This window comes from Platichthys flesus, chromosome 23 (assembly GCF_949316205.1).
Source record: "Platichthys flesus chromosome 23, fPlaFle2.1, whole genome shotgun sequence".
Classification (NCBI taxonomy): Eukaryota; Metazoa; Chordata; class Actinopteri; order Pleuronectiformes; family Pleuronectidae; genus Platichthys; species Platichthys flesus.
In genome coordinates, this window is record NC_084967.1 from 5,316,974 (window position 1) to 5,438,869 (window position 121,896).

Here is a 121,896-nt window from a genome sequence, read left to right on the forward strand (position 1 = left end):
CTATTAGTCATCTATCTCCTACCCATTAACTTGACGAGGCTTTAACGTGTCGGGACAGCGATATAAGAGACAGTAAGCCGCTGTTTTCTAATAATGTCAAGAGCACTTTGAGGCCCTGGAGCCACCTGTGGCTACTCTTCCTCTTCTGAGACGGACCTCGGTCCAGCCACTAATCCAGAGCTATTTCAGCCCAAAGGGAGTTATGTTAACGTCTTTCTCTGTAAATATGACCCAACTCCAGGTCTGAAGTACTCAGGTGGAAATGATTGCAGTCTTCCACGGTAAAAGTCTGTCACACACTGTGAAGGAGTTGCATCATGATTTCTTCCTTCCACATCTGGATGATGAACACTAACATCATCAACCTCTTGACATGAAGTTTATGCAGATGATCGAGTATCATCAAGCACCACAAAAAGTCATCACTGACTATCTACCAATTATTCTTTTATTAAATTAACAACATTTTATGTTGACCACAACATCCCTGTTTTACATTCAGCCGGGGACATTCTAATCCAAGTGTGCCTCAACAAACTATCTCCAATAAAGGTCACTGAGGCCAGTGGTTCGATCCTTGGGTAAGACACTGAATAGTGTCCTTGGGTAAGACACTGAATAAAACCTCTGAGTCTCCATTAGAGTGAGAATGTGTGAAAGTGCTGCTGATAGAAAAGTTGCATGTACGTGTGAATGGGAGAATGTGGCTTTTAGTTTTCACCAAGGTTGTACAGGTTCTTTATGAATGCCGTCCGTTTACACTAAAGGGGAACGATTAAAATTGAAAGCAATCTGTGAGCAGAGTCTGTTTACAAAAAGGGATGTGATGATTGTGATGACAGCAATTTTCATTCTGAGTGAAAACTCAAGCTACCCTCTCACAACAGTACCGACCACTCAAAGCGAAACTCTCCGCTAAAAGAGATGCAGAGTGTTAAATCCATAATCTATTGATAGAAGTGGCACAAAAGACGAGATTAGTCCGACTCAATGTTGTAAGAGAATTTTTTTTTTGCAGTGATGACACCGTGCACAGGAACACGTAAAAGGGCTTTTATTTGAGCGCCAGTGTAATCAGGGGTAACGCCCGGCCTCTTTAATCTGCTCTGCTTCATTCAATGCCGGCTGAAACTTATCCCGTCCATTCAGGCCAAAAGCTCCCCATCAATGGCCTGCGCACAAAGAGAAAGGGATGAGTTTTCACTCCACCTCACGTATAATACATTCCTCACAGAACAGCAGCAAAGACCACAAGGTCAACTTGAGCATGTGCGTAAGCTCGTCGTTGTACACTACTTTGGTGAAGCTCAGCAGAAAACTTTGACTTGCTCAAAGGCATTAATGGTGGAAAAGAAAAGAACCTCTCGCAAAGTGAAGCCAAAACATCCCTGTCGCCCCCTTGTGGCCGTGTGCAATGCATGTCGTTTACCCCGCCTCATCCATGATCCATGTTGGCGGTACTTTCTCTGTATTTTGTATTTTAATAGTATATTTGAAATTTATTTTATATTATATTCCCCTTGAAATGTAGCATCTTGTTTTTCGAGCGGGTCCCTCAATTTAAAAAACTAAGTCAACCCATTTATTTTCTTTCAGCTTATTTTCTTTGAAGTTGTTTATTGTCACATGTAAGGAGTAATGAAAATTACGATCCGACTCTTTTTGACCCCTGCACTTTGTTAAAAACCTGAAAACCTAAAATCTAAATCACTTAAAAATCTAATTATAATTGTCAATTTCTTCTAATAATCTAAGATAAGCACCAACACCCCCCCCCCCACCCTAGTGTGGAATGACCCAAATGGGAACCGAGCTGCTGTGTGTGTAATTTTGTGTCATATGGGTCAATGAGTTTGTTTACAGGTGTATACTGTATGTGTGTATGTGCTTTGTATGCGATGGGCATATGTAAACAAGATTATACCCCAGTTTAAATGAGACTGAGACACATGACCAGCTAATCAGGTCGACAAGCTGCTGAGTCATGCTAGAGGAGCGACAAGGATAGAGGCACGATGCCTGGTCAGCTGCTGCTGATGAGTCAGTGTGGGAACCAAGGTGGTTTGTCAAATCTTTTGTTCATAATTACAAATACACAAGTTTTAATTGTAAACTGACCTCAATCGACGAACTGAGTCCTATCCTCTTTGTATACAGCCCACCGTTAACCTGCTGATTGGGAGCACACGCGCACACACACACACACACACACACACAGTCCTGCATCAGCGTAGACTTAAGCAGCTATTCCTGGAGCTGCTGATGCTCGTTAACACCAAGCCCATGTACCATTCATATGCCTGACACGGCAACTCGGCTCTCCCACAGGGATTACACACACACACACACTCACACACACACACTGGCTGCAGCATCAACAAAACCGCCAGTACCAGCACCAGGTCACATGCAAGGCAATGGTTTCAAACACACCACAGAGTCAGAATCTGACCTCCCCGAACCCCTAATTTCAAACCTGGAGTGTGGACACAAATTCTGCATAAAGAGCTGGGGAGTTATCCGACCACACAAACCAGAGAAGGAGGAATGGGACGGAAAATGTCCTGTCCTGCTCATAATGGCATTTTGGTCGATGGCCACACAGTCATGCGCCTCATAACAGATTCAAAATTGAAGTTTAAAAACCATCATCTTTTTTTTTAGAAAGACAGAGCTGAGCTTGAGCCTTAATCTTGTGCCTCTCCATTTATGTTGCGGATGGTCTTCAAAGCGGTTCCGTAATTATATAAATATATATATATATATATATATATATATATATATATATATATATAATAAACAGGGGCTGGTAACTTTCCCAGTGGGACATCCATAGCTAAAACAACAATATACCAAGGTCTCTAGGTTCCAGGTACCTGGTGAGTGCTGAGGAGAAGGTAAACCTGTCTGGAGTCACATACGCAGAAGTATAAATGTGTGAGTACGTGCGGGTGTGTGAGTGAGCATCGGTAGGTGGTGAGCCTGACTGCAGTCACATAGTCACAGACCGAGCCAGGGCACTCTCAGTCTGCCCAGCATGATTCAGACAGGAAGGAAGGAATACCACAGTCTGTGGGCAAATGTAGAGTGTGAGAGTGTGAATGAGTGGATGAGAGAGAAAAATGATGCGCCACTTCAATCTTACAACTGATGGCCAATTTGTGTTAATTATCAACTGGTTTTAAGATTAAAATCTGCCCTATGCCCCATGATGTCAGTGTAGCAGCCTTAAACCCACAGCAAAACCATTGGTAACCACTCCACACATGCATGAAAATATCCCTTATATGGTAAAAAAGAAACAATGAGACAAAACTATTTGTTATTTGCAATGATTCTGAAAACGAGTTTGCAGATGCAGCAAGTTTCCAGGAGAAAAAGGAAAGATGCAGTCAACTCTTCATGTCAACAGTTTTAGATCTCCTTTTTTGATTTAAAAAAAAATGTGACTCATACACAAAGGACTCACATTTGTGTATGAGTCATTGGACATATAGTCATTACTACTCTGGGCCAAACTACTGTTTGTCCCTCAATTGTTTTCCTCTTTAGTGATGGATTTTGATGCCCTATAGCTTTTTAAGTTTGAGAATCACCATAGTTATGATTCATCCTAAGGGAGACATGAATAAACCGAATAGCACAGTAGTTCAATCTAAGTCCCCAAACATGTGTTGCTTTATTAAGAGTCGAAATTTGAGACGTGTTACTAAAACCTGTGTGCTTCGGTTACATGTCGCCAGACAAACGTTCCTGTTCTTCTGTATTATTTAAGAAACACAACATAGATAATTATTATTAACTGCTGAGCAAGTGAGTACTCTAGGCCTATAGATCTTATTTATTTATATGAACCTCTGTATCTGTAAGTTATATCATGAAGAGTATGGTCTTGACCTGGACTATATGAAGAGCGCCCCTAGAGAACTTCTGTAATGAGATACTAAACTGACTTGAATTTACCACCACTGATCTGAAGGAAAGGGTTGGGTATTTTTCTTTATCGCCCATGCTGATTCAAGTTCACAGCAACCTCCTGAACGCACCCAGTGTCAATTATCCTGAGTGTGTGACTCATGAATCTTGTGAATAGGTGGGATAGTGAGGGCAGGAAGCTGCTGTGTGCACTGCAGATTAGCCCCATTGAACACAAACGAGTAGACAGGCCATAAGAATTGGGTTCGGGCCAAGATCGACAATAAGTAAACAACAAACACCTGTGTGTATTTTCCCGGCATGAATTTATTGGTCTAGCAAGGCCAGCAAAATCAACTGTACAACATACTGTCCTCTCATGTGTAGTAGTCCTTCGGTCAGTCAGTCATTCAAAACTACGTAAAAATAAATTAATAGTATAATAAAACAGTTTTTACAAAAAACAAATTTCAAGTATCTCAAGCAAAAACAGGTTTATAGTTTTACTGAGAGACGTGAGCCGCAGCTTCTTTCTCCACACGCCTCCTGCTTTCCATTCAGTCCCATACAAAAACACGATTACATGCACACATCCCCCACACGTCTCTCCTTACACTGTATGTACACTAAAATTTACAAGTATATTATTAACAGCGCGCATTGTTATAACAAAAATAGAAGTGCTTACATTTGTGCGTTGCAGACAATGACGGCAAATAAAAGGTTCCCCCCCAATCGGCGGCGGGAACTTTATCAAATGATCGACAGGTACTGTTTAGACTACATCGTAATGAAAAATAAATATTCAAACTGTGAAAAATAAGATATTGAAATGATATGTGGAGTTATTAGGTGAGATGTGGCGCCTCTCCTCAAGTGCTCAAGTCCACGGAAATAGCGAGAGAAGCGGCGTCAGGCTTGCGGAACAAGCACGACAGGCACTCGACGGTGAAACAATCAGATACCCATGGTCCTTTTGGATCGATGAAAGGTGTTCGTCCTTTACAGACAAAATGACACATTCATCCAGTTGATCCTTGGTGTTTGACAATTTGAGAAATGTTGCTTTTTTTTCAAAAATCCAATTTCACTTTTCCTTATTTTTTCCACTGCTATCCTCTTCTTCGCCACTGATCCGCTTTGCGACCTCTTGAGCCCCGCGACACGTGGGTGCTTTTTCATTGGCAGGGCTGCAGGATGTCACGGCGGCCGGATGAGCTCCTCCTCAGGTTCTGCAAACACAACGAATCAAAAAAAACAACGTTTAGACACGTTGACAGGTCCTCCACAGTGAGGCCTATGATGCAATACAACACAAATGGCTACCAGGACGTCAGCAACAACACATAAGGCAGCACTCCTGCAAAAATATGCAGCTGGCCGATGATACTGTCTCATGCAGCGTAATCCCTAAACCACAGGTTACATCACATGTGTTTCCTCCGGCCCTGTTTTTCCTCTATGATATTTCTAGGGCGTGAAAACTGGCGCTGAGTTCATGAGTGTGTGAGCAACGTTTGCAGAGCGTTAATCCTCTGGTGATTATGAATGAAGCTGAGGAGATCCTCGCACACCTTTCCACTGTGACAAACAGAGAAATAGCTCAGGCGTGCCATTTCTACTCAAGTTCAGTGGCTGTGGCTGTTCACTGAACAACCTGCTGGACTAGTGTTAAGGAATTTTTGGTGGATGCTGATGTCATGAACAGGGAATAGCCCAGTGAATTTAACAAAACAATGATGTGATACCAACTACAGAGAGAAACAAAATGAGGAGGAAACGAGGAAACAAGTCATGTTAGAGGAGGCTTCTACGGAAGGCTTTGTTGGCCCATTGGGGGGGGGGGGGGGGGGCTATTCATTAGCAAAACTTTTTCTGATTTAATGAAACGAGTGCCGTAAAGTTTACTGTGAAGCGTGACATCACAAATACTTTCAGAAACAATCACTACGATTTAAAATGGTGCACATTGAATCTATTGGAACTACCAGTGCCAGAAATGTTTTTCCATTTTGGCTAACAGCTCCATCGGCCATCTTGCCATTTCTCCCTAGTGTAAGTTCTCTCTATATTAGAAACTCTCTGGTAGTGAATTCTAAAGAGGTAGCTGTGTGACAGTTGTGTGTCAAACGAGCTTCTGGCAGGAACTATGAAGCAACTGTGAAGCCACTACAGTGTGTTTACCTTTGGAAGACTAAGGGTGAAACCACTTTGAGACAGTGGACGGTGGTTCGTCTTAAAGCGGCACGTGACGGGCCAGAAATAAACCAAACACAAGGACAAGAGCAGGATAAGTCAGCATGAATCAGCAGAGTGGAAAGCAGAGTGCGGTGACGTCAGCACACAGGAATCACAGAAATGTAAACTGGGGAGGGAGTTCCCTGAGAGCAAAGTGGATGCTTCTTTCTCTTTTCCCTCACAGCCAGGAAACCGTGCCGCACATTTCAATGCACCATTTCCCATGAGTCAAGTCTGGAGAAGTTCAGACTTAATGTAAAACTATATGTTAATGGTATCTTACTTTATGTGTTACTGCATTAATTCTGATTAATTCGATTAACAGATGGGGACCAGGAGCAGTCTCCACTTCAATATTATAGTAGTGGGTGGAAAGGAAACACAGAACACAGTGTAAACAAAACATACAGCAACAGGAAGTGAGACACGCAGAGCGAGACAGCCAGAGACACGGAACTGAGCAGGATACTCACAGGCAGACTTTACCCAGCCAGTGCTGTAAGATGAGGAGGAGGCAGCAGGGGGAAAGAGGACGGGACACAAGTGAGTGAGCGTACATGCAAAGGCCGTCAGAAAGGAAAGCTGCTGTTCAGAGGGCCATGATTTAAAAAAAAAAATAGAGAGAATATTTGATGAATTGATCATAAAAACCAGACACGGAACATCAGCTTCTCGTGACTTGGGTCTAAATAATTGGTTCCTGGCCTTAGGAAACCTATTGATTTGGTAAACCCACCTGTCCGGCCAAGGTGAGAGGGAGGTGGGAGGGGCTGCAGAGAGCCAGCGAGGCAGCCGATGGAGGCAGCTCCTGGATCGGAGCCTCGTCCAGGTCATCGATTCGAGGTTTCTTAATGTTTGACTCTGGGCTGGTCAGGGGGGTCACGCTGTTCCTCCTGATCAAGGTGCCGGGGCCCCTCTTCACCTCCTGCAGGGGAACCAGATGTTACACATATGAGAGTCAGATACCAAGCAGCATGTGGAGGTATTTTATCAATTTTCAACCTCAAACATTGGACAGTGACTTAATCATTACCTCAGGTCTGTCTCTGTGGGTGTTCACTGCCTCCACATTCAAAGAGATGGACTCGACTTTGCACCCGTAGGCGACCGGGGTGAGCTTCAGCACCGTGTGCAGGGGGCATCTCAGGTAGGGCATCTCATCTGGAATGTCAGGGAAACGCATGTTTGAATAAAGAGGCAGCAGAAGAAAAGTATTATAGCTAATCATGTAGATTTTTCATTCTTTTAAGAGGCCTTCTGGGATTTGTAGTGCCCACCTGCACTCTTATCCAGGAAGTAGGCCATCAGGCAGCGCATGACGGCCTGGTGGCAAATAACCAGGACGTTCTCCTGCCTCTCCAGCTCCATGATGACCGGCTCCACCCGCTGGACCAGGTCCTGGTAGGACTGCATACAGGAAGGAGGAGGAGTTGTTGTTGAAATTGGGTCGAATTCATATCGTCTTTTTATTATTTGATTAATGAACTTAATTTTATGTATGCGTGTCGACTGTATGTGTACCTCTCCGGCAGGATAGCGGTAGTAGTATTTATCTTCATCTCTCAAAGCAAACTCCTCTGGGTATTTCTCCTTCACCTCATCGTACGTCAACTCCTCACACAATCCCTAAAAGAACATATATTCAAACAGTATTATTACACATAGTATTTCAGTTACAGGCAGGCAGAGCTGTGTGGTGTTGGTTTCAATGGTGTGTGTGAGAGTGATACTCACGCTATCGATCTCATTAAGAGCCTTCCACTGTTCGTACTGGACTCCCAGGTGCTCGGCCGTCTGGATGCTGCAACACAGCTGGCTGGTCCACACCTTCAAATTCTCCAGTTTCTGCTCCTCAACAAACCGGCTCAGGGCGGCTGAAAACTGTGGCAGGAAGGATGGTATTCAACCCCGGGGGACAATCGACTATGATGTCTCAAATCTTGCCATCCTGTGAGGCTTTCATTGTCTACTTCAGGCTCCTGTCTGCGGGCTGCTCGTACCTGTCTGCCCCGCGGCGAGAGGCCAGAGTCCCCACCGAGCCGTCCCTCCAGGTTGTCGGTGCTCTCTCCGTGCCGGCACAGGTAGATGGTGCGGGGCTGGATGTGGATGTTCATCAGGTAGTAGACGATCTTGCTCTGGATGTGATCTTGGATCCGGTTGACGAGGAACCGCCGGCCGACATCGATCACCTTGATGAAGGAGAGATCCCTGAAGGAACACGAGCAAACAGGATGGGATGATTAAAACGTTTGAACAGGACGATGCAGATTTATCCTGACAGAGCCAACGCCGATCCTTTACCTGTCGTGCTGATCCGGGTCCAGGGGTTGGTAGCTGGTTTTGTAGCACTCGATTCTCCTCTGGAAATCCAGCATGGCGTCGGTCTTGTTGCAGTCCCGGTAGTCTGGACATGACACCTTCACTTCCTGCACAGGGAGGAAGACTGTCAGACGGGAAACAACACGCCTGAGGCCAGAGAGAGGGGAGCACTTCAAGTTGTTAAAGGCATCCCAACGATGTGTCGTCATGTGACTCACCATGATGTTGGACGCGATGACGCTGGGATCGTCACACACAGACTCGATGAAAAAGATCTGGGAATAAAAAAAGACAGCTTGGTTCAATGTGACTGTAAAGACGAGGATGCCATCCCTTGACTCCTAACGTCGCCACAGCAACGCTCACCTTGAAGCCATTCTCATCGCCGAACTTGAGGATCATGTCTCGTCTGTCCCTTGTTGTGTTTGTGGCATCGAAGACCTGAAGGAAACAAAGCTGATGAGGACTTTTCAGAATAATGGTCCAGTGGTCTCTTATCATGTTCGGAGAATAGGCAGTAAGAAAAAAACGATGAAGGACAGTAATCTCACCGCTACATGGCCTCCCTCGTCCTTCAGATAGGACTTGACATCCCTCAGGGCTGCTAAGGCACACTGCCTGAAGAACAGAGAGGGTGGGAAACGTTTATTTTTCTGTTAAAAAGTTAAAAGATGTTGCTACAGTTATCGTGTGGGGGGGGGGGGGGGGGGGGGGGACTTACTGCCTGATTTTCACGGCACACTCATTATCAGACTTGAAGAAGTCATAGGAGTTGTAGTTCTTGACGGCCTCCCTGCGGTACTCTCCCACGTTAAAGACTACAACGCGAGAAACAAGCGAGTGTGAACACATTGTCCTGAACGTGGAAACAGAAGTTGACACTTCCAGTAAAAGCACTTTACACACAGCTACAGTGCCATTGTGTTCATTGTTGGGCTACTGAACAAACTGTGCTGGAATTGAAAACAGGTTTGTTTGTGTGTGTGTGTGTGTGTGTGTGTGTGTGTGTGTGTGTGTGTGTGTGTGTGTGTGTGTGTGTGTGTGTGTGTGTGTGTGTGTGTGTGTGTGTGTGTGTGTGTGTGTGTGTGTGTGTGTGTGTGTGTGTGTGCTGTTTACCTTTGGTAGGCATGCCGATCCAGTTGAGGTAGCGGGTGAGTTTCTTTGACATGTACGTTTTGCCTCGAGCAGGCAGGCCCACCATCACGATGACGGTGGGGGTGTTGGCCAAGTGGAGAGCGCCAGTTGCTGTAGGGGGGAGGGGGATGTGACATAATGAGAACTGTGTCTGTTTAGAACTACAAAAAAAGTAAATACGTCAATTTGTGTGGCATTTATGTGAAAAAACACATGGAAGGAGCAAATGACCAAATGACTCCACCAGCTGACAGAGATCTGATGCAAATACCAAACGGCCTCCCACAGCGTCCACAAACTGCCTGAAGTTATTTAGTAACCACTGACCTCCCAGTGTCTGTACACGCTGACACACCCCCAGCGATGAGTGTGTGTCTGCAAACACCAGACTTTACTGCCACCTCACTGCACATCTGACCCACTTCTGCCAACACGAGCCAGGACGAGTTGCTTTCACAAGACCAAATATACTGTAAATCCCCCCCCCTCCCCCCCCCCCCCCCATGAGGCCCACAGGAGTTTCTATATCATGTGTTACAGGGGGCAGAGGAATTCAGGGTGTTGATTCTGCATGAATGATATGATGTGTAGGTCACTGAGTTTGTGAGTTGAACAGAGGACACCAATTGTTGAAAGAAAGCTGAAGGTGCAGCATATAGGGCTGGAGGATGTGGTCAAAAATCATATCAAGATAAAGATAAAGTTCATATCAGTCAAGACCGATATTACACGATAAGCACGATAAATGTCACATTACTTATTTAAAGATTAAAAACTGATTGTTTATCACACAGCCCTAGCACAGTAAAAGCAAAGAATCTCTCATGGACTTCTGCTTAAATTTCTATAGATTTTTAAACTTTGTTGAACCAGATAGTTATAGTTATAAGCAGGGTTCATACACATTTTGACCAATGGATTTCCATGACTTTTCCAGGTTTTCAATGACCGTACGAACCCTGTATAAGGGGCAACAGTGATCACTCATCATCTTATACCTAACTAGGCGCTTAGATTCTTCCCTGTGCTTCTAATCTTGTTCACACACAAGAGCCACGTTGCTCAAATGGCATAATGGCTCAAACTCTTAGTCAATACTCGACCATGTGGCTCATCCATCTCCATCATCTCACTTCCATCACATCCCACCTCTGCTCTCTCAACAGCCACACCTCATAGCTCCTTTGTTTTTAATCCTCTCCTCATTATGAAAAAGATCCTAATGTACATTTACTGCAAAGTTTCTTTTTTCTCATCAAACTTCCTCCATTGGTCAGTAAATCATGAAAGCCAATCAATAATCAATGAGCAGCAGCAGAAGATGCAGTGACAAGAAAAATTATTTAATTGTATAGCTCTTTCACTTGCTTATTAATTTGCTTTATATTTTCACTTCATTCATTTGATTGCTATGCACCAAACGCAAATCCCTTCTATGTTGAAAATCAACTTGGCGATTAACGTCATTCAGTTTCAGATGCTGATTAAAAACTAGAACAAAGAACAGCAGAGTATTAATAAAATCCTAATTATGATTTTATTATATTGTGAGTTTTTTTATTGGGTTAAATGATCGAACAAAGAGCAATCTCAGTGAACGTGAAGTTAAAGTATTACAAGTGGATGATATTATATGTGATGTGTATTATTTGTCTTTGGACAAGAGACAGCGGCGGCCGGGTCGCACCATGCACGCGCGCTTCCGACGGACCAATTAGAAGCGGCCGCCGATCGGTAGCATCACACAGGGCGCTGCGGTTGCCGTGGTGACGGGATATATGTCACTCTGCAGTTGCTAGGAGGCCGGGACGTGGCGCGCGTGCCGATGAAGAGTGAATACTACACATCACCATGGAAACGACTTAAGAGCAATGGAGGGAAGCGTTCGATTTAAAAGATGCTTAAAGGTCAAGTGTTTGTGTGTTGGCTGCTGGTGACGCGAGATGGAATCCCCACTGAGCTGTCACACGGGGCCGGGTTCAAATAGAGATGAGCTGGTACTGTAGGTATGTGTCTGTGATCGATGTATGTGTCTGTGATCGATGTATGTGTCTGTGATCGATGTATGTGTCTGTGATCGATGAACCCGGGTAAAGAAGCGGTGTGAACACGGCTCGTACCTCTCCGCGGGGCCGGCTTGTCATCTTTGGTGGGAACCCAGATCTTTTGGATCCTGTTCTGGGTCAGCTCTCTGGGCATTCCTCTGGCACCGAAGAGCCGCGCTGTACACGGGAACCGAGCCGCTTAATCCGGGGCGAGAGGACTGACGGGAGTCGGTGGATCCTCGTCCGTTCCGCTGAGGAGCAGCAATGAACCGGGGCTGTTCAGCAGAGTAATGAGAGCACGTTGAGCCGAGCTCATCTGCCGGGCTGCGGCACACATCCGCTATTTAACCCCGCCCGGCATGGGCCGCCCGGGAAGACACGTGACCGCCGTGACGAAATTCGCACACACGCACCCACACCACACTGTACATTCATTGTGGATACACACACGCCCCCACACACACACACGCAGTGCACTGTATACTCACTGTGGATACAAACATGCACGTACACTCATTGTGGATACAAATGCACACGTGCACACACATACACGCAGTGCACTCGCTGTGGATGGATACACACACACACACACACATACAGTGCACTGTACACTGTACACTCAATGTGGATTGATGGATACATGCACATGCACACGCCACACACACACACACAGAGGCAGCCACAGCGCCGCTCTGTGGCGAACTCTATCTGTTATTTACATAACTGTACAGGTAGTCTCTTTTTATGATCATGTATATTTAGTACAGGACATAAGCTGTAGCTCGTATTTACGTGGTGTGTTTATTACATTTTAATTACACCTGTCACATGTACTTGATCTTTTCTTTGTCTATAGATTTTAACAGACTATTATCAAAGATTTATTTCGCCATTAGTTGTTTATTGTCATTAATCTACTAACTTCTTATTGTGTTGTATTTGTTGCTTTACGTTATAGCTTGTAGACAATATGGCCAAGAATTATAACAAGATAAAAGTGTTTATCAGTGGATAGGCGGAGGAATATTGATTCTACATGAGTGATACGATCGGCAGGTCACTGAATTTGTGAGTGACGCATTAAATACAGACGGTCGAAAATAAAACTGAAGGTCCAGCATAGGGCTGAGTAATATGACCAAATGTTATGTGAAAATAACAAAAAATAAAATCCTCTCAGTCGATATCAACAATTATCACAATAAATTTTTCATTATTAGTTAGTTCAGGTTTAAAGACTCCCATGTGAGGGTTGTGGTTTTAAACTCTTCCTTTTGAGCAGAGAATGACAAACATTTTACAGCAAACAGCACTTCAGTCAGACGTCATATATTCGCCTTATGTGAAATCAGGACACTCTATTACCTTTCTTCATACTCACACATGTTGAAATTTTACAGCTTGAGTGAACGTGCAGAGCCTCACATCACCTCACTCCACTTCCTCATACTCATCACTAATTATATATAGTGATTTCTCATTCACCTTTTAGATTACTATAAGGAAATGTTGATCAGTCATCAGGTTAAAATAAGGTCCCCATCTGTTTTTCACCAGCCGACATTTAGGAGATGAAAACACACAAACAGCTTTCTGACAGTCGATCAATTCCAATCAAATCAATCAGTTATTTGCTTAAGTGACCTTTCTTTTTCAAATAGATTGTTCTGGGAGGCATTTTGTGACTTGAAAAATGTACTGTTTACAGATTTACAAATAAACTACTGGTGACCTGAATATCCATGTGTCTACAGGAGTAATGATGTAATTAGTACAATTTAAGAACTTGCAATGATTAGTGTTTTTTTTTTTTTTTTACATTGGAGTTCCTTGGTTGCCTCAGTCTGGACTTGCACTCTGAAATCACTCTGAACTCTCACCAACCTCATCTCCAAAAACCCAATTTCCTGTTAACTGAACAGGGTTTATTCATCAGAGTGACAAACCTGTTCCTGTTAACAAACCTGAGCAAAGCTGTGACGTTTATGTTGCATTTTCCTGAGTACAACAAAAGTTTGAACTTGGACGAGGTCGGGTTGCGACCTCTCCTTACCCTGTTGCAGTCAGAGGACACTATATATCCAGGTCGACTTCCCCTTACACACGCTGACCCTCAGCCACTTTAAGCCTCATCTCATGTCACACCTGCTGGTATGTAGGTCAGTGTTTAATGGACACTGACAGCCAATCCCACCATTGCACTGCTGTGCACGTCCAGGACACGCTCCCACCACTAGCCTCACGCCTGGTTCTCTCACACACACAGGGATGCTATAGGACAAACTGTAGCCCCCACAAACCAGCTGCTGAGGCTGAACTCCAGCATGGACACGGGACATTGACCCATTTTCTTTTAATCAGCTCTTTAGGGTTCGTATTGGATTCAAAAGCACATAAAGAATTTTATCTCTGCATCTGTGACCTCTATTTAGAATTTTTTTAGCTTTTGAAACTCAAGCTTTGAACTATTAATTGTGCTGTAAAACTTAACAAACAGTAAAGGAAAGATGAGATGCGTTCCTCTGAGAAAATGTTACTTATGGCTGTAACTTGGTCAGGTTCTTTTTGCAGAAGTGTTCCCATTAGTACGAAGAAACACAGAGAACATTAATAACGGGAGGATTCTTTCGTCTTTCCACAGCTGGTCAAACGTCTTATTTTTATGCCTGTTAGCTCATATTTCCTCGACCTTTGACCCCCTGTCGCCCTGCAAAGTAAATTACAGAATAAAATCTTTCAAATGGGTCTCTTTCTCTCTGCAACCCGTTTCCCTGATCTGAATTAAAACCTGCTCCGCCGGGAGACCTGGTGACGTTTTCCACAGGAGCCTCCAGGGGTCTCTTTCAGTTCACTTACATAATTTCTGAATGAGGCTGGGGCGGCGTTCACCGTCCTAGTCCCCTTCCCAGAATCCATCAGGGCTAAGTTAGGACTACAGGGCCCAAGGGATGTGTTAACACTACTGTGGCGCCTGTGTTATGTCAGGCAAAATGTCATAAAGGGAAACTAGGTTCTTGGGTATTATGTGCTCATCCACAACAGGATGTGATGTGTCAGGTTTGACACATCACAGTAGTATGAACTATTTAACATTTTGAAGCTGAAAAACAAAGTAGTCGGCATCAGGAGGCTCAATTGCAATACTGAATTTCAGCGAATAATTCGGTATACAGACTGATGAGGCAGGATCAATAGGATATACATGTGAAAAGATGTACATCTAAATGGTATACTGATAAATGAACAAAGAAAACAGTCAACTTGACATTATTTAGACCTTTTATTTTTGTCCACATAAACGTTATTTTTCATGACAGGAAAAAAGAAAAGTAAATCCCCACAAGTTGATGTCGTCATCGCTACATTCAGACAATCCACTGCTGATCGGAAAATATAAAAATAATGTTTCTGTACAAGCGAGGAAGAGGAGGCGTGTTCCTAGAGTCTATTGGTGTGTGTGTAGCCTCACATGGAGACTTCACATCTGCTCCCCGAGATCCAAAACCCGAAACTTGTCTAGATTGTAGAAGCAGGCCTTGACGATTCGCCCGCCGAAGTAACGTCCATTAAGATCAACCACAGCTGCTCAGGGGAGAGGGAGGGAGAGAGAGAGAGAGACATGTGGGTCAGTTTGTACCAAAATACATGGACATAGACGAACAGGATTAGTGCTGTCATGTTACAGAAACCGAATACTATGTAGATACTCTGCAGTGTCCCAGGATGACACGATTCTAACAAGGGGCTTTGATATGCATGTGTTCAAATGAGAGTGAAGGCAAACCAAGAAGAGTGTCTGCGTGTGTTTATCGCTAACACACAATTCTCTGAATTCATATGTATCCGTATGAACTATCGTAAAAAATGCCCCCTTTAGCCTCAAAGAACAGGCTCATATCTGTTCTCATGAGAAGAAATGTTTTGACATGTGTGTGGAATAATCTCTTGTGAAAAGCTCCGGGTTGATGCAGCTACAGCTCCTCCATGTGAGTGATGATGGGCCAAGACGGAGCTATTCTGATAAAATAAGTTGGAATATAACATCAACGTGGTTTCTCTGAAGTGTTTATGGCTAAATAGGCCACGTACAGTGAACACTGTTCCATAGAACTAGTTTTCTTACACACACACACACACACACACATACTAAAGCCTGAAACATGCTTCTGCGTTTTCACGGGCCCGTAAGCGCAAGAGCCCTTCCGGGTCCCTTACGTCCTTATGTATCCCTCCTTACGTGCTGACGGGTGTCGACCCCCTTTTCTAAAATTTACGGCAAAGCTCCGCAAGCTCACTCAGTCCGCAAGGCTGTGATTGGTCTGCTCTACATCCCTTCTGGAGCTGCATTTCCGGTTTCATGTCCCATAATACCGGCAGAAATCACGGAAGATTTAGAAGAACGAATATGGACCAAATAGAAGAGCACTTGGCAGAAGATATCCGATAATATGATCACTTGTATAACCTGTCACTGACTGGCGGATTTGTCCGCCAGAAAAAGGCTACGAGGAGCCGCAGTGGCTATGTAAATAAACAATCGACGAAGAAGAAAGAAGGCGTCTCTAAGGTCGTCTTCGACAAAAAGCATTACTCCGCCTAGTGTTCTGGCGCGGAATTGCTTTGTTAGACGCGCAACGGTTGGGGAAGCATGAATGAAAACGAGTCCTGCGCCACAGCGGCGTGAAAAGACGCAGACGCAGTAGCATGTTTCAGGCTTAAGGTAACCTTCCAATAAAGGACACTGAGACACACAGCGTTCATCCTGTCCCGTGTGACAGTGTTCACCTTATAAATGAAATGGACAATCTCATATTGTTTCTGTGCCTCAATCCAGTAATGGGTCCGCTCCACTGTCCTTGAAGGACAGGACAGGTTTCCAACAGTCAGCACATTGTCCCGCAGCACCTTCATTTCATGTGTGCCAACACTGGATGTACCAAACAACGTGTGGGATGCAGAGATTAAACCGAGCGAGGCTCTGACTACACTTCTTTTATTTTTAGAATGTTAATGCCGGAGCAGAAAATAAAATAATTAATTTGGGTGGGTAATGGGTTGATGAGTCAAGCAAACGTGCGGTTGAGGATGATCTGTGCATCTCCAATACTCCCACTGTGCATGTCTGAAAGTGGCTTCAGTCACAGAAAGAAACCAGGATCAATTGGACTTGTATTGTCAGGATGTCTTGCTGATCTTTGAGCAACAACATCACCTTTGACCTCTATATGTTATAATGGGAAGCAATGGCAATAGTCCAAGGTGAAAGCTTGTTCGTGGCGATCAAATCATCATCATCAATAGAAACCGACCGTGCAGTGTGACACCTCCGCATATTTCATTATGGCCCTAGCCCACGTAATCGTTCTTTGAGTGCGTGTCCCGCTTTCTCGGGGCTGTGATGTAAGCGCGGTTCTGCTGGTGCCGCGGGGAGACGGATGGGTTGCTGGGCCACATGTGTTATAACACCACAGGGACCAGAGTCTCACCTTGTTCCTGATCTGGGACAACTCATTTAGAATGGGACACACTTCCACCCACATTAGTGGAGCAGTTATACCATGATAGGACCAAAAAATGATGCAATTACATAAAGTTGATCTCCAAAACTAGATGTTTGCAAGATGACTCTCCCCAGTGTCATCTTGCAAACATGGACAATCATGGACATGGGGACTATGTGTAACAAATTCCCATGTCCATTATTTCTTCTTCTGATGTCTTCAAGCTTTACAAAAGGTAAAATGAGCAGGAAAAGTCCCGTTCGAAGTTGTGCACGTAAACCACGAAAAAGCACTTACCTTTGATGGCAGACTCCACCCTCTCAAACTCCAGAAATATCCGGACAGCCGCATCATCATGAACCTCCGCAATCTGAGAAGGAAATTGTGTTTTTTATAATTTCTATGTCTGATCACTAAATGTCAAATCAAGCCCTGTGATTCCCTGCCCTCACCTCGAATATGACACATTTGACCACTTTGCCGTATTTCTCGCACTCTTCTTTCGTCTCTCCCTCCAGGTCTTCATCCACTTCTCCTCTGCCCACCATGTTCTGTGAGACGAACAACAAGGCTTATTGATATGGGACAACGGTAGATGATGAAATGGGATTTTTGAAATCTGAAAAACCGAACTAGGGGCGCTTTCTTCCACAAGGTTTTCTACTGTCTCCTTTTGACGGTCCTCTGCTTGGTTCACTTGTAAATTTTCACCGTTATTTCATGATTTTGTAATACACACAGAGACACACGTACCCTCAGCAGAACCACTTTGGTTGGGTTTTTGAGGATCTCTGTGAGCGGGTTTGCATCGGACTTCTTGGAAGGATCGGCTAGTTGGATGGAAACAGACACAAAGTTAACGATTCTTGTTTGTATCATGTTGTATCGTTTAAGACAAGGAGCTTGATTGAATACGTGTGATAAATTAAACAATCATCCGTTTTTGTCATATTTTAAAGAGCAATTTTTCATTGTGTTATACATGCTGCTGAGAAACTGGTCTAAGTGGGTCAACTGGGCAATCGTTCAATTCAATTGTTAATATTGCTGGATAAGCGACCATGTAGCAGGATGGAATACTGCCATGCTCAACGGAACACTGGCATATACAGATAAACAGAATTGATACTGTATATGCAGCAGCTTACTTAACATTTTCTGCAAGTTGCCAATACCGATAAAAGCTGGTGGAACAGTTTAGCTGAACTAAAGCAACAGTACGTCTGACATCTAGTGGACAAAAGCAGTCACTGTTTTCAGAGAGAAGCAATAGGAAACATTTACTCAGATGGAGCGTTAAGAATGATATTTATCCCTTTTTCAAGTATTTACACATCATGTTAACCCACTCTCTCTCCAGGTTGTTAGTTCCAGGTATCAAAATCTCTAAAAACTCACTAATGTTATTGCATCCTTTTTCTTAATGCCATGGTGACATAAGACTTTAATTCAAGAGTCAGATATAAAGGGGGGGGGGTCAATTTTCTCTTCCAACACTAGGTCAGAAAGTGAATTTCCCAAAATGTATTATAAGTTTCCCAAAGCTATAACTTTAACCAAATTAAGCCCAATTTCATCATGTTGGGAGAAGTTGGGAGAATGGGTTAAAAAAAACTACAGATACAGGCAGGTCTGAATCAGAAGCGGAGGTGTTCGAGAGGAAAGGAGAAGGACTTGCAGTTTGCAACTTTTGTAATAAATAAAGGTCACATTCAAAGTAGATAATAAAGAAGCCAAAGCTACAACATGAGCGCAGACAACGGCATTAAAAAAGAAGAAGAGAGGATATCACTAACACCCACATCCAACAAAAAAACCCATGCAAAACTCTTAATACACCATGCCTGTTGGAATGCAATGTTTGCGAACACTTCTGCTTTATGTTTGGTGACAGGGAGTCTTAATAGATAAACACATGCAAACACAAACACTTCTAGAATACAGTATGGGGGACATAGAAAAATGTAGAGGAGGCCCACCTGAAAAGAAGGTAGAAGTCTCAGCAACACCTAACAGACTGGACCCTGCTGCTCAGTCACACACACACACACACACAAAAACAAACAAAGGCAACATAAACAATCGCACACACATGATACACAGAATGATGCCAATCTGACTTTACGATGTTCCATTGATGAGTGTAGCAAAAATACACATAAAAAGATCACTAGTGAAATAGAATGCATATGTTGTAACTTAAAGTCAGTACAGATTAAACAGAATGAGACACAGGAGTCACAAGCCTAGGTCAGCTTTCATGATGTTGGCACAGAAACAAGACTTGAAAGCAAGCAAATTGAAGTGGACCTAGAAAAATGAGTGTGGAATATAAAGCATTTATCATGTGGATGCTATTAACATAAAATAGAAAAATAGAGTGGCTTTACGTTTTTCTGCAGCGTCGCCTATGATGATCTTTCCACCTCTCTTGCTGGTCTTCTCCACAGACAGCGCCGTGCTGAGGCCCTGCTCATGCTTCCCCAGGCCCTGGCCTTCTTTGAAGCCGTACTTCTGCATGATCTTATGGGCCACCGTACCTCTGTGGGAACAAGCACGTGGAAAAACTTCCATCAACATAAAAAGGTGACTGTCCATGCTTTGTAATTTTTTGTTACAATACAAAGTTCTGGTCTGTGTGTGTGTGTGTCCCACCCACCCCATGTTGGCCAAGAAGGAGCTTGTTGGTCCGGGCGGTGAACGTGGTCGATCTGATTCCTCATACATAGGTGGAGGAATTGCGGCCTTCGACCCTCTGGCAGGACGAACTTCATCCTCGTAGGAGTATGAAGAGGAGCCTGAACACATAAAAGAAACACAATCACCTGTAGTGCTGCACTAAGATGTGGGTCTAGTTCGTCATACATTTTTGTTGCCAGCTTGCCTAAAATACTTTAGGTGGATAAATATGAATAGACATAGGAAAAAAGTAACCCAAACCCTTATGCTAATACAGGGCTTCATTGAGCATCTGTCACTTGTGCATTAATCATGTTCCAGTTCATGTCCTTGTTGATTCCTGATGTTTGTTTATTTTTCTTTAAATGAGTCTGGGTTTTCGATTACTTAGCCGTTCTTTTACTGTGTATTCATTCAGCTACAGTTTCATCTGATGGATAATCAGACCTACCGTCTCTGTCCATAAGTGATGAAGGAGGAGCGATGGCTGCTCCACCCAAAGCTGAGAGAAACAAGTAGACAGAGAGAGAAAGAGGAGACACGATAAGTTTAGTTTTCGTTTTGGCTGAAACACAATGACTGTGATAAAGACCTAAAAACGAAACTGTATTGTCAGTGATGGCCCAGTTTCAACATAGTTTCATTTCCCCCTTTTAATCCCATATAACACTCATGTGGTGCACTCTGTGACGCAACATAAGCAGTAATTCCTCCCATATAACAATGAACAAACAGTCTGCGATTGAGAGGAAAACACAGAAAAAGTTATTCTGTTCCTAAAAGTAACTCTTTGGTTTCAAGTCAGAAGATGAACAATTTTCAAGGTCGACATTCAGACCATGGCTTGACTTCTAATATTGATTGATTACAGATCATTTTGCAAAGATCTGTTTTGACTTTAAGCTTACAAACTTAAAGACAGCTCAATAACATCCACTCAATCACTCTGTAACATTAAGGATAATGACCTTCCGCCAAGCAGTGGGAACTACTCACTTCGTTTTTGCCGCTCTTTCTCGTACTCGTCATCCTCGTCTGAGTCTTCCTCTGTTGCCGGGAAACGAGAGAAACCGGTTGGAGCTACTCCATCGTGCCTGTCTTTCCTTTTCCTGTCAAACAGCAGGTATCAGATTTCAAAACAGGAGTCATGGGATCCTTTATTTTCTTAGTAAATGAGAAACAACCTTACTGAGTTACAGATGCATCAAGAGTACCCAAAAGATCCCAAATAGCAATAAATGTGAAACGTAGAAGAATCCACAGATTGCCAATTAATCTTTAAGTGGAACGGTAGATTAATTGCAGTATATTTTGTGCTTCTTTCTTTCTTTTGCCTTCAACATTATTACTCTCCTATTTAATCCCATCTCTTGGTTTCAATCACTGTTTTGTCAAGTTAATCAAGCATAGCAGTACTTTTCTCTCTCCTCGATTTCCTTCTGCCGCTCCTGCTCCCTCTGCCGCTGTCGCTCTTCTCTGTGTCGCTTCATCACCTTCTCATAGTCGTTGGGGAATATCGGGTCATACTCGTCCGCCAACGGGATCAGCACGTCGCCCGAGGAGAAAGCACTGGGCACAGTGTCCTGAAGCAAGCACAAACACATTCTGGACACTCCAATATGGTGATGTGGATTTTTAAACTCTTATTTTAGCAGACAGACTTAGAGATGAGCACTTGTGATCGTCTCTCTCAGTATGTTAATACCAGTTCTGAAAAGGGTCCAACATTGCACATGTGACACAGCTGCATCTTGTGCTAAGGTTGAGTGGAAACACACGACAAGAACATCAAGCCAGAGCAGCATCAGGAGCGCTGACACTCTGGTTTGAAGGCTCACTGGTAGAGACTGACCTTGAGTCCAGCGACAGCGTGTGGAGGGGTATCTAGGATCTGTCGCTCATCACTGGAGCCTCCTCTCTTTAGGTCAATGACAGGAGCCAAGACAACGGTCTGCTTCATTCGCTGCGTCTACGTACAAAGCCCAACACAACAACAACAGGGAAAACATAGACATTAGGGTTGTTTGTTCTTGTTGTTGTGTGCATAACGCCCACTATCTTCACCAGGGCCAGTGCTGTAATACCTGTGTATTGTGTGCCTACCTTAGCCTGGGTCAGAGCCGCCTTCTTCACCTTCAGCTGGGACTGAAGCAGCTTGAAGTTCTTGGACCACCCTTCGGTCTTGGTGTCACTGGCCCCCACGCCGAGATCATCATACAGCGACATAGCTGCCGGTCAGTGCTCTTGTTCACCACACAGTTTTTTGAATAACTAGCTAACCCTCAGCTAACGCCAGCTAATGCTAACACAGCTACTTAGCATTAACTAAACGCGTTAGAACGAATTATTAAACCAAAAAAACAAACCACAGGTCACGTTTGATCCCGCCGGTGTTGTAAATATCAGGACATTGAGTAAAAGATGAGTGAATATGACTAAATAAAGGTAGAGGTGCACTTTAGATGTAGCTCCTCGCCAAACGTGACAAGAGGATGCTGCATAACAACAAGAAGTGAAGCGCGACAGTCAACGACAACTGCGAACACGTCCTGCTCCTGCGCCACCTGGCGGCCTGGGGGACTTCACCCGTTTCCACTGTCGCGTAACCTTCAATTGTGAACTTAATCAATCCAAGTCCGGAAATTTTGAGCTGCCAAATAACGTGTCACGTGTAGAGATTAACGTGTTTAATAGACTTATATCGACAATAAATGAGGGTGTTGTTGAAAAACTATAAACGTGTCCTCCGGCAGACGTCACGTGACCGCCGCGGAGGAGGGTCGTGTCGAAAGTGAAAGTGACGGCGCAGTGTAAAGTGTCAGCGTCAGTGAGGATGGTCTTTACCGGTGTCAGTTTACCTGCTGGACACGATGCAGTGAGAGGCCAGTTGTTCTCCAGATGGATCCGGGTTCACTGCCTCTCTCGGTGCGCGCTGTGATCGTGTGTCTGCTCGGGGCCGCGCGCTGCTCCTCCGCCGGTAAGCACCGTTCAGAACTCCCTGTGGCAAACCGGCGATTTGACTGCGAGTGTTCACGGCGGTGATCAGCTCAAACTCTGCGTATTCAAACATAGCAGCAAGGATGACATGCTGTCTGACATGTGTTCCGCGCACATTATTTTCCTTTACTATTGGTTGTTTTTTATTTGTCTATCTTTCAAGCTTTTCTTTCTTTCTTTGTATTATAGTTTTCCAACACACATCTACTACATAACACAATAATAAAAACACGACAATCAATGTATGACCGTGTTGTATGTATTAAGTGATATCCAGAAGGCAGTCAGGTCCATTTAATCTATGGTAGATTTTATGTTTTAATAGGAAATAACTCAAGCCTTACACAGATAGTTTCAGATTCACTATTGCGCCATGGATTTTTGGACCATTAGTGCTGTTTGAATGTTTTCTGTAAGTTTATGTATTTTCTTCATGATTTTCTTTTAACTTTTTAAAGTTATCTAATACACAGACCAAAAATACAAACATAACCAAATCAAAGTATACATTTGTATTGTATACATACACACATATATAACACTTAAAAAAAGCGTTTATTATTTTTATTTTATTTTCATGAATTTTTCATTTATTCTTACCTTTAGAGTTAAATAGAGAAATGTGTAATTTGACAAGGCTCAACATTTAGATTGACACGCAGTCAAGTCTCTAAAGAGACACAGAACAAAACTAAAAATAAAATAACCAAATTTATGTGTGCATGTGTATTCTACTGTATTTATGTCGTACATTTTAATGTATAAAGACAACTTACCTGGGAAGAGGGTCAAGGGAAGATCTTTTATTTTGAAAGGAAATCACTCAAACTGTATAAAGAGACACTGAATTGTTAGGAGTTATATTTTCATTTATTTTTATATGTTTAAGTTTAGAGCAATAGTCATTTTTTTACACCACAGCATTAAAAGTGACACCCAGTCAAGACTAACTCAATACAACACATGGCACACAATGATCAAAATATCACAACTGAGCAAATGTATTCAAATGTAATATACTGAATATGATATTGTTTTATATCTTTATATCTGTTTCATTTCCATCTATCTTGGCTGTGACTTGTGCTTCTTATACAATTGAAGTTATTAAGACTAGGTACCAGAGGCCCAAGAAATTGCAGAGTCAGGGCCATTTAATCTATGATGGATCTTTTACTTAACTGCAAACTGTATAAACAAATATTTAACTTTTAGTTTCACTTTCACCCCATGGATTTACAGAAAAAACTCTGGCCTGTAAACTTTTTGAACAAACACCTTGTAGCACTTACAAACTTCACAATGCATTGTTTGCAGGTGGGAGGTGAGATCTACTCCATCCACCAGAGTTAATGTGTAACTGATTAATTCATACATGAGATCTAAAACGGATTCTGGATTCTGGATTACTGTTAAACTTTAAGTTGCATTGTGTTTGAACATCCATGTAAATGGCAACCATATAAATCTTCTAGTTTTTCCCCTTTGCTATCTAAAATTAACTCACAAGAAAAAAACACTGTAATAGATTGCCGTCTCTGCATTGACCTGTGTGACCTTGTTGTCCTTTTTCCCCCCTTCCAGACAACAGCAATTGTAAGTGTTCAGAAATCCCTGAACTGCCTCTGACGAAACCTCCACCCGAGACTTGTAATCAAACATTTCGCCACACGTGTAAAGACGGATACACGAGGAAAGTCGGAACATCGAACCTCATCAAATGCAATAGGAATAACAACAGTGCTCCGAAGTGGACTACGGCCTCGCTCATCTGCATACGTAAGATTTATAATAGTTTGTGGTTTTGTTTGAAAAGCCCAGTCTTAGAATTCAACCGGATTTTACAGAAATGGTTGCTCCTTGAGTGAAGTACTGCTGTGTATCTCCCCAAACTGTTACTGGAGCTTGACCCACAGGTCTCAGATTACAGGACAGAACTTAAGACACAACTTTAGCCCAGCGTGTACAGTCAAATAGACACACCCGCGTTTTAGGGGGGGCCCTGTTGAGCCATTTAGCCACACCCATTCCGGATTACTCTAGAATACTAACATTTGCATCAGGCCCGACGCGCCCATAAAGTTTGGTGAGTTTTCGAGTATGTTCGGGCCGTCAAACATGCGATTCATTCTCCTGAATAATCAAACGACAAGCAATACAAATACCCCTGTCAGTAGCAGTGGGAAGGAAGTCAACAGGTGCCTATGGTTGAGTAGGGACAGCTAGTGCAACTCAAGGCCTGTCTCCCTTAGAAACACAGCTGCTACAAAAGCTGTCATTCCACACAAACTTCTTTCATGCACTTGACAAATAGATGGGCATTCTGGACAAAGACCGACATATCATCAGCGTAGAGTTATATCTAGTGCCTGGTTATGTATAGTGATGGTTGACTATTGCCAAGTGTGAGGTAATCAGGCGAAGTCCACTATAGTATCATGGCAAGTATTAGATCCATCGTTTTTTACAGCTTGCCTGATACCCTCTCTTGCACATAGCTCCAGTTTTATATATTTATTTTCTAACTTAGTCACAGCTTCTTGTTGCAGTAGGACGATAACAAATGCCCAACTTCTCATTTCTATTTTTTAGCCGACCCCCGGAGAACCATAACACTTCCACCAAAGATCCCAGTAACAAGTAAGTCCTCCCTGTCTGCATGAATCAATTGGAAAAGAGTGGAAAGTCTTAACTTTTTTACAACATGACCTCCTGGCTTTAATCAATAAAGCGCAAAAGCACTGCTTATCAAAGAAGCTTCATCGGGTGTATTCAACCATGCAGTGTTTATCTGTGTGTGAAGAGCGTGCATGTAAACAAAAAAAAAGGGTTAGGGTTACATTTAGTATGTGCCACGTGAGGCAATTTATCATGGTGTGAGTTTGCAGATGGTTCTCTTAACCACAACATCAGTGAGTTCTGCATTTGCTTGAACTGTTGGAGGTGAAGAGCAGAGATAACTTCTGTTGGCCTCGGCAGCACGATGGAACGATACTTCACAGAATAAAGGTCTCCGGTTGGGCCAGGGTTTTTCTGTGTTGTGTTCTCTGTTCCGTGTTTGCGTGGGTTTTCTCCGGGTACTCAGGCTTTCTCCCAAAATCCAAAGACAGTAAAAGGTTGATTTGAGCCTGTAAATTGACTCGATGACTCTGTGTGTTGGGCCTGTGATGCACTGGGGACTAATGTCAGCTGGGATTGGCTCCAGCTCCCCCTGCATCCCTGAAAGTGGTACATGAGTAAAATTACCATAATGTGAACGGTTGCTTTTAATGACACACTTTAGAGCATTTTAGGCCATTTTAGTGGTTTTACTTCCCACATTCTTCTCTCTGGGCTCATTTTCACTGCTGTCTCTGAAAAGCCACCTGGCAAACACCACACCACACACACACAAAGTTAGGCTCGTAGTTAGGTGGCAAACATAATGGAGCAATCAGAAGCTACAGAGCTAGGTATTTTTGGCTCAGTGGTTGGTGAAGACCAGAACAGAGCTACAAAATGACAGTGGAACATGGAAAAATAAGTTTTTCATGTTATTTAGCGGTAGTTTTATTAATAGTAGTGATGGTAGAGAATGCAATAGTGAAGTGACATAGATATTAGTAGTAGTATGATGAGTGATGTTATCTGAAGGTGATGCCATCCTTCTAGTAGAAACAAATCTTGTCTGGTCATCAGCAGCGTCTTTCACCGACTTCCGGATGACTGAGAGCGGAAGCTTCTCATCTACTGGGGTTCTGGAGAAGGACAGCCTCAAGCCTACTTCACTTGATTTGCAGATTGATCAATCACAGGGTAAGGAGCTCACCCCCCCCCCCCCCCCTGAAAGTGGTACATGAGTAAAATTACCATAATGTGAACGGTTGCTTTTAATGACACACTTTAGAGCATTTTAGGCCATTTTAGTGGTTTTACTTCCCACATTCTTCTCTCTGGGCTCATTTTCACTGCTGTCTCTGAAAAGCCACCTGGCAACCACCACACCACACACACACAAAGTTAGGCTCGTAGTTAGGTGGCAAACATAATGGAGCAATCAGAAGCTACAGAGCTAGGTATTTTTGGCTCAGTGGTTGGTGAAGACCAGAACAGAGCTACAAAATGACAGTGGAACATGGAAAAATAAGTTTTTCATGTTATTTAGCGGTAGTTTTATTAATAGTAGTGATGGTAGAGAATGCAATAGTGAAGTGACATAGATATTAGTAGTAGTATGATGAGTGATGTTATCTGAAGGTGATGCCATCCTTCTAGTAGAAACAAATCTTGTCTGGTCATCAGCAGCGTCTTTCACCGACTTCCGGATGACTGAGAGCGGAAGCTTCTCATCTACTGGGGTTCTGGAGAAGGACAGCCTCAAGCCTACGTCACTTGATTTGCAGATTGATCACTCACAGGGTAAGGAGCTCACCCCCCCCCCCCCCCCCCACACACACACACACATTTTGGGGACTTCCAGCTAATTTCGATTCACTCAAGTATTTTCCATCACTCTTCTATCGAACAATATTTTGTATATTGTTCGATATAAGATGAAAACATATTTACATCTTGTGAATTATTGTAAACACCACACGTCGACCTAAAAATGACTCATTTAGTCAAATGTTTGCTGTCATATTTAAATTTCTAATTCTTTATTCTCTTATTTATTGGGTTGCTGTATTCTAGCGCAATTTCTATAAACATTTTTGCTCTTTTTTTAATCAATACCAATAAGGGTTACATGACAAGTCAGCAGTAATTTGTAAATCACGTCTTGAGACTGCCGCAAGGCTTTCCAGGAATTTCTAAAAAGTATTTCGGTAAATGCATAATCTAACCCAGAGGAGATTCTTATAAAATCCTTTCTTCCATGCCTTAAAAACGCAGCAACAGACTGGACGACACCAGCTTCGTCCAACGAGCCTCCCAATAACAGGAAGGATAATTCTCACCCGTCCAGCAACAGTAAGTTTCCCAATGTCACAGTACCCAGCTTTACCACATATCCTGGTATGATCTGACCTGTGATATTTGTTAATGACGAGTGATGCTTTTAAAGGATAAATACTCATCATTCGGTGACCACCCTCCTCCAAGTATTATCATTTTTTATGTTCCACAGATTTATCTACTCCCTGTCGTTTTGTCCAATTCCAATATTTTGTTAGTTAACTGCTAAAGAGATTCACATGAAAGGCTTTGGATCATGACATAAAGTGAATGCTGTAATGGGGCATACAGGAAGGAAATGGCTTTACATTTAGTTTCCTGTTTCTTTTGAAGGACTTGGCGCTACAGCAACAGCCCTGAGTGTCTGCGCTTCACTGGTGATCGTCTGCGCTTTAATGGGAATCAGCTATGTGTGTTATCGAAGGTAATGAAGTGAACATTAAGGGTTTAAGAATGAATTATATACATGCAATTATGTCTCATTACACTTTCTTTCGCTTCATGAAAAAACTTAAATTGAGCTGGAACAATTTGTCTGATTCACATTTCTGCATTAAAATCATGTGTGTTCACTTAGGGTTTTAATTGTATCACCGTTTTCTTCGTACATCAGGAACTCTCAAAGATATGACAGGCCGGCGACAGATGAAGAAATGATATCCATGAGTCATGTTCCAGCTGAACCGGCGTCGTAGAGTTTGTACCCTGCAACCTTTTGCTGACACAGGAAGTCCAGAGTTTAGAGCTGTAAGTCAGCCTTTGTAAACCTCTGTGGGGAATCTGAGTGAAAAGTTCAAGTTTTCAAGAAGGTTGACACTAGGTGTGAGTTTAGACTTAATGTCGTACACAGTGTTTGAACTTCGGAAGACGCACACTTTCATTCTATTCTTGGAATACATATCATATATATTATATATTGATTTCCAACTACATGGTTTGGCATTTCTTTTGAACGTCCCTTTACAAGCGGAAAGTCTCCTCGACCCCAGTGAGAGCTCATACTAAATGTACGGAAAATAACAATTGAAAAGCTCAACATCAAGATGTCGCTCTCGTATCAACTAGTGAAGGCTCTTTGGGTGCACTGAGGTCAATGACTGATCAGCTGATAAGGTCCTAACGATAGACTGCATATAAAGATGGATGACAAAAGTGAAGCCAAAGCGCCTTGAAGCCCCCCTGGTGGCTTATAGTTTATAAACCCGCCTCCTCCATGGTAGTGAATGGGACATGCTGGGCCGACATAAAACCATGATGCGATAAAAAAACAATAGGAAACGTCCAGACCAGCATCCCTACTGCACAGATTCTGGCTCCAGATGATGTTCTTGATGTCGACTGGGTTAGGGTTGGAGATGTGATTTTTATTAAGAACTTTTAAATAGCCCCTCAAAATGCATAAATATCAAGGACGTGACTTCACTGTCAGAAATGGTAGATACATCCCTGGTTGTGTGTGACACTGTTTGTTCATGCATGGTGTTGATACAGGTTATGACTTATTTTATACCTGATTTTATATATATATATGCATTGTATATACGGAAAACTGAATGTAATGCAAATTGTTTAAAAATAGTTTTCACTGTTTTGCCTTAATTTATTATTGTCACAGTTACTTTTGCCTCTGGAGTATGTACTACATAGTGGCATTAACTCATGTTCTGTTAAAATGCAAACATGGCCTTTTGACAATTTATTTTATTTATCTCACTTGTCTTTCCTCCTGTCATGTAAACAGCATTTCCTTTCTTTCTATCTTAGCTTGATTAAGGTCACACTTGGAACAAGCAATACTTAAATTAAGACATGTGGCATATTAGTCGCATTATATAGAGATGTATACGTGTTAATGGAATTATATGGCCCTATGCTCTGTAATATGTAAAAAGCAACGTCAATGGAATAATGTATTAGCAACTCATGTTAACATAATCAGTGTAATGTCTTATTCATAATAAAGTCAATAGTCCGAATATTGCCCTCCATGTAAATATGACGTGTGTCGCTGTAGAAAATTAAATCTGCTAAAAAACAATATGCGAGAGTATCTCAATGGTTTCACTTTACAAGTTCAGCTGAATGAGTTCTCCAAACATGTCCAGACATTTATCTGTTATATTCACGCGTCACGCTTGAGTGGAGGGAAAGTTCAGGAGCTCAGTCATTTTTATAAACCTGTAATAACATGTTTGAGAATTTATAATGCGTGAAAAGGGTTGTGAGGATTAATAAACCTTCCCCATCAATCAATGTTCATTGATGGTTCTCGGAAGCTGTTTTGTTTTTGATTAGTCTTCACTGGAACGGTTGTCAGTGCACCGTGAAGCAGGGGATGTTTAGATAGCAGCTGGTAGGCAGTGGAGACTTGGAACAGAGTGGGCTTCAGTCAGAGGAAACCATCGTACACACAGGAGTTGAGGATTGTTAACGCTTTAGCCTGACCAGCGAAAAGTGACATGCAGAGGAAATAAATACACGTGTAAACCCATTTGTCCACAGATTTACGTTTTGGGTCAATGTTTGCATGGAAACACGTTGCTTCTTTAATGTCAGTCCACCAGAGTATCACTGGCTGCTATTGGCTGATTATCTCAACCGTACATTATTGAGCAATCCCATTCATCTCACAGAGAGAAACAATCACAGGGGAACAGTTTTAAAAAACAAGATCACATGGCAGAGTCAGTAAGCAGTGATCGCTGCTCTCTGTTCCTATCCTGAACAGTACATTGAAAGTCACTATTAAAAAAAAAGAAAATTAGCTTAATAAGCCACGGACGATAGGCTGACCAAATTGTCATGGTATTTCAGCCGTAGATATGCTCATCAAGCATGAGGAGGGCTGTAGGTCCGATGCGTATCCACACACATCCCTCGCACAGCAGGCCACCGTCAGACACGCCATCAGTCTAGACACAGACAAATGAGGGAGGCTTTAAAAAATAAATCATAGCGAGCTGAAGGTATAACAACACAAGACTTGAGTGTAATTTTAACACTGACTCTAATGCAAACTGGTTAGTTCAGGCAACCAAAACATTCTTAGTTGTAGACAGTCTAGGATTTAGGAGGCGTTAGAATATGTATTATCTCAAAATCCCCCACTAACATCTGGCTCTTCTCTGCAACAGTGAGGCGTTTTCATGGCGGTTAAGGGGTTAACGTTGAAAAAAGCCTGCGTACAGTGCACGCGATTATTTTGGTGGGAAAGAGGTATGAGTGAGGGTTAGACATTTACTTACAAATGGCCACTGTTGTGTGGACATGATGAACGCCGAGTCTGGCACGATGGGGTGTAAACTGTTACGGAAGCAAGTGAGAGCCTCGCCCTCCTTCCTCACAGAGCTGGCCATCTGCGACTTCAAGAAGTATTCCTGTCGACGATGTGGTGGAGAAAAGATTGTGGCACACAGATTAGATTGTTGTACCAGAACATCGATATAATTATAGTTTTAAAAAATATATCATTTTTTAAGTGTACAGGCTTTTGGTGTATGCTTTTTTCCAATTCCAATAATGCCAGTTTAATCTAAACTTTGTAATTGAGAGAATTAGTTCTAGTCTTAATGAGCAGTTGTGCTGTTAGCATTACACCCATTTCTGCCTTTTTTTACTCAATGTTGTCTGCACTGTAAAACACAACAAATCCTTAGACCTATACAGATGAACGTTACCAGTAGCGACAAATATTTCTGGTACAAACTCATCGGACCTGTGGGATTGCAAACATGCAGAACACACTCCAAAACAGGGTTTTGTCATCCTCAGAGATTAACAGATAAATCTGAGTTCATGTTGCTGTGCAGGTTGTTTGGATCGACAAAGAGGGGGTCACACACTGAACTCATTGAATCATCGGTCTATACACACTCCAGAGGCCTGTACTCTTGCATATGCATCTAATCTGTGTTTTATTGACAAGAATGTTGCCCTGGATTGGGATGTCCAAATCCATCCCGCCCCCTGGATCACGGACAGGAAACAGGAAATGGAGCCAACATTTTACAGAAAAAGGAGAAGCTAGCTCAACTATTGTCTCTGAATTAAAGTATAATCTTAGCCAGTGTTGATGCGTCCTCAGACTAGATGAAAGGCAATCATTATATTGAGTTAACCAATTATGTAAATCAGCACAAAGTTGAAAGAAGAGCTCGGCGATCTCTAATTAAGCAGAGTTCGCGCTAATGCGAGCTAACGCTGCTCCATTGACTCCTGTGTTAAGGAGCTAACAAGCTAGTAAATAGGCTAGCGTCTGTATGTCGCGGTCCACAGTCCATTTGAATGCATTCACTCGCAAGGCATTGTGTGTAGATTTTAAAATGTGTTGTACATATCTTTTTAGGAAACAGTTGTTAACAAAGGGGACAGCCCTAAAACCTTAATATTAGATTTTCTTTACAGATGTCTGTGGGAAGAGACTTGCACAGACTTGCTCCAAATGGCATTACTTTTTGAGCTTTGGCTATGAAAATTAAGTGTGTGTGCTGAATGCATGTGAATAAAAACATTTGACAGAGTTTCAGTGGAGGCCTTTATCAGCGGGTAACTTAACAAAAAAAACTGTTACTTAAATAAGGCATTCATATTCAAACTTAAACATACAAATCGAAGTTTTGTTAAACAAAAGCACCAGACCTTATCAATGAGGATCAAGAGAAATACAAATTAACCATGGCATTTCGAACTGCTCTTCCTGCTGGTTCATCTGCTTGATGTGGTGGTGGTGGTGGTGGTGGCTGCAGCTGTGGTACTTCTGCCTCAAGTGGTGGTCTGTCCAGGATGTCTTCATTCAGAGGAACTCTTCTCAATTGGGCAATGTTATGAAGAACAATGCAGGCAGATATTATATTGCAGGCCTGCTTCGGCTCCACACGAAGATAGTTCAGGCAGGCAAATCTGCGTTTTAAAACACCATTGATACGCTCAATTGTTCCCCTTGTTGCGCTGTGTGCATTGTTATACCTCTGCTGTGGGTCACATGTGACAGTAGCAAAGGGGGTCATAAGCCACCGTAGAAGTGGGTAGCCACTGTCACCCAGGAGGATACCATCTGGCGCAGTTTGTTGCAGTCTTCTGTAGAGATGACTTTCTCTTAGAATCCGTGCATCATGTACAGAACCAGGCCATCTCACAACACAGTTGGTTATTTTAAGGTCAGCATTCCCTATGAGCTGCACGTTGATACTATGCCGTCCCTTTCTGTTGACAAATTCCCGTTCTCTTTCATGGGGTGCCTGAATGTGTATGTGGGTGCAGTCAATGGCACCAATAGTGTTAGGCATCCTGGCAATTGAGAAGAATTTTGTCTTGGTTTGTGTTATTTCTTCCTCAGTATCTGGAAATCTCACATACTGGTGAATTAGACCAGCCAGGGCTGCTGCCACTGAATGCATGATGTGTCCCACTGTAGACTTTGTCACAGCCAGGCCATCTGCAATGACTTCATAGAAGGATCCACAGGCAAAGAAACGTAGGGCAATAAGCACCTGCTCCTCCACAGTTAAGGCATGACTCCTTCTTGTAGGACGTTGAAGATGTGGGCGAAGAATTTCACATATATACAAAATATCTTCTCTTCGAATTCTAAACCGTGCATAAAGCTCATCATTTGAGTACTGCTCAATGAAATTACCTCGTTGGACATACTGACTTGTATCGTCTCTGACGGTGCCGCAGGACATGTACTATGGATGTCATGTTGCAGAAGCAAAGGTCATTGACCTAACAAGCCCAGTTTTTTAAGTCTGTGACCTGTTCTTTCTCACCTGCTTTCAATTTAGCTTTATGGTATTTAAGGCCTTCCTTAGTGATAGGGCTTTCTCAGACAACATGGAGAAGAATAAAGGAAGTAATTTCACAACAGCAGAGACAACGGCCCTTTTGGAGGGTGTTCGTGCCAATTACCAGGCCCTTTTTGGAGGTTTTAGTGGTCCTGGACAGAGTTCTCTGTCCTCAAAAGTAAAAAATAAAATATGGGCCGACATAACAAGGCAAATTAATGCCACTGGTAGTGGCCAAGGGCGGAGTGTTGAGCAGGTTCGGCTTAGGTGGAAAAACATAAAGCAAAAGGCTACGAAGGACCATTCTGAGGCGAAAAACCCCCAAACAGGGAACAAGTCCATAAAACGTGGGGAGTTCACTGATACGGTTTTGGACATCATAGGAGGTGAGAGTTCCCAAGCCTTGTTTGGAATACTGCCAGCTGGTACAAGGGAGTCAATCGACCCCACGGAGCCTCTGAACCTGTCTGCTGAATTGGTCACCCTCACCCCTGTGGAGCTGGCATTTGAAGAGCCCAGCACAAGCCAGAGCCCTGTCTTGGAGGAGATGTGGAATCCACCGGCACCACCATGTAAGCGCAAAAGGCAAGCTGAGAAGGGGGATGGCTACAATGAACTACTGAAGGTGGAAACAGAACGGGCTCAGCAACAAATAATTCTAACAAATGAACAAATCAAACTAACACTTCTTGAACAAGAAGAAGTGAAGTTAAGAATTCAGTTGCTGGAAAAGCAGTTAAAAGACTGTATACTGACTTCCGGTTTGACGAGCCAGGCGATGGCAGCTTAGAGAACGTGCTCCCGACAATTGAAGTCAAAGTAACCCACTTCAACCCGAATATTGAAAAAAAAATAGTTTATAATTTGAGAATGCCTAAAGGGAAAAATAAAAAGTCAATGCAGGCGGAGATACTCGACGGCGACGGAGCTAGCCAAACTTCCTCGCCTAGCAGCGTAATGGAGGACGATGATGGCACGCATACACGCCTCGAAGTGGATCGAAGACAGACCGGAGATCTTGGCCTCATACTCAAAGAGCTGAGAGAGTTTAGAAAAGACAACAATCAGCAGCTGAGAGAAATTCGGGAAGAAATTAACAAAACCAATACTAGGATCGAAGAAGCGGAGAGAAGGATTGATGCGACTGAAACACGGTTACAAGTGGCGGAGGATACCGTGCAGGAGCTGCTACACCTTCAGATACACCTGGACGCTAAGCTGACTGATTTAGAGAGCCGCTCCAGAAGAGAAAACTTCAGAATCCACGGCGTTAAAGAGGGAGCGGAGGAAAATTCCCCTTCGATGGCGGTGTATGTGGAGCGCTTGCTGCGGGAGGGACTGGAGCTGCCGGCTGAACTTGAACTACGAGTGGAAAGAGCTCACCGCTCCTTGATGCCGAAGCCGCCCGGGGAAGCCCCGCCGAGGTCCATCGTTGTAAAGATGGCGAGCTACAGGATGAAAGATGAGCTGCTGAGAACGGCCTGGCAAAAGCGAGGATTTCAACACCTCGGAAAAAGAGTCAATCTGGATCACGACTACGCGCCTGATGTATTGAAAAAGCGAAGGGAATGTGCCGAAGCGAAAGCGGTACTGAAGGAGAAGAAAATCCGATTCCAGACGCCGTTTCCCGCCAGGTTCAGGGTCTTCTACCAGGAGGGAGTTGTGATGTACGGCTTGGCGGAGGAGGCGACGGAGGATATGGCGAAGAGGGGGCTCCCGGTGTCGGCAATTAAACAACCGAACTCGCTTTTGGAGCGGATCCAGCGGTTCACGTGGAGCACCGTTAAGAGACCAGGGAATCGGGACAGAGCTGGCAAGGTTTTGGACTTTAGGGAAAAACTACAGGTTTTTAGATGCCAGGACTCGGGTGACTAAGTTAACTGAAAACTGCGAGTCTACTCAGAATATATCGGGTGAGTCTGGTGAATCGATATTCTCTTTCTTCTTTTTCTCCGAGGACTCCCAGCAGAGGGAGGAATTAGGACTGTTAACACGTCCTGCTTATTAAAGAAGCATTGTACGGGCTAAACAACTACGATTATAACGTAAACGTCGGGGGGATTTTTCTTTATGTTGCCGGAACAGAGACACCATGCATGAAGGCCCTCTCCCACCTGATAGGGGGGGAGGCTTTACCTCAGAGCCCTCATACCATCAGGGCTTCATCAGGGTCAATATTGAGACCCCACAGTTGGAAGTCTTATTTTCTGTCTTTATTGTTCTTACTGTGTTATGTGTGTTGTGGCAGTTTTTGCTGCCGTTTGTTGCTGCTGTTCTTTGCAGCCTGTGGGGTATAACCTGTGATTCTTTTTGTCACATATGGACACTTATGGTGGTGTGCTTTGGGTTTATTTCATTTATCTTTTTTACCCTTATTGTACATTGAATGCAATCAGTTAAAATAGCAACTTATAATGTGAATGGCCTTGTCAATCCCATTAAGAGGAGTAAGATTTTAACTAAACTAAAAAGAGAGAGAGTTGAGGTGGCGTTTTTACAGGAAACACATCTTTCAGATACAGAACATGCTAAATTAAAACGCTTGGGCTTCAAGCATCAGTACTCATCATCATATAAGGCTGGGCATAGAAGGGGGGTGGCGATATTGATTTCCAACAATACTAGTTTCGAACCCATTTTTGAGAAAAAGGATACAGAGGGAAGATTTATTTTCGTGAGGGGAAATTTTGGGGGCTCATTGGTCACTGTATTAAACATTTACGCTCCTCCTAACTCTGACTGGAAGTTTTTTAAACTGATATTTGATTTGATAACAGCGGAGACCCATGGGGTTCTAATCTGCGGGGGGGATCTCAACATTAGACTAAATCCCAAACTGGACTCCTCGAATACACATACAGCCCAGCCCAAATTGATAAACAAAAAACTCAATATGGCTATGAAAGAAATCGGGTTAATTGATATCTGGAGAGAATTGAATCCTTCAAAGAGAGACTACACTTTTTTTTCAAATCCACACTTGGCGTATTCAAGGATTGATTATTTTCTTACTTTTGCTAAGGATCTATACAGGGTTGGTGGCTGCGACGTGGGGAGCATGGACCTTTCAGACCATAGCCCCATTTATTTAAAATTTAATCTTGAACAGTATCGGAGGGACACCTTATGGAGATTAAACACTTGTGTACTGAATCAGATGAAGGAACAAATCAAGAAGGATATTGCTGAATACTTGGAACAGAACAATAATGGTGAAGTTTCCCCTCCAATATTATGGGATGCATGTAAAGCTGTGCTTCGGGGAAAAATAATTGGCTACAGCGCTCACATAAAGAGAGTAAGGCAGAAAGAGTTAGTTCAGTTGGAGGCGGAATTAAAACAATTAGAACAAAATCATAAAGATACAAATGATCAGAAAATTAGAGAGCTACTTAGGAAGAAAAAGAACGAAATAGATGAGATCTATACCAAAAATATACAAAAAAAGTTAATTTTTACAAAACGCGGAAAAGCCAGTAAATTATTAGCTTATAGGCTGAAAAAACAACAAGCAGAGAATTCAATTCATAAAATAAAAAATCCTATCACTAATTCTATGCATTACAAATTAAAAGAAATACAAGATTGTTTTGAAAAATATTATAAAAAACTATACTCCCAACCTCAAATTGATGGAGAGAAGATGGAAGATTTCTTTCAGAAGATTAATCTGCCTAAATTGAATGGTGAACAAAGTAGGAACCTTGCAGCTAAAATAACAGAGAAAGAAATTTGTTCAGCCATATCACACCTTAAACCAAATAAAGCTCCAGGTCCGGACGGGTTCCCTTCCGAATGGTACAGAGCCATGGAGGGTTCTTTGCTCCCTGTGTTGCAGTCCACCTTTAACTGGGTTCTTAAAGAGAACAGTATACCCCTGTTATATCCCTGATTCCGAGGGAGGGGAAAGATAAGTCTGAATGTGGTTATTATAGACCAGTAAGCGTGTTAAACCAGGATTATAAAATTTTGACCCACATACTAACCAAACGAATAGAGGGATTATTACCACAAATTATTAGCCTTGACCAGACAGGTTTTATTCGTGAAAGACAAACTCAAGATAGTATCAGAAGGACACTACATGTAATTAACCGTATAACAGAATATAATTTAGAAGCAGTATTAGTGGGGCTAGATGCAGAAAAAGCTTTTGATTGTGTAAATTGGTCTTTTTTGTATAGAGTTCTGGACAAATTTGGATTTCATAGCACCTTTATTAAAACAATACAAGCTCTCTATGATGGCCCAAGGGCGAGAATTAAAATAAATGGGGCTGTCTCTAGCCCCTTTTCATTAGAACGAGGAACAAGACAGGGCTGCCCAATTAGCCCCCTCCTGTTTGCAATCTTTATCGAGCCCCTGAGCCAGTGGATCAGTCAGGACGACAATATTAAAGGAATCGATATGAATGGGGGAGAACAAATTATTTCGTTATACGCTGATGATGTATTGGTGTATTTAACCAGCCCTGAGCAATCTTTAGCACGGTTATTTGAACTCTTGGAACAATATGGATCCTTCTTTCTTTCAGTCCCTTCCACTGGATATATCGGACCAACAGTTTCAGGAGTGGGACAAGCATATTTCGAGGTTCATTTGGCAGGGACGAAGGCCAAGAATTAGATACCAGACTTTACAATTGGCAAAAAACAAGGGCGGGATTGCTCTCCCATGCTTAAAAGATTACTATACTGCTGCTCAATTGCGGCCATTAATATGTTGGTGCAACCCGGTATACTGCGCTAGGTGGAAGGAGATTGAAAGTGCTATATCGGATGAATTTCCAATCCAGGCTGCAATTGGGGATAAGCGCTTATTGAATAATTTAAAGGAATTGGGAAACCCATGGATATGTTTGTCACTAAAGATGTGGAACAAGGTAATAGCGCAAAATAACCTGAAGGATGCGGTTAAGGTCTTGAGATGGTGCGCATTTGATCCAGATTTTTTGCCTAAAAATTGGGACGCAAGATTTAAGAGATGGGGGTCGCAAGGTCTAACAGCGTATTGCACATTTTTGCATAAGGGGACCATGAATAGTTTTCAAAATCTGAAGGGGCAGTTTGGCTTGGATAAGGACGATTTTTACAGATTCCTTCAGGTCCGGCATTATTTTGACCAGATACAGAAGGGGTGTACACAAGTAGGCTGGGATAATATTCTGTTGAAAGTAGACGCTTATTCCACTGGCTCTAACCAAAAACTTATCTCAATATTTTACAAGGGGTTACAACAAACAAAATGTAGTTCACTGTATGTAAAACAAAAATGGGAACATGAAGGAAACCTCGTTCTAAAGGATGAAGATTGGGAGAACCTATGTGAGATACAGAGGAAAACTTCCAGCTCAACTGTATGGCGAGAGTTTTGCTGGAAAAACCTTATAAGGTTCTTCATCACTCCAGCTCAAAAGAGGCACTACACAAATTCTTCGGCATGCTGGCGACAGTGTGGGTGCCTCGTAGCAAATCATTTCCACATATTTTGGTCCTGTGCATCATTGATTCCATTTTGGCGGGAGGTTTATAAAGTTATGCAAAGCATTTTTAAGACAGACGTTCAATTTAAATTTGAGTCTTTATATTTGGGTGCCTTAACATCAGAAAATGTTTCTTCAAATGTCAAATATTTATTTCGGATCCTAAGTGCTGCTAGTAGAAAAGCTATTACTAGAAGGTGGTTAAAACCAGGAAAACCTACTGTGGAGGAATGGATTGACATTATCTATGATATTTTTAAGATGGAAAGGATTACTTTTGCTTTGACACTGCAACAGGGAACTTTTTTGAAAAGATGGGAAAGATGGAAAACTTATATCACAACAATACAACCATCATTTGTCTAAAGTAGAGTGTTGTATCCTTTTTGTTTTTTATTATTTTCCCTCGGTAGAGGGCTTTTTGAGTCACTGAGGTTTACCCCAACTTGTTTGTTTATTTAGTTCTTGTTCTTATTTTACTATGTTTAAAAAAAAAATAAATAAATGCTTATGTGGATATAATACAGTATGTATGAGGTCCTATTGGGTTCCTGTTCACTTTTATGCTGTTTACTGAACCTGTGATACTTATATGTGGACTTTTTACATCTTTGGACGGTTTAGTGAGAAGTATATATGTATTGTTTCTGACTGTAATGTGTGGACCTGGAAAATCTTAATAAAAAAAAAAAAAAAAAAAAAAAAAAAAAGACTATACTGCATAGTTTAACACTGTTTGTTTAATAAATCACATTGTTTTTCCTTCATAATTCCTTGTTAATTGGAGTTTGTAATGTCACTTACACGCAGTAGTGTAATGTTTATTCTGTGTTGCACTTCTGACGCCGATTTGTTAAAGAATTGCAGTGAACAGCGTGCATGTTTTCAGGAAAAAAAAAGGAACGTGAAAAGGAAATTAACATTGATCAAACAGCCATGAAGCTTAGTTGTATTAAACAAAGAACTTTGGGAGCAGTTACACTTCAACTGTTCAAATCTTAACATGTAATCTCCCTCAAATCCACCTCTGAGGTGGGATCAGGGTGATCCTGATTTTTAGGATCAAACTGATCCAGATTTCCCACTTAAGTTTTGAAATACTCAACAGCAGCTTTTAATCCGGATCAAAGGCAGGATTGGATTGCCAAATCTGAATCTGAATCTTCAGGATCAGATTTGCTTTGAAATACCCGTTTTTAGGATCTGATCAGGATTTAATCTAATCCAGGTGGATTAATCCTGTCGGATCATTTTGAAATACCGGCCCCTGGAGGGCAGGAGTGCAAGAACCCAGTTAAAGCAACCACTACAGCTGGCATTCTATTGAATTTCAACAGACTTGTTGCACAAAACATCAATGACACAGGTGGAGAAGACAACAATGGTTTAGATATATTTGTCCAATAGAGGAGCTCCACATGACTACTAATGCAGCCACTGTGACTTGGGGAGATTATAATTCTCCTTTTTCAAGGGCAGCTCAGATTTGGTGATGACAATAAAACTGTTAACTTGATAACTTTCTGTAGCCTGGTCCCCCTGATGCATCCAATAGACGTCACCTGTCTCCAGAAAGGCCTCATTCCTTCACCCTGCAAGATTTTCATTCTCAATGAGCTGCAAGTCAACGCATCAGGAAAAACACAGGTGTTCTAGTCAAGGGTCCCAGTATGCCTGACAGTGAACCAGCTACAACTATTATTAAATGTACAATTATTTTTTTATTTACAGTAGTGCTATACCTTATGTGTTGTGTCTGCTGTGACAGAGGGGTAGTGTGTTGCTGTAAACGGGTTCTCACCACAAGAGGAACAACAGAATATTTTCTGTTTTTACGCCACAGAAAAGTTGCAGACGTGAGTTCATGTGGTTCAACAGAAATGTGAGGTGGACGAGTGTTGAAACTGTGGTAACGGCTTCTCTGGAAGAATCGTTTTGATTCCGTAGTCCTCGTTAATATCTTGAAATGTATTTAACCTTTAACATGCGGTAGTGATAAACTTCCAAGTGACGACAATAGACATCGATTCATACAAAGTGGGAAACAGAACTGGGAACAAGCAAAGAGAAGTTCAAGCAGTGAAGTGCTGAGTCAGATTCAGTTGGTTCCGGGTCTTTGTGGAAGTGTATTGTTAAGATTTTTATGGTACAACTACTTATCTCCAAACCATTGTTGTCTTCTCAACCTGTGTTATTGATGTTTTGTGCAACAAATCTGTTGAAATTCAATAAAATGCCAAGTATAGCAGTTACTTTAACTGGGTTCTTGGCACATTCATATCGTCGGGTCATTAAACATGAATGAAAACATAATTATTAATGCTATATATGTACAAGTATGAATACTTTACTACTGTAGATCCCTACCAATTGTACATACTAAATCTTTAAGTGAAAAAAGCTGTTTTTCTCTAACAGTATTTTTACTGAGCGGTATGCAGCTTCCAAATCCCTTCCACCGTCTTAACAGTTCCAATGATGCTCTGTCATATTTCAGATTGAGTTTGAGAACCCAACAGTCATTAGTCATTATACCCATTGATGCCTTTGTTACTTAAGCGGACTCCTTTCACCAAATCTGACGTTTACAAATCTGAAAATAGCAGCAGATCAACTGGGTCCACTTTGCACCAGGTCACTAACTTTGGGCTGTGGCGCTTGAAGGTAAACTTCAAGTTGTAAAAGTTGAACTCAAAGTAGATTGCTCTTGGAACACCTCCTCTTTCATGTTATTGTTTTATCAGAGGCAATATTGTTAATAGAAACTATTGAAAGTAGTTGTTGTGACGGCTACACGAGAAGTCATGTCTAAGACACTTGGAATAGAAAAGATATATATACTAGCATCTGTGTGTACGTAATGAATAAAACAGAGGAAGCATTCAGAATAAAAAGTGAGGGGCATTGTCTGACATGTCCTACCCCGTCCACTGTGAGGATATTGTAGATGCTCTTGGTGATGATCAGCGTTGTCTTGGCACGAGTCACCGCCACATACAGCAGGTTCCACTCATCGTCAGGAATGTTTGCTGAACAGGAAAGAGAAGGAAAATGTAACAACTTCCCAGAAGAGGGACCTACACTAAAAGTATTCAAACAGTTTCTACTGGTGAGTACTTAATGCTTTGTCCAAGTTTGAACCATAGCCTGTGAACTTCTTAGTCCAACACCATTAATGTGGCCAGTATGGCAATATATTGGACAATTCTTTTAAAAATAAAAACACAAACACTTTCAGAAAGAGCCTTGATGCCATTTACTGGCTACGTGACACACACACATATATATACATATATATATATATATATATATATATATATATATATATATATATACATACATATGTAAGCTATTTCTAGATGTGGTTTCCTGCTGATTTTATATATATATATATTCCCCAACTGGTGAAGCTCCTCGACAGCTGCTTCGATATATATATATAAAATCAGCAGGAAACCACATCTAGAAATACCTTTTTTCAGTGGTTCTAAAGAGCCAACCTCACTGAACAGTAATATCCAAACACAAGAGACTGTGAGAAACAGAAATATAAAATGTGTAGAAGAGAAGAGTCCAAGATAATACTCACTGAATGAGAAGGTGATCACGCCCTGCAGAAGGTACCGGGGAGAGGGAACCAGGGTAAAGTCCTCGCCGATCACAACAGTGTCGAACTCAAGACCTTTAGCCTTGTGGACCGTTCCAACTATGAAGTCTTGAACATGAGATGAGTGCAAAACAAAGCTGTCATCATTGCAAATAGGTTTTCACGGATTTTAAAGAGGGATGTTGTAATTCAAACAATCGTATTCAATTTTAATTATTAAAGAGCAAACACAGGTAAAAAAAAGTCATTCATCAAGGTGCTATGGCGGTGAAAATATCTGCACCCCCCCCCCCCCCCCACACACACACACACACACACACACACACAGTTTAAAGTTGTCGGCATGATTTGAAAAAATTCCCACAAAGACAAACACATCTGTTACTTTAGTTCACATTATTTCAGCGAGTGGTGTGCCTGCAAACCTGCTTTGCGAAAGTCTTTCTCGAAGCAGCTGTCGAGGAGCTTCACCAGTTGGGGAATCCGACTTCTATATTTTTCAACGATGATGACTTTGCTCGCCAGCTCCAAGTCCTCCGTCTGATCGATGTATTGCTTCAGGGCGTGGAAGGAACTGCGACTTTTCTTTGCAAAGGAGCGAATGAGGGGATCCTTGAAGGCTGAAGACAAGGTAACATGAAATGGCAAAGGTGAGCGTGTTTCGTAAAAAAAAAAAAAAAGGGAAATAATAATATAAAATTTGCAGGATTGTTTAATGCATGTGCATTTGCAAGCGCCTCACCATTTGGTTCTTGGTCTGGCGCTTGCATCAGTCGCCAGATGTCCAGGATCCTATTTAGGCCGATGTTTTTAACATCCTGAGGGAGAAGTTGGATCTGTGAGCACTTTATCAACGAGGGCCTTTTACAGTTCACTTGTGCATTCAAGTTTGTTAAAACCTGATGTTGTAACTCGAACTCTGATAATTTTATGCTGAGAATTACAAATTCTGAATGCTTTTCCCCACACTAAATTCTTATCAGATGACCCCACATGTGTGGTTTTGCGTTTCTGTTAAAAGGGGGTTTTGGTAGTTTCTCCTCACTCTTGCTGAGGGTAGACTATGTGGCACCTTGTTATGCCCATTGAGACAAATAGTGATTTGTGAATATGGGCTATACAAATAAAACAGCTTTCAATCAACTATGAATAGTGAGTAAGCCTTGCTATAGGTTGATGACTTTTCAATTTGCAATTTTGGTGAAAGATGGTTACCACTTTAATAGCAACAGCCAGCAGTTGGCTATCACTGTTAGTAGAGGGAAATCTTAGCTTTGACCAGAATCTATAAAGATTGACGTCGCAACTCCACTTCCTCCCACTATTCCAAAAATGAAGCTGAAATGCCCAGGATGGGAACCCTGGGCAATTTGGTCTGCACAGTAGTAGTGCTTGCAAAGCATTTTTTTTTTTATCAATTAAGTGTCTGAAATGTCCCTTTCTGTTGTTTATGAGAAACGAGAGGAAGAGACGATATCAATGTTCTGATCAAGCATTCAACAAGAAGCCAAATTCACTTGAACTGTCAGACAGAAATAGCACAAGTGCTGATGAGTGTCAAGTGTGTATATGTGTGGGTGTTTGTCTGTGTTTGTTTGTTAGGTAGCAGGATTATGCAAAACCAAATGGAAGGATGAGGTATAGAACAGGAGAGATACTATATAACTTTGGTCTGGGTCTGGATCAGGGGGCAGATCCAGTAATTAGTTCTTTCTTTAACACTGTGGAGATAGTTCTCACAATGTTAGTTGTGAGACATTTCCAAGTGTCTGTTTTCATGCACACTCACTCCTATGAAGTGGATCCGGCAGAGCGGGTTGACGTCTGTCAGGCTGACGGCTGTACTGAACACGCTGTAATTGCACCTAGACAAGATGGCAATCTTCCCCGGGTTAGGACTCACACCCGTCCTCACAAACTCTAAGGTCTCGACTGCAGCCTGGTTACATACACCACCTACAGAAGGGACAGACAGCACACACACACACGTGTCTAATCTAAAAATCAACCAATCGAAATGTCTGGCATTGAAATCGTTTCCCTACATTTTCAAGAAGAGAAAATATTACAAGGCAACCATTGGCTGTACTTACCCTTCTGCTTGCCTCCTACCAGAGTCTTCTGGACTCGCTTACACACTTTGAGGATGGTGGCTGCCACGTAGGCGATCTCCGCACCAAACCGAAAGCTCTGCATAAACACGAGTGCCACAAAGGTTCATTTTTTTAGATTAACACTTAAAATGTAGAAAGAAATATAACCTCAGCAATAATTGCAGTGAATATGGTGATGAACAAACCTTTGGAACCATCACTTCCCTAAAAATCTTCCCTAGTAATCAGTATCTTGCACATAACTTAATAAATTCTAGATAGATGAACAGATTTAACAATAATGTTTCACAAATTTAAAAAATAATTACTGGAAACACTGCAAATGGGTTTATCTAAAATTAAAAGGACAATGACCCATGCTGGAGAAGTGGTAAAGAGGCAGGGACTCATTCTTGAATAGGTTATTAGGAATAAATCTGATTAAATCTCTTGCCTTGTGGCTATTTGGATTAATACCAAGTTAATTCAATTTTTAAGAAGATGTTGGCGGACTCTAAGCAAAGACCCAGAATAAAAATGTGGGGAAAGTTTCAAACTTTCAAACGTTTCTTGTAAGTACCATTCATTTACACACCTCTATTTATTATGTCGTACATATTCTAAACTCTTATCTGCAGTGTGTATGTGTTTACCCGTGTCAGGTAGTAGATGTGTGTGTGGTCAACAACATGCAGCGCATTGACGGCTCCTCTGAAGGTGTAGATCTGCTGATGAGGATCTCCGACCAGGATCTTCCCACACTTCTGAGACAGCAACACGTCCATAATGGCTGAGAGGAAGGAAAAAGAAGATGTCGTCATTCTCACTAAACAAACAGGAAATCATGCTCTTCCACAATCCTGCAGGTCAGTAACTGCTCTTGGTCGTCACCTGGAGTGCAGTCCTGGGCCTCATCGATGAAAATGACATCGTACTGGTCAGACAGGCAGGGTTTTGGGGATTGGAGCTGCCATAATTTGAGATAACCTTTGAATGAAAAGCTCCAGTTACCATAGCTGCATTGTTTCCCTTCAGCTTATAACAGATATTTTATACATTCACTTTAATTTTTACAGTTGATTTACCATCATGAGTCATGTAGTATGCCTGTGCTCTTTTTTCATTGAGATCTTTCATCTTGTTCCATATCGTCCGTGCATCATGGACAACCAACTAGGATTTCAGAATAAAAGACAGCTAAATTTAATAATTCATTATGAAACTAAAAGCACAAAGTTGTGTCAGCTGTATGCATTCTTACCAATTTTTCATCATCTGTTATAATCGTCTTATTGCCCTTATTAGATACGTGGGTGCTGGCGACATGGCTAGTGGTGATGGTCGGGTCTGCTGAAGCCATGAATGTGTTGAGAGTCGTGGTCAGGACTTTGGCCTTGATGAAGCCACCTCGGCCTTTAGGCAGCACAGAACTGAGGGTATACGGCTTTAGGTTAAAGGTCAGCTTCTGACGATTCTGATACCTGATGCAGGGGAGACCGCAGAGCACAGGAAGTGAAAATAAACAGCTGTCCGTTAGGTAAACGTTTCTACAGAAACCAGGGAAAACAAGTCCAAGATAATTCTGCTGCCGTGCTTGTATGTCATACTGGATATAAATGGACAAACAGTTATCCACAGAGGAATGAAATTTCCTAAGCAAAACAAATGCTACAGTTAGGGTTAGGGTTTTCATGGACCCAAACAGTCTGAATGTATGACTTCTACTTGGAGCGTCTGGGTTCTCACATCCGCCCGACATCACTGAAGGCCAACGAGTGGACGGTCTTGCAGTCCACATTCTTGGGGAAGCGGCGCTCCGCCTCACAAGCCACCGACTTATTGAAAGCCACGTACAGGAAGCGTAAGTGCGGACGCTGCTCGGCATACTTCACCAATGTGGTCGTCTTTCCTGTACCTGTGACAGACAGCACGAAGATAAGGTTCTGAGGATTGTTTTTTTTTCACACTTACCACACTGGCACTGATAAAACATATTGACAACCTTTTTCACATCTACAGGCACACCATGTGTTTCAATGACACATTTAAAACTTTCAGACTACCTCCTACAATGTTAAAAGGGATTTAAAGATACTTTGTACCATAACACAGCGGAGAAATGTCTGCAAAACCCCATGATGAGAAATAATCAAAACAACACATTTTCGTATTTGTCATCCAAATCAGCTCTTCAGAAAACATTGGAGCCGACATGCATCTCAAAGAAACCTGTTGTTACATGATAAAACAAATGAAGGCTTAGAATCACGGCTGGTATGGATTAACTTTCTAAAGGAGAAAGAACGCCCCCTGGTGATCTTTCAGATGTTGTGTAATTAAATCTAGCTATGGGTCTGTTTTACACAAACAGGAAATAGTGCAACTACAGTGTTGTGTTAAAATGGTTGTTCTGTGGTTCTTGCATTTACTTGTTGTATTGTGTTGTGTTGGCTGTTTGTGTGTTCTGTGAGTCTAAGGACTGCAGAATGGGCCATGAGGAGCAGTGACTATCCCACCATCACCAACTCCACGTACCTGCAAAAGCTATGATCTTGACCACATGGTTGTTCTGGATGTCGTGACTGAGGATGTTCTGCTGTTCACAGGTCAGCTGCATCTGAGGCCGCCTAACAAAAACACACGCACAAAACAAATGTTAAAAACAAAATCGAATATCCTTCATAAACGTATTACAAGTTGTACGTCATCACTTAAAAAGCTTGAGTGACCCAAAGTTACCTTTAATAGCATTGATAACAAACCAAACAAGAAACAACATGATGAGTTCTGATTACTATGGATAAATGTTGGTACTTTTTAGAAAACCACTAAAAGCAATAAGGCTTTAATTGACATGTTCTAATCTGGATAAAAAACCATGCAGGATCTGGTCAGGGCTTTAGTCATGCTAACATCAAATAACTGAATGTGAACTTTGGCTGTAACATGATCCTTGCTGGTGTCATATGACCTGGCGTGAGTACTTCTAAATCTGCTGGGATTTCCACCCGCAACAGACAACAGAAAAGTTTGAAAAACATCCACCGAGCAGCAGACAAACCATTACATTGGTTAAAAAAAAAATGTATAGTAGGTGGAATTAAGGGTTGCTGCCATTCTCTGTGTTATCGGTGTCCAGCCACATACTGATTACATAACTTGGCCACAGGCCGAAGACTTTTTTAACAAACATAAAACCTATTTGTTTTGTTTCTGTTTATCAATGGTAGCGCTCGCAGTCATCAAATAAAGAATCTTTAATTGGTCAAATACTGGTGAGCCGACACTGCAGATATTATGAATGATAAACAAAGTAGGATTAACTTGTATCTCAGACAAAATGTCTGCCCTCACCCATTCTGAGTAGATCCGACAGAAAAGGGCCCGTTCTCCATCAGCTGAAGCACATAGTAGATGTTGTAATGCGACCTGAAGAGGCAGAGAAGAAGAAAAATCATGGGGAGGTCGACATGAAGTGATGAAGGATGTGGGAAGATAAATGGGGACACTTTGGAGTTTTACCTGTTATTTATCTGGATTTCACTTCTCTCTAAAGCCAGCAACATCATGGCCATGTGGCTGAGGTACTCTGTAATGGCAGAGTGCGACATGCACCCGGAGAGCAGAGACACCAAGTCCTGCACGTCACCAATATTCTCACTTAGTATCAATATGATCGCCATGGCTGCAAATGGGTTGGGACCCTGGAGATCGGACACGAATCATGTAAAGATTTCAAATTTTTCTCAAAGTTGTCATTTATCGCTTATACATTTGAATTGACTAGATACGGATCTTTGTTTTAAATCCACAACAAATTGCTGACACTGGTATTTTTTCATCAAGATCTATAAATTGTTCTCTGAGAAATAAATGAAAATTTAAGATTTCCATCTTGCAATGTTAAGGAATCATGGATCCAACCTTACAATACTTAGAAACTCGTGAAATTAGCTGCTTGTAAAAACATACGCCTCATTTTGACACATTTAACACTTGATTATTCAATGAATTGTGAGTTTTGTTTGTGTGTATGTGTATTGTACCTCAGAGCCATGGTTAAAGTACTTCTGAATATCAGGAATACGTAATCTCATGGAGGCCTCAGCCATAGGAAAGAGGCGATGTTTCTTAACACACACCAGGATGTCCTCAGGACTCACCCGCTCTCCAACCTTATGTTGAGCCATAAAACTGCGCACACACACACACACACACACACACACACACACACACACACACACACACACACACACACACACACACACACACACACACACACACACACACACACACACACACACACACACACACACACACACACACACACACACACACACACACACACACACACACACACACACACACACACACACACACACACACACAGTTAAAAAAGGATCAGATGAAATAATGCTTTTAACGTTTTCATCTACACAGATTTGTGTTTCTTTCTACAGTTGCTTAGCTTTGTCTTAATTTTTGCTCAGGAAATGTTTTATATCATCATTTAAATAAACAGTAGACACCCATTTGAAAATTGTGCAGACTTACACAACGAGATGTCGTATGCTGTGCCGTTCTAATGCTGGTTCTGTTATGCCGTTGTCCTTCAGGTTGGACACCATCTCCAGCTCGGCGTCCTTCTCTCTCATCATGTAGCGGTAGTATTGTTTCTTGAAGGGCAAAAACTGAAAAGAGAAACACACAACGTCCAAGTCCATTTGGTGAACTTAACTTTGCCTCGGAGATTTGGACAGAAAGTCATGCGATATATTTATGACATAGGTAAGTTGATCAGGTGAACACACATTGTCAGACAAGTGACAAAAGATCTGCCAAAACCCTTCCCTCTGTACATATAAACATGCCCTATAAGAGTTAGGTGCAGCATTTGAGGGTTTTTGCCACATAACCAACTAAATGGAAAAGACTTTGAAGAGTGCGCTTTAAAAAATAGAGGTTATATAGTTTTAGTTTTTCAGAACTAAACAATTACTTATTCATAATAACAGATATTCTTGTTGAAACAGGGTAACAGTCTTTTACAGTGTTGCATTATGGGTCGTTTATACCCCTAAACCTTGTCCTGGGAGAGAGCGGTCCTCCCTTGCGACTCCTTGAAGTTTCTGTTATGTCCCCCGTTAAAAGTAGTTTTCCCTCACTATGGTCGAGGGTTTAAGGGCAGAAGATGTTGAATCAAATTGTTTTGTGTCAATATGGGTTATACAATGTGCTAAAGGTCTTGTTTTTACCAACGTTCTTTTGACAAGTGCACAGAGTGAACAATCATAAAAATGTGACAGATTACTTCTGGACAAGCTCTCTTTAAATTTGTTTCACCATTATTCCTGCTAATTCCTCAGTGTATGTCGAGATGAATTTCAGTACAAACTGTTTTGTTTCACCTTGGTGTCCTGGACAATGCTCCTCCAATGATGGCAGACGAGGCTGATGCTGCGGTAGAGATCCTGGGCGGGGATGTAGCCTAGCACCTGCCTCAGCACCTCCAATGGAAGGTCATCTATGCAGCCCTGGGGCTGCAGAAGGTCCTTGCTGCTGCCTACCAGCCCATAGTGAGCATCAGGAAGGGCCTCTACCTCCTCATCCTTTTTGTGATTGTCTCTGTCATATATTTCAAAGTCATCTACCCCAAACATTTCCGCGGTCATTCCCTCCAGGTAATCCACCTTCTCCTCAGAAGCTAGCAGAGAGGAATCGTCAATCTCCTCCTCCTCCTCATACGTTTCCTGAGATTCTGAAGAGAGTGCAGCAGCAAGGAGGCTGTCATCATCAATCTCATCAACCTCTTCTTCCTCCTCTTCCTCGAGCTGAGGCTGTGAAACCATCCCTTGTAAGTGAAAGAGAAAGGACAAAGATCTATCAAAACATTTTATGAATAAAACAACAGAAAGGTCTGGATAAAACAGTCACTAAATATATGTCATGCACAGATGTCCTCCTTTCGGTGTTTCACTCATTTGACAATCAGTGATATTAAAAAGTGTCATCATTACCACACTTCCGTCGCTTTTTGGTCGTTCTGGGGAAAAGCCACTTGTTTGGCTCACAGCTGCCCTGCCCCTGGTTGAAGGTGAGGGGCTGGGTAAGGGCATTAGTGCCCTCTGCACTTTGTCCCAGTTCATCACACTCGTTTGCATTCAGGTGCCTCCTCTTGACCTTTGCTTGGAAACCAAAGCACACAAAATGTTGTAAAGCCAGCATGACACATGCTAATGTATTGGGATTGATCCTATATACTGTCAGCTACTTAGTAGTATATCTACAAACGTAAACACCCTGTTTAGTCAGTGTAACACAAAACTAAACAGAGCTTAAAATGTTATAGAGTGACAGCCAACACATCAACAACACAATGAGGCGACGATGGAGTCCATGGAGAAAAGTGGTGAAGAGAGGACGAGGAGGGGAGAAGGAGTGTGAAAGCGGTGCTTTCTTCCCCGTGTCTCACTATATTAAAAGACTTGGTCATTTGAATTTTGATTATCTGTTGTGTTGACAGTTTATTTTGTTGTGTTGGTTATGTTGCTCTGTTTGGTTGTTGTTGTGCCAGCTACATGGGGTCAGATCAGCAGGTCGATCAGGGAGAGTGACAACAGGTTTGCACGATCAGGTCTGTGAGAAAGGAGGAGCTGGGCAGACTCAAGGGAACATAGAATGGGTGAAGTGCGCTGCATCAGATTACACTTTAGTCAACCTATTGCATTTATCTGCTGTATTTGTGCAGGTAGGTTGAATTGTGAGGTCAGCATGAGCCAAAGTTGGTCTTGTGTATGGTTTCTCTTTGTCTTTCTATTTAGCTCACCTCATACTTGCCAGCACAGGTGGTAGCTTCCAGGCAGGTGAGGCTATAAAGGTGAATACTAGTCAGTAGTGATAGGGGGAGAGAGGAGTTGGCGGCTTGCGGTGAGGCTGCAGTTTTCTCTAGTTTTAGTTTTATTTATCTTTTTGCATTTCCCAGCGATATTTTTGTCTTCCTGTTGTAGAACCCTTTTGTGCTAAATGCATTTTTTTTATCTACTCCTCCTTCTTCAGTTTTACTTTTTCCCCAGTGCCAGATAGCCCCTTCACCCCTTATCTGGGGTTTACTGCGTTACAAGGAGGATGAAGAGAAGTGGTGAAGATAGGAGGAGGAGTGAGGTAGTTAAGATAGGAGGTGTGAACAGGAGGAAGAGGATTGAAGTGGCGAAGAGAGGAGGTAGATTAAAGTGGTGAAGAGAGGAGGAGGTAACTGGTGAAGGAAGAGGAGGACGAGGAGACTGGTGGTAAGAGAGGAGGAAGAGGTGAGAAGTGGTAAAGAGGAGGAAGAGAAGATAACTGGTGAAGGAAGAGGAGGACGAGGAGACCAGTGGTAAGAGAGGAGGAAGAGGAGAGAAGTGGTGAAGACAGGAGGAAGAGGAGGTAACTGGTGAAGGAAGAGGAGGACCAGGATCGAACTGGTAAAGAGAGGGGGAAGAGGAGGTAACTGGTGAAGGAAGAAGAGTACTAGGAGAGCGGTGGGAAAGAGAGGAACCACCAGGAACAGTTTGCTATTGTCTTAAAACCATAAGACCGTGTTTTCCCTTTCTCCTCAGTACAGGTGAACTCTCTTTAAGTGGCCTTAGATCAGAAGAACTGCGAAATTTGGAGACAAACCCTAGGAGGTGTGTTCAAGTCTTGTTATGAGGGTCCTTACCTTTCACAGCCACCTCCATCGTCGAGCCTACCAAACATTTAAGCCAAGCAGAAACTCTCCGTCCTTAGCAGGTTAGGCTCCTTGAAAGTAAACAGTGACTGGAGCTAGCTTGTTCAACGCTGTCCTCCCGGTTTCTGCAAAATGCACAACCGTGACTCGCGCGCGTTGATTTAAACGGATTCAATAAACACCATTACCGACTTGTTGATGTGTGTTTGTAAGGAAAAGAGAGAATCTATTTTTAAGACGCTAAAAGCTGCGGTTCTAAAGTTTGAGTCGTAGGTGAAGAGAGCACATGATTGGTCAGCGACTTGTTCTCCTCCCCTTCTTTGAACTGTATCGGTAAACTAGCTTAAAGGCGCAGTACCGCCACCTGCTGGACTGGAGTGCGATGGTATAGCTCGGTTCGCTTATAATAAACAGTGATAACAAAATTATAATATTAAAATGTGTGAAAGTAGATTTATACTAGGACTCGACAACTAAACGATATCAATCATCACAATATGATTTTATCAATAGCAGAACACAAGTCTTATATGTATCGATAAATATTGTTTGAGCACTGTTAAGTTTTTATTCTCTGCTCAAAAAGAAGAGTTTAAAACCAAAACCGTCAGCATCAGATGATTGATATTAATGCAGGGTCACAGCGCCACCTATTGATCAGTGTGAAGTTGTAACGTTGTCCAATTAACACAAAATTCCTAATGCTACGTCAGAGCCCCTATTTGAAGAGATAAGTGAGTGAAATGTACTAAGTTGACTCAATATCACAAACACACACACAAACCTCAGTATTTACTCTGCCTAAGTTAAACACAAACACTTAAAATACCTTGTGTCCCTCATTTATTTTTTAAGAATGCCATATGGCTTGGCTGCAAATTGTGTGTGCACTGTACACTACATGCCTTTTGTGTGCAGGCATAAATAGCTCTGTTGCCACTGCAGCTATAAAGGGTGTATCAACAGCAGAGGAAAACGAGCAGGGGAAAGTAGGAGCACTGAAGGAAAATCCACTAACTGCAATTAAGTCAAATCCATAAAATGTTGGCCTACAGCTAAAGACAGTGTAGCCTGTCCATATGGGTTTGATCTGCTGAACGGGCTCAACTCCATCAGTTTCATGGACTTTTGTTTGATAGTATTTTTGTGTAATCACGATGACAAACAAATCAAAGAACAGAAGCCCACAGGACATAGGTAGTATGACATTTATTCATTCGTCAGTTAATTGCACCGTAATGAGGTTAGAGGCACAGCACAGGATCCTTTTGGTCAATTACAGATTTTATCAGAAAAGTACATCTGTTGCTCATTTACTATGGAGTCAAACCAAAAAAAAACTAATTTAGTTAAAACTGTTAATAGTCCAAAATATGTTACTTTTAATACATTGCAGGATATATTTTGTGATTTGGCAGACTGATAGATCTGTTAAATGTTTGTAATCCAAATCTTGGATTCTTGGAGACTGAAACCAAAACCTTATTTTCAAAGTTCTAGTTGAGAAAAAGAATGAATATATCAAACTAAGAACCAGAGTTTAGATGGAGTGAGGTGATGTTTTTCCCTCCATATATTCAGCAAAACCTATATTAGGGAATGTAAGGAATGTTTCACAATTACAAGATAAAAAAAAAAAAAATCAAAATAAATGGCATCCTATCAAACTACTTATACTCTCGTAAAAACCTGTTAACAACTGTTAGTCACTTGAGGCATACAAGACTAAAGCCTGAGATATTTTCGGCGTTAAGCGTGCAAATACTCGGCCACCGGATTGTGCAGCCTCACGGTGTTCTACAGTTCCTCCATACTGAGAGCAAACATTGGTCCAGGACATGTAGCGTAACTAGGGCTCCTTCATAGGCTCAGTTTCTTAAACCAAGGTTTTTTTTGTAAGACTTTGATTTTAATGATTTGATTTCATAAATGTCGTGTTCAATTTCATTGCATTTTCTGCCATGTTGCTCAATGGACAAATATTAAAATACTGGGTGTGGTTACATGGGGTATAAAGCCACAGTTCAAGTCTAATACTTCACATGAGGCCTTATTAGAAGAGGGAAATCAACTGTTTCCTTAATTGTGCTTTTTCAAATCTTTCCAGTCCTGTGTAGGAGCCCTAGGAATATAACTAAAGACAGTTATTCCTTTCGATCCCCGGGACGCTTTACTGCTTCAGGACAGGGAGCTCCCTCGGTTTGAAGAAGGCCTGAACCATCCCCATGGCGAAGATGTAAACTTTAGCATCCACCACAATTTTCTCTTTCTTCATCAGATCTGCAAAATCGAACCAGCAACAAGTATGTTAGCGTTTTTGCGATGGTGTGTTCCATCCTGTTGCTGTCATGATAAGTTCTCTGCTAAAAAAAGAAACAAGGTCTCACCGTCTATTTTCGACTGGAATTCATCAAGAGGTAAAAGGATGACTTCTACAAATTCTGGAGAGAGAAGATACAAGTGGTGATGATGTGTGATGATTTGTCTTATGGAAGAAAAAAGATTATTTCTGAAAAGTAATAAAAAGGTAACTCACCTCCATCGCCTGTGGGAGAACACAACAGGAGATGGTTAAAACTATTTGTATGTTTCAAGCAAACACTTTCATGACACAGAACCGTAGAGTTCTGCTCATTTTAAAACACGAAAATCTGTGGGGGTCCATTTTAATACTGTAAGCAAGTTAATGTACGGGCATAGAGGCGTATAAATGTGTTGGATTCTTTGTTCTAGTTGAACAAGCAGAACAAGTTTTACTCCCCGAGTGGCTACTGACTGACTGTACTCGTTCAACAGTCCCTCTTGTGGATCTTGGTCACAGCTCAGACTTAATTCAGATTTGAGAATGATTAAATGATGACTAACATGGTACAAGAGGTCCGGCATTTGAGAATGAGTAAGGGGTGACAGGAATGAAATGAGCCAGAGACTAAATCATATAATAACTGAGCAAATAAAAGGATGAACAAGTGTGAGAGGATGAGGGTTAAATGTTTAATCAAACAAGGATAAGGGACCGAACAAATGAATCAGTAGGTGCATGAATGTTTGAACCCTGCTCACCAAGCTGTTGCGTCGGGTTGATATTCTCCATGTCGTCTCCGTTGATGTTGACCATGACGATTTGAGTGGTGCAGTTAGACAGCCCGGGGTCCAGGCAGGTCACTACGATCAAAGAAATACTATTAACACTACACACACATCCAGACTGCACCTGGAAACAAGTGGTAAGATACAAGCAGGGGAGGAAGCTGATGTATGAGCTGTTCAGTATCCCTCTGTGTGGTGATACCTGGAGTAACTCCTGCTACTTCGCCCTTGTAGCCGGTTTCTTCCTTCAGCTCCCTCAGGGCAGCAACTTCCACCGTTTCCCCCTCGTCGATCAACCCTGAGCACAGCAGACACCGATAATATACACCATTGTATCGGTTGAAACCAAACTATATAGCATGCAGAGCTGCTTATCATTATTGTCCCTTCCATAGTTCAAAATAAATGTCCATGCATGCGAGGGGAAAGAAGCCTGACCTGCAGGAAACTCCAGAGAGCAGCATCCCATAGGAGGACGAAACTGCTTCACCATCACTACACAGTCTTTATGGAGCGTCCGTTTCAGGAGGGCGATGATTCCCACACCTGCAGGAGAATCGTGTTAGACTCTGAAGAACTGGACTATAAGCCGATGAGCCAGGGAAAGAGAGGGATATTGCTCACCGTCCACTTCTATGTGGGTCTGCCTCGTTGTCCTCTTCACAGTCTCCCAGGTTCTGGTGGATTGAAAACGGGGAGTCAAAGCAGCTCATGGGGAAGCAGCTTTGTTTTCTACTTTAAGTGATATTAGTGAGTTATAGAGCAGTACCTGGTGTTTCCAGCTGGGTCCACGTACGTTGTTTTCTCCAGTTTTATCCATTTTCCCGTTGCCATGAGCTGGAACACAGAGGGAAGTATGACGAAGCTGAGCTAGGACGGCCTGAGAGGTACGAAACTTAAGCCCCAAAATATCTTTGTGTGGAGTCTTTTCTTTTCGTCCCGAGTAGTGTCCTTGGGTCTCAAGTTATTATTATGTATTATTAATGTATCACTTAGTGATCACAATGCTTAACAGCTTAAAAGCTCTATACAAGGAAGAGTTTTAAGAAAAATTACGGTGACGAATGTCGACTTTGCGGTTTGATTCTATTTTCTATTTGACACTTTTACTCAGTGACTCACAGCTAAGACTATGGGAAAGAAGATTATGAAAATGGTTTTAACATAACATCTTTCCCATTTCTGGTCAACAACACCATCATGTAAATGTTTGTATCCACTATAAGTCCATAGAGTATAATGTAAAAACTTTATTTTAAGAAGTAGATGGTTACTTTGATTACTTCTTATCGGTGGTGATCTGTGAGACAGCGGTGGGGAAGCAATGACAGAAAGAAAATCGGGTCTGATTGTACAGTTCCTCCTCCAGTTCAATCTAAGCTACGAAGCAAAGCAACGATGACACTCACCAGAAACTGGTTAGGTTACGTAAACACAGGTTTGTGAAGCTTGTACTTAAAATAGTTAGAAGAGTTGATTCAACTCTGATTGAACACACAGTGTCCTAGATTCAACATTTAATATATTGTTTTACTCTTTTCACATCTATACTCACAAAAATTCCCATATTAGACTAAATTAGGGCATCAATAAATAGATAATTATATATTATACACAGTATATGTGTTTTATTGTATGCCCTATCTGCACATTAGATATTATTAAAGACTGATGCATCCAGTTTGGTTCAGAGGAGAAATCCTATTGTGGGAAAAACCAAGCCTACCTCCTCGTCCACTATGTGTGGGGCTGTGGTCACTTTGGGCTCCTCACTGTTGCTCATTGTTGACATCGGGACGACTGTAAACGGACGAGAAGACAATTAGACAACTTTAAACCTGGATGGAACACGACATCAGACGAGGCTTCGGTTACAAACCCCAGTTGCCAGACCTTTTCATGAACAGTGTGTGGTCGAGACGGGAGGTTGGTGGTCATGCGTTGCTCAATTAACGGCTGCACAAACACAGAGCAAACTCTGACCGAGAGGGACGTGTACAGTCCCAGCTGCGGTTAGCTTCTCCGCTAGGTGTGCTAGCTGCTCCACATGACAACACGTTGGAAGCTCGTGTGTTTTTTTTAAACTTTAAAATAATCTGGAAAAATGGAGGAAAACAACTAAAGTTAACTCACGTGAAACTGCAGCCGCGCGTTAGTGGTTAGTGGTGGACGGTGGAAGAGATATACAGAAGCACAGATGGGTCACTCCGCTAGCACTTCCGGTAGGGCAAACATCACCCAAGTTAAGTTTCCTAAAAGACTGCATTTATTAATTAAATATTTCTTAGTGTAGATTATATCATATAATTACTAAAAAGATTAATAAACAACCATTGTTATAGAAAGATTTTTCGATAAATGTGCAAAATACTGTTAGTTGAAATAAACAAAAAAACACCAAATAAATTATAAATATAAAAATATTGTCGAAAATTATTATTTCATAACAAAAATAAATTTTCGTCTTCTATTGTAAGAATGATACGGAGTTATCAAACAACCTTAAAAAAATGTGTAAGGTACTGAGCGTCCAGTCTTTCTCATAGACGATCTATGTTAAAATCAGCGGGTTCGCTTGAACCACGCCTCCTTGTGTACCTCGAAATAACATCCCCACCTGAAAACACCAGTTCACCAAATTGTTCCGGCAATAAATCACATTTATTAACTGATTATAACTATTGGAATTTAAACACATTTTAAAATAATCTTTACTATATGTAAAAAAAAATCCAGCTTGTTTCATTAAAATGCCGCAGATAGACTCAGGGAAAAAAAACATAGATATGGAAAAAAACAGCGGAGTCGGAGGATATTTACCGATGGACACGTTTTCATTACAGGATATTGCAGCATGAAGAAGGAGCAAGTTGTCAACTGTCAGTTTTCGGTTTGGTATCCGATATTCAAGAAACACACGATTAAAAGGTAAACAGCCTGAGGTTGTTCAGATCAGCAGGAGCAGCCCTGTCTTCTCTCTTCCACAAACCTCCACTGTCTTCTTCATTCTCCACCGTGTGTGTGACTGGACGTCTGAGTTCACAGGAGGAACCTCTTCTGATGTCTGTGATTCAATATATTATTGGATGTGTTTATAATCCGAATGATCATATATCTTCTTTTTCAGCCTGATTCTTCCACTGCCTCAGAATGTAATAGATTATTTACTGGACGATGGGACACTGGTAGTCTCTGGGAGGTATGAGGACACACACACCCACACCTGTAGTGGTTGTAAATATTTTTTTATTGAAAAACAGTTGTTTGATCATATTATTTAAATTCCTCATTGTTGAATGTCACTTTTGTCAATATAGCCGAATTTCTTCTCATGTCATATGAAGAACTTAACCTATGGTTTTTTCTCCGTTGCTTGTAATTAACGATTCTTCATCTTCCACATGAACACGCTGGTAGCTGAAGAAGAAAACCCAAGGTTAACTGGGGCAATCAATAATTTACCTTCGTATCAGGATGGCTAATGTTAAGTGAAGCCAGATAGTGAAAACATATCCCGGATATGTTAACCTGTTTTGTAATGCAGGACCCAATTGTGGAAGTACATACATTGTAAAGCCTACATACCCTAAATATGTCCGCATCGATCCCATATAGACTTTTGTAGTTTCTATGCTCCATCCAAGGATGCTTCAGCTGACCTTATGTGTTTGAGAAGCATCAAACTAAAGATGCTATTTGTTTTTTTTGTAGCAGACAAACTAACGTTACTAGTCAGCATTACAATATCATCAGAGCTGATTTGTGTCTTGTCAATGGTTTTGATTTATGTTAAGATTGTAATGCAGCTCCCAAATAATCGACTCTGTTCCTTTCTCTTGTGTCCAGTGACAACAACGCACAGCAGACACACACCAACAACAACGACTCGGATGCAGAGGAAGACGTTCAGGTATTGGAACAGAAACTGAGGTGGTTTGTTCACCTGGAAATGGTTTCATCCTTTTCTTGTTTTTCAATAGGAAATGAGTCATTGCATCGCCAGCTCCCGATTAGAAAATGTATTTCACCTATTTAGCTAAAAGCATGGGTTTGGTAACATAATTTAAAGTAGTCATGGTATGCTCATATTTCCTTCCATTAGTTTTTATTTGGATTATTATTTGAAAGCTTTCCATGCTCTAATGTTCAGAAAAATATCACTTTCCTCAATCTGTCCTTTTAAGGCTATTTCTTGAACACTGGTAATTTTGTATTAACCTAAACCTGTTTTTGTTCTCTGTTGCCCTCTAGTGGTCAGATGACGAGACAACCACCACTGCCACAGTAAGGACATCAATGGTTTCTTATTCAATACCTGAAACTAGCTTTTGTCCGATTACTTCCTCTTCACGGTTATGGTGAAGAGTTTTGTGTAACCTTCACGCATGTGGCATCTACATGACTTAATAATGCATCAATCTTTTTGCCCGCCAGGCTCCTGAGTTCCCAGAATTCACCTCGAGAGTGCTGGAGGCAATAAACGCCCTGGGTGGCTATGTCTTTCCAAAACTCAACTGGAGCGCTCCTCGGGTATAACACTGCACGCTGCTGCTTTATGAAAAATTTAGGGGAAAAAAACTGAGGCATAATGTAGAATGTTCATGTGTGTGTCTCTCTCTTCTGCAGGATGCTAACTGGATTGCTCTGAACAGCTCCCTGCAGTGTCAGAGCCTCAGTGATATATTTTTGCTCTTCAAAAGTTCAGACTTCGTCACCCACGACCTTGCACAGCCGTAAGCCTTGCATCCCAACAACACCGACACACACACACACTCACACACAGAAAGTATTTAGACCCCTTCACATTTTAACTGTGTTCTATATACAGCTTTGTCGATTGTTCTTCACTCGATCCATAATGAAGGTGTTTAAACATGCGGTCAGGTCAGATGTGTATAGAACTTGACTGGAGTCCACCTCTGCTGATTGGACACACCTTACAAAGTCACACATCTGTGTATATAATGTCAAGGGCAAAAATCCAGCCATGAAGGCCAAAGAACACCCTGCACGACAATGACCCAAAGTATATACCCAAGACAACCCAGGGGTGGATTGGCACTTCAGTGGTCCAGCCAAAGCTCGGACGGAAACCCCATAGAACGTTTGGAGAGACCTGAAAATCTTTTCATCCCATCTAACAGAGATTGAGAGGATCTGCTAAAAGGAATGTGACCAAACCCACATGTGCTCAAAGCACTGAATTGCTGCCAGAGGGCTCTTTACAAACTACTGAATTAAAGATCTGACTACCTACTCAAAAGATTGGTGTGCAAACATGGCGATTTGGTCAATATCAAATTTAAATGACTAATTAAGCGTGCAAAAAACAAACGGGTCCGGAAACTTTATGAAGCGACTGCATGTGACAGCCACCAACAAAGGACATGGTTCGCTGTGCACAGGCTGATCAGAATCTGCAGTAAAACGCGGCTGAACCCCCCCCCCCCCACCTCCCCACTGAGGGGAGCCAGATTTATTTGAGAATAAAGTCGACTGCTCTTGATCAGTCAGAAGAGTGAATGGTAGAGTCAATAACCAATAGTGTAACCAAAAGACCTTATATACAGTAAAGGTGGATGACATGACAAGGATTTCTTTGTTACTTAAACAGTTGCTGAAGAACAATTTCATCAATTCAACTTGAAAAGGCATTTTATAGAGGCAGTCATAAGTGCTCACATTATTAGTCTGATATTTTCTTAAAATCTGGAAATGTCAAGTTTAAACCAAACATTTTGACGTTATTCCCGAGATGCAAAATATATTAAAATTCACCTCTTCTCATTCTTCTTAATTTCTGACCTTAATACTCTTCTGTTCCATATTGATGCTACAGAACCCACATTTCATTTTTATTGCATTAAATTTTTTTTAATTCATTCAAAATTTCTTCATTTGCAGATTCCTTCACTGTAGTGACCAGGACTCCCCAGATCCTGATATCAACTATGAGGTATTTAAAAACAAAATCATACATATTATATAACGCATTGTCCCAACTAGTTTTGACGTACTTTAATATAGATGTATTCATCCGGACCTGTGCCTAAGAGGATTCAGTGTTCCATCATGTGGGAAGCCTACCTTTTATCACTCGTGTTTTCCTTCTGTCCTCAGCTGGTCCTGAGAAAGTGGAGCGAGCTGATTTCTGGTGGAGAGTTTCGCTGCTTTGTCAAAGAAAACAAACTGATCGGTAAAACAACCACCGTTCACTATCACATCATCAGCAACTGTTGTAAACCAAAGACACTATCACAGCTCTGTCACATTTTACCAAGTCAGCTGCCAAGTTGTACCTTTTAAACTATTATATCCATTAGTTAATTGTTTGAGCATTATATTTCTGTATCTGTCCCGTCTCTCAGCCATCTCTCAGAGAGACTACACTCAGTATTACCAGCACGTCTTGAAGCAGGAGGAGCAGATCTCTCACGCCATACAGGACTTCTTCAGCCAGCACATCCAGTACAACTTCCTGGACGAAGACTGTGAGCACCAGCTTCCTTTTCTGTTATTCACACTCTTCCTAAAAACTCCTTTTAACTTCTCATGGTCACAAAGTATGCTAAACACAGGATTCTCTCAGTCTAAACTGTTACAAAAGATGGACTAGTTTGGGATTATAGGAGTTGTTGTCCTCACCATCATTGCTGCTATAGTGGTCAGCTTGTCTCTGTTTAGGCATGGTGGTCACACACGTGCAGATGAATGCAGAGGCACTTTTTCTACTTTGTCTTTGTGAAACTAGTTGATGTGATATAAATGTTAAGTTATTGAATGTTCAGTGTTTCTTTTTGTTTTGCAGTTGTTTTTGATGTCTACAGAGACAGCCAGGTAAGCACACTCATGAATTCTGTTTTAGAAATAAATAATTAAACCTGCCCCTTGCAAACCGCGTTTCACTCATTACATTTCATGTGTGTGTGTTGCAGGGGAGAGTGTGGCTGATTGACCTGAACCCGTTCGGACAGGTGACAGACTCGCTGCTGTTCAGTTGGGAGGAGCTGACGTCCGGAGAAGTCGCTCACCAGGTCAGCCATCAACAAACCTCTTCTATTCCAACAGATCATTTTATTTCATTGTCTTTTTATAGAAAGATGAAGGCTCAGCTGAGAAAGAAACGTGAAACACAGTAAAGCAGCTTCATCATCATGGTTTCTCTGTGTGTGCAGGAGGGCCCTGCGTTCCGCTGCACTAACAGCGAGGTGACGGTGCAGCCCAGTCCCTGCCTCAGCTACAGAATCCCACGGGACTTTCTGGACCTCTCTACCGGAGAAGACGCATACAAACTCATCGACTTCCTCAAACTGGTAAGGCTTTTGAATATCTTTCAGGCTTTAGTTAAGTGGAGTTTTCACGTTCGGCCCTTAACTTCTTTTTCATATAATAACTGTCAATCATTCAGATATTAAAATATTTTGACATCTCACCAATTTATTTCACATGAGCAGTGTTTCACAGAATGCTGAGGTTTATAATCAGTCTGGCAGATGGAGGATGAATCTCCTTTGGAATTATTCAAATGTATTTCTGTTGTGCTTAAATGATCAAAAGGACCAGAAGTATTCACGAGGACCTGACGTTACATCACATGGCCGTTTACTAACCCTTACTCTGACACAGCTGTAAATCTACTGGTATTTAATTCAATAAACCTATTTAGCTTGCAGTTACACTACTGGACAGTAGGTGGTGTTGCAGCCCCTTCAAACTTTCAAAGTAAACTTTATTTGCCTTGCAGTCACACCACTGGAGAGAAGGGGGCGCTGCATCTCTCTCAGCGCACCTACTTCCATTGTCCTTGTTAATGTTACCATTTTAACATAAATTGAGCCCCTGATGGTTCTGTTTGCTTCCAGGTTAGTTCTGGAACAAGAGACTATTACTTGAGCTGGTTTCATAAACAATTAGCTGAAATGTACCAACGTTACTTTTGCAGTTTAATAGACAGGGGCTTAATTACGTCACTCGAGAGGGGGGCCAAATACTGAGCTGACTGAAAACTGCAGACCTGAACTTTGTGACATTTTTTCTTTTCGTCTAAATTGTTTTAAAAACAATTTTGAAATAATATGCTTGCCCCGACTTTTAATTACCAAGCGAGCAGTCACAGTACAACATTAATATGTTGTTGCTAGACACAAGTTGTGATTAAAGGTTCCCTCTTGAGTTTTGCAATTTTACTTTGCCTGTTTTGTTTATCTTGTCCACATGCACAAAGATGTGCATTCACACACACACATGCGGATGAAGTATAGAGATTAAATGTGTTATGGAAACACTGATTGTAAATATGAGAGAAGTCCACTTGGTACTGTCATCTCTTTATTTACTGTAAGCACCATCTTTCTCCAGTCTTACCCAAGTGTTTTGGTGTACTTGTTGATTTGCGATTTCCTAAAAATTGTAATATCGTTCTTTATGTTATCTATGGCTGGCATTTATCCTGCCTTAGCTACTAAATACATTTACATTCATCAGTTGCTTCCCTGCGTGGTAGTTTGTGTTGTTAGCGGTGGGCTGTGCTGTTTCCATGCTTGATTCAAAGGATTCACAGGAAACGAGATGCATCAGATGGGCCGGGCAACCCTCCGCACATGCTGTATACACTCTCATGGTAACACTGTGTTCATAGTCTTAATGACCACCAAAGCACCTTCAAGTCCCATTCACTGTTCCACGCAACACATCCATGCAGCACTTTCTGATTCACACACCATTCATCCTCTGTCAGCACAGCAATCAGGGGCCATTTGGGGTTCAGTAGCTTGGCCAAGGGCACTCGACTTCATCCAGCGTGCCTGTACTGTTCATGTGCTGTTGCCCTGCGTGTCTCTGGTATCTGCAATCAGGCCGTTTGAACTTTTTGTACATTGTTATGATAAAATGTCATAAAAACATCATTAAGGCGTCATTTGGGGAATCATATTCTGACAAATATAAGCTTTAGAGGGTCTCTTTAGCGCGACTATACTTGAACAGAGGACATTTGAAAGAAGCCTCGGCCTGAGATTTACGGAGAACTCAAGGGCTACTTGTTTTCCTGTTGACAGTTTGTAACAGAATAGCTGCCTGAAGCCCATCGTCTCACCCCGGTGATCGATAAATGTGTCATTCAAAAAGGAACTCTGGGACTCGTAGTGTAAAGACATTTCTATCGTTACCTCCAGCAAACGCAGGTGCAACCGAATCAATAGAGTGAAACTTCTGTTGAGCAGTCTGCGAGAATGTTAAAGATATAATATGCAACAATTCTTCACTACAATGTCTTTAACAACTACACCTATGTTATTTATTTTGTTGTATTGTGTTCATGCATTATCTAAAATGTTTCCAAAAATGTTCAACCCAGAGAAATCCCCAGTTTTATTCAGGGTGACAAATGTTTTATTTTATTCGCCTTTGATGTCATCTTATTCGCTTTATCCGTGGCTCTGATCACCTCTGAGAGAACCTCCGGGGCAAACAACACATGGTGATGGATAAACGCTCTGCTAGCCAGTCAGCCAGTTGGACAGTTTGTCCTTCCAGTGTTTGGTCATTCATTGATAATGGTCCGGATTATTCATTGGCTGCGTTACGTGAATACAATTTTAATACATGACTTCACCCATGAACAAGATTTGTGCCTGAATTTGTATCTACAATGGTGGTGAAGACAAAAACTCCCATGATCCCACGCTGCTTCAGGAGTTCATCAAGCAAAGTCTTTTGTAATTGTTTTGATTGAGTGACCCCTAGTTGCTGGCTGAAGTGAATTATCGGACTCCAGTGTGAATGTTGTCGACACTGGTTAGAATTTAGTATAAAATTGAGATACTTGCTGTGTCTTAAACATTCCTCTCCTCCCCTTTTTTTCCTTTTCCCAGAAGAAAAGCCAGCAGGAAGAGTCTGAGGAAGAGGAAGTGGAAGTGATCCCTCAACAGTGACACAGTTCCCCTTGAAACCTGACGAATAGCTGCTAGTGTCCACAGTCCTCTCCCTTTAACGATGTCTGCATGAAGTGACTCTTTACCCTCTGTCCTCTCTGAGCTTGTTATTTCTTTTTTTCGTTTAATTTCTGCCGGTTTCCTCTCTTGCTCCCCTGCTAACAGTACGCGATGTTCCTGGCATTTCTTAAATAGCTCTCTGGCGTTAGATGAAGGGAACATGTTCAATGAACGGATCATGCTAACGGCGCCTCCGGGACCCATCTTCTGTCGATGTGTTCCCTGCCTCTGACGCTGCTGATGGCCGCCTTGCTGGTCGTTATTTGAGGCTGGCAAAGGGAAACTGTCTGTTATTTCATATTGGTTAGCATTTGTTTTTAAGGGGGGGGGGGGAGTAATGACTAACACTGTAAAGACTACATAATATGCTTTAAAATAAGTGTATGTTGGCTTATGTATCATGTACTTGCGCACAAATGGTGTCTGGATTTAAAAATGAACACGCACGCATTTCATTGTCCCTCTGAGTTTGTGTTGTGAGGCTGCGACAGACTTCTCCGGTTAACACTAAGGCCGTTCATCACTTGGTCACCTCTGATTTTTCTTCCCAGCTGTCCCTGCTCCTCAATCTCCCCCTGCCAATTTCCCCCCCGAGCAGTTTTGACACCCTCATTGCTCCGAGCCGCTCCGGGCACTCCCTTGTTTCCCCATCATGCATTGCTGTAGACTGTTACTCCAAAAAACACCATTAAATTTCTTGTCGTGTATTGAGTCGGCTGTCAGTCTGGTGGGTGCGGTAAACTAGCACATTAGAAATTGATTGCGCTTTTACGCAAGCTCTCATTATGCCGAGGGCTAAATGAGCTGTGGATGCTCGGCGCGGGGCAGTTCATTTTGGGGTTTGTTTTGACTTATTTATTTATTTATTTATTCGCCTTCAGCGGAGTGATGGAGCAATTACAGGGAGATGGAAAGAGCCGACGCAATGAGAGTTCCGGGTCCCCAGCTGAAACGCTGTGGACGGGGGAAACAGTACACACGGCGCATATTGTCGGGAAGGTTTCACATTCATCATCATTACGAAAATGATTTCTGGCTGTAAACATACCATCCAGACCTGGAGGCGGCGTCGGGACTTGACCTGCGATGGAGGATGAGCTTCACCGCTGATGTCTGTGCACGGAGTTTGTGGCGTTAAAGGCAAACATCAAAAACAGAGCAGAGCTGTGGGAATATCCCAAAGTTATTGAGTCTGTTGCTTCTTTTGCTCCTTTTCTGTGGTGGAAAATACAAAGTTAGACTCCAGTCTGAAACCAATGACAATATCATACTAATGAAAATGCTAATATGTTATACATTAAAGATTAGTTTGAAACACATTTTGTTCATCTTAGGTTAAAGGAGTCACCTCTATAAAACTAAATGGCTTTCGTTAAGAACTATTCTCACAACCTGCTCCTTCCGAGGAAAAGCAGAGTTCCTGCAAAGGTTCTTAGTTCCGGGGGAAAGTTGCCGCCAATTGAAATGCAGCTTTTGACGCTAAAGGATATTAGTGTTTCCGCTCAGTGAACACTAACACATTACAGAAGTGTTTTGTCGTCATCAAATATGTGTATTTGCTATATTGGGCTTCTCCTCTTCTTCCCACTGGGACTTCATCAACCAGTTACACTACTTCTTCCTAGGGGGAAGTTACCAAGGGTAGTTATCTGATAGGCAGCCGACTTTTCAACTTGTGGGAAAAGCACAGGTTATACTAACATTGACAATGGCCCATGTTCTATTCAAGTATCCCAGTAGACCAGGGCGGTGAGCCAGCATGCAAAGCACCATGAAGTCAACCATCATATGCTTTGTTATTTCCACCTGTGCTTTTCTCATTGAGATATCCCACAATCCCCTCTGTGGAAAGACCCATGGCTCACCGCTATGACCTGAGCTGCGTAACATGAATGACATTTTAATACATGACTTAATCCGGGAACATGATTTGCGCCTGAATCGCGTCTGGTAGATTTCCGTCTGCAGTGATGGCGAAGGCGAAGACTCCCATTAGCTCACGCTGCTGCATGATGTCATCCAACTATTTCTTTTGTTATTGTTTTGATTGAGGGACCCCTAGTGGCTGAAGTGACATATTGGATATTTAAAATGGTACCTTTGCAGAATCAGTCGCCGTTGACAGTCTTATCTGGCAATAGAATTGGTTGAATGACAGAGACATGAGTGTCATCATCACAATCTGAATTCAGCCTCAAGTCCTCCAGTGGGAATCTAGTTTACACTGGTTAGAATTAGAATTAAGTATAAAATTGAGATACTGGCTGTATCCTAAAATCATCTCAGTGAGCCAGCATGCACAACACCATGAAGTCAACCATCACCTACTTTGTCATTTCCAAATTAGCTTTTCTTACTGAGAGATCCCACGATCCCCTCTGTGGAAAGACCCATGGCTCACCGCTGTGACCTGAGCTGCATCCAGATGAGCTAATGGGATGAAATTAGCTCATCTGTAGTAGATGTGTGTGAATCAGATCTGTTAATCTGACAGTATCCCACACATTTATAGGATATTCAGGGTCGTTGGATGACGTGTTACAGAACTGCAGTCTACAATATACCACAACCAGACATATCATCTGTGGATAAATGTGATAATGTTAAAGAAAGGAAACTGCTTAGACAAGGAAACGAGGGATGAATAGGTTGTCACTTTTGTTGTGAGAACGAAAATGATTTTCAGCCTTACTGAAAAGTATTATTTTATTAGCCACGCTCGTGACATGATTTCTGTATGAGTGCGCACCCTCAATTGATGTGTTTATATGCAAGCAAGAAGTCTGCCCCTTCATCACCCTGAACATTCATCCTCTATTATTTAACCACCCTCTTTTTTTTTAATCCTCTCCACTCTCTGGGTAATCATCTTTCATCAGGAGGAGGTCAGGTTTGCTGACTCAGCGTTAGAGGACGAGGATGAGGGGGGGAGAGGATGGGAGCAGGAGGGGGGGGGGGGGGGGGGGGATAGAGGGGAGTTTTCCTTGGATGCTGCCGAGGAAGAGCTGCAGTAGTTTGCAGCCGGAATACTCATGAGTGGCTGAGGCTGCAACACGCTGTCCCCCTCCCCTCCCCTCCTCTCTCCTGTCTACATTATCACACACACACACACACACACACAAAACAAGGAACAAAGCCAAAGTGCACTGGTCGTGTGTGTGTGTGTAGGCGTGTGTGTGTGTGCGTGAGTAGCCTGAGCTGACCCCATCCCCCTGCAGCTGCCAGAGTGCAGGGATCAGCCCCCCCTGCAAGTTGAACCCAGGTGAACGTGCAGCTGCGCCGGGTCACTGCTGATCCCCGGGCGGCTCTGCTGGAGCCTGTGGGGATCCCAAATTGTGATGGATGCAAAATGGTTGTTGTTGTTTCTGGCACAAGTTGGCGCACTGCGAATTTAGCTCTAACACGTGCTGACCACACACACACACACACACACACGCACACGCACACAAACAGTCTGTACCTCCCTGAGTCGGACAGGATGCGCCAGCAGCATCCCATCATCCCCCTTTATTGCTATGACAACATGTCCAGTCAAAATAGGACTCGTGTTTTTAGGTAGTAAACGCTTAATAAGAGGAAACACTCAAATTAACAAATAATATAATTGATGATGAAGAATTGCTGAATACGGAAATGTTGCAGTCAGCCACGTTTAGACAGTTGCAGGTGACATCAGGTCCTCGGTCAAGCTGCACGTCCGCAACTAGCGTAGTACGGGAAGTTGAGGGATGCTGTCTTCAGAATAAAAGCACTGGAGAAATGAGGTATTGAAGAAAGCGATGACAGAAAACCTCACTGCGAAACTGTGTCATTCAAATAAAGTTGAGACTTTGAAGGGGCGACCTCGTTCATTTTGCATTTGAGTTTGATTTGATAGATGTATCGAATTATCTCCAAGCATTTCATGGCTTATGAAATTGTTCTATCTATATGCTGATCAGATCTCATATTACGAAATCAGTAAACACTACTATTAAGCTATAATCTACATCTTAACACAATAAAATATAAAGACACCAGTTGACTATCCTTAACCATTAAAAAAATTGTTGTTATAATGATGTTGGTTTAATGCATTTTAATTTGTATCTTGACTTATTTATAATGTGTCTGCTTTCTATCTATGTTTTTTCTGTGTCATCTGTTTATTTGATATCATTCAGTGGGGAAAAATGCATAAAGTACAGATTTATAATTTGATTAAAAACTAAAAAGGTCAAAGTATTAGTATTAGTTAAAAAAAACCACAGCGGGCTCCATAGAGAGGACCCGCTCCTGATGTAAATATTAAGTACTTAAATATAAAGGCCCATTCTACGTTAAAGAAAACAATAATTCGTACAATTTAGATGAAGCACACTAGTGAAAACATCGATAGGATTGTTATATATTCAATTTCTGCCAATTGATCCGTTTCACCTAAATCTTACATACTGAACACTTTAAAACAAGATCAAATATGACAGGACAGAGGTAAACAAAACTGTCAATGATACACAAACAAAAAAGTAAAAGACCTTTAACACCTAATGGTCATTTCTAATGATGGTTAAGGACAAATCTAAACAATATGTTGTGTTTTCACGCAAACACAACGTGCAGGGGAAGTGCAGCTCTGTTACGGCTGACTTGACGGCAGCTGTCCAAGCGGCCGGAGAGGAAATAGGGGAGGGAGGAGAGAGCGAGGGAGGGAGGAGAGAGAGAGAAGGAGGAGAGAGGGAGAGAGGCAGCAGGGACACAGCAACCTGCGGGAACACTCATCTGGTCCTGCAGCAGAGACACGCTCCAGCACGCTCCAGACCTCCCGCTCCACCCGGCAGCTCACCTCCATTCCCCCGCGACTCCTTCACCCAGCGCTCTCCCGTTGTTTGCATCCCTCGGTGTCGGTCGCACTCGGGCCGGTCGGAGCAGCGCCATGGCTCGGGAGAACGGAGACGCCGGCAGAGGAGAGACGTGGAAGAAACAAGTGGACGACATCAAGAAGAGGTTCGACTTCAAGGAGCTGCTCGGCACGTGAGTACACGCGGGACTCGGGACTCACTTCGCCCGGGGGTACATGTCTGTGGCAGTGCTCCCTCTGACTGTACTGGGACATGTACTGGGACCTCGCTGCACTTGTTGGCAGTGTTGCAGTCTTTTTCTACGGTTGTACCACAAAGACTCGTACATGTCCCTCAGTCCCCCACGTTTCTTCTTCTCCAGTCTTATTGTGTGAGCAGCAGTGGGTGGACTGTCATATTACCAGTGTTATGGCATCATCTTTACCATCAGTGCAATGGCTGATTTGAGGAGGTTTCATTGAGAGTGTTGGGCTCCTCGTGGCAGTCGATATTGACTTAATAACATTACCATTTATTTTATTATAAACACTTTGAACTCATTCATTCATTCCAATTAGCCAATAATTTAAATGTGCTGTCTTCTAATTTCGATTCCATAAAATTTAATTCATTACTTTGAGTCATTTTAATCAGTCATTTACTTTTAGCAGTAGCTGGCAATTTGAACTTGCTATCCACAAATGTTAGAATTTGATAACCATGATGAACATATTAATCATTACTTTAAGGGCTACCTCACTATTGGAACTAATTATTTATTAAATTAAGGATTAGCCAACTGTATGAACGTATAAGTGTTTGACCTTGTTACTTTAAGTAGTAGCCTATTATTTGTAAATACTATTCGTTGCTTGTGGCATTAACGAACCACTTGAACGTGTTAACCATTACTTTTAGCGTTAATATTTAATCATTTAGCATCTCTAACCCTAACCCCCTATCTGTTTTAGGTGTAACCTTGAGCTGGCAGGGCTTATTTATCACATTGCACATAAGTAATTGAGCAGTAGTTGGTTAATCCCTGGTATAGTAGCCACAATTATGAAATCCCATCAATTCAATTTTCCTATGAAATGACATGATTAATATTCAACGCTCGGTAAACCTCTGACAGTCAGTCAGTGTCAGTTTGTTTTCATGCGTCTGGTTGGACAGCATCCTAGTGGGTTGGCTGCGGGGGGGCGGTGGATACAGATTGGGATTAACTATCCAGGGATTAGCAAAACTTCCCCTGAATAAGAGGAAGTTCAGTCACAGGATGGGACACCAAGCTGGGGGGGGTGGGTTTGGACCGGATCTGAAACTCTAAGACAGACAGGCTTTGGATGCACACCGGTACAGGACTCAATGATCCGAGTCGGCCATGTTGCAGACACACATTAACCAGAGCTGCTGACGGATGCTTGAACCTGATGTATCAGCAGAAGGGGTCTCTCTCTCACTCTCTCTGGTCTCTCTATCTCTGGTCTCTCTATCTCTGGTCTCTCTCGCTCTGGTCTCTCTCTCTCTCTCTCTGGTCTCTCTGGTCTCTGTCTCTCTCTCTGCAGAATGAGGAAGAGGAGAGGTGGTTACAGTGCTTAAATTAGCAACAAATAAAAGCTTTGATCATCTGCATGAGACAAAGAACAGAAGTAAAAGCAGCAGCATAGAACCAATACAAATTGTGTTGCTGTTTTCGGAAAGTGCCCGCTGATGTCATGATTGGCCCTTGTGAAATTGTCAGCGACTGAGATACGGATCTGAGTGTTTGCAGGGGGGACAAGTCCCTTTGACGAGCAGCGGCGCTGAGTTCAGGTGCAGCAACACATGTGGGAAATCATGAATTTAAGATTAATCTCTGTGTTACTGCTGCTTTGAATTCTCTGCGTCAGCTCAAAAGGGCTGACACGGAAACATTCTGTGCTGAGAGGACACGTTGTCACAAATCTGACACTGATTCGTCATGTTTTGTCTCCTCCACTGGCCAGTCTGTCTGTCTGTCTGTCTGTGTGTGTGTGTGTGTGTGTGCACTTTATCACCTCCTCCACCTGCCCTAACACAGGATTAATCTCACCAATCTTAACTCATGCTGGCAGATGTGTGTTTGTGTGTGTGTGAGAATGTTAACACACATGTACATGCGGCTCTCCTCAGTGTCTTATTACCCTCCCCTGGTGTATATTCTGTCTGTGTCCCTGTTGCTCACCATTCAATAATTCAATACCGACAGGAGTGCCAGTGCGTGCGCGTGTAAGTGCGTGCATGCGTGCATGTACGTGCGTGCCTGTTTACCTCAGGTATGCAGCTCTCAGCTGGAGGGAATTGAAAATCACAGGGGAAAATGTCCTTGTGAGCCATTTTTAGGTACCTGCCTAGGACTCAACACAGTGTGTGCTAAACTTTGCATTAGCTCCATATTCAGCACTCCGGGTTCAACTCAGGGGTCCAGATGAAGTCAGGTGAAAGCCTAACCTCCGGGAGGCCTTTACACAGGCAAAGTGTATGTTTGAGCAGAAAGTAAAGTGGTGGCCAGGATGGTAATGCATTGTGGGAATGTCACCGTGCCATCTAGGGCACGCTGCCCTTAATTGATGCTCCACTTCCTCGCTGCTGGCACTGTTCTTGTCACTGTCTCTGGGACTGCACAGCCCCCCTTCTCTTTCTATATCCTGCTCTTTATGTCATACATCTCCCTGTGTGTCCCTGTGTTCAACTCCAATAAGATTTCCTTTTTCTTCATACGAGTAAGCAGATTTTTTTTCCTTTTCTTCTTTTATCACGGTCATAATTAGCATCTCATAAATAGAACTAAAGATGGTTGTTTTCTATGTGACAAAACGTCATGGATTGTAGTCCACGTTTCACAGTGTGTGCGAGTGTTTGTGTGTGTTTGTGATTGAATTTCATTTCCAGACTCATTTTTTTACAGTGCAGTGAAATGTGAAAACTTACAATATGTTCACAAGCTTGTCCTCCTGTTCATCTTTCCATCTGTGCTCTTCTCTGTCTTCTGCCAATTTTTCTTTCAGTCCCAGCATATTGAGCTGTGATTGGCTGCTGTTACTTGTTATTGTTGTTTGTCGATGACATTGGGTGGAGGATGCCATCAATCCCCGTCTGTGGTTATTGCCTACTCATGGTTTTGGTGTTGTCTCCACTTTCATGCTGGCTGATGATGTCGATAATAGAAGTCAACAAGGTCAATCATTTGGTAGCCTGGTAACAGATGCTAACAGGTGATCCATCCTGTTCCTGATGTTGTGCACACACCTACGTTATGTACCACATTGAGACTCTGTGTTTTCACAACTTCAACATGCTATTATTACCAGTGAGAATAAAAGCCAGTGCTACATCAGGAGACAAGGGTGTGTTCGCCTTGAATGGTCCCAGAAAGGCATGGCTGTTGTTATTGTTGCTGTGTTGATGACGGTGTTGGTGATGCTAATGTTATTGACAACATTGTTATTGACATCATTGTTAACGTCAATGCTTACCTTCTAGTTACATACACAGGTTAAGGTTTCAACGCAGATTAACGTTGAATGTGCTGCTCTTGGTTTAGCATCTCAGTGTTATGAAATTTGAGCTATACTGTGACGCGCACACACACACACACACACACACACACACAATACTGTGCAGTCTGTGAGCTATCAAATGGGCTATTGAGGGTTTAGACTTTGTTTTAGGGTCAAGTCAGGGTTAGGGTATGATTTAGGTTTAGGCATTTAGCTGTGATTGTTAAAGTTAGGGTAAGGGTAAGGGTTAGGGTTAGGGTTAACCCTAAATACATTCAAATGTATTTTGAAAGTTCACAACCATAGAGAGACATGCATTTGTGTGTGCCCCCAAAAGGGGCAGTGGCCCCATCCTTCTCAATGCACAGATTGACGTGTGTACAGAACTCTGAATATTAATGATCATAAACTTAAATCCATTATCGGATCAGCGCTCTATTTTAAGCCTCTCAGCGACCACATCCAGCTTATAATGGCCCCGAGCTGAAAGCCTGTTGTCTCTGTGCAGTTGTGGCACACGCTGGTATGTTGCTGTTCATGTATGTAAACATAGGCACATGTCTGAGAAGGTGTCCAGAGAAACATTTAACAGGTTTGACGTGGAAAAAATGTATCTAATAAAATGTAAATAAGAGAGCTTGCAGAAATAATTTGTGTGTTTTAGTTCAGCCTGTTTTCTTAAAACTTCAAATTGTACTTTTCAGTTCAGTTCATTAGTTTATTACTGTAGCATGTACTTCATGCTGTATCATTTGTCACAAGTGAGCTTGACGTTATGCATCTAAAACACATTACATTCCATTTTCTTCTGACAAAATTCTGTTTCCTGGTGACCTATTGCATGACAATTCTTTCAGTACACTTCCTCATCCTTTATAAGACCTGCAGTTAAAGAAAGGTAAAATGAATGCAGTTCTTGTGGTGCAGCTGCAGAAACATGACACTCGATTGTATTGCTACAGTTTGTTTCTCCTGGAGGATTCGGTTTCAGTCGTGTTGCGCAATCCTGAAGGCTCTAGACAACAACATCTGCTACTCCAAAGGGAATGGAAGGACACAGCCTGCTGGGACTACACGTTTACCAAATGCTCGCTATGGTGAATTTAGTGCTTGCTGGGTGACCATTTTTTAGCGATCAAGGACGCCAGTCAAGTCAACAGAGGACATTTTGCATGAGTTTGGGCCTAAATACATCTAATGTGACGAGTGAGCGCTTTGGTGAACTAATGTGTCAACTTGTGCATTTTGTTTAAATTTGTTGCAAAACCTGCTTCCTGAATAAATCATAGAACGTGTCAGCAAGTCTCGTGGTTCCTGTCATTGTGTGTTGGGAATAACATTGCTCGCAGTTTTACATCGAGCTTTCATGCATCTGCATCTTTTTATGAACACCTAAACATGGAGGGTTCTCTTACAGAGGACCAAAAAGCCTGCAGCCTTCAAACCATTACTGTGATTAACTTAGCTTCATTTTCATTTGCAGATTCACCATAACTCATGTCTTTCCAGTAGCAGCACCCGTACAGTTGCAGGGCTAATGAGATTCTGTGGTTAAGTATTTTCCCTCTGACATAAAATTGTCAGGGTTAACGAAGGATCAACACGGGTTGAAGGTCGGGGGGAAATATCCTTAGCATTTCACACAAAGGACCTAGTGCCATTAGATTTTGCTTCAACCTAGCCTCACTTTCATTGACAAATTCCCCATTACTCATGTCATTCCAGTAACAGCACTTAAAGGCTGGAGACACAATTCAGGTTCTGTGGAGTCCGACCACATAAAATATTTGGAGCAGTAAATGGACATTTTTTTCAAGATTGTATCTCCAATGAACAGGCGACCAGAAGTGATGAAGATCTTCATGTCTACGAAGCAGTGACAGGACATTATTTTTTTAATTTATCTTGCGTAAAACTTCCAGAGCTTGCCCTGGTGGCTGTGATCCAGAGCAGCTGAAAGCAGCTTAGCATATCTACCCTCAAGGCTCTGCTGCCGACTGAGGCAGTGCAATATATAAGAAAATACCAGAGCCGAGGAGGAAGAAGAGGAGGAGGAAGAAGAAGAGATAGAGCAGTGGTAATGAAAAGAAATCTGTGTGGGGTTGAAGCACATGTATGCCTCAGGGGGTGGCCTCGGGGCCCCTAATGGTGTCCTGGAGAAATATGTTGGAAGGGATTTATCAATCAGCCTTTCCTTTCTTCCACCATCTGCCATCACCACACACTTGTAAAAGCACCATCTCCTTCCTGTGTTTGAGCTGTAAAGCATTTCCATGTCCAATGTACACTACAAATTATGTTTATGATCTTGGTCTGCTGCAGCAGTGTTAAAGGTTCACCTTGGAGAGGATGTGGGACAGAATTCACAATGAATCATCAGTCGGTGTGTCTCGGTCTGGGTCCGTCCATCTCTCCTCTCTCGCTCTCTGTGAGGCTTTGTCCAGCGCAGGAACGCAGAGATCTGAGCGCTCCTGTCTTTCTTCTCATCTCCTGCTGCGACGGCGGAGAGCGAGCGAACCGGTTATGATTGATTTTCCGAGCGAGACTTTGCAATAAAAGCTATATCCAGCGTCGTTCACAGATGCAGTGCTGAATAGTAATGTGGGTTACTTTTGATGTCACCCTTTAATACAGAACTCTTTTATATCCCCAGCAACCTTATACCGGTTTGACTGGGCTAGTGAAAGTGAGGCCTCCCTAGCTTATTAGATTCAGTCTGTCAACCTGACTTCAGGTAACAGACATGTAGGTGCATGTGTGACTGTATCTTGTAAGATACACGTGCGTCATATTAGTGATAGAAAATTATATATGAATAAGGAAGACCTCAGCTGCCTTATCAGAAGTTTATGTCTGTCTGTCCTAGAACAAAAAAATTAAATGGTGGCAAAGAAAAGAAGCTAAAATGGCACTGAACAGAGACGATATGTCTACCATTCCCCTTATATTTAATCAAGCCATACCAAATTTCACACCCATATAGACATCAGTCCCCTAAATCCATTATGTCAGATTTTTATATAACAAGGTCCAGGGTTGCAAAATTCCGGGAATATTCAAAACTGGAAACTTGCATGGGAATATACGGGAATATACAGGAATTAACGCGAATTAACGGGAATAAACTGGAAATTGTGTGGGTAATTTATACTAACTGTATTTACCTTGTCATATACAGACATAAGTATAAACATTTTGTTTTGTCATAGGCTGATTAGAGCCCTGAGGAAACATTGGGCACTTGACTATGTGTCATTCTTAACATAGGTCTTTGCACAGTATTTTCAAATGTACACAGCCTGTCCTTCTACATTGGCTGGGGTGAAATGTCTCCACACAGGAGAGAGTGCACGTGGCAATGCTCTGTAGAATAAAATGAGAAAAAACCTTAAAACACTAATGCAATGCCAGAGATATAAATAGTTGGCCAATTGGAATCGTCTTTAAAAATATTTTACAATTGTTGGATGAATGAATAGAAATAGGCTAGATGAAGAGATGAACAATCCTCAATCAGCATGCTAATATATTTTCCCCAGTAATATCATTGAAACTTACAGGACTAGTCCTGCACACTACTGCAGACCTCAATAGCCCTGCTGTAGTGTGCAGGATGCTGGCAATTATCTGTGCATGTGATGGAGAAATGCACAGTGGTGGGTTGAAATTCAACGTGCAGCGTGTGCTGCATTCCATACATCTTTAAAAAAGAGTTTTGAATTATGTTTTCAGTGCTCACCAAAATTCCCGAGCTGAATATTCCCATGGAACGTTTCCAGAAAGTTTCCGAAAATTTACCGAAAATGTTCCACCCCTTTGCAACCCTAACAAGGTCTATGAATTTTCCCAGAAAACTGTGAAAATGTCGAAAAATGTCCATCTTTAAGGAAGTGAAAAATATTCCTTCCACCAAAATGTAGTGGTTTCTTCCCTGAACCATAGCACAAGCTTCGTGCAAATCTATTCAGTTGTTGTTGTGTAATCTTGCTTCAAGCAACTTACAAACTGACAAACAAACAGGTGATACATTAGAAATCCTCATGTGGCACATATTGAGAGTTAAATTCTTCTGTTCAGCTCGTCAGTGGTCGTCATTTTCTTGCAAATGTGGCCGATCTGTTAGAAACTGTCCGACCCCTTGAATAATCAAATTGATGATGAGAAGCACGATTTAAGGGTCCTGAAACTCTTGATGCGGTTCCACCGACTTATCTGCCTCCTGATTTTCGGGTTTGTGTTAATCACTGTCGGTAAGCGCCCCGTGATGAGGTGACAGATGGAGGTAGCATGTGTGACTTAGGATGATGGTCACTCACATTGGCTTTGGGAGGACGGACCATTTTTAGCATTAACCCACCACTTTCAACCTAGTACACAGAACGGTTGTTTAAGTGTTGTATTGTAATTAGGCTTTGGTTAGCAATAAACAGGCCAAGAAAAGTAAAAAAACAAAAGAAGAAATCCATGAACCCCTGCATCAGATGAAATTCAGCATTTATTTAAAAATGAGTTGGGCTAAATTCCATTGCAAAGGTGTTGCAAAGATGTCTAGATTACTATATTTTAACCCGCGCAGGAGAAACGGCACCTTCCGATCATATTGCTGTAACTTGGCTTCAAACTTTTCATCTTTTTACAATATTTACCATTCTGGATAAAAAATATGATCCTCAAGTGATTCGTGATGTTTAATTTTGTGGTAGGTGGCCCCTACTCTCCCCGGGCAAATTACAGACCCGAGTCAGACCTGGTATCAAATCATCCTAAATGAGCCAATCACAAGTTGAGAGGTGTAAACGCACCCGAATGTGTCCTCAATGTGTCTTGAGATCTAATCACTCAGACCACATCCGGAGGTCCTGTGGGAGCGCTCACACACAGGGGTGGTGTCCTTTTCTATACATGAACACCTTGTGCAGCTTACTTCTACTGCAGTAGACCACTTGTTCACTTCCACCTTCAACCTTGATTTATCTAAATATGAGGGAGCAATTGAATGATCATTTTACAGCAGATGAATCAGTGAACTCAAGTGGGAACCCCTTTGCCATATATGGCTTTGCATCCTCCATAAAAAGCTCTAAACATGGTGAATCTTTATCCACCAATTAATGTGTTTATTTGATAAGCACTCACAGCTTCTCATCTTACTTTAAAATCGACATCCCCCGTAATAACCTTCCTGTGTCTCCACCCGAATGCAATCAGATGACAATGATCAGTAATCGAGTAGCAACATGCACCCAAATAATATTTGGCAGGCAGATTTGGCAGGTTGCCTTAGCAACAGCTAGCCGTTGCCCATCAGATTGTGAATGGTCGCTGGCGTTAATGGGACCAGCGCTGGCCAATCTCCGCTGCTGGCCGGCACACACTCTGTCTTCTGGACAGGTGATTTAGGGCCAACTGCGCACACAAATATACAAACGCAAACACATATTGTTCAAAACACATCAAAGGTAATGTAAAATATTCTGTTTTTACTGTTCTAGTCAGCATTACCCTTCACAAAAGTGACACACACTTGCAGCTTGGAGGCTTGTTCTGTATTATAGCAGACCTACTTTCACTGAGAGGTGTGTGTGTGTGTGTGTGTGTGTGTATGTGTCTGTGTTCGTGTGCGTGTGCGTGCGTGTGTGTGTGTGTGTGTCTAAGCTTGGCCATTTACACAAGTTGTCCTTGAGCAGAACACAATGCACCACACACACACAGATCCAGCTGTTTGTGTTGTTGTGTGTGCGTAAGAACTGTTGCACCGTGCACGCATCATCAGTCTAGTCATCTCAACCTAGCCGTGTTCTCCAGTCATTTGGACTAAGTTGCAGTTTATTGGTTATTTCTTTCTAAAGTAAACAACTGTCAAATGTTGTGGCTGTACCCATTGTGACTATAAAACACAACTGATGTGTTCTGATAGGTTTATTTCCTGCCTGCTCAACAGGTCTTCAAATCAAGTTTAGTCAGTAAAACTGTTTTGGCCGTGTGAACTGAAATTTGTGAAACATTTACCAGGTGTGGCAATAGATCAGAATGACTTTAGAACATAAAGTACAACTCCCCAGTATATCTTTGTCCCTGAGCTTCAAGGAGGGAACAATATAGTTTCAGGAGAGGAGAAAAAGCTTGTATTACTCTGATGCAGCTGTTGTGTCTGATAATCCCGGTCAATTGATTTATGGGCGATGGATGTATTAGTCTGCAGTCAACTCTTTTAAGAAGGATATAAATGAAGCCTATGAGGATTTCCTGCCAAAAATGATTGCCCTCTGTGCAACTCTTTTTTAAATACCTATTTACTAATCTACACCTTTCATTCCTACAGAAGCTACAGTGTAAAAAAACTACCTTTTTATGTTCTGAACTGTTTCACTGTATCTCCTCATGTATTCCCTTATTACCTCGTGGAGCTCTCCCATTTCAGGTATGTTTGATGACGGCACCATCCACAGTTACTAAGGGAGCGTGCTTGCTGGTGTGTCCCTTCCCCTCTCTGTAACCTCAAGGCCAGCCGCACCCTCAGCAGCCGGCTGCTCATAATGACAGAACCCCATTGCTATGCTACCGAGTGTTTAACCTGTCATTTTTGTGACGTCGCAGCAATAATATTAATTTGTAATCGGTTGAACAAAGCCAAGATAAAGCTGTTTAGGTGTGACACTGCTCTGCTAACACCTGTTCTCCTCCATGAGTCGGGGGTGTGATGACAGTATATCTGTCTAGTTTTATGCCTGGAAGCGATACAGCAGAGCTGCTGGGAAATTACTTTTATCAGAGGGAAAAACAAGTATCAGCACGTACGCGTGTTGGTCATGGGAATTTCTGAGAGTTGTCTTAACCCTAACCCCCAGAGAAAATCACCCTCAATTATTTGCATTGGCCTTGTTTGTTTATACTGATACAACCAATATAATAGAGGCAGCTTTATCACTAAGCTCTTTAGCAAACCTCTAAGTCTCTATTGGTGAGAAGATGTGCCAGACTGCAGACAAAGAACTACATATAAGAGCATGTTGTGGTGAAGCTGTAAGCCCTTCAGTCACACTCATTCATGTTCTCATAGAACAGCCTGTGAAGTTTTTATGACTGATGGCATTTTGTTTTCAGGTTATCAATCAGTCGCCATTAAACATGATATCTCAAGTACATCTGGCCCAAACGTTCACTTGGACCCAATGAGAACCTGTTAGAGGACCAGGTCACTGTGACCTCACAAAACACTCTCTTAAACACTATTTAAAAAAAAAAAAGGCCTGGTGAGAATCATTTCACGTTGGGCCTCTTGAACATGATATCTCACTTCTGCCTTTAGGGAATTTCTTCAAATTTGGATCAGTTATCACTTGACATCAAAGAGGAACTGAGGCGATTTCAGTGGTCAAAGGTCGACTGTTGAGCTGCAGTAGTTAACAAAGTGGAATTATAGTTGTTTTTCCAAATAGAGCATGTTGTTGCTATTCAATTTTTAGCAAAACTTTTGGTTTGAAATGGTTTTGGAGCTCTTAATTAAAGAATCAAAACAGGGATATTGAGTATGCAGGGGGAACTAATCCATCTTTTGTAATCACAAGAACGTTATAATGGCGGTGCTGTTCACCTGCATGAATATTACTGGACATTAATTATCAAACCCTGCAGCGGATGAATGAGCCTGTGATCATGAAGCATGAATGAGCCGATGCCAGTCAGCTAATGCAAGATTGATTTTCAGCTGCAAAAACATGGAGAATTGGCGTCAAGCTTCTGAATTATGAATCTGTTTTGTACTGTGCACACTCGCAACACTTTCTACTTTCTACAGTGGCCAACAGAGTACTCAGAGGACGTCGATACGTTGGCCTCCTGCCTCTGCACCACTCTGTTAACATAAAGGGAATGGAAACATAATGAAAGGGCTGTATCATAAGCAAATAAAGTGATGTTTGCTCACAGTCTGTGAGACATGCAGTTAAAATCCCCAGTCACCCAAAAGGTGATGTAAAGCTGCTGTAGCTCTGATGTGTTTCTCTCTTCAGTGATTTTATTTTTTCTAATTAAAACTGTTTTCACGTTATGTTCTCTCACATGTCCCAGTCTCTTAAGGATCCACTTGCAGTATTATCAAAAAGGTGGGAATGAAAGGAGTTTTTTATCCTAACATTTCTATAATCCATAAAGTCTGAGTCACTGGAATCAGCAACTGATATGTGCTTTTAATTGTAATGTACAAAAGCTCCATACATGTGACCTCTCCAAGCAATTGGCGTCAATTCCGGTGTACAAAAGCACATACATGCCCAGTGTCTGTGAGAAAGCTGAAATATAGACAGAGAAAGCATGGATGCAGCCTCGGACCTTATTTGATGAAAGACTCATTCTTCTCATCTCGTGACAAATCCACTTTCATATTCTCCTCACTGCCTCCGAACCTGAAACAAGAGCGGAGCACCGCTGGGTCGGCCTGCAGCTTATTAGGTCATATCTTTTTTATTTCCAGGCGTTGAATAAAAGGACGAGTGATGGAATGCTGTCTTGCTCGTTGACTCTCCTCTTCCTGCCGCCCCCATCCCCATTCTCCTGTATGTGTATGCATCTCTCTCTCTCTCTCTCTCTCTCTCTCTCTCTCTCTCTCTCTGTGTGCATGGCACTTGTAATATTTACTAGGAGTCTCTTCTGCAGTGCTGGCACACCATAGCACATTTTATGCTATTGTGGGCCCCTGCTTTGTGTGTGCGTATCTTTTCATGTGTGTGTGTTTGTGGTGAGAGGAGGAATCTCCAAGGTCAGAGGAGATGAACTGCTGAGTCACTTGCTGCTCTCTCATCAAAACAGCTGTCTCTCTCTGCTCTTTGATAAAAGGATGATCTGCTGTTTTATTGTGGATGTAAAGTAATTTTATACTTTTAGATCCCTTCCTAGCTGCTAGCTCCTCTGCTAGCTGCTTCTACAAGCTTCATTTGTGTCCTCACGTCTTCTGGGTGTGTGATTATTTGCAGCGCCAGCCACTCCGTACACAACTTTCATTTACAGATTTAAGAAGACAGCAAGAGGAATTTTTTTCACTGCCTTCCGCCAATGTTTTCATACATACAAAACAAACCCACATTGATTAACGAGCATCCATATCTGTGAGAGACTGTCGCTAACTTGAGTCATTTTCCAAGCCTGATAATTGAGCGCAGTTTTACTAATTAAAATTAATTTTATTCATAAAATCAAGTTCTCCGTGGCAGTGTTGATATCATACGTCTGATGGTGAATCAATTAGCGAGTAGAATCCCCCTTGTTGTAGCCCATCCTGACATTAACAAGAAGAGTCTGAGTGAATTAGCTCTTGTATTGACTGTTCTGCTGGATCGCAGCAGTTAACTCTCATTTGCTGCTGTGAGCCGTGATGCGGCCTGACAGGTTGCTTGGTATCATTTATCATGTTTTCTTATCTGTCCTCTTTTGTGTTGCATCGTAGCCTTTAAACATCCGCTGCTCTCTCTCTACTTGATCCATGTTCATTCATGTGCAGTTCCTAATTTTGACATTTGTTTTTTCTCTCTCTCGCTCTCTCTCTCTCTCTCTCTCTCTCTCTCTCTCTCTCTCTCTCTCTCTCTCTCTCTCTCTCTCTCGCACACACACACATACGTCCATATACACAAACACACTAGGAACACGCAAACGCAGTCTCATTGAATTACCAGATTCTGCGCACTTCCTCAAAAACACACACATGCACACACACACGAAGGCTGAAGCTGTTTCCATGGTGATTAATGTAAACAGATACCACTCCCATACTGTTTCTCTTGTCTCAGGGGAAATAGCATTGTTGAATGCTAGTCAACAATTTAGCTTTGATCAGGTAGACGAAACAGAATCAGTTTAAGCATAAGCATTCAAACAACAAATATTGAACATAATATGAGATAAATCAGCGTAAAGCATTAACCATTTCCGTCCTCCAAGTTTTCAAATGGCAAATATTTTGTTATCAGTCTGCTATTTCGGTTTTATGAAGGGACTCAAATACGAAAAACAATGTTTGCAGAGATTTCACTTGTTTTGCCTCACATACTTAGTTTTAATCATCTCAGTCAACCACAATTTTTATTTGATTCCAAGCTTTCCAAGCCTTTATTCAGTTCTGGAATATGGCATGATTTTAACCCATATATATTGTAATCATAATGCAAAGTGACCTGAAATAGTCTCAGCCTCCATTCACTGGTTCATGTCAACGTTAATGTTTTATTTTGTCCTGCAGAGCATGTATCTGTTATGGGATTGCTGGTGGAATGGAGCCAGTTTGGATGACTGGTTGTGTTGTCTGTAGCTTTCCGACTAAATTCTGTTTAATGCTTCAGGTCTCTGGATTTATGTCTTAATTGCAGGGAGGACTAGGCATTTTCCTGTAGTGCTGCTTCCCTCTTTTGCTCCTCTGCTTCATCCTCTGCTGTCAGAGTCACAGTGAGAATACTGACTATAATTGGCACTTAATTGCTGCCCTGGCAACAGTGCTATTTAAGCCTACACAATTTGCAACAAAGGCATATAGTGCGCACTCCCAAAAAAGGAGGAAGCCTCTCAGCTCTTTGTCCCTTATTTGTGTGTGTGTGTGTGTGTGTGTGTGTAGTGTGTGCGTGTGCATGTGGGGGGGTGTTTGTGTGTGTGTTTTGATAGAAGATGAGACCAAACCTTGTTAAAACCCACTGGAGACAACATCAAAATGCTGCAGTCGTGATGGATTTTTAATCCCTTTAAATAACTACTAATAAACTTTAGTTACAAAATGCCTACAGTCATCTGTCCGTCTCAAATGATACGCTTCATTTATACAGATCAATTAAAATATTGTTTCCTGAACAGTTCATTTGTTCTATGTGCAATTATAGGCAATTTAAGACGACGACAAAAGGTTTGGTTATACCTTCTGCTCACATCTTCCACCTGGTTCATTGACCTGGTTGTGTCATGCTGAGGTTATGCGTTGGATAAGCCCCTCAGCCTGTTAAGTATAATGGAATATGCCGCAGATTAAATGTTTCTGCCTAAAAACCAAGGGGCGCATGCTCGGAACTGAAGCAGGAGAATGCCAGAACTTTTCCATCAAAGCGTAATTGTCCTTCTCTCCCTCTTCATCCATATCTTATTCTCATTTTGTGTGTGTGTGCAGCTGGCCTATCTTTTCACTGGCCTCAAGACAATGAAACACAGTTTAGGCAGATGACTTTGTATTCAGATCACATGAAAATTATGGTGCACGTGTGGCAACGTGTGTGTACTTGGTCTACGCAGTGATGACGTTATTTGGAGTGTTATATATTTGTCCTTGGCCCGGCTTTGTCAGTATTAGCCCTTGTGTGTGTGTGTGTGTGTGTGTGTGTGTGTGTGTGTGTGTGTGTGTGTGTGTGTGTGTGTGTGTGTGTGTGTGTGTGTGTGTGTGTGTGTGTGTGTGTGTGTGTGTGTGTGTGTGTGTGTGTGTGTGTGTGTGTGTGTGTGTGTGTGTGTGTGTGTGTGTGTGTGTGTGTGTGTGTGTGTGTGTGTGTGTGTGTGTGTGTGTGTGTGTGTGTGTGTGTGTGTTGCTCCTACCCATCGCAACACAGGCTCCAAAACATTTAGCTCCAAATCTTGACTGTGAAATTGAGAATTTTCAAATGTTTTTCTTTTCTGTTTGATTTCATTGGAATATACCTTGCTGTTCACATCCACTTGTATTTAGACTTTTGCAACTGATCTTATTACAGGGATAATAAAAATTGTAAATTGGATGTTGGCTTCTACACATAGAAACCCCTCACAGTGTGCAATGTTCTCCGAGCAGCAACAACAGATTAGATTGCACAGGGAGGTTTGTGTTTGCCCCGATCTTGTGAGAGATGTTTTAATATCGTCTCTAACTGAATGCAATCACTCAAAACCATTAATGCCAACTCAGAGCCTCCATTTATGTCATCTCCACTGTACTTGTTTTCTAAGCCGAAAGAAGAGCAATGATGGAGACTGTCCCCTGTTGTTCTGGGTTCGTCTGGCATTCACTCGTCCCCTCCCTGTTTATGATTTCTGTCAATACAGGTGTGAAATAGAGGCGATAACACATAAGCTTGTTCCATTTGCACGTGACCATTAAGTTGCTTTATTTATCAAAGAAGGGTTAATATTGTCTCGATTGATAAACCAGCTTTAGTCACAGCAGTTGTTGCATCAGAGGATGAAACTAAATGTTTGAGCATCACATGAATGTGACGGCCTCTCAGACCCTGGTCAATAAAACTACGTTGATGGATTTTACAAACGGATGGCCTTGAGATTAACAGTAGAATTATGGCTTTGGCTTTGCAAAACTTTGATTGGCCAATGCCACTCGTTGCTGTCACATGGCCTTGTGGTAAACCAGGTTTTCTTTGTCAGACTCAGCTGTCAATCATGACGTTACTCCAAATTTTTAAAGCATAGATTAACTAATCAAAACAAATTTACAACGGATGTAACATACATCAACAGAAACCATCTTTGATGAAAATGTATTTAATTTGTACATTTATTATTTGGTCAAAGCCCCTTTAACCAACATGGTGGAAGTGGAGTTTATCACCTAAATTGCAGCAAAGGCTTTGGCTTCACTGATGGGAGCTGTCATTTTCTCCATCTTTATATACAGTCTATGCTTCAAATAGAAGGTTCTGCATTGGAACTACAGTCGTTTCCACAACTCAGGTTTTGGAGCACTCAATAGCGGGGAATTATTAACATGGAAAAGGCAGGCCGAGAATGCATGATTGAATGAACTGGGACAGTTATCGTTCTTGAGGCATCGGCTACACATGTGTAATCCAATTTACTTTGAGTCCAGCAGCTGTTTCTGTCCATTGAGACCACCGGTGATTGAACAGTCTGACAGCAGTAAATTCAAAAGGCTGGCGGGATAGCATTTCTTCACACACTGGAGACGGAGCAGCCCGTCACTGATGGAGGAGCCCAGAGCGCTCAAGGTTTTATAAAGGTGGCAGGAGTTGTTGGTCATGTCTGTCAGTTTGGTCATCATTCATTTCCCTCCCGACCCCTCTAAAGAGACGAGAGACCTTGGGGAAAAAATGGTACCTTCAGCATCCAGAGTGATAGACAACCCATTGCTTTTGCAGCCATGTCAGTAGCATCACTCAAGGGAGGGTAATGTCTTACTGTCCACACTGAAACGCCTATCTCCACAGGTATGGATTGAAATGAAATTTTGCGCAAGGATTTGTGACGATGCACTGTGGGTGGCACTGTGGTACAGTGGTTAGCACTGACGCCTCACACAGCTCTTGGTTTGAGTCCTTGTTTGGCTCGGGTCTTTCTGTGTGGAGTTTCCATTGTCTCCCCAGTCCCCATGCTTGTGTGGGATTTCTCTGGGTACTCCTGCTTCCCACTTTCCAAAGACGTGCAGACACAATTTGCATTAACATTACATAGGTTTTTATCAGCTCCGACTCTGATAGGCTGGCAGGAATAATGACACATGAGTTAATGTGCTATTATCCTCTTTGTTTTGGCTGTCTAGATGCTAACCTTTTTTTTGCTGCTACGTTATGGCAAGTATTGAACTAGGCATTGGTGCATAAATAGCCTTGAATGTATGTGTGCTTTTTATACATCCTGGGATAAATTCAATAATCAAAAATACATATACCCGCTATTTTGTTTTACACGAGGTAGTTGACCGTGTTTTATCAAGGGTGTACCCCACCCATCGGCAATATCAACCCGGATTAGATCCAGCCACCACCCCGACACTCAAAGTTTAAGCAGCTTAGATAAGGGATCAGATTTTTCATCTTGTCCTCTCTTAATGGTTAGTCTGCGGCTGCATTGCATTCTGCTCTGTTTTCATTCTGTGACCTCTTGACCTCTTCTATAATGGTTTTCACTGTGTATGATTGGATGATGAGAACAAAAAAGCTATGTCTACAGCTGCTGCATGAGATCTTTGTTTCACACCTTGGCTGTAGGTGGAGGTCTGCTTTCAGTAAATCAGAACAACGTGACAGAACAACCTTTTGTGGTAAATGTGCTTTCAGTTTGACATTGAGAAGCACCGATGGCTGCTGTCAGTCCTAATGTTAAATGTGTCACTGTCACCTTGTCAGCCTATTCCAGTCTCTCTTTCTATCTTCGTCTTACACTCTGTGTGTGTGCATGTGCGAGTGTGTGTGTGTGTGTTTGAATATATGCTTGGTGGAGCTAAGCTGACACAGTTGTACAGGTTCATGCTGGAGGAATTGCTATGATTGTTGCTGCAGGTAACGGCAAGCAAGGACTGCCTGATAGTCAAACATCGACATACACACACACACACCTATACACACAAATACAGTTCAGTGTGTGAACTCAGCTGCTAGATTATTCACAAGCTTACTTCCTCCAATCAAATGAACTACACACCTTCTTGCTGTGCTGTGTTGTGTTATGGTGCTGTGCATGTGTATTTGTGTGCAACTGCATGTACATTAGCCTATTTATTAGTCCATTCTGCCTTCAGTCACATGCTAGGCTCTCTCTCTCTCTCTCTCTCTCACACAACCAAACACACACACACACACACACACACACTTCTGACCTTTTTCATCATTTCAGTTCAGCTTCATTTTTTCCTTCCCACCATTCAGACACAGTATTCAGCATGAATGAAAACAGTCCGAGCTGTGTATCAATGAACATGATGTACAAGTCATTTCTTCACTAATGCATTCCTAATTTTTCGGTTTATTATTATAACTCCTAACTGTTGACTAGATCGTATCTGTCATTTATTTTGTTAGATATATCTGTATTAACGAGATAAAGTGGAAGTGGTATGACTTCACTGGTTAGCAAAGAAAAACGTCAATCAATGAGCCGTGACCATCATATTGATATATTATCCCCTTATAAAGTTAGAAAATGGTTACATATTTAGACATCTGGCAGTCGGAGTCACATTAACCCTCAATTTAAAGACGTGTCCACTAACATGGAGGAGGCAGGGTTTATGACCTATACTGCAGCCAGCCACCAGGGTTCGATCAAGACCTCTTGGGTTTATTGATAGTGTACAGTTTTGAACAGCTATATTTAAATAATACATACACACAAACATTCGTAGTGTGTATGAGAAAGCTTGAGAGCTTTGTGCAAGTGTGGCTTTTTGTTCTCAATGGATGCTCATCCATGTATGTGCCAGTCTCTCTTTTTTTTTTTTCTTTCAGGGTAATGAATGAAAAGCTTCAAGTGTGTGTGTGTGTTTGTGTGTGTGTGTGTGTGAGTGAAGCGACAATACAAACAGCATGGCTGACTTGTAATATCTGGCTTTGACGTCATCTGAACCTGGAACAGCCATTATCAGTGCAAACAGATGAGTCTGTGCACGTGTGTGTGTGTGTGTGTGTGTGTGTGTGTGTGTGTGTGTGTGTGTGTGTGTGTGTGTGTGTGTGTGTGTGTGTGTGTGTGTGTGTGTGTGTGTGTGTGTGTGTGTGTGTGTGTGTGTGTGTGTGTGTGTGTGTGTGTGTGTGTGTGTGTGTGTGTGTGTGTGTGTGTGTGTGTGATGCAGCCGAATTGATCTCATTGGTTGGCTGACTGTCCACTTTGATCACCAGGGGCAACCAGCTGTATGATCACTTGTCACTGTAAAAGATGTGCGGTGCGAGGGGAGAGACAAAGAGAGAATGATAGAGAGAGGGAGGCAGTGAGGGAGAAGAGGAGGAAATGAAGGTGAGAAGAAAAGGAGATTCTCACTGAGAAGTGTGAGAAAAACACCAAGAGCAAGCTCCACAGGAGAGGAATCGACAACCAGCTTTACTGCATGTGTGTGTACCACTGTGATGGTGGGCTGGTGTTTTTTTTAATACCAGTCCCCCTTGTGGCCGACGGGGCTGCTTGTCAAATGTGCTCTGGTCTGAAGTGCTCGAGGGCTTTCTGCACGCCAGCACACTATTGATGCGACAGAGAGCTCATTCACAACAGCTGCCTTCCGCTCCAATGAGCAGAAGACACTTACAGCAAAAATGCACAAACCAAAGTGCACCCAGATGAAACTATGAATGAATTCAAACTTCAGTATTTACAAGAGGCGGCAGGTGTGATGAAGTTGTAGTTTGAAAAGCAACCAACACTATTTTCCTAAGGAGGAAGGTTTGTTAGACGGACAGATGGATATTAATTCATCTGCGGGTTCTGAACGAGTCTTGACTGAAAGAAAAACTAAAAAAAATCTAAAATGAAGACCTTGATGGATATTAGAAGGAAATGATAAATCAGGAGAACAATCCACCAATACTTTCTTTCCATCTTTTTACAAATCTTTTTTTAAAGATTCTTTTAAATTTTGCCTATAATGACACAACGTTCTGCCAGAAATTGGGGATGGAAAGTGAGGAAGATACTCAGCAAAGGCCCGGGTCGAAAAGGAACCCAAGGTCGATTACTAAAAGTGGGAACAAGGGTCTCTGCTTGTGTGACACATTTGTCCTTTTCAAAGTCCAGTCCCCATGTTGTTTATATAGAAAATGCATTTGTGCCCATCTGAGCACCCATAGGTGTGTTGATCTTTAAATGAGCTGTGTTCAAACACATTGTGGTCTTGAGGTAGTGAAAAGCAAGTGATCAATGAAAACCTATTCTGAAGTCAGTGGTGCAGTGTTTCCCTGTTATTTGAAGAAGCATCGCACAAAACAGCAATATGCAGCTGCCTGAATGAACACAAAATACTCATAGACTCTGCTTGTTACACAAACAGATGGGGTGCTCGCGTCTTTCTTTCTGACTACCTGCCAGTCCTGCCATCATGATAACGCTCCGTCAAGGTGCAAGCACATCTAGCTTTTAATGGGAAAGGGAGATGCCACTCCATTCGGTTTACTGCGTGTTTCACCCAAAACACACCCATAACTAAAAGGAGTTATTCTAGAGCTGTGGAGCCCTGGACGTACATTTTGTCTCGGCCTTAAGTTCTAAGTCTGGGACTCATATGCTCACATGGGACTACAAGGTCAGAAATATAGACAGCAGAAAGGCCATAACAGAATCCTTAATTAGATTGCGTTTTGCAGTTACAGGGTCTGTGAGCATCATAAATTTGGATTTGTTTCAGCTGCAGACAGGATGATTGTTGAGCAGGAAGAGATAAAGAGAGAGAACAAGGAGGGGAGGGGAGGGAGAAGCGATAAGGACGGAGAGATTTTTACTCTAATGTAACATCAGTGAAGCTGAAGACAGATCGGCACCCGAGTCGACGCTCGGTTCAGGCAGATTAACTCGCAATAGGTTCATCTTCATTCATCACCGTGCTTCTCTTCCTGACGCACACACGTACACAAACATACACACACACACACACACGGACACACACACTCCTACGGGAACTGAGATACTTCACCGAATTTCAATTTCCAATTATTTTGCCGAATAATGTTTCCAAGATTGTTATCAAGTTTTATGATGCGTGAAGCAAAAATTCTAAATTACTTTCAACCTTAGCTGTCGTTCTAGGTGAATAAATACAGAATCGCTGATGTCCTTCCCTTGGCTGATCCAATCACGTTAACAATGCAATTCCATTACCAATTTTCTGCATATTAGGATCAGCAGAGACAAACTGCACCTGTTGGAAATGGAGTCTAAACGGTCAAATTACTGCATTTTTTAACAGAGTTAAATCTTGATTATCATTGACAATGTTATTGTTTTTTACCGAAAGCACAAATGACAATAACAGTTTACATTCTTTAAAGAGAATTTCTGTTCAGGTTGTTTGAGGTACAACAACTGACCAGCTGCGGTTCAACAACACAAGACTGATGCTTAGCCTCGACTTATGGATGAAACATTTTCTAATTTATGTCTTTGCTTCTTTTGTATATGAATTCAGTTTAAAATAACAATACAACTTTACGTAGCATATTTAAAAAAAACTGTCTCACACTCATGGATACATGGAATGCAGTAAAAATCTCTGAAAAGTATTTAATTGGATATTAGATATTAGATATTTAATTAAATTACAATCAAACAGTATTTTTACATGTAATAACGTACGTCATGATTCATGAGCCTGTTTGACTAACTTAAGGTGTGCAGGATTAAAAATGGCAAATTTTATGTGAAACTAATAAGATACATCATAACCAGGGATGGGTACTGTTAACAAATTAATGATAGTACTATTGTGCCTCTGTCTACTGGTATGTGAAGGACATTCATGAGATACTGCTCTAGTTTCAGCCACAGGCAACTGACTGAGTTGCACCTGTGACAATGAACTCTGCCCACATTTTTTAAATGTTTTAGTTCTCTCTGCCAGTGCCATCAAGAGCAGGGTGTGTGTGTGTGTGTAGGTGGGAGAGAGAGAGAGATGCCTCTGCCCCTCTCACACAAGCTCCAAAAGAGAGAGATCTGTCCTCTGGATTGGTGATGGTGAGAATGCATCCTAGATGAATGTCGTAACAGGAAATGGAATTGTGTTCATGAGCTGAAAGGCACTAACGTCTGTAACAATTCATGCCAGGTGCCAGTTTAGTACAGGGCTTTGTTGCTAAATCCTGATTGGTGTACAGAACTATGTGACAACTATTTCCCACTGAGCTCTAGTCGAATCAAGCGAGTGAATAGAGCGCAGATTGAAACAAAATACCCAAATCTCTTGTGACTCACGTGACTTTTTGTTGGTGTGTGTTCACAGAGGAGCCTTTTCAGAGGTGGTCCTGGCCCAGGAGAAGCTGACCGGCCGGATGTTTGCGGTGAAGTGCATCCCCAAAAAGGCCCTGAAGGGGAAGGAGAGCAGCATCGAGAATGAGATCGCTGTGCTGAGGAAGTGAGTGCTGTGACACACACAAACACAAATACACACAAATACACACAAATGAACATGAGCCTCCTAATTCCTGGTTACCGGGGAAACTGTGCGTTCTCTCTTCCTCTCTCTTCCACGCATCACGACCCCCCCCCCCGGGTCACGATCCACAGCCCACCTACCACGCATCCATACACATGCACACATCACGACTCAGACTATTGTGTTTTTTCAAAACAGCTGAGCAATATCAACTAGAAGAACCAGAGACTGTCTTCTTCAATGACGTGGAAGGAGAATGTGAATGGTCGGGTCCATTGAGATAAAAAGTCAGGGCTGCACTGACGGGAGGAGGAGTCCTGTAGTTTGCCTGATTTAGTCACCTTCTTATTGGAGAAAGAGAAATACTACATGAGGTTAGAGTAAACAAAACAACCCTTCACCACTTGGCGAACAGAAGGTGAAACTTACTTGTTTCTGAACCATCAAATATCCGATACTCAAGAAATATCTCTCCATGGTTACTCTTACGGTATTGCTATGGCAACCTTTTTTTATGTACTTTTAGATGTAACTGGATATTTTGTATACCATCTTTTCCATGTACCTAAGGGCAACAGGCATTTTATGCCATTTACACACCAGGGATGCACTGTGAAGATAGAAGAAGAAGTCAAGGTATAGTAGCTGGAATGATTCAGTTAGAAGAGCAGAGGTGATGTGAAATTCTTCCTCAACAATCATGATGAGGCTGATGTTTAATACCGAACAGAAGGCGGGGAAGGTCTGACATGTTGTGTGCCATAGTAACAGAGTGTGTTGTCTTTTACTGTTTGGACTTCAACAGGAAACAAATGTCAATCCAATCAGTGGAAGCAAATAAGGCAATTGCCTCGGGTCCTGAGCTGAGAGGGGGCCCCAGGCCCCGCCCGCACAGTTTGACCTCATAGTCTCTTATCTTTCACTCTTTATGGAAATACGCAAAGGTTGCAGTTCAGAGTTCATCGAAATTCAACTTCAAGAGAAGCCATGCAAATTTGCTGAGCCACAGGAAGCAAATGAATTATTCGCCGCCATGCTCTCACAGATTGGAAGTGAGCGGGAGGCAAAGGTTTGTCGTGGCTACAATCTCATACGTGTGACCCTGCCCTTATTCTCTGTTGTGACCTCTATGCATGTGCATGGGCATCCCTGTTACCACCATAGATTGAATTAATTATGTGGGAAAGGCTGGTTGAAGACTTGCATGTATCCATCATGTACTGTTTTCTCGGGGGGGGTTCAGTTAAGTTCTAATGTAAGTCTGCCAGATCCCTTTTGCATAGGGCCCCCAAAGTCTCTTGACATGCTACTGACTGGAAATCCCCAGAAACCACACTTGTCATCCAACTCAGAACTTCTCACTTAACACTGTAAAACAGAGAAATTCACTCACACGTTAGAAATATCCAGGTAAGTATTCATTACTCAACCCATCAGTCAAATATATCTTTCACATTGAACAGCCACCAGGAGTCATATCACTATTATTTGAATGGCAGCTATAGTTGCCAGCTGTCGACCGCCAGAGCTCCTGTGCTGGCTGGAAGCCATAGAAACGTCCTCCTGCAGGTGAGCAGATGTTAATGGGGATGAATGAGCTACTGTGTTTGGATTCATTTTGCAGCGTTGAACAATGATCCATGGGAATAATTAGTCAGCACAGCTGGTTAACATACAAGGGGAATAAAGTTCACCTGATCCAAGCAAAACTTTCAAAGGAAAAATAAACTACGATGACACGGTTACACAGACATTTCAAACTGTTCCTGCTTGCTGCGACATTAAGGATGTGTCACGCCATTAAAGTAATACATTTGTTAATTTGGCTGTAGTGTGTAACATTGGAGAAAATTAGAACGGCTTCCAATAATGAGGGAGAGAGTCGCTGTAGACAAATGAGGGTCATTATTGGGAACAAATGAGAGCATCTCCTGGCAGACTGGCAGTCTCCATCAAACCCCACAGTGTGAGACACCAGGTCCTGTTGATTCAACTGCAGCAGAGACATTGCGCTGCACTTCTCAGAATTGATGTTGGACATTTCTTCTACATTCAGCCTGTGAGCATCATTGCCATGAATATAGAATTCTGTGATGTGCACATAGGCTCAATTTCAACGCTTTTCCCGGCATTGAACTGTCTTGTTTATTTTCTGTTCAACTTTATCAATTTATCAACTTATATTTTCCATCCGTCCCTTAAGTACACCACTTATACTTTTGAGGGGCACATAGGAAGCTAGAGCCAGTGCATCACAGGGCCATCATACACAGACAAACAACCATCCATACTCACACTCAAAAAAAAACACTCAAACTGCCGAACAGGGATTTCAACAAGGAACCTTCTTGCCAACCACAGCACCACTGAGCAGCCTGTTTTTTTTAATAAAATATACAAATAAAATCACCATACATTGTAGCCTTCAGCTTTGTTGCGCAGTAACAGTGGACATGTGCAGCCTAAATCCATGAATGATGAGAACTACAGTAACTGCAGCACAAAGCCTGTAATGTTTGAGAGGGTTTTTCTGAATGCTCCCTGACTCTACTCTGCCATTACACTCAGGCGGTTTGCTGCCAGCCCGTCATTATCCCAGGCAAGGGCTTAAATGCACACACATTATCTTTCAACTGCACGCCTGTGCGTGCGTGTGTGTTAGTGTGTGTGTGTGTGCGTGTGTGTGTGTGTGAGAATGAGTCACGTCTCAGCTCAGCGGTTCATCGCCTGCCTCCCGTCGCAGAGATCATACGCTCCATAATAAGTGTTAGATGCTCACCTGTGCACCTGCTGTGTGTGTGTGTGTGTGTGTGTGTGTGTGTGTGTCTTGGTGTGTGTGTGTGTGTGTGTGTGTGTGAGAAAGACCAGGGGGAATTACCTCTGTTCACAATGTAAAAGATGATTAGCCCACAGAGAAAATCAATCAACATACGAGATGTGATAACAAATAACACACCTACACAAGCTCACACACAAGGAGGTGGAAACACCCTCATCACAGCGCTGTAACCATGGAGAGAAAACTGAGCAGAGAGGAGGTAGAAAGATGAAAATTAAATAAGTTGCTGCTCAAATACCTGGAAATTTGTGCGAGGAGCAAATGAGAAATATGGTTTGACTGTCAAAGCTTTCAGGTTCTTCTCATTGTCCTCATCCTGTGTCAACAAGTCTTAATCTGCGAATGCAATTTCCCGGCCGTTGCTTTTCATCAATGAAGAATGCAGCAGGAGATTTTCTGGTTCAGACGTGTTCACAAAAACAGGAAAATGTCCCTAACATTAAGTTTCACATTGTATATGTCTTAGGAATGTCATCAACACCTTTTATTTGCTCGCTGTAACATTTTCCTGATGTACTCCCATTTGGGCTCAGTCAATAACCGGAGGAATTATTTTCCATTGGGGAACTGAAGTGAGCTTTTTTTTTAACCGTGGAACAAACCTTGTCAGGTCCATTTAGTAACTTTTCTGCTGCTTTTGATCTGCTGCTTTCTGATTTGGGAATTGTCTTGACCTTTTTATGCAAAGTGCCTTGAGATAAGGTATATTACAAATTTAATTGGATTGATCAAATCATCAGATAAAAATGCACGAATCTGAGTGAGTTCCTTTTTTTGATTTGAAATGAACGTCAATATTTTCACAACTATTGGCCAGACACTGTTTTTGCTGATGAACTTCATGTAATGTGAAGAAAGCTCTTGAACAGCCATTAAATGGACATAAAGGTGATGCTGCCTTGTCGAGAGGGAATTCAAGAATTCATCTTTATTATAATAATAAACCTGACAAAAGCTTGACTGGAGCAGAAGGAAGCAAATCTATTGAGCATCAAAAGCAAATTAAAGCTCCAGAGAAATACTAAACGGTGTATCACATTCCAACCTTATTTTTCTTCTCCTCCCTGCACTAAAAGAAAAGACCTAATCTGTACAGGGTAGTCTGGATTATGAGTTCACACTGGGTAAAACACTGCCAGAGCATTATGCTGGATTATCAGTTTATCAACGTAAAAAAAACAAAGTTGTTGCAGTTCATTAGGATTAAGAGTCATGTAGTTCTGTTAATGGTTTATTGTGTGTGTGACTTAAACCTGCTGCAGTTTAATAATCCCGACTAATGGTTTTGTGCTTCACAGGATCAAGCACGAGAACATCGTGGCCCTGGAGGACATCTACGAGAGTCCCGACCACCTCTACCTGATAATGCAGCTGTGAGTGGAAGTTTTTATTTTTCCTCCTTCGCCCTCTACAGTGAGCTCCATGCTGACATTTTACATATCACACACATAGTTCAGTTCTCTTGTTTGAAGGAGCACCACTCAACCTTTGCAAAATCTCTTCTCTGGGACTGGAGGGAGCTTTTCAAAGTTTGAAAGTCGTCACAATTATAAGTTGGAAACTCATTTCAATTTCATTCCAGTTCCTTTTTTGATCGTGTTTCCCCCTCTGTTGGAAACAGGCAATGAGTGAAGGGGATGTTAAGTTGTTTAAAATGCAAAACTCAATTTTTTTGCTTGAGAATATTTATTTTGTGTTAAATCTGGTTTTCAAATATTTACATGTACCTCATCACTGTCTTTTTCACACTTTCATTCCTATTCTGCTGCCCACCAATCAATGCATGCACACACATGCACAGACACATTGTACACTTCAGTGACTGTGCTGAGCTGACAACACGCCACACGCTAACTCACACACATGCACACAAAAGCCCACCTGTCCTCCCAAACTGAACCCTCTTTTATATCACTACCATCTCTGCTTTGATGGTCAGCCCTAGAGTGAACCAGGATCGTCCGCAGTTCACCCATGGGTGCCCCTCTAGCCTCCTCTGCAAGGTTAGTGCTGCTTACATAAGTGCAGAGGTTGGTCTGGGAGCTTGGCATTGGTGCTGGAAACATTTCAGTAAAGTTCAGGTGGAAGTCATGGCTGTGGATTACACAACAGCGGCTATGTTTACAAGCTGGTGTCAGCAGATTATCTCTTCACCTTCCACATGTATTTGAATCCTTCAATTTCCAGGACAACCCTGCTCAAAACACAGGAAACTAGAGTACTGCAAACCTACCAAACCTTCTGTACCTTTAATACAGGGAAGGCTCTAGTTAGTGCACTATGAGAGTATTTTAGTTACTTTTAAATGGCAATAAACAGTCAATGTATATTTCTACTTTATATGTATGCCATTATTTTTTAACTGTGGTGTTGCTTTTGTAAATGGAACAATGATTTCCACAAAGCAAGTCTAGTTAATCAATGATAACGTTTTCATGAACTGACTGTAGAATTAGACAGAATCACATGATATCGGTCAGTGTACATCGAAAATGTATACAGTATATGTGTCTCAGGAACAATTAGATCAGTCTCCAGTTATTAAAATAAGATTCAGTATATTATTAATCAATAATTCTTCATCTAATTTATTTCCTAATTTCAAAGTTAAATTAACGTTAGACAGTTTACATGCACGTTTTATCTATGTACTGAGCTAGTTAATTGTATTTGTTTTGATCTGCTTCTGGATTTCATAGACTGTATATAAAGATGGATTTCTCCATTTCCTCCCACTATCCAGAAATGAAGCTTATTTATCCTGGATCGTTTACATAAGCGGTATTCTAAGATAGCACATTCATACAGTTTACCAGCAGCAGGTTGTGGCTTACAATAAAGCACGAACCAATTGATGCTTTGTTTAGTAGTTAAACAAACATTCCACGGACACTACAATAATCTAAAGTAAAGAGGAAACCTGGGAAGCTCTCTGTTTTTTCAGCAGTTTGTTGACATCAGTCATCTACTGTCACTGCAGCAGCTTGTCGTGCTGTGGTTGTAGTGACATTCACCTTGAAGTGGATAGGCTGATGGGGTAGACATGTTTACTAAATAGGTTACTGTGACATAGTTATGTCAGACCTCATCTGATTATGGACGCTTGACCTGACAGCGCTGATATTTAATGGTATTTATGTTCAGCAGCAGGCCAAGTGGTTCATGCAGTAGTGACCTTCTCTATCCGGGTTACGGTGCGAGTCTCGGGAAATGTCTCGGACATTAAGTGGGTTTCAATCAGGAGAGACTTCAAGCAAATTGTTATTGCCGTTACCTACTATACCGACTTAATAGCTAATCCTCCAATTGTGTGCTATCTTATTTGTTCTGGCTACAACTTTGCAGGTTATAATATTCTTACCCCAAATTAAAGAGCTCTCATCTTCCAAAAAATACAGAAAACAGATTAGATCAAAAATGTCTTTCAAGTAAGAGTTAATACTTTAACAGTAGCATAAGAAGCACAGTCATAAAGTCAGTGAAATGATTCAGAAAGGTCAGTTACATAGTTATATAAGTAAGCCAACATTAAAATTAGCTGACATATGCTACAGATTATGTTGAATTCAGATGAAACTCTTCAGTTTTAAGAGAAATAATCAAATATTTCTACTATAGCTACTGTGAATTAACTAACTGGAATAATTATGATATATGGCAAGTCACAACAAGCAGAATAATCCTATCTGTTCTTTTCAGAGAGAAAAAATTGTAAATTAAGAATCCCATTCAGCCTCTCACAGAGCTGAAGTTTTCTAACATGCCTGCTGAGAAGTGTGTTACGTGACCTGAAATCCCTGTGTTGGCCCGACTCCCGTCAGAGGTCCTTCTCTGATTAAGCTGTTTACCCACAGTGGTAACCTTGGGATTGACCTTCCTGTTGTCATGAATAAACCTGATCACACAGTATTTCTGTTTACCAGACGACTGCTTGTTATGTTTATTGGGTTTCTTTGCATTTGAAGGAATCAGTGATCCCCATTTAGACAATTTACTGGGAAATAAAGTTAAGGATTTCACACAGAGGCTTACAGCTAATGTTAGACGTTCGCGCCACATCACTCAACAGTTCTAGGTGAAGGTTTCAGATCATGACTGACAAATAAAAGAGATTGCTGCAGAAGTTAAAGTCTTAATTACATTTTCACTTTCTCGAGAAACAGGATCTCAGCACTTAATGGTAGCTATTGCTCTCACTGCTGCAGTTAATGTGTCTCTGGGTAACTGGGTGGATTTTATTGGAAATACTCTATGCACAGTCAGTAAATCATCCTCCAGAGAGGTTCTGGCTGCTCAATCTGTTGTTTTACTTTGGTTCTTTCACAGTCTTTCTTAATTAAACGTAACATAACTTGCTTTGAGAAGAAATGAGGTCGTGAATTTTCACAAAAGGTGGCAGAGACACCTCACCGCTGCTCCCTCCACCTCCTCTACACCTCCCTCTATCCATTTCTCACTAACCACCCCCCGCATAGTGCGTTCGCTCCACTCACACCTTGCCTCCATCGCCGTCACCTCTTTGTTTTTCTTTTTTTTGCTCACTTGAAATTTTCTTTTTCCTCCATTTAATTCCCTGGCACCATCATCTCATTGAATCTGGGTTTGTTGCCATAGTTCCTGGGTCAAAGGTTACGTCTGAGTTGTAAACAACCTTGAGAATGCAGCAGGAAGTATTGTGAGCTTTACACATTTGATGAGAGGTTTTGAAATACCTCAAAATTTGAAATGGCAAGTAGCTTCATCTCAATTCACTGTGTCAATCATAGACTGTAAATAAAGATGCACGGCAGCTCCCGGACATTGATGACAAATCATCCTGATCGCCCCCTGGTGGCTGGTGCAGTATAGGTCACAAAGCCCACCTCCTTCATGTTAGTAGGTGGGACAGGAATCAAAGTAGGAAGTCTAGGTACACTTTAAAATACTTTTTTCTCACAGATGGGTTCTGTTATTTTAGGTAGTTCTCATCACAATGATATGTTGATTTTTCATATACTTTTGGCATTAGTTATTTGATATTTTAAAAATGGTGTGGAAGTCAAAACGTCATGATTGACAGCTGAGACCGACTTCCAATTGGTCGAGCATGTGTATGACATCAGAAGAACAAGATGGTGGCTCCCATGTGCAGGATATTATAGCTTCATTTTTGTAGCAAGAGGAGATGCATCGTCCCTGTTAATATGGAGTTTATGATCCTCATGTTATCATGAAGATAACACAATTCACTTAATAATGACATGTCATCAGAGCAGAAGCTTATTTTGCATGTGCACAATAAGTAAACAACACACATACTGCACACTGTATGTGAGTGTGATTAAAGGAAGACATGACGTTATAAACAATTTGTTTTTTCTTTGAATAATGAGCTTAAATTCACCAGCTGACCTAAGACATGTCCTCTAATGAGCTAACATTGCTTAATGTTTCCTGAATGTGAAAGTAAGCAACTGTGCACAAGCTGGTTCAACTTCAAAGGGCAATATGTCAGCGTTGTGTTTACAGCTTGTAGTGCTGCTGGAGGAAGACAAACTGAAGGCTAAATCTGTTCTGTGTGTGCTCGGTGGGTAAATAGACAAATGTGAATGTGTTCTTCAAAACAACCTGATAAGATGATAACAAGTAAGTTATTGTGTTAATTGGCTGTTGCTAATCTAAACGCATCATTAATGGTATACGTTTTATTTTTGCTTTGTTGTGTTTACAGTGTTTTGTTTTTTTAACCTAGGGAAATCAAGGTTGTTTAAAGCTACCCCATTTTATATGAAGAGACAGCGAGTCAGAGGGTGAAGTGTTTTACTTTGGAGAGGATACTGAAATATTAAAGGCTGTATTTTTCACTCTCTCTTTTGATCTGACCTGAGAGCTGCAGGCTGTTTTTCTTTAATAAGCAGAAGCCTCATAACTGTACGACTGATCTTTTTTAACTCTAATCATCTGTGTCCATCATATCTTGCAAAACGTTTCCCGCAAAACTGTGTTTTACGCAAGCACAAATTCAGAAATTCAAATGACTGCTGTAATAAATAATGTTATAATTAGCTAGAATTATGTGCATTTATTGAGACGTCAAGTATTTTTTTTTTCAACAGACAGAAATCCCATTCAGGGACACGGCTTTTTCAAAATGTTCTGTGTAATTGCCGAGTGGTCGATCGATGCCGTCTGCCGGCGTTTCCTTCACTCCCATTCATCACAGCTTGTCTTGCGTAACCTCAACCACAGGGAGGCAATCAGTCCGCGCAGCTATGAAAATCAATGCAATCAAGTGCAACGAGGGCTTTATATGGACGTGGCTTATGCTGTGAATTGCATATTTGTAACTGATAAAACACTTACAGTTGAGAGACAATCTGGCATTCGTCAAGAAGAAAGTAGGTGAGGACAAGCATGTCATTACGGTGACTCATCATCAAAGCTCAGGACATGTCTGTTTCCATTTTAATTATGAAATATAGTTCTGAGTGCGACTCCACTTCGGTTCCTGCTGGGTTGATAGGACGCCTCTCTGACAGCTTTTTATTTGTTGACCATAATTGTCCTTTGACTGCAGAGGTATCATCATCACTATATTTCTATCACTATAAATAACAGTTTTTTGAATATCAGTTTTGCTTTTTTGCCTCCAAAGAACATCAATGCAAAATACTGGAGTTTATTGGTAATTTTTAAGGGAAGACGGAGGCTGATTTGCTCTTGAGTTTTTACACAAGCCCCCAAACACTGCATGTTGACTCTATATTGTTATCTGATGGACTGTACCATTGTAGAAAATCGAGTTTTCAAAATTTGATTGCAACCAAATTATAATTAGAGGCCATGCGTCTGAAAGAACTATATGTCTCTCTCATGATGGTTCTGTTACAACTAATGACCTCCTGCTTAGGGCGTGTATGCTGATGTTGTATGTGCCCCAACCCTTCTGCTATCAGGGTGCCCCACTACTCCACTTTTCTTTAAGGTTCTATTAAATTCATGACGGTATCAATATGTTCTCAAAAGACTGATTGGCATTTTGGATAATGTATGTACACAAGTCAACAAAACGTATAACATCATACATGTCAAACTAGGTCTATATTATGGTGCAAGCTTCTTATTTTTAAGGTAAATGACCAAATCAGATGTTACCTAAACATTAAGTTATTGTTGAATTGCTGCCATGCTGTGTTAATCAGGTTATATTTAGACAGCTTAGGAGTTCAGTACAATTAGTATAATTAGAGTGTTAACATGACCCTTTCCGCAGTTTTACCTTGATCTGATATAAGTGGTAAATTCAACAGACACGAGGTGTAAGTGCAGGCATGTAAACAGTTGGGATTTCCTCCGGATCACCTCAACAGCTTGATGTGGCTCCAGGCTCCTCACCCACCCTGTGCTGTGATTAGTTAGTCTGGTCCTAAGACTGCAATGAACCAGTGAACAGCATACACACACGTACAGTTGAAATGAAGGCTTAGTAGAGATAGATGGAGATACATGAGGCAACATTAACACTTGAAGATACATGTATTCATCCTTTGACTCTGCGACCAGGAAAAGGCCCCATGTTTTACACCTTTCTGGGATTTAATTAGAGCTATTGGGAATTAAAAAGGTAAACAAATTGCAGCATTAGTAAAAACATTAGTAATACAACATTTCTGCTGGTTTTTAGACCGTTGTTTTAACTGAAGCCTCTGTGGCTTAGTGGAACACTCAAACCTGCGCCCCTCAGGGACACCGGGGCTTAGCACATGATCAATGACTTGCTCTGATTACATCAGACACAACTGGGGCTCGTTCACTCTCAAATCGTTTTGCACCACTTTGCCACAGTGGAAAAACATGTTTTGCTGGAAATGGTGTGAAAGGGGCTCTGAGGTATATTTTCTCTCGTCTGGTGGGTGTGTCAGAGGTGTTGCTCAACCAGCAGCAAGGTGTGTACAAACCCAAACACCATCCAAACATGGCTCCTTGTGTATCTGTGGTAACGAGGCACAGATATGACAGCCAGGGGTGTGAGCGGCTGCATGGACACCTGTGAGAGTGAGACATTCTCAACTGTACTTTCTGTGTACAGACACAAGTCAGAATGAAACGTCTTCTCCCAGGTTTAGTTTCACTGCACATTTTCATCCAACGTGATTCGAATTTTGATCCGTTCTATTGCTCTAAATGTCCACACAATGTGCATCCTGTTGTTATTGGTGAACAGTGACTGAGAGTAGTGTGTATCAATGTAGTCAGAGAAGTTTGAACCAAATTAAGTCTTGTTATTATTCCTGAAGTGCAGGTATGACGTTATATCTCTCTGAGCCGATGAACAACAGGTGTCGAGGATGCTCTGCTAAATCACTCGCTTATCATCAGCACTATGTATTGTCACAGAGCAACTCTTCATCATGAGCAATTGTCAGCAGTAAAGTGCTTATTCTATGTTTCTTCATTCTGTTGTGAAATGTGTGTCATGCATACATTTCAGACTCACAATTTGCACTCATATAAAATGACGATGGATGAATATTCTATATTAAATAGGAAGCGATATCAAACCTGAGACATTAAACAAATGATCAGGTAACTGAGGCCTTTGAGCTTCTTACTCTTCAATGTTTTGTTTTTATAAAAAAATTACATTTTATATTAGTTAAATAAATGGAGGTAATTTGGAAAGCCTTTGGCCTCAAGCTGCATGTTGTATGTGTGACACTGCACACTGTTTTGTAAATCATGTTTCTCTTTGTGTATGTGTATATATATTTACGTGTGAATGTGTTATCTTTCTTTAATATGTTTGTGTGTGTGTGTGTGTGTGTTTGCCCTTGGATCTGTGTGCTTGTGCATGTGTGGGTGCTCCTGTCTGATTGCCATAGTCTCCTTATGCAAACACTTATGTAACCATGCAGCCTGGTGGCTGATCTCCCTTTTGCTGTGTGTGTCAATGTGTGTAAGTGTGTGTGTGTGTATGTATGTGTGTTTAGTCCTTTCTTGTCATTCCCAGACATGACTGCCTCTGAAACCAAACTAACCGCTGCCCTCTTTGAAGAGAGAGAGAGGATTAGCAATTAATTCTGAACTCTTTTTTTCAGAAACTTCATTAGGGTTTAACTTCCACTGGCTTTAATCTGATCTGTCGCCGTGACGACGCCCCACAGATAGACCAGGCGGCTGTGTGTGTGTGTGTGTGTGTGTGCGTGTGAGCATATTTGCCTTTGTACGTTAATGGTGTGTTGTATGTTCGTGTTTGGGGCCATTGGTACAGCATTAATATAGAGTGTATATATAGAGAAAACAACACGGTAGTTTGATTACTGCTGCCCATACTAGCATTACTACTTGTAATATTATATTTCTCCTCCCAATTGCAAGTAGTTCATGTGTAATGCCTATGAAACAACATCATAATTTTTAGATTGTCATGTTTGATCTGAAGGAGGAGCTACCCTCCAGCAGGTGGAGCTATGGGCCTGTACAGTAACTGATGAGCCAGACCTCATTTGTACATTCTAAATGTACTTTATACCTGAACAAGTTAATTCATGTGGTCTGCAGTCATAAAAACTGAAACCCACTTTTGAAGCAATCTGCCAGAGTGGGAGAAATGCAACTTCAATGTTTTCTTGGGTCAAATGTAAGTTTTCCTTTTTTTTCTGAGGTGACTGATTTCAATACATCTGCTTCTTCACACCTGCTTTCCTCCTTTCAACAACAACTTTAACATTTAAAAGTACTTGCCACTATGGGTCATAATTCCTTTCACACATAATCTGCAAATCGTCTAAGATTCGCCTGAGAAGCTTTCTGATTACTGTGTTGCTCCGATATTAGTGGAATTGAATTTCCAAAGCCAAGGAACATGTCTGAGAATGAGAACACAAAGGAGGTGGATTTCACGCCACTGAAAGATTTGGACTTGAGTCTTTAAAATGCAAAATAGCCTCGTCTTTAAAGCTCACAGAGACACAGGTACACACACTCGCCTGCCTTTCCTGTCTCTTCTTGCTCTTACTTCTTCACCATCGCTCCTCCCTGAACCTTCAATCTGCTGGCGCGGCAGTTCTGGAAAATAACATGCATCCAAAAATAATAAAGAAAAAGAGAGATTACATATTGATCAAAGATTAATTGTAAATATTATTACATTTGACAAGTGTACACCAGTCAGAGAGAAATCCATGCAAGGAAAGAAAACTTTGTGTAGGGGAATGTGTTCTTTTTTCAAAACATTTTGAAAAATAACATGGAGCTTCTACAAGGTATAGTAAACACCGCAGGTAATATAATGTGTGTGTGGGCGTGTCTGGTAGCACATGGTTCGCAGCTTCCACTCTTGGCTGGAAACATCTACAGCTCATAAACATACTTCTTATTCTACAGGGTGTCTGGTGGCGAGCTGTTCGACCGGATCGTGGAAAAGGGTTTCTACACGGAGAAGGATGCGAGCACACTGATCCGACAAGTCCTGGACGCGGTTAACTACCTGCACAAGATGGGCGTCGTGCACCGAGATCTAAAGGTACTGTAACACAAACACACTCGTCCCTGAGCGCAGAGACACACTCTCGCTCTCCGCTGCCACATTTCAAATACACGCTAGCTCTCATTCTCACTTGGCAGCCCCTGATTTACTGCAGCAATAAAGGCAGTGGCCTTGACACATGCAGTGCATCATGGGTCAGCGTGGCGTGTGCCGGCTGTTGGAATAGAGCGGATTGGATAAAGCGGCCTCCATAAAAGATACAAGTGTACAATGACATTGAAAAGTGGCAGCGTGATGCTTTCTTTCTTAAAGTTTAACTCATATCAAAACTGCTCAGTTTATTTCTTTACACAAGACCTGATAACAAATGAGATTTGAAACCGATAAAAATCACAGATATGGAATGAAAACCTTTGATTTTCTCTCTCTCTCTCTCTCTCCAGCCAGAGAACCTGTTGTATTTTAATCCTCAAGATGAGTCCAAGATCATGATCAGTGACTTTGGTCTTTCCAAGATGGAGGGCAGCGGGGACGTCATGTCCACTGCCTGCGGTACTCCAGGATATGTGGGTAAGTTCATCAGTCGTCCCTCTGACAGTCTGGTTCCTCTTCCCCCAAGAATCTCAATGTGGTGTCCTTGAAACCGGTCTCAATCATTGCTGCTACTTAATGCCTGTCAGGTTTTCCATTCACGGCAGATGTGCCAGTGACGGCAGACGTAACTCTCACACTTCAGTCCTTTTTGAAACACTGGGTTTATGATTTCAGATCCAGGAAGATAAAAGTATAGTTCGTCGGCTGAAGGACACAGTTCTTTTTGGAAAAATTTTGGTGCTTCAGCTCCATGAGGTGGTTGGACCGCGATGACCGCAGCATCCTTTTGACAAAATTAGCTGCAGACTCGATTTAAAACAAAAACCTGATGGTTACAAACATGATATGGGGCTAAAAGACTGAGGCTACAGCTGCACATTAAACAAAAACACATCCTCACCAGTTAATGATTCACGTAGAAGACAAATCAGATGTTTTCAGACTAGACTCTGGAAAATGTCCAGAAAATTTGGTCTGCCATTTTTTTCCAGAGTTTGTCTTTCTTATATGAAGAATATAGCATTGGATTGTCTGGGTCAGACACTATCTTTCCAAATCGATGTCTTGTTCTGCGTCTTCTACGTGTACGATACATCTTTTTCTTCCATCCTGAGATATTTGTGTTTTGCGTCCATCACTTATTTGAAACGTCCGCTTGCTAAGTGAGTTTTCCTGTTGTATTCTCACACAGGCTCACTGAGATATTTTACAAGGGGGCCGGCAGGAAAGGTTCCAGAAAATGTCTGGAGTAACTGCGTTCCCACATCCGGCTCCTTCGTATAAGCCTTGTTCAGCTGCACAGCTCCTCCTCATCTGAACCCATTGTTTTCAATTCGTTTTCTGCATCATCTTCAGAATAAGAATCAGATCAGAATCAGAATCAGAAGTATTTTATTGCCAAGTAGGTTTACACCTACAAGGAATTTGCTCTGGTTGTTGGTGCATACAATGAACATGAACATAGAAACATAAAAACGCAATAAATACAACATACATAAGAAAAGCAATAAAAAAATATAAAAACAGTATATATTTACTCACTGTTTACTTCTTATTTACTCACTTTTTTCCAGTATTTATACAAAGTAATATTTATTTTGACATAAACATTTCTGAATAAAGATATATAAAAGTGAAAAGTGAAATGCAAAACAGTGAACAGTGTCAGATTGCAAAATGCAACGTAATGCAGTATAATATAATATGATATTATATTATCTTCACTTTGAACTGTATCATTATGTGTGCGTGTGTGTGTGCATATATGTTTGTGTGTGTGTTTGTGTGGGTAACATAGTCAATATTTGTACCCCTTATACAAATACACACCAATCATGTTTATCACTCTCTGACACACACACAGACCCCTGTCGTACGTGTTAGCGTATTATAATTCACTTATTAGGATCTTCATGCAAATACTATTTTGTGGGGGTTGTAAGGATGCATGTCTTTGTATCAGTTTGTGCAGTCGCTTGTGTATGCAACAATTTCGATCTTTGCACATGTGTGTGTTTGTGGGTGTGCGTTTGCTGTTACAAGAGACAGATGCTCCGATGATCAGCATTGAAAGCACATAGACACACACACACACACACACACAGCCATGGTGCAACACAAACAGACTGGTTGCAGCGTCCAAACTCTCACATAAACCAATCTGTCGTGCAAACACAGACAAACACGATCATACAAAATAACTGTTTTAATTCTAACTTTGTTTGAATTCTGTTTGGTTGCACCAGCTGGGCCTCATTGTGTGGAACAGTTAGAGTTTTCACACGTTATTACATTATCAGCTGCTCACAAACTGCCTGCTGTTATTTGTTTTGGTGTAATAGGACTTTTAAAACTCGGCAGGTACTAATGACTCAGATGTAGACCTGCAGATACACACACACACACACACACACACTCACACTCACATCACCCATTACTTGACTTTAAATGGTCATATCCTTGCATCAATCACCCTGACGCTCCCCTCTAGCTTCCTTCACTTAACCTCTCTCATCCATTCATCCCCATCATCTTGGGCCCCGCTCTCGACCCCCACTCCGCTCAGAGGAGACCAGGGAGGGTCGAGAGGTTTGCTTGGCCACAGGGCCTTTCCACTCCAGACAATGTGTTGCTAAATATAACTGAGGTATAAATAACCATGGAATGTACCAAATTAAAACCAGATCAGAGTGATGGCAATGACATGCTGTGTCTCACCACACTTCAGAAGACCTGCGTCCCTTAGGCCATCGTTGTAACTGAGGCCAGATCACCATACCACAGGAACCTAAATTGAACTTATCTTAATGACAAACAAACTCTAGACAACAAGCTTTAATAAATCAAATGAAATGTGCGCTAAAACATCCAAGAAAAGAAATTCCTGGGTAATGGAGGTGAAGTCATGCTGCTTTACTTCAGTGAAAAGTCCAATCAATTTAGTCATCAAAGAATGTGAACAGTTGTGCCTATTGTCATCATCCTGGCAACATACAATGACTCTCCTCATTAAACCACAGATCTATTGGTTTTGTTGGATTGAATTAAATTTAAGGATTTAATTATAGTATCATGTAATGGAACATGACCAGCCAGAATCTGGGCTGAATCATATTTTATAAAAGTCATGACAGTTCTCCGAAACTCCTTTTTCAGATTCCCGGTGAAGTGGTGGACATGAATGACTCTCAGTCTGAAGCAGCTGCAGGCTCACAATCTACTCTTCATATTGAGGAGTCAGTTTGCTGCAAATGCCAAGAAGTACATTTAGATGTAAAAAGCAATTGATTGATATACCAGTGACTGTGTGTGACTGTCGAGTTAAAACAGCCTCATAGTCATTGAGGCCTAATCATTGGCAGATCCAGGATTTTTCTAAATCTTGTCTACTGTTAGATCGATAGCTTTTAGCAAAAACACGAGAAAAGGAAAAAAAGAAAAACATATATAATCGCTGTGTGAATGTTTGTTATAATGGGTGAAGGTGACTTGCACTGTAAAGCACTTTGAGTGGTCGATTAGACTGGAAAAGCACTATACAAATACAGACCAGTGACTATTTAACTGCAGGTTTGTTACCGTTACCATGATGATAGTGCTCCAGTTTGCTTACTGGTGGCATCTTCCTTTGGCTGAAATTATTGTAACCAGGATAACAGTAGGTTTGAGGACTAATTGGATTTGTGGAGGTTTTTTTGTTGTTGTTTTTTTACTACAATCTGATCAGATGAGCTCATAACAACTCAGCTGGTGGCCCCAACAAAATCATCAGTTTGTTGGGAAGTTACAATAGAAGACCTGCTTAGTCATCGTTTGCTGGAACAGAGATTCAAACATCGTTAACTGAGAATCCAAAGTGGATGAGGTCCCACCCCGTGTTTGACAGGGTATTTGTTGTACAATTAGTACTCGGCAACAGAAAATGAGTGAAAATGAAAAGAAAAATCAGGTCATTACTAATTTAACGATACAAAAACATGAAGTTAACTCTATATCCAAAGAACGTCTTGACCCTACTTTTTGAAGCACGGAACCCCAGACATCATGACCTCAGTGTGTAAAAATGTCCTAATTCTGAATCCAGCAAAACAAGAACACACACAGTCACCTTCATGATGAGTCAGGGCAGATGAAGAAAAACACACTCTCTGATTCAGCGCACGTGTGCAGAGTTTATATTTCGCCCCAGATATGAGTGTAGTGTTTCTTCAAATCGTGTGTGTGTGTGTGTTTGACAAACTCCATCTGGAGCCAGCCATGTGTGTGTGGCGTGAAGTGAGGTGCAGAGGAAGGTCAGACCAGTCCAGTCAGTCAAAGACCTCGGGCAGAGCAAAGCCACAGAGATGACCTGGGTTTAGGTCTGCACAGGTTTCTCTGATGTCAGGTACACATATTTGAAGCCGTGAGAACCTGCACCTCCTGCAGAACATGCCCCCCCCCCCCCATTAAACAGACTGACATGTGATTTTCATTTGCATTCAAGCTCATTAAAACAGCAGCGTTTTCACATAGCAGTCGCACAGGCCTTTTACTAGGTTTCAAGCTGACAAGAAAGTAAACTGCTATTTAAAAGCATAGTTAAACAAGCACCAGGTTTTGGAGTTATATTGCAAGAGGTGTACACAAAATAACTAAACAGGTCTGTGTCTGATTCTCCCTCAGCTCCAGAGGTTCTGGCCCAGAAGCCGTACAGTAAGGCAGTGGACTGCTGGTCCATCGGAGTGATCGCCTACATCCTGTGAGTACCAACCAGTCTGTTATCCAAGAAGTGGTTTCATGACTCAGCACTCTGACCGCCATCACTTTAATTTCAGCTGGTGACAGATTCAACTCAGTTCAGTTTTGTTTGTATAGCCCCGAATTACAACAGACATTATCTCAAGGCACTTTACATAGTAAGGTCGAGACCTGACAATGTTTAGAGAAACCCAACAGCTCCCAAAATGAGTAAACGCTTGATGACTGTGGAGAGAGAAAAACTTGTAGAACAAGACTCGATCTGGGCCGCCATCTGATTCGACCGGTTGGGGGGAGAGAAGAATAATGGGGAAGACAGGAGAGGTGGGTGGAAAAGAGGGGAGAGAAGATAGAGAGAGATGGAAAAGAGAAAAGTTGTAAAGTCGTAACAGTGATATTTATAGATTTCACAATGTTATAGCAGCACCATAGTATTAGTAATGATAATAATGCTGATGATGATAGTATTAGTTAATCTCAGTTGCTCGAAATTTGTACGTATTTAATCACATATTATTTACGGGGAAGTGCAGGGTCCGGTCATCTTCCTCTGTGACTTTGCCACAACAATCAACTCCTTTCACATTGCACGTTGTGGAATACTACAATATCTACTTGCTGTCTGTGATGGGCCCGACATAACAGACAACATGTGGAATGTGTACTAGGCTACGGGTCATTGTGCTTGTTTGATCTGTTACCCCTGTGTGTGTGGTTGTGTGTGGGTGTGTTTTTGTGTAGAGCGTGACCCCTAAGGTGTGAACGATGCTGCTGACCCTTGAAACCACTGCTTTAATTATTTGAAGGTGTGCGTGTGTGTGTCTGTATCTGTGAGTCCATTTGTGTGTGTGTGTGTGTGTTGGGGGGGGGGTTCCGCCTGACAGACACATTACTATCTCAAGGGTGAGGTCAGACCAGGGGTCAGAGGTCAGCAGCAGGTTAATAGGATGCAGAGCATGGGATGTCACACATGAACTTAAACAATGTTTGTGTGTCCAACTTGTCTGTGATTTGTCTCTATAGTTAAAAAATAATGTCTCTGCCCTATCTCTCCTTCATAGAGAGTATTTTTGTGTGTTTGTGTGACACTTTTGAGTAGAATGAGGTTTTGGTGCAGCAAGTGGGTCGGTGGAGAGAGTGACTTTCTGTCTGTGTGTGTTGTGTCTGTGTCTGTGCAGAAATTGACTCCCTGCTGGCAATTAGCACAATTAGTGTTAGGATTCAGACCTTGTTAGCTTTTAGCTGTTGCTCAGGTGGAAAGATCAAATCAGGTAATCAGCCAAGATAATCACCTCGGGACCCTGTGTGTGTCTGTGTGTGTGTGTGTGGGTCCAGTGGGGCGGATGGTGACTGATCTCTGAGTCTCCAACCATCCAACCAAACGTGAAGCATCTCTTCACACCAGGTGGGATCTTCCCGCCCGGTGCGTGTATGTGTGGGCGTCTGTTTTTGTGTGTCAGTGTGGGTCAGCTGAGTCTTTAACCAAATGATAAACCAGAAAAATAAATGGAAAGACTTCCTACCCTCACGGCAGGCAGAACCTTTCATCCTTCCTTTTTTCCCGGTGTATTTGTGCGTGTGTGTGGGTGCATGTGCGTTTGTGTGTATTGATGGAGAACGGCATTTTAATGAGTTTTTATGAAAATCTCTCGGTGCATCAGGAGATTGTGTAACGAGGTGTAGATTACGTTTGTGGCTGAGCAGCATCTCTGCTGTTGGTCCAGGTGGCCCATTATAGAGTGTCAGACCAGTTCAGGAGCACTGGGAACCAATAATCTCAGGTTAGCTCGATTTAAAGTCGAACACAGAGAGTAAATGGCCTCTCCCATTTACCACAGCTGGTATTAACATCACTTTGTCCACTGCCACAGATGCAGCTGTGACATACAGGAGTGTATCGAATACAAAACACTGACCATAATAATAATATCAATAAATATTAAATAATAGTAAAAACATTACCCAGTCATGTCAGTCATTAAGAGCATTTTAACACTGTGGTTGATACATATAACATCTTCAGAGAACTTGTTTTGTCCCCTCTATGACTTAAACCATGACTCACTCATCGGGATTGTTTATTTGTTGTGCGATCAATAAACTGACTAATAATTTCAAGCCTAAGTGAAAGTTTCTATTCACGATTCATTATTATCTCTTAATAGATCAATTAGTAAATGAATGATATCCTTGTTGCTTATGAAATGTGGAAATGAGTTTATAAATGCATTCAAGACGGAGTGATCAGTCAAAGGGAAAAAAGAATAACTGATTGGATAATTGGACGTGAGAAACATGTCGTGATTAACTGAGTCACCTCCTCGTCTGCAGGCTGTGTGGTTATCCTCCGTTCTACGATGAGAACGACTCCAAGCTCTTTGAGCAGATCCTGAAAGCCGACTACGAGTTTGACGCGCCGTACTGGGACGACATATCCGACTCAGGTGAGCTTTCCTCTTTCCCTTCCTTCCTCCCTCCGCAGTCCTTCCTCCCCCTTTCTCCGTCCCACATGTGGCATATATGGACTGCACACCACTTCTCAATCATGGCCTCTGACATCATTTGCCTGGAATGAACGTAATTGATGATAATGTGTGTATGGGGTTCACTCACCAACACTGTTGAGTGCACAGTCTGGCAGTAAAACCACCTTTGCATGCCTGGAAACCCAAATTAGATAAGATATCTCTGTCATGCTGTCATAAAAAGTACTCAAATATTTCAACAACCGTCATATAGAGGGCCACGTCTAGACATTTGTGGATGCAAGATGAGAAATCCAGATGACTTTGCTCAGACTTTTCCTTTAGAGCCACCAAGACGGTGATACTGTTGACTTTGAAAAAGTCCCAATGTCATTTGGAGGGACTGCTGTGTAATGTGGTGCAGACATCCATGACCGTTTCTTCTTTTCACCGAGCACCATCACCCGGTCGACATTCTAATTAGCCTGATAAATTGGTTCATAGAAAACCTGCACCAGACTTTCCCATCTGCCTAATTAGCAAATGTTAGCCTCATCTTTTCTTTTTTTTTTTAAATGTTAAATTCAAAATGTGGCTCAGGAGGTAGAGAGGGTCGTCCAGTAAGTAGAAGGTCGTGGTTTGATCCTGGGCTCCTCCAGGCTGCTTTCTGAATTGTCCTCGGGCAAGATGCTGAAGCACGAATAATGCTACTGGCTGTCGACAGTGTGCGAATGGTGTTTGATAGAAAAAAGTTATTTACATAGAAGCACTGGATGAAAGTGTCTGAATCAGTAACTGGAGAGGCTCTATAGAAATACAGAGCATTTATACTGGGTTTATCAGGGTGTCTATTTAAAATATTATGCTCCATGTAACTGGACATTTGCTCATTGAATTGTCAGTAATTACTAATCTCATTTGTGTCACAAATTGCGTTTTTAAGTTGATCAGTTCAGAAATCATGTAGAAAAATCTGTTTCATGTTGGTGTGTGTACAGTTTTATAAATTTTCTTTTTCTCTTAGCCAAGGATTTCATCAGCAATCTGATGGAAAAAGATCCAGCCAAGCGTTTCACCTGCGACCAGTCACTCAGACACCCCTGGTGAGAGCCACACACACACACACACACACGCAGTGTCAAACAGACTAACAAAAAGGCCTTAAATCAATACAGATATTGATGTACCGTCAGAAGTGTTAACAGAGAATTTCTGTGCGTGTGTGGAAAAATATCAGGATCGCTGGGGATACGGCTCTCTGCAAGAACATCCATGAGTCAGTGAGCCGACAGATCAAGAAGAACTTCGCCAAGAGTAAATGGAGGGTAAATATTGTTTACTCCACTTTGTTCTCTGTGGTCTTGGCTGTATTGTTGCAGACTGCTGCATAGCTCCCGTACACCTGGCTCGCCGTATGTTCAGGAGTTAACCACAAGTGTCACCTGCTGTTATGAAAGAGATCCCACTTTCTTAAAGAGCTGCTCCTCACACAGTTTGTTGTTCCAGTTTCATCCATCTTGGCCCAGATTTTATTAATGGAAGATAAAGGTGGAGGAGAAAACCGTATCATGGTACTTTAACACTAGTGTCTCTTCATTGAAAGCAGATTCTCGTCTGTGACTCCAAAGTCTCTATGATGTGAAAAACCCCTTTAAATAATCCCCTCTCCACCTGGTGATACAGTGGATTGATCTCATACCAAACAATAGGTTGAAATAAAAACCTCTCTGTCACTGATATTCATTAGGTTTACCTCATACTGATGTAATACTGGTTTCTATGATACCAAGAATTCCATTTTTTTTTTTTACTCATCTTTCCATTTCCATCCTCTCCCCAGCAAGCGTTCAATGCCACCGCTGTGGTCCGGCACATGAGGCGGCTGCAGCTTGGCAGCAGCATGGGCAGCAGCATGGACGCCTCCAACCCGCCGACCAGGCAGAGCCAGACGCAGAAGCCGGCCCAGAGCTCGAGCCAGGCGGATCAGAACCAGGCAGCTGAGAGCCCTAACACAGCGCCGAGCCAGAGCAACAACACAGCCGCCAGCAAAACCTCTTCCACTGACAACAACATAGCAGCACCACGCAAGGAATGTGAGTATGAGTCAGGGTTGTCAGAGCATACGTTCGTGAGAGAAAGTGAAAGACGTGATTATTCACTGAAACCTCCAACAGCAGTTGTAAATCTCTAGTTTAGCAACCTAAACAGGAGAAATGCTCTGTATAAGAGAGAGTTGGGAGAGTAGTGGTGTTTTTAGCATTTCCAAAACCAAAACACAAGAGCAAAAGAAATTGGATTAAACAGCTAGTTGTCTGGTTCGACGTGAGAGACAAACCAATACACTGAATATAAAGATGGACAGAGCATCTACAAGTCTTCCCACTATCCAGACATGAAGCCAAAATAAACAAATGCTGCCATCTTGTGCTGATGACGTCAATTTAGCCGACTGAAACCATAGATATATATATAAAGGCTAGATGTCTCGGCCAACAGAGTCGAACGGCCACACATGGCGGCCATCTTGCCACAGGTGGCTCGCTCATTGTGTTGGTAGTGGTACGTATTTTTTAAATAACCATAACTTGCTAAATTTTCAACCGTTTTTAAATGGTTTGGTTTGTTATAAACGTCAGATGTAGTTATGACACTGCATACTTATGAATAATTATGTTATTTAAAAAAAAAAAGAATATTGTTCTAAACTAGGTACCACTACCAACACAATGTTATGGGTGAGCGAGCCACCTGTGGAAAGATGGCCGCCATGTATGGACATTCAACTCCGGTGGCTGGCAACGCGGACGAGACATCTAGCCTTTATATATATATATCTATGACTGAAACAATCACCAGGTAAAAAGGAGTCAAAAAAACAAGGTCTTAATTAACTGTCTGACTTTGGAGCCATTCATCTGCCACCCTTATCATCACGAACTGCAGACTTGCTATAACAAAGTGTAGCAGGACATAGTGAACAGTTTCATCAAACCTGCTGCTGATTTAAGAGCTAACTTTTCCCTCTCAGGTGTGGCCGCGCCCGTCACGCCCTGCAGTCTGGCGTCTGCGGCCTCGTCCTCCGCTGCCGGGGCAGAGCTGAACCGGCCACATCCCTCAGCGGCGCCCGCCCCAGTGCTCACGGAGACCAAGTGACGCCAGGTCTCGCGGGGAACCAGCTGGGAGGCCACAGCACTGTGAGGCAAAGAGAAAAGAGGAGGACAACCGAAGAGGAAGAGGATCGCCCTCTTCTTCGTCCGTCTTTTCACCGTACTTCCTCTCGGATGCCGTCCAGCCAGTTCCCCGCCCTGCTCCCGGGAGAGCAGAGGACCTTTCCTCCACTCCACCGAGCCACACAGCGCCATACTGTACACCTGCCACCCACCCCCCCATCCACCAGAACAGCAACAGCAGGGCCACTGACTCTCAGTGCGGATCTGTGTGCGGCCGGCTGTGATCGGCTGGCATTTGATGATGCGTGTCGACTGCCCTGAACTCGAGCAATGATCAGTGGCTCAGGACGGGCGGTGGTATCATATTATTCAATGTCAGACAACATCAACTTCCCTCTTTAATCTCGTCTTTCCTGCAACACTTTGTTTAGCTTTTCTCCAACCTTAGGTTTGACTGTTGGTAACTGGATTGTTTTATATTTGACTATTATTAATGTTCATTTAAAAGGTGCTTTGTGTAACTTTAAACAAATATATCATTGTCAAACTGATCTTTGGTAGCATAGCTGTAAATGAATAGGACCCTAGACAAGGTGACAGCTTGCTATCGATTGTGCAACTGTCGATTGTGCAAGACCCTATTTCCCATAACCCCCCTTCTGAGACTTCTGAATAATGACCTCACCAGTTAACACAAATCACACTAATGTTGTAAACTTGCTGGACGATGATTTATCCATGTGAAAATGTTACACACGCCACCTTTAAGACCTTTTCTATGTCCTTATGGGCTTGTTTGTTTGTTTGTGCTTTAAGAAGTGCTTTAAAAGTACCATACGACTGTTGAGATGTGAAAACATGAGTAAGCGCTTTACCTATTTTGCACAGAGAGGGTCAGATATGTTCTCAGACACAGATAAGCCACTCTCCACTCAAAACATCAAAATACTTTAAAAAACAGAAACCCAGGGTGGATTTCAAAGCATTTCACTACTTATATATTGTCTGAAACATTCTGATTTATTCTGATTAATTTATTATTTTCTTACTTTCTAAGACTTTTATAACAATCACCCCTAAAGGGGAACACATACAGGTTCCTAAGAAGCATGCAGCAAGTTAAGAATAGGTTAGCAGAAGATAGAGATGTGTATTTACTGGAAGAACTGCCTCCAGCTTAGAATGTTTGTGACAGACAGCTCACGTTTCAGTTCCCCAACGAAGGAGCCACTAGCAGCACAGGAAGCTACAGGACATACACATGTTATCTTGTATTCACCTGTCTCCCACGTGAACCGTTGGAGTATTTTGGTCCACGTGGAGTCAAGAAACCAGCCTGGAGAAGCTGCAGCCTCCCATCGTTCCCTCCCACTCTAGTGAAGCCATGATCTCCCCTTCTCGCGTCATGAGGCTGTACGCAGATCAGTAGTGCTCAGGGAAAACTGCAGCTGTACTGTGTGCTGGCCACCGCTGGTTTCCTGGTTTAGGTGTTCCCGTGATGGTCCAGGCGTCACGGTTAATGATCCAGGGCTCCAGACGTTAGCCGTGTCCTTACTGCAGAGTTTGTAGTGACTCGTGACTCAAGCATTTAGAACTTAACCACCACTATGGACAGGGTTTTGAACCTTAAACGTTGCTTTCTTTTTCTCAGTGCTACCTTAACGTCTCACCTGATTACCTGTCTGGTTAACAGGCCGAATCATCGAAAAAACAAGAATGGTGTAGAGCGCATATAACTCCGCCAAGGTCCAACGGTCCCAATTAATTCAATCAAGCTGCAACAAATTGCACACACTCATAGATATCAGTCCTATAAATGTGCCGGTTTATAATAACAATCAAGATCAAGATAAGTTTCAGTGGGAAATTGATGAAAATGTCAAAAACTACCCTATCTTACAATGCAGATAAAAGGATTTCCTGGATCCGCAATCGCATCCAGATCCACGGCAAGATTAAAAAGGTAGGTTCCCTCTAGGCTTACTTCCCACAACTTGGTTTAATCTGACTAGATTTAACTGTGACCTTGGTTTTAACCTTTTAAACATGATTCTGAGTGCAGATGTGAAAATGTTGGATGCTTAGTCACACATATCAGATTGTCATGTCTTTATTAGATGCAAATCTATTGATCCCTTTATTGTCAATTGTGGCTGAAGACTAGTGCTGGGTACTAAGATAATTTGGTTCATTCAGCAGTACGTGCTGAATTAGCCGGAACAGAACAGAACAAGTCCGATTTTAAGTTTCTGAAGTGAACATTAAAACATAAGGGCTGAATTGATCCAGAGAGACTTCATTGACTTTTGACTTCCTCTTCCTACTCAGTTGCCATTTGCCTTTTTTCGCTATCTCCACTCAGTGCTGCTGAAATCTATCTGCAAATTATTCATAGAGCTTGTTTTAATCTGTTTGAGGCGAGATGCCAGTAAATCAACACTCGCCCAAGCTGTCTGGAATTCACTTTGGCTCACTGCCTCATTTTTTTGTGTGTGGATGTGTTCAGCCCAAACTATCTGGCACTGACATCGACTTAAAGAAAAACATGACGAGACATTTGTGAATGTTGCCCAGTCTCAATCTGTCTCGCCCCTCGACTCGCTCTGGAAGGACAATTCCAGTTTTTTGATTCTTTTGCGACTCTTTCAACTTTAAGGAAGTGCAAGACTAAATCACTGGAATACCCCTTTAAGAAATGAGAAACTTTTCCCCTTTAATGACGCTGGAATTGTCCTTTAACAGAACACCTTGCATTCAACTCATTTATATACGTTTGGAGCTTTCACACACGTACACACACACACCACAGATCCGCTGCATAGCTCCCCAAGCACCTCATACCTTATGTTAGTTGCCTCTGTGGAGACAGCAGGAGCAGACACTCTGTTGTCCTCATGGTCCTTTTTAGATTTTAGACAAACCTTGCTGTGACTCGATGCACGTCCTCCTTGCAGCTTCTCCAATCATAGACGAGTTCTAGCTCGATAAGGTTGAACTAGTGTGTAAGCAAAGGCCAGTTAACCCGATTTATTGTGTTTTTTTTTCTCAAAGCAGTCAGAGAAAGCTAACCTTGCAGTGTTTCTTATTGAACGACAACACCCATGCGTCTACACAGGAGCCTGTGTTTACTCTGGCGAGGTCTTGTGTTACATTTTTTTCCCCCTCTAACCACACGTTTGAGTCGGTCCGTGTTATTACCCACGTGTCACAACAGAGGGAGAGGTTTCAACCATGTAAGGGCTTTATATTCCAATGATCACCTTAATCTGATTAATCACTGTAACCGTGTGTAGTACCCATTTACTGCTATGCATTTTTTAACACTTTGGAGTGGGTTTTTTTCAGTGTATTTTCCTGGAAGTGAAATCAGGAAACACAGAGGGAACATCAGCAGCTATAGTAAAACAGTTACAGACACTGAGTCCCTCTTAGACAATTTAAATCTGTTAATTATCATATTTATCATTAGTATTGAATGAGCTACGATGTGAGAATGGTGTTCCAGGTGCTTCTCTGGCACAAAGAATCGTCTGCCAGGACTGTAGCTTGATTCATTACGATGTCATCCATTTCTGTTGGTACGCTTTGGGGTTAGGAATGTGTCGCGAGGCAGGCAGAGGGTTCAGGTTCATGCTCTGGTTTCATGTCAGCCATTTTTTTTTTTCTCAAGAGACAAAGACAGAGATAAAACAAAAAAATCTATCTTTCCATGTTAAAGATGCCCCTGTAAATAGATTGTGAATACGAATGATCATTTTCCAGATAACATATAAGAATGTTTTGCTTTTCAGGCACGAGTGAGTGGATGGGCGTGTGTCGGGGGAAGTTGATTGTATTCTTTGTGGAATGTTTAGTGTAGACAAGAAAAACAAACTAAAAAAAAAGCTGGATTCCCCTTTACTCCCCACCGCAGTTTGCTTTTATACACTGTACCGCACTGTGTGACTGCCACCTGCAGAGCTGCACAGTTCAATGCCATCAGTGTTCCACCACCACCTCGGTCTGAGGGTGAGAAGCATCGTTCACTGAACTCAGGCTTACGGTTTTTTTTGCCATTCTAAAAGGAAGAAATCCAAAGCTGTGACGTAAGAGAAACAGAAGTCAAAGCTGTTTTGGGACAACGAGCCGCTCTCATCCGCCCATCGTCCTCTGACATTTTCTTGTTTTTAACCGAAGGCAATGCCGAAGTGCATCGCAGCAAAAAAAAAGGATGAAAACACAAGCATGTCGGGGGGGGGGAAGTGCTTAAAGAAATCCAACTCCACCATGAGTGTTTGCATAATCCTGTATCCCCTTGTATGATGTTAGTATCTCTGTATTATGTAAAGACGCGCACAGGTTCAGATGCCAGAGCCCACGAAAAGCTGAGGTCAGCGGAAGATGCAGTTTCCCTTCTACCAGCAGTTCATAGCTGCGGAAAGAATCTCTCTGCTTATTACAATTTCATATACATTTTTTCACATGATTTTAAAAGACATTTAGCTCCCCTGACACGTTCATAATGTAGAAATGGAAGAATTGACCAAAAATCACAAATATTTACAGTAAATCATCTATTGTTTGTGTTAGAAAGGTTTTTGCGCTTTTATTTGGCAGTATACTTTGTAGTACATATTACAAGTTGATTTCTTTTGGCCAGTGGTCTTCAAGTCTTCTACATTTGTGACTGTGGACCCTATAGAAATATAGCCTCGTAGCTTGGCACCAGTTTTTAGGCCTCGGTTAACATCGTAAAAACTCAAAAGCTAGATTAGTTGAGGCTAACACTCGTACAGTATCTCATTTCAAGAAAGTAAAAAGGTGTTCTACCTTGAGTCCTGCCCCACCACTCCAAAGGATTTCATGGAAATCGGGTCAGACAGTAGCTTTTCGGTGATCCCGCTCCACCTGGCGTCTCCCTGTGCGCGTCCCCGTCCAGAGCCTGCTGTGCTAGCTGGCTGTATTTACTCTGCATGTGACCACGACAAACTCCCATCTTGTGCACTGTCACCACGTTGGCGCCACCCTCACGTCTCCGAGCGGGCGCCGCCTTCGCCACACTTGCTGTGATGAAGAAGAAGATGACAAATTTCTGTTAATGGGGCTTGTGTATCCGATGCCTTCGACAATCATGTGCACATATCAGAGTTACCATGACGACACAGGCCAGAGCAATTGATTGTGTTTCATTTGTCTTTTCTCCTCGAATAAATCCTGAATGATCGTAAGATGGCCCCTCGCCCATATATTCTGTGGTTGTGGTAATTTTGTTGTGTGTTTTTGTGTGTACAAATTAAGCGATGGATTGTTATTGTAATTTATAATCTGAAGAATAGCGACAGTTCTACGAAATATATACCTGTGCATTTCTGTGTGCAGTCACCAGACACTCCTCACCGCTCTGACCGACATTCAGCCCATAAACATGCTGCACAGCAGATGTTCAGCAGACAGGCAGATGTTGAGGCACATGTCGGG

The 121,896-nt window shown here is 42.0% G+C and overlaps 7 protein-coding genes across 16 annotated transcripts; 3 read left to right on the plus strand and 4 right to left on the minus strand.

The window, feature by feature from the left end:
• Window positions 1-4,222: 4,222 nt before the first annotated feature.
• On the minus strand, window positions 4,223-11,963 carry pfkfb3 (6-phosphofructo-2-kinase/fructose-2,6-biphosphatase 3). Of its 4 annotated transcripts, XM_062383057.1 has the most exons (16): window positions 11,727-11,963; window positions 9,589-9,717; window positions 9,194-9,290; window positions 9,024-9,090; window positions 8,839-8,913; window positions 8,691-8,747; window positions 8,455-8,579; window positions 8,154-8,361; window positions 7,888-8,034; window positions 7,675-7,779; window positions 7,431-7,560; window positions 7,187-7,314; window positions 6,890-7,078; window positions 6,627-6,649; window positions 6,100-6,150; window positions 4,223-5,147 (listed from the first exon to the last, which is right to left on the minus strand). In XM_062383057.1, the coding sequence occupies exons 1-16, from the start codon at window positions 11,803-11,805 to the stop codon at window positions 5,141-5,143; spliced, it is 1,617 nt and encodes a 538-aa protein (XP_062239041.1). In that variant the 5' UTR covers window positions 11,806-11,963; the 3' UTR covers window positions 4,223-5,140. The 4 variants fall into 4 exon arrangements, with proteins under 4 accessions (XP_062239041.1, XP_062239040.1, XP_062239043.1 ...); XM_062383056.1 differs by lacking the exon at window positions 6,627-6,649; XM_062383059.1 differs by lacking the exon at window positions 6,100-6,150.
• Window positions 11,964-14,912: 2,949 nt separating this feature from the next.
• On the minus strand, window positions 14,913-22,366 carry rbm17 (RNA binding motif protein 17). Of its 2 annotated transcripts, none has more exons than XM_062382642.1 (12): window positions 21,935-22,366; window positions 21,684-21,794; window positions 21,248-21,414; window positions 20,828-20,940; window positions 20,283-20,333; window positions 19,812-19,950; window positions 19,543-19,694; window positions 19,132-19,179; window positions 17,906-17,982; window positions 17,605-17,703; window positions 17,450-17,522; window positions 14,913-15,233 (listed from the first exon to the last, which is right to left on the minus strand). In XM_062382642.1, the coding sequence occupies exons 1-12, from the start codon at window positions 22,055-22,057 to the stop codon at window positions 15,130-15,132; spliced, it is 1,257 nt and encodes a 418-aa protein (XP_062238626.1). In that variant the 5' UTR covers window positions 22,058-22,366; the 3' UTR covers window positions 14,913-15,129. The 2 variants fall into 2 exon arrangements, with proteins under 2 accessions (XP_062238626.1, XP_062238624.1); XM_062382640.1 differs by having other exon boundaries at window positions 21,684-21,800; window positions 21,935-22,364.
• A 195-nt stretch (window positions 22,367-22,561) lies between these two features.
• Window positions 22,562-29,801, plus strand: il15ra (interleukin 15 receptor subunit alpha). Of its 3 annotated transcripts, none has more exons than XM_062382643.1 (8): window positions 22,562-22,808; window positions 24,413-24,607; window positions 25,421-25,468; window positions 26,507-26,623; window positions 27,110-27,226; window positions 27,701-27,778; window positions 28,097-28,187; window positions 28,377-29,801. In XM_062382643.1, the coding sequence occupies exons 1-8, from the start codon at window positions 22,730-22,732 to the stop codon at window positions 28,456-28,458; spliced, it is 807 nt and encodes a 268-aa protein (XP_062238627.1). In that variant the 5' UTR covers window positions 22,562-22,729; the 3' UTR covers window positions 28,459-29,801. The 3 variants fall into 3 exon arrangements, with proteins under 3 accessions (XP_062238627.1, XP_062238629.1, XP_062238628.1); XM_062382645.1 differs by having other exon boundaries at window positions 22,568-22,808; window positions 26,510-26,623; XM_062382644.1 differs by having other exon boundaries at window positions 22,573-22,808; window positions 27,113-27,226.
• Window positions 29,802-30,281: 480 nt separating this feature from the next.
• Window positions 30,282-52,722, minus strand: fbxo18 (F-box DNA helicase 1). Its single transcript, XM_062382639.1, has 21 exons — window positions 52,425-52,722; window positions 50,746-50,913; window positions 50,137-50,579; window positions 49,283-49,419; window positions 48,775-48,922; window positions 48,251-48,432; window positions 48,083-48,157; window positions 47,264-47,355; window positions 46,475-46,643; window positions 45,990-46,209; window positions 45,814-45,901; window positions 45,620-45,715; window positions 45,382-45,518; window positions 44,729-44,825; window positions 44,425-44,591; window positions 43,378-43,453; window positions 43,061-43,255; window positions 42,618-42,743; window positions 41,951-42,057; window positions 31,009-31,140; window positions 30,282-30,675 (listed from the first exon to the last, which is right to left on the minus strand). Exons 1-21 carry the CDS (start codon window positions 52,441-52,443, stop codon window positions 30,574-30,576), a joined length of 2,976 nt encoding a protein of 991 aa, XP_062238623.1. The 5' UTR covers window positions 52,444-52,722; the 3' UTR covers window positions 30,282-30,573.
• Window positions 52,723-53,627: 905 nt separating this feature from the next.
• nudt5 (nudix (nucleoside diphosphate linked moiety X)-type motif 5) lies at window positions 53,628-57,781 on the minus strand. Of its 3 annotated transcripts, none has more exons than XR_009920083.1 (9): window positions 57,657-57,674; window positions 57,417-57,479; window positions 57,250-57,323; window positions 56,293-56,360; window positions 56,148-56,200; window positions 55,962-56,069; window positions 55,726-55,821; window positions 54,821-55,598; window positions 53,628-54,713 (listed from the first exon to the last, which is right to left on the minus strand). XR_009920083.1 is itself a non-coding variant. In XM_062382579.1 (9 exons), the coding sequence occupies exons 2-9, from the start codon at window positions 57,313-57,315 to the stop codon at window positions 54,604-54,606; spliced, it is 666 nt and encodes a 221-aa protein (XP_062238563.1). In that variant the 5' UTR covers window positions 57,316-57,323; window positions 57,657-57,781; the 3' UTR covers window positions 53,628-54,603. The 3 variants fall into 3 exon arrangements, 1 of the variants encoding a protein (XP_062238563.1); XM_062382579.1 differs by lacking the exon at window positions 57,417-57,479 and having other exon boundaries at window positions 54,821-54,874; window positions 55,488-55,598; window positions 57,657-57,781; XR_009920082.1 differs by lacking the exon at window positions 57,657-57,674 and having other exon boundaries at window positions 57,417-57,648.
• Window positions 57,782-58,354: 573 nt separating this feature from the next.
• cdc123 (cell division cycle 123 homolog (S. cerevisiae)) lies at window positions 58,355-66,222 on the plus strand. Of its 2 annotated transcripts, none has more exons than XM_062382580.1 (13): window positions 58,355-58,451; window positions 58,651-58,722; window positions 59,370-59,433; window positions 59,775-59,807; window positions 59,958-60,053; window positions 60,150-60,256; window positions 61,428-61,479; window positions 61,644-61,719; window positions 61,892-62,014; window positions 62,332-62,360; window positions 62,459-62,557; window positions 62,699-62,836; window positions 65,396-66,222. In XM_062382580.1, the coding sequence occupies exons 1-13, from the start codon at window positions 58,378-58,380 to the stop codon at window positions 65,453-65,455; spliced, it is 1,023 nt and encodes a 340-aa protein (XP_062238564.1). In that variant the 5' UTR covers window positions 58,355-58,377; the 3' UTR covers window positions 65,456-66,222. The 2 variants fall into 2 exon arrangements, with proteins under 2 accessions (XP_062238564.1, XP_062238565.1); XM_062382581.1 differs by having other exon boundaries at window positions 65,399-66,222.
• A 3,978-nt stretch (window positions 66,223-70,200) lies between these two features.
• Window positions 70,201-121,646, plus strand: camk1da (calcium/calmodulin-dependent protein kinase 1Da). The gene is made up of 11 exons (XM_062383052.1): window positions 70,201-70,528; window positions 92,515-92,646; window positions 96,805-96,879; window positions 105,872-106,010; window positions 106,418-106,544; window positions 110,730-110,805; window positions 113,136-113,248; window positions 114,294-114,372; window positions 114,507-114,594; window positions 115,110-115,362; window positions 116,298-121,646. Exons 1-11 carry the CDS (start codon window positions 70,431-70,433, stop codon window positions 116,420-116,422), a joined length of 1,305 nt encoding a protein of 434 aa, XP_062239036.1. The 5' UTR covers window positions 70,201-70,430; the 3' UTR covers window positions 116,423-121,646.
• The last annotated feature ends 250 nt before the right edge of the window (window positions 121,647-121,896 follow it).

Bases quoted from the DNA above. Each gene is read 5' to 3' on its own strand.
- pfkfb3 (XM_062383056.1), bottom strand. From the start codon at position 11,805: ATGCCCAGAGAGCTGACCCAGAACAGGATCCAAAAGATCTGGGTTCCC. The intron at 8,914-9,023 runs GTGAGATTACTG...TGTTTCCTTCAG, and splicing joins ACGAGGGAGGCCATGTAGCG to GTCTTCGATGCCACAAACAC. The intron at 7,079-7,186 runs GTAATGATTAAG...GTTCCCCTGCAG, and splicing joins CCCACAGAGACAGACCTGAG to GAGGTGAAGAGGGGCCCCGG.
- rbm17 (XM_062382640.1), bottom strand. From the start codon at position 22,057: ATGTCGCTGTATGATGATCTCGGCGTGGGGGCCAGTGACACCAAGACC. The intron at 21,801-21,934 runs GTAGGCACACAA...CTTTGTACGTAG, and splicing joins CGGCTCTGACCCAGGCTAAG to ACGCAGCGAATGAAGCAGAC. The intron at 17,704-17,905 runs GTACGTGTGTCT...TTCGTCTCACAG, and splicing joins CCAAAGTGGTTCTGCTGAGG to AACATGGTGGGCAGAGGAGA.
- il15ra (XM_062382643.1), top strand. From the start codon at position 22,730: ATGGATCCGGGTTCACTGCCTCTCTCGGTGCGCGCTGTGATCGTGTGT. The intron at 25,469-26,506 runs GTAAGTCCTCCC...TCTGGTCATCAG, and splicing joins ACCAAAGATCCCAGTAACAA to CAGCGTCTTTCACCGACTTC. The intron at 27,779-28,096 runs GTAAGTTTCCCA...TTTCTTTTGAAG, and splicing joins TTCTCACCCGTCCAGCAACA to GACTTGGCGCTACAGCAACA.
- fbxo18 (XM_062382639.1), bottom strand. The intron at 48,158-48,250 runs GTAAAACTCCAA...CTGCCTCTTCAG, and splicing joins GAAATCCAGATAAATAACAG to GTCGCATTACAACATCTACT. The intron at 46,644-47,263 runs GTACGTGGAGTT...TGTCTGTCACAG, and splicing joins CAAGATCATAGCTTTTGCAG to GTACAGGAAAGACGACCACA.
- nudt5 (XM_062382579.1), bottom strand. From the start codon at position 57,315: ATGTCAACAATGAGCAACAGTGAGGAGCCCAAAGTGACCACAGCCCCA. The intron at 56,361-57,249 runs GTAGGCTTGGTT...TCTGTGTTCCAG, and splicing joins CACACATAGTGGACGAGGAG to CTCATGGCAACGGGAAAATG. The intron at 54,875-55,487 runs GTTCAAACATTC...TTCTCTCTCCAG, and splicing joins GCAACAGCTTGGTGAGCAGG to AATTTGTAGAAGTCATCCTT.
- cdc123 (XM_062382580.1), top strand. From the start codon at position 58,378: ATGAAGAAGGAGCAAGTTGTCAACTGTCAGTTTTCGGTTTGGTATCCG. The intron at 60,257-61,427 runs GTAAGCCTTGCA...CTTCATTTGCAG, and splicing joins ACCCACGACCTTGCACAGCC to ATTCCTTCACTGTAGTGACC. The intron at 61,720-61,891 runs GTAAAACAACCA...CCCGTCTCTCAG, and splicing joins CAAAGAAAACAAACTGATCG to CCATCTCTCAGAGAGACTAC.
- camk1da (XM_062383052.1), top strand. From the start codon at position 70,431: ATGGCTCGGGAGAACGGAGACGCCGGCAGAGGAGAGACGTGGAAGAAA. The intron at 106,545-110,729 runs GTAAGTTCATCA...ATTCTCCCTCAG, and splicing joins CGGTACTCCAGGATATGTGG to CTCCAGAGGTTCTGGCCCAG. The intron at 115,363-116,297 runs GTGAGTATGAGT...TTTCCCTCTCAG, and splicing joins AGCAGCACCACGCAAGGAAT to GTGTGGCCGCGCCCGTCACG.